Here is a 138,660-nt window from a genome sequence, read left to right on the forward strand (position 1 = left end):
CGTGTAGCAGGTGACTGAACTTTCTTCTTTTTTTATGCCTAGTGATTATATGTCACTAAAATATGTAATAAAACTTTCAAGATCCATTTTCCTTCCGAGATTAATGGCTCAAATCTCTTCGGTGGCTTAGAGGCAATTGTCTGGTACGGTACACCGATGGTTCAAGCCTTGAAGACTTGCGCTAAAAAGAGCTACTTAAGCTTAACAGGAATAGCTTGAGAAAAAAAATTGGTTTTCTCACTAGTCACTGCACCTTCAAGAGATACCACTACATTATGGGTATTGTAATCGATCCTCTTTGTCGCGGTTGTAATCTTGAGGAGGAGACTTTACGACATATTCTTTGTGAGTGTGAGGTCTATTCTGCACAAAGATTTGAGCATCTGGGCAAGATTGTGTAAGGTCTGGGAACTACAGAATATTTCTTCCAGGTGTTTGCAGAACTTAGTTTCAGCTAAAAAAAAACTTTTACGCTAGTCATGATCTAGGACCTGGGTACAATGGATCTCCGATGTGCCTTGCCCTTTATAACTGATCAAATAATACATTAATAGAGCTTATTAGGTAAAACTACTGTTCACCAAGCACGAGGTGGGCTCTAAGTGACGTTGATCATATCACGAGATATGTTAGGGGTTGAATATTTAGTTCAACCCTACCTCTAATCCAAAGCACAGTCTTCACTTACAAATAAATAGACCAGCCCATTACTATTGGCGGGATCGCATCTCGTACCAGTCTTTCATGTAAAACAATAAATGCAAAACACTGATTGTGACTAAATCGAACATTTTTTATTAATAATAAACAAACAAGTGCGTAAAAGTGAAATTTGTGCTTCATAAAAAAATTGGTTTGGTGCGTTAAAATGTTATTTTTCTTCAATCGTCAATTTAGTATCATTCTTTTAAGAAAAAATACACTCTTATAAACTAATTATCGAAATCTTAAAATTGACATCGCCTGAAATAGGACATTGACCTGTTAAACAATGAAACTCAAAAATAAAGGTATGTTTATAAAATAAAGGTTATTAAAAGAAAACCTTTATTTACATACCTTTATTAAAAATAAAGGTATGTAAATAAAGGTTTTCTTTTTCACTCATAGTTCTCGAATTCGTATGAAAGATGTCTAATTAAGATCATTTCAAAACTCCTTTATAATTTGAAGGCTCTTAAATGTATTTTTTTAAACTTAAAATATTCATTCTACGTTGAGTTGTTTTATCTTGAAAAGAAGTTCATTGACATCAAAAAATAAGGGTCTTTTATTCAATAGCGAAATAATACTATTCGGTGTTCAATAGCAACATATGCTCTTCTTTAACAACTAAAAGGAATGTCTTTTTTTAAATCTGTAAAATTAATCTGAAAACAAATTTGTACCCGTTGAAATAAAATAATAGTATAGATAGCAATTAAATTACTTTCGGTAGCATTTAAATTTTGTTCCAGGGGAGATACTCATTACTATTCATTTTATGGATGAATTAACAGAATATTCAGAATGAAAGAACTTCTCTGTTAAGAACGCTGGTATTCGAAACACGCGATATCACAAAAAAATAAAATAAAAAATTTTTTGCGAATTATCTTCAATCTTTGATTTTGCAGTGTGATGGCTAAGAATCGTTTAATTTGCAACCACTTTTTTTGTTACTTAACTGGAAAGTCTACTTTGATCACACCTCAAAAGTACCGTGCTTGGTAAATTGCTTTGTTAAAATGGATTGTTTTCAATGCTTTGTTTTCTATTACATGAAGATGGTCCGTGAGAGTGGAGAGAGAGATGACACCCATTTCATGCATTCTAATGGATGTTTCTCCAATCAGCCATTCTCATTGTTTCTCATGCAAACGAGCTGATGGATGCATTTTATTGCAGCTGAAAATACCTTTACCCTTGCCGCATGCAGTGAGAATGAACTCTTTCAATGCTCGTGAAAGAGTTTGCTTTCAAACCACGAATAGATGAAAATAAATCTAACGCTTTCATTGGGGATGAATGCTATCATCTAGTGAAGGATCCCCCGCTTTTTCATGTTACCTCGGACATAAATTTCGCTATAAAAGTGAGGGAGAAAAATTCAGTTTTTTTTAAGAAACCTAAGTTAAATTAATACGTGAATAGTGTACGAGAAATTGGAAGTAATGTGGACTAATACTTTTTGTTTATATACACAATAAATAATTCTAGAATATTTACTTTTTGTAATTGTGTTAGTTATAATATAACCTGTCTTATGAAATGTCTGTAATTTACGAAGTTAGTCACTTCTCCATTTCAAATGTCTAAAAAATGAATAGATACGTAAATTTGATTTCTAAAAAAAACTGCTGCCCTCTAATGCGTCAAATCACGACAAAATATTTCATTTGGTGACGAAACAAAGGATCATATTCACTAAATTACAAGAGCTAAAGAGAAACCCTTTTAATCCTTCCAGATCAATTAAAGATCGATTTCTCTAAATTTGCTGGCAGAAAAAAAAACTATATTGAATAAACATTTTTAATCATGTATCGCAAACCATATATTTCAAAAATATAAGATTCCCACTAGAAAAGTATACAATTTTGAGATGGAATTTGATATGAGGGCATTAAAGAAAATCAGACGAAGACTTTAAAATTGAAGTAAATTCAAGCCTCATTCACGTCAATTCGAAAGGGGGTAAAAAAAATTGTACACGTTAGAATTAATGCACGTTATCAATCCAGAAACTTTTATGAAAATCATACAATGCGCAGATATTTTCTATTATCTATTTGCGTTTTTAAGCATTAAGTTCTATTATGAATTTGTAAATTCATATATATTTCGTTTCAATAGAAGTTTTACTTTTTATATTAGAGTAATAACTTCTCGATATATTCTCATAATGATTACAACTAGTTGCTTAACTTCCTCAGCTCTGAATTACATTTTTATTTTTTATTTTGTAGAAGTAAATAAAATAATTTTGAAAAGTGACTAGTGAAATAAACTTATGAATTTCAAAAACTAGAGAAGATTACTAACAAAATAATTGGTAATAGCTCGCATTTCTGTTTCTTATTCACACAGGCTTTCTAAAAGTTTTCCAACTGATCAACTGCATCCAAAAATTTATTCGAATTTTCATTTTGCATTACAAAAGAACGAACAGTTTAAATTGGTTCGCAAGCACTCAACAGAGGAATAAAGCTTTCTATTTTCAATTATTCTTCATTTTTTTCCTTGCTAATTCATTTTAAGAACTTTTTATTTTTCCTACTCAGATATCAGAGTATGTAACCGGGCCCATTACATCATAATCCTTTGAAACGTAGTCTTTGAAGGATATTGGAACAAATTATCTGGAGAAAAAAAATTATGAGCTTGAACATCACCATCAACATCAGATCCCTTTTTTAACTAAATAAGGTTGGTCATTTCAGATTTTAAAAAAATGCTTCTTTGCATTCACACCCAGGAGGGTGAAGAAACCTTTGTTCATATTTAAGTTGTAAAGGGCTTAGCTTGTTCCCTTCCCCTCAATAGACAACTCTTTCATTTGACAACTGTATTAGTGAAATTGTCAGAACTACAACAAAGCATTCAGTATTACCTACTCTTATAAATATAGAACTGTAAATGATCAGTTTTCTGAGACCTGTCATAGGGAAAATAAAAGTAACCATTTTTCCAAGGGTAGTGACATTCGAATTCACCTTAAAAGATATTTAACGTTAAATGCGTTCACGTTACAAATACTTTAAAGTGTTATATCTATATGCAAGTTGACGGAGAGTCAAAAATTTATTTATGTTAAAAGAAATTCAAGTTAAGTGTTATCGAGGGTTGACTGTATTTTTGAAAGTTAATTTTTATTTGTGTTTAATAATTTTTTTTTATTCATTGAACTGACTAATGTATTAATATCTTTAAGCAGAGAGTTAACTGCAGCCGCAAATTTCTTTCTCTCTTGACGTTCCGAAATTTCTAGATGTGTTTCTACAGCCGATACCTCAATTCAGATGAGATTATTTTGTTATCTAAATTGCTGAGGTTTCTCAGAAGAACACTGTTTATCTGTTACCTGCTTTTTTGAGACCCAATAAACAGCAGACTTCACTACCTCAGAATATTGCAAATTTAATCACTTATCTTGAATTGACGCACTCATCTGTTTTAAAACAAATAGAGGACACTCTTATTTCGCATTCCGTATCTGATACTGATCTGAACTTAAATCAGATCTAATCCGATTGAAGTTTGGTTAGATAGGGTTGTATTTAAAATGAATTGAATAGCATGAAGGCACATCACTTTATTTATTCTAACTCGAAATAACTTATTTTTTGTTTTCTTAATTTAAAACGAAGTTTTTATATTCGAAAGTCACAGAAAAAGACTGCCAATAACAACTCATCTTAACTATCCCCCAAATTAAATCCAAGAAAATTAGAATCTAAAACGCTTTTATTTTCCCTCACAGATCTGTAGGTGTAGGAGGGTGTCAGAAAAATACTAACGACATCATTTGAATAAAACCACAAATCTCTCTCTTCTTCGTCATCTCGCCATCACCCAAATGCTAAAAAGAACTTTAATTTAATTTAGCTTGAGTTTTACACAGGTAAACTCAATTACAATGGCTTTTCTCTTTTAAAGAAGTGTGCCGCGATATAAGTTTCGAGGAAGATGTTCTGTTACAAAAAATTTTACACCTTCAAAAGGAGAAACTTTTTTCTTCTTTTCTTTCCTTTTAACCTTTCTTTCAAGTTAAACTTATTCAAGCCTTTTATTGTATTTATTTATATTTGGACTGATAAAAATAACTCAAACCTTTTTTTCCTAAAAGACTAAAATGATTCAAACATTTTATTTTTTCAATTATTTATCTTTTTTTACGATGTCTGCCACAATAGCTACTTGGTGGATGCGAAATCTAAGAAGTATGTAAGCAAGAGTATCCTGTACTACAGGTCCGACCAGTAGCTTATCGTTTAAAGATATTCCGTTCGAAGACTTAGCCGATGCGTCAAAAACCACTCGGAATTTTGTAGTGCTAGCTTCACATTTCGTAACAGCATGATGTGGCAAACAAAAGGTCTCATGAACAGGTTTTAATAGTTCTTCTGGAGGTACCAATTCCATATGCCCCAAGGACATATACTCCCACATTAAAGTGTTGTACGCCCTGTCTAGATCAGGGTTGTGTTTCAATTTTCTCTCTATGCGTTTCAAACGTTGAATGGTCAACTCTCTAAGGCTCTCAATTCAGGACTTGATCTTTTAAATGGTAATCTAACAACAAATATTCTTTCTGGATTTCTCGTGGTAGTTTCTTGGTAGATTTCTTTGCAATACTTTTTAAATTCACTAAGAATTTTCTTACATGGAATATGGTCAAGCTCCCAAAAGGCTTGCGAATTCTTGTCGATATCACAGCAAGTAACATGCAAATGTGTGACTTGCCTTGTAGACGTAAAACTAATTTTTCCTGTGACCACCCATCCGAATACAGTTCGGAAGGCAGGAATATTGACCTTAGCTGGTTTATGCTTTTCGCTAAGAAAAACATTAGGAACTGCATATGCTCCTAACAGGAAGTCTAACTTGCTTGGCTGATTGAAATTTGGTTCAGCAAGTTTAAATCCTTTGAAGTAGGTAAACTCGTTAAAGTCAAGTTTGTATTGAAGCAAACTACTTGTTACCTTCGAAAGAACTAACGTGGATATATTTAAACAAAAGTTAAGATCCAGTCTCGAGCCAATTGTAACATTTACAAAGTTTTTAACTTTGGTCATGAGTTTCGCTGATAAACTTGACAAAGACATATTTGCGTTATCTTTTTTAAACGCAAACGTTGAGCTGATAAAACTCGATTCAGATCCAGAGTCTATAAGTGCTCGGCAATCAACACTAATTCCAGAAGAATCAAAAATCCTAACTATGGCAGTTGGAAGGATGGTACAATCAAATTTCTCGAATTATTAAAATTTGAATTATGAGCAGGGTATTTTATTTTAGAATTTTCAACAGACGCTAAGTTCGAATCCTCAACTTCTTGATGCGACAAACTACGATGCTTTTCTAAGTAAAAGTTGCAGTGTTTGCTTTTACAATTCACTATGTCCCAATTTCAAACAATTAAAACAAAGTTTTCTTTTAAAAACGAAAGTCTTTCTTACTTGAACTGATTTAGCAAGAAATTTATCACATCTATAGGTACTAGGTGATCCATCGCAGAATATGCAACATTTCAATCTGCTTGGAGAAATTTGAGTCTTGAAAATCATCGCTTTTTCAACGCTCACTTTCGGTTTTTGAAGTAGCATGCTTGTCGATTCAAGAGCACGTGTCCTCATTTCTAAGAAAGACCGAAATTCTTTAAAAGTCGGCATCTTTCCCTCCGTCTGTCTCAATTCCTATTCTTTCAATGAGACGCTATCAATTTTCCTTCTTAATGAAAAAACCAAGATTGAATCCCAGTTATCAACTAGTTGGTTTAAGATTCGTAAATTGTCTAAGCATTCAGTTGATAAATCCAGAAGTTTCCTTAAATATTTAGCGGATTCAATTTGCAACTGGGTTGCGTGAATAATTTATCAAAAATGACAATAAACTAAATCGACTTCACTGTGATACCTATAAGTGAGTGCGTTCCACGCTTTTTCAAAGTTTGCATCTGAAACTTGTATCTATAGAATTGATTAGCGGTAGTGCTTCGCCTTTAACTGATAATTTCAGATACTGCGATTTTTGAGAATTCGATAATAATGCATTATTGCGTACAGTAGCTGAAAATAATGATATCCATGAAAATAAATCACCTGAAAAAGTAAGTAAGTCCAGCTTTGGAAGATTGATGTAAACTTTTGGAATTTCAGCTTAAACCGAAGTTTGAGATCGTGAGTTTGTCAAATTACTACCTCGTTTCCTTAAAGATTTGGCGTAACTAATACTACAAATATTAAATACCAGATCACTAGTATATAAGACATGTTAACTCGATTCTGTCTTGAGGTACCTTTTGATAGATGAAGGTTGGCATAGTCGATTTATAATTCCCCACATTGGTGACCTGGACGTGATATGAACTTGCTAACGTGATGGATAATCCACAATAAACAGTTGATTTGCTTAATATAAACTGCTCAAAGAAGAGAAGAAAAAAAGATCCGGTGAAGTAAATAAAGTCTCCCGGTTATAAATAATATTTTTAAAAAATGAGCGAAATGGTATAAACAAAATAATGAAGGAAAAATATAAAAATTAAAAAAAAATTAAGAGCGAAATGCTACAAAAAAAATGAAGGAAATATAATGAGCAAAATTAACTAAATATATTACAGCATGAATCAACTTGTGGTAATCGTTCATCGAATTCTATCACAGATAAAATTCTGGAAGGGGAGTAATGTGGCGTAACTACCACTACAAATATTAAATACCAGATCACTAGTATATAAGACATGTTAACTCGATTCTGTCTTGAGGTACGTTTTGATAGATGAAAGTTGGCATAGTCGATTTATAATTCCCATCAAAGACAATTCAAAACTGTCTAATTTTTTCAGTAAGTCGAAAAGCTCAGTTTCGTAACCTGAATAATTTTCTTCGTAGCAAACAATTAAGATGTCTTTGAAAAGATTCGAAACTTCCAAATTAAGTTCACTTATTTGACGTAAACATATATCAGAATGTGGGGGCGTTAAGTTAAGTATCTTGCAACAGGTCAGAGATGGAATTAGTTACCCTAGTAACTTTACTTTTAACTACTCTTTTCAGCTTAAGTAGCTCTTCTAATAATTTTGGCATATTGAAAACTCATGAAAAGTAATTCAAAGCCCTAACAAAAATTTAATTTCGATGGCTCTTGCTCGACGAACCAAATTTGTGGGGGAAAGCAAACATGAATTAAACTAACACAGGCAATCGACTACTAAATTGCCAAAATAAACTATTTAATAAAAACTTTAAAATCGAAACAGACCTAATACATGCTGGAACTTCCAAAGTAGCTGGGAAAAGGAACTATGCGCCCTGAAGCTCGCATAAAAGCTAAAGTAAACACGTTATACGAAATGGAGCTAACCAGGAGTTTCAGAGCTCATGCATTACAGATCGACAAATAACAAATAAGAAAAGATTTCTTCGAACAAGTTATTGTTAAGTTATTCATCTACGGCTGAACAAATGTAAAATTTTTCAAATACTTTTTTTTTTGGTAAAGTAAAATGACCCCCCAAATTTTTTTTTTCTATTTTGACTCATTTAAATTTACACTTTTTTTTATTTCAATAATTTGGAAGTAAAGTTCATTAATTTGAGTGCAACGTACACTAACGTAGAACCAGAATCGAGATCCTCTCTTCCTTTTTCTAAGTGACGGGCTGAAGATCTTAAAAAAATTTGACCTCTACATAATTCTACAGTTTCTTGTTCGTGATTTAAACGCTTAGTCATATGTTAGGATTTCTGTTCCGATCAAAGGTTTTTTTTAAAAATCAAAGGTTTTGCCTTCTTTCGTCGACATAATCTGGGAAGAATTTTTCTTGAGGGCTTTACAAATAGTTTTTAGCCAAATGTGAAACATGTATGCAGTAATTGACATCCGAAAAAAATTTCTCCCAATAGAATTTTCTAAAAGAACAATTGATCATTATGAAGAAACTATCCTGCAGGCCAAAGAAGACGCCAATTTGCTTCATTCATTTAGTATTCAGCACCTTTGATGGACATTCCTAGTTTTCACGTTATAACAGGTCTGCCACCTGATGCCTATGCATGCTTAGAGGGAGTGGGTTCCGTATGGAGTTGAGACAGTTTTAAATTAATTGATCTCAGTTAGGCATTTTACATTAAAATCAGAGAATTCATTCTTTTCCATGCTGATATTAAAAACAATTAAGTAGAATAAACCTTTAAAAAAAATGGAATAATTTGCAAGGCAGCAGAAAATAGGTACTCTCCTAGGAATGTTACCTTTTCTAATTGGCCTTAAGAGTTTCAGGCGATAATTCATATGGAATTTTTGATGCATTTAAATATACAGGCCATATTATTCGACGCATTATAAGATTCTATATAATATTATAATGATCAGGTGATACTATACACTCGGATGAAATCGGTTTCTATTTGTTTACGCTCCTGTATAAATTGGTTAACATTGTAATATGCAATAGGTTAAAAACAAAAAAATAAAAACCCATGACATCTATGTTTAAGTATGAAAGTATTGCATACAAACTCGTGCAAATCATTTCATTATTAAATCACTACAGTGTGTCTCATAATTGGATCCAATTATTATAATATAATGCTTTATATAATAAATATTCTATATATCGTCTCATTTATCCCATCGTCAAGTTCATATCGTCCAATTTAGCCAATTGATACATTAACGTAAACAAGTGCAAACAGGTTTCAGTCTCATAAAAACAAATAATAATAAACAAATAAAAGGTGCATAGTATTACCTGACAATTAAAATTTTACATAGAATCTTACAGTGTGTCTAATAATTTGGCCACTGCAGTTAATTTTTTGCCCTTTCTTTTACGCTAAGCTTTGTAAGCCTGTTACAATCGGATTCAAAGGATTATTTGCAACTAAACATATCAAACCAAAGCATACATTTAATTTTGGGTGATTCATCAGATATTATTTCTTTCAATTTGAAACGAGACATTCCTATTTCAAACAGATAGTAAAATATGTAAAAATATGATTCAGAGCGACACGAAACATTTTGACTCTTTACGACTTAATAGCATTAATCAGTGAGTATGTGCTCAAATCCTTTTACTTAATTGTTTTTGAAATGCAAGGGGGGGGGAATTAATTTTCTCAGCTTCAAGCACCCATTACAGGAAAACAATTCATAGAATTTAACTATTTTATTTCAGTTTAGTTTATAACCGTCGTTGAGCAGCTGACACAATTTTGGGTATACGACTACTAATGTTCAACTCGTAGCCTTGTCATTTTTGACCCGATCCAGAAGACAAGGGAACTCCTGGATTACGTATTGGGAGAAATGGAGGATTTTTTGAAGGAACTAACCCGTATTTGCGTAATGGAGGGGAAAAAAACAAAAACCTCCCGCTGTTAGTCTGACAGCATGGGGACTCTTACCCATGTTCCGTCTACCACTGAGGATATTTTACGTAAGCACTGTGGTTCATGCGAGGCTGCTGCAGATTTCGTATTGATCTGCTATCGCTGGGAATTGAACCCGGTTCACCTCAGTGGTAGGCGAACGCTCTGTCCCCTGAGTCACCACCGCTCTGAATTGAAGTATTTGTCACTTTTTTTTTTTCCTTCTTTCTTTTTTTGAAAAAAAAAACACTCTTACTTTTTCTGATATTTTGAAAGAAATTTGAGAATAATGGATTTTTTGTTAATGCCTTCTCGTTTCAGCTGGGGGGGGGGGGGGAAATCAAGTCAATTTTTTGAATATTAATCAAAATTTTATATTTTATTTCTTTTTAAAATTAATTTACAAATTTACTTTTCGCTAAAAATGTTTTCAACAAAAGTTGCTCTTATTCCATTTTTAATATAGTATTTAGAAATTCAATAGATATTTCTAGTTCTGCTTAATTCGAGGGAACCAAGCTTCGTGAGATTGAAAATCATGAATGTTGCAGGTCATATATAAAATTGTACGTAATCGAAATGTTTAACACCAAATGATGAATAGTCATAAAAAGTATTTTGACTGAAAGAAAACGCAAAAAAAGAAAGAAATTAATAAACACGGAGATTAGCGATATCAAATATGAATTTTTAAAATCGCCCGGATGCGAAGATGCAACCGATAATTGCATTGAAGAAAGTAGAGAAGTTGAAATCACTGACGATGCAATGGTCATGTTAGTAACGAATACCATCAACATATTGGTGACACTGAAGTTTCAAATATTGAAAACAATATAATAATTTATCTATTGCTTCTTTGAACAACCGGATTTTTAAAAAGCTGGTGTGATGACGAATTAGACTGTCAACTCAAAAGCAAACTACAATAAATACTTTCTTTCCAAAAATTTATAAAAGTAAGATTTCGTGAATAAATTTCTTTTTATTAGAACTTGTTGTTTCTTCAACTAAACAATCGGTATTTTCAATGTATCCAAATGAAGAGAGGAAAATCCTCTTAATCTAAGTTTTCAATAATCCGAATTGGCATTGGTCCATTTAGCTTGGATTATCAGTACTTTATTAACGCAGTCAAATTTTGATTTTGAACCGCAAATACTTTTTACATATTGAACCTTAATAGTAACGATTCGGCGTGGAAAATATTTTCTCTTCGTGACATAAAAAATTAAATCTAAGACTCACTTGCATTTAAGTTTTAATTATTTCTATAATTATCGTATTTTAACACATGGCTATTGAATGAAAACATTTAATTGATATTTAGCATGAAATTGAATTATTGAAATTCATAAATTTATAAATTTGTAAACATTTTATTGAATTATTAAAATTTATGCAATATACTATTTAGCATGTTTTTATGAACTATTCAAGAATGGGATTAATAGTGATCAAAACTGTTTTATTTTAATAAACATTTAACTGAATTGGTAAAAAATTTGTCCGGCTTAAAGCACCAATTGTGCAAAAAAAAATAAATAGAATCTAAAATTGTAAAGTTCATAGTGTCACTTCTTTGTTCTATAAACTTAAAATGAATAAAGCTTATTTTCAGATACTATTAAGAAATTTTTTTTTAAATATAGAGACTGTTAGCAAAAAGAAATCCATTGTATGTATGTTCAAGTCTAGAAAGGATGGTACAAAAAAGTTCGATGAAACTAAACATTTATCGAACTAATCTGAAACCTTTCTTAGATGATGTCACTGAACTAGATGATGAAATCCCCTTATTCATTTTTTGGGAGAAATCAGTTCTTTTCATTATAGCATTACAATACTTTTTTTTCCTTTTTCTATATTGAATTTGTTAAAAAAAAAACACGCGTCAATTAGCATTGCAAATTTAAGAGATAACTAGTAAACTAAAACAATTCCAATAAAATTCTTATCCAAGTGTCACAAAAATTTTCGGACATTAGTCACTCAATAAGTTTCAGTCATTAGCCCGGTTCACTGGCTTAAGTAGTACTAAATACAAAAACAATAAATTTTTATCAAAACTCTAACAGTTTGTTTTGTAAATTATTTAAAAATGTTTGATACTATGCCTGAGTATGAATTATATTGTACTTTAAAGCAAACTACAAATAAAACTTTTTGATAAACCTTTCGTCTGTAATAATTTTATATTTGATTCAGACATTATATTTCATTGAATTACTTTGTTTGAAAGTTTAATGAAACTGATAATTATAAAAGGCTGTGTTTTTAAGAAATTATTGGAAAATGTAATTAAAAGTATGTCAATTAACTGAAACCATTTCAGTCTAGTCAGCTTGTTTCTGGTGGTTACCTCTGAGTTGTTAAACGGGTAAACCTATTGAACAATGTAATTTACGGGAGGAAATTTAGTTAGATACTTTATTAAATAGTTCAAATTTAGTGCTTATGAAACAAAAAAAATGTTAGGACAAGACTATCTCATCTTGAATTGATCAGTTTCTTTCTCAAATATTTTATAAATAAAATTAATAGAATTTTTAAGATGAAATGTTTCTGTCGTTATTAGGAAAATTCTTTATTTTTTTATTTTCAAATAGTAAACAATTATGTAAAATGTTATATACGACAAATGATTATTTCCAGAATTAGTTTTAAAATTATACTAATGTAGGTAGGTATTAATTAATGAGAACGTCTCATTGCTCAAAGCTTGGTTTTTCATATTTGTTATTTTTTGGTCTTCCGCCCAACATAGGTATAGAGAACTTTAATAATAATTTTAGCTTAATTAATTTCTAATAATTTAGGATTTTTGAAGAGTGTGTGAGGAACTAGAAAAACACCAAATCAAACAGCTTCTCTCTCAGTCTGTTTGTTTGTTACTTTGTGTAGACATTATCTCTTGAGCAAATTATCAAAAAAATCTAACCAACTAACTTTTTTTTTCTAGCAACAGTCCTATGGAACTTAAAAATTCCCGTTGAAGAGATTTTCAAAATTTGTGATTTTTTTTTTCTTAAAGACACAACTTAGGAAACGTATGTATAATGAGTGCCTTTTTTAAACCTCTGAACTTTTGTTTAAAATTCAAATAATCAGTATTCATATTAGTATCATTTGTTTAGGATGGACCTCTGTTCCTCTCTGGTAGGGGGAATCAATAGTTATATTACTAATTTACAAAGCTACATTTCTCCTGAATTTTTGTATGTATGTGAAAACGAATAATAATGATAAAATAAATACATATATGTATGAGAAATCTATTGACCCTTCTAAATATTTTGTTTTATTTTCAAGCAATTGATTTTTTATTTAAGAAATCTTCTAAAGTGTCAGCCATTTGTTCTGATACTTTTCCTTTTGAAACATCATCAAATGTTTATTTTGTTGAAATGTTGCAGAATAGCAACAGAAAAGAGTAATAGCTTTAATTGTGATAAATATTATTTGTGTTATAACCATTGAAAATAATTAAAGTTGCTTGTTATGGGACTTGTTCAGCCATCATAGACCAATTGTTTATAAGCCCAGTTTCACTGTGAATACAACTAAAAACATAAAATTCCGTCAAAATAGTTACCTAGGGTACTTGAAGCACAGAATATAACTGTTGAAATTAGATAAGGACTTCAAGTAGAGTTTTCCTTTGCTTCAACTATCTCATAAAAGAAAAATATTTCCCATTATAATTATTACAAAATAAAGAGATTGTATTTGCACCAAAATAGCTAATTTTGCTGCCCCAATTATCTGTAAAATATTACTATGTATATGCTCTGATGCAACAGTTCCCTGTAGTTTTTTACTCTACCTCCTATCATCAGATATGTCCTTTCATATTCCAAGTTTTTCAAGCATTGTTTCTTTTTTAAGGCGTAAAACGTTTTGCTCCATGGCCAGCAGACTTCACAATTCCTACATCAATGTTTTCTGGAAAAGGAGCTGTTTTACGGAATCTGTCTTGTGTCGAGTAAGAGTAAACTTTTAAAATGAACAGCCGTATACTTTAAATCCATCTCCTTCCCTGCGAGACATTGTTGCCAATTTATTAAAAAGCTTCATAATTTACAGAGAAGAACGCTAAAGATTTTCTCAAAAAATGGGTTAAAAAAATGAGGCTCGGAAAAGCTTTGCAATGACACAACTTTGGAGTATTCTTCGAAGAGTAGAAGTGCTGAAACTTCCTTAATCAATCAATCCTATTCACCATCTTATTGATTCATTATGATTCCAATGTTCTCTAAAATATAGAATTACAGAAAACTACTCTTCATTCGTTACAGGTACATAGCTTTGCCATTGATACCAAGAAGAATTGATGAAAGTCAAATAAATGTGCCTATTTTTGAAAGTATAAATCCTAATTCTATGAAGAAAAAAAATCTCTTTATGGAGAGTTTCCTTCAGAAACTACTCTGTAACACCTCACTTCGATAAGAATTTGATTGAAATGGAATTGTTACGTTAATACTTCGCTGCAAATATACAAAAAAGTCACCGTCATGTGGGGCTACTTTGTGCAGCGGGGGCTACTTTGTGCAAATTCGAATTTGGCACTTTTCAAGTACTGAAATTCAGTATTATGTTTTTTTCACGTTAAAAATGTGTGGAATTTGAAGATAGAAGTCTCCTCCATTACTAAAAACATTTTTTCGAATTTTAAAACAATCTCAGAGTGTGTTTTGTTTATCCAATGTCAACAACTTTCCGAGAACGTCGGACGTCGAAAAGTGTGCGTCGAAACTTTAGCTGTGAAATGCAAAGACGTTGATAAAACAATTGTCGTAAGTGCAAATTTTTTTATTTATATATTAATAAAAAATTATATCATGTTAGCGTTAAACAAATTTGAAAATTAATAACACATAAATGGAAAATGAAAAAAAATGCACTGTGGTGCTACTTTGTGCAGTTTCATTCATTTTTTTTTTCGACAGAAAAACTGTCAGACGTTATGAAAAAGATACCTGGAACGAGAAACTACCGTGATTACACTTTAAAAAAGCTGCAACAATGTTTGCAAGCAGTTGCTGGTGGTATGTCGATTGCAGAAGTTTCTCGGAAGTACAAAATCCACAGAAATACTATCTCTAATAAAATTCACAAGAAACACGTGAAACGTGCTGGTAAACTATTATTTTTCTTCTACAAAGATTTTTCTAATGAATTAATCAAACGATTTAACAGAAACCGAAGAGAAAGTTCTGTCATGTTCATTCAAGCATGTTATGTTCAAATTTATCAATATTATAAATGCTAATGAACATGTAATAATTATTATTTTTGAAATTTTCTCCATTTCAATGTTCAAAAATGTATATGGTTTCCTTTTGTTTAAGCTCAAATGTTTTGAAATAAACATTCTTTTTAAGAAAAAATTCTGCATAAAAAATGGTTTTTTAACACTGAAAATTATTTTCAAACTAATATCTTTACATATCTTGATGTTTTTGTTATTAAAAATGTCAACATTTAACTTTTTTAACAATTTTATATCAATATTTTACTAAAAACATGATTATTAAACTGAATTCCTATCGCTGCACTCACTTGGGGGCTACTTTGTGCAAGGTATGTTTTGACTTATTATTTGTAAATATTACATACAAATAATGCCAATATTAATCAAATTCACTCGTCTGAGTCCAGTTATGAATATAATTTCGATAAATTTTACTAAAGTTTGAGTTAACATAGTTTTTTTACATGTCAAAGTTCAAAAACTGCGAAATCCTGCACAAAGTAGCCCCACGTGACGGTAACAATTTTTTCTATCATATATAGTGTAGAGCTTTGCCAGGAAAATTAATGACACCTAGTAAATTGTTGAGAAAATTAAAAATTTGAATTATTCACATTTAATAATAGCAAGTCAGCAATAAATGTATATTTTTCAGAAACTGATAACAATGTTGTGAAATAAAGAATTAGTGTGTGTGTATACCAAATTGTGGGTTTACCAGACGCTCTCAGAATACGAGATCCAACATGAAACTAATGATAAGTAATGAAGTAATGATTCGAATGAGTACAAATGTAAACAAATTGCGAAGACCGATTTTTGATTTCTCAATTATGTATTTTAATACAGAGACATTTCTTGAAAAAAAAAAAGAAATTAGCTTAACGGAAGCCATTGTTTTAAAATTGATTATAGAAAATTCGATTTTGTCCAAATATTTTAAAAGTAACATCAGTGATAGTTGCAAACTAATAACTCTAATCAAAATAGTTGTTTATTGCGCGCTCGGTTAAACTTAATTATTTTTTATTTGTTACGCCAGGTTATCTGAATGATAAACTAGATCTTGGTAGCATCGGCGAACTAAGTAACCAAATTAACATTTCTAAGGTTATCTGAAATCACTTGTTTATTTTGTTCAAAGTTATATTTTCAAAACGTGCTGCAATAAAACTAAAAAAAATCGAAATCAGTGATAATTGAAGTCAAAAGAAAATTGTACTAAATAGCAAAAGCAAAAGCGAGAATCGAACTAATTCATTTGGGGATAAACATTAAAAAACACCATTATTATTGACATCAATAAGAAATAATTTTAGTAATCGTTACTAATTGAAGCAAAATAATAAGTTTTATACTAAAAAGCAAAATTAACGGAAAAATGTTGCTAATTCATTTATGAGAGCATAAAAAGTTGACAAACTATTATTGAAATGCTGTTGCTCGAGGTAATTCATGATATTTAAAATTTACCGCAATCAAACTACTTTCTCCTGTACTTATATCTTCGGTACTTATACTCTGCACTTATTCGGGAGACCTTAAAAAAATCTATTTCCGTAGTATATATCATAAAAATATCGTAGTATCTTACTATATATAAAATTCTAATGATGGTGCCGCAGTTTTCCATTGTTGTCGGCTTATTTTTATTGGCCAGAAAATCACGTGGTAGGATCCAGTTTCCCCCCATTCATTTCCTTATTGTGTAGGCTGTCATCAGCATAAAATTAACAAAAGTCGTAAAGGTATTGTTTTCCTTTAAATATTTTTGTATCCCTAACTTAAAGTTATTTTTCAGTACTGCTATTATTAGCGAAAATTTTAAATTATGGTTGAGAACTCATCAAATTTGTTTGAACAATATAATGTATTAAGAATACAAGCATAAATGTTATTTAAAAAATTGATGATTAAAAAAATCACTTATGTTCACCAAGAGATCTAAATGTTTATAATACTAATAGATAGTAATATTTAGACGTGGGAAGTAGAGGCGCAAAAGCGTAAGTAAACAGAATTCCTTTTAGTACATACATGTTTAGTGAATATTTTTAACTTTAGTGGGAAAACTGTTTTCTGCCAAGAAAAAGCAATTATTGCGAAGCAATCATTGGGGTTGGTGAGCGGTAGCGAACAGGGGGCATTGCCCCCTAGTATATCATAAAAATTCACAGGATTGATACAAATGTAACAGGCACCAAATTTACTCAGAAATTTGCAGGCACCGCATTTACTCAGTATCTACTCTTATACTTGGTTCCTATTAAAACTGCACCAACCCTAATACCAATAATACGTAATACCAAAATTAAGCATTATTGGTATTAATAATAGTATGACGACTTCTTATGGTTCCCCATAATGAATAAGTCTCCATTCATTTTGCTTTTTAGTGCATATATTATTACAGATACCGATGCGATCACATTAAAAGGCAGATACCGTATTACATACTAAATATTATATCTAAGACTCCTGGTTCAGTGACACCACTTGAAAAAGTTTTGGAATCTCTTCTATAGACGAAACTGTTCGATACGGAAAAGATATAACTAAAAAGGTGAAAAAAGAAGTTCGCCTTAAGACATTTTTTTTTTAATCTTATGAACGACTTTCATTTTTTCTCAAGAGTCAGATTCAAATGAATTGACCCAAACCAATGCTACAAAATATCGTTCCTCAAGTACCAAACACTTTATTGAGTTTCTAACGAATTTCAAGCCTTTCTAAACAAAAGCTTTTAATAAAGAAGACGGTTAAGGAAAGGACGTTGCTTAAAAGACGTTTGTTAAGGATCGGATGTAGTTAAATCGACTCGCTAATTAAAACTAGGTTTGAGTGATCTTCTCTTGGAACACATCTGCAAGGAGCCACTAATGGAATTCGGGGCGTGTTTATCAAAAACTTTATTACGTGTATGCCAGCGGGGAAAAAGGAATTACAGGCAGAGGAAATATACTTTCTTACTTCAGAAATTGATTATAAAAGTAGGAGGGAAAGAAGTAAAAATGCTTGCGGAAAATAGGTAAGACGAAGACAAGGATCTTATTACCAACTATTGAAAATATGTTAATTACGCATCCATTCAATGTTATGAAATCCCGTGCCATAATATACAGTGAGCAAAAAGAGACATAGCTTGTGTTCTATGAATCGGATGTTTCACATCTTATTATCTCTCATCTAATTGAACTCATATCTTGTTGGTTTAAAGGAATGACCTCAAACATGCTAATCAATTACTGCAGATCATATTTTTAATTATCAAATCAAAGACAGAAACGTACTTTCACTGAAAGGATATCCCTTTTTGTTTAACAGGAAGATCCCACAAAATCTGGAAAGTATCCACATCGAAAGTTCGATCTTCTTGATGCTAATTTCATATTTCGCCATATCTGGGGAAGATTTAAAGCAAATCGAAAAATTTTGGAGCGCAATTGTAATTCCAAGATAATTCCATGAAAAAAATAATTCTCAATAATTATTTATTTTGCTAATACTCGAAACGTTTTTGAATTGTAAGATTGACGAATTTTTACACCATTTCAAACTATGTCATTTTAAATGACAAAATACAAAATGTGAAAGAAATCAGTCTAATTATGTCAGAATAATAAAATTTTAAAAAAATCGTATTGTTAAACTTTAATTCTAAGATTATTCAATTCTAAAATTATTCAATCTATTTCGCTAAAATTTGTATTGTAGTTAAAGTCTGTAAGTGGGGTGTGTAAGTTTCTCCATGCAACTTTGTTCAAACAAAAAATAAAGACTTATAAGAAATAAATATTTAAAAAAAACTAAAATCCTTAATAAGACAGCTCGGACGAAACAAAACTTTACCTCACGTTTTTGAATAAGCGAAAAATTTTAATTTTGATAGAACAATAGATTCAATTTCAATAAGACTTATTTAATAAATTTAGTGGTCGGATGTACAAGTTGTGAAACTACTGTAAACGCTACTTTCTTCCTAGTTTGTAGAATAATATGCTACTTCTAAAAAAAAAAAGTGGGGTAGTGTTGGGAACAAAAAAGCAGTTGTTCGTAGCAATTCCAGGCAGTTACTTTTAACTTTAGTTTAGTAGAAAAAAAATAGGTTTAAACGCAGCTGATTTTTCGAATCTGCTTAGTGCATATCTTCGGGCCGTCAATGCTCCTGTGGTTAAGCGTTAATAAGAATTAGATATTTAGAATTATGTATTTCTAATATTTATACTTGCTATTACCAATAATAGCTAATTTATCACTTTCAAGTGCGAATGTAAACTCCTGAAACATTGATGTTATTTGAATGTCATATTTTCTCTGAAATTTTCGATGTATTTTATTTCTCTTAAGGGAAATAAAAGAACATTTAACAAACTCGAGAATATTTGATAATTTCCTTGCATATCTTAAATTATATATTCGTTATTGAGGAAGGAAGTTCAGGGTTAAATGAACAAATTCGTAAAAAATTTTATGGAATAACAAATTGGCTCATGTAAACACGAATAAGTAATTCTTGATGATTCCTCATGTTCAAAGACAATTTTTTCTTCAAAATCATTTTGCACTTGAGTGTGGTTCGAGTTCGCCAGGAAAGTTTGTCTTCTAAACATAGTGAAAAAGGGATACATTTCGTAAATAGTGTGTAGTCATTTCATTTTTTAAAAAAAATAGTAGTTGTAGTCAACTACAAAAAAAATGTATTTTTTTCGACTACTGCATTATTAACACGTAAACTAAAAAGGTAATTCGTTATTTCCTTCATTAATATTAAGATGAGTTAATGTAAAAATTAAAATGTAATTCCGTTAATTGTATTTTTTATAAGAAAATATGTGGGTCCCAATTTATGACTGCTCTTATTACTTACAAAATTGCATTTCTAATCGAAAATAAATGAGTGCTGCAATAAAAGAAAACACTACAGTTGTTCCCAAGACCACTTTAGTCTAGTATTTGGAGGAAAAATTGTCAGAAAAGGTGTTTTTGTTTTAATCGCTTTGATAATGACTCAATATAAATGAACTAAGCTTCCTCCCTCAAAGAGGAGGGTCAGAAAGAGTGCGTTTTTTGCGGGATTTTTCAAGATATCTCGTCAGCAGCATTGAGAAAGTGAAGTCGGAAAATTTTCCCTAAAATAAGTACCAATTTGATAATTTATGATCATGATATGATTTCTTTTAAGTATTTAAATAAAAATGTATCAATTTAAACAAAACAAATTTTAAAGATACGCATGTTAGCAAAAGCAGTACTTCATCAGGGACACACTGCCTTGCCAGCTCCCTAATGTAGTACTGTTTATGGTTAACATGCGTATCTTTAAAATTTGTTTTGTTTAAATTTAAATTGTTACATTTTTATGTAAATTGTTTGCTTAAGACAATTTCGATTTTAGCTGCTTATAGCACTTTTCTATCTTGAGTATATTTTACTTAAATTCCGGCCCTCGTTTTTCTTTAATTCAATTTTCATACTTATATTAGATTCTTTCATGTATTCTTATTTGTATTATTGTGAAAGTTGACCTAAATTGTCCACTTTTTAAATTAACTTTTTCCAAAATGAATGATGAAATGAAATAAATAAAAAAAAACAGTTCGGTATTATTTAAACAAAGGTTATTTCCTTGATGTTTTGAAGATCCTTTTTTCCACTCATAATATATGCCCCGATTTAACTATCCACACAATTCCCTGCCAAAGTGAGCATGAATCAAAAAACGTAATGTGAGTTCATAAAGTATGTTCTTTCCCTCCTTCAGAAAATGGGGTGGAAAATATTTTCGGTTCTATTTTACGATCAAATGGCAACTACTCTCCTGACTTTGCAACAATTTTTATGACCGATCTGTTATTCTACTTCCTTAAATAGCGTTATTTCGAACGAACATAAGGTGAAAACAGATTGCTATTAAAATAATATGATGCTTAATTTTAACTCATAAAACTAACATTGAGTGACACTTATAGAGTAAAAGCTCGACACAAACAGTAAAAACGTGTGTACAAAAATAAAGTGAACATTTTTATATAACTAATAAGTACCGAACTCGTTTTGACAAACCATGCAATACTTAGAAAAGGAAACTGTAAAAAAGGTTGGTAATAAAACATGATTTATTAGTTACTAGCTGTACCCTGCACGCGTTGTAACGCTTTCAGTTTGAATTTTAATTTATGTATTTAAGTGTTTAAATCAGATTTGCGCTTATGATTTGAAATGAGAATTTTATTTAATGGTGAAAAAACCAGTGATAGTCTCAGCAGTCAATTCTCCAGGATATCGTTAGTGCATTTTCAAACAGACATGTATGGTGATTAGGACTGGGCTATAAATCGATATATCGCGAAATATCGATTTAACGCCTATATCGGCAAACCGATACAGCAACTTTCATTCCAAGCGATACATCAGAAATCTGATTTAAGACGTCGAGTGAAGAAGACGATATAACGATATAGCGATATAGCGATACACGCAAGGACTTTCTCTTACGTTCCGATGCCAACTCGCGCTGTGGAAGACGATATTGTTTCGTTGTGTTGAGACGGCCTTGACTGATGAGCGGTAGAATCAGAATCACTTTTGAGACCTTATATCGTTATATCACATGTTCGTTTTCGCACCTTCGCGATTTGAAATCGTTTCTTGTAGATTATTTTCAATGGGATTAACTTCGTGATCGCCGTCGTAACCTTGTTCTGAACGCAATCTATTATTGAAAAGAATTTATAAAGAAAAGTTTCTTCATTAATTAGGTAAGTTTTTTATTTATTTTCTGACAAAACTTTTTTTATATTTTTAAATGTGAAAATTATCGGAAATCTAATTTAAGGCACCCATAAGGAATTAAATTACAAAGTAAATAAATTTGTTAGGTTATTTTTTTACTTTCTTTTAATTTATTAAAAACCTTTCGGATAAAACTTCTAATAATTTAATGGGCTTCTATTACTGATTTTAAATTTATAAATCTTGAGATAAAAAGATAATTTAGAAATAAAGTTAAAACAAAACTTATTTTTTGGACATAAGTCAATAAACTTTATTTGTTCAAAAGAATTTGAAAAGTTTGCGAATTTTATTCATTTCTTTTTTTTTTTTTTTTTTTATCAATTACTACTTCGTTTTATTAGAGAGTAAAATCATTATTTTTTTTTAATTTTCGTTTTATATTATTAGTTAATTAGCTAAATATATTACCGAATATCACAATTCTTTTGTTTTTATTTTTAAGAATTTAATTAAGAAACTTTGCCTTACTTTGTTTTTCGTTCACAATTGGGTCATTATTTAATTTAATTTAATTATTTATATGAAATAATAATAAAAATAGTGTTTAAGAAGCATTTTTTTTCTAAAATTTATTTAGCTCTTTGTTTTAAGCATACAAATAATTTTTTAACGAACTTATTTTTTAAATTTTGTTCCTATGCTGTTAGGTAAATATATTGATAAATTTCACTTTTATTTATTTTTTTATTTTTAAACTAAGAAATCTTTTGTTATTTGCGTGATCATTTTTAGAAAATATAACAAAACTTGTGTTTACTTCTTCATTAAGAATTTGAACATTACGATCGAACTTAATAATTCTGTAATTATTTACGCATAACAGTACAAGCAAATATTGATTTGTTAAAAAAAGTTTCTTTTTTTTTTTAAAAAAAAAATTATTTTTAACACTTTGTTTTAAGTGTATAATGAATTTCTTAACAAACTTTTTTTTTAATTTTTTAAATTTTCTTTCAATAATTTCAGCTAGATATCTTTATAAAATTCCCTTTTTATTTTTAAACTGAGAAATCTTTCAGAGAACGAAAATTTTAAGAAATTATTACAAATCTTATGTTTACTTTTTAGTTTAAAATTCGAACATTTTTAATTTTAAACTTCGGCTTTTAGTCAATCTAACTTTTATTTTAATTAAAATATATTTTGAAATTTTAAAATCAGCTTTTGTTTAATAAAAATTTTTTTTTTCATTAAGGGTGTTTTATGGGTTAACTTAAATTAAGACTGCTTATACCTTATAAACGATAAAGAAGTGCAAATATTTCATTCTGTATCTACACACATTTTTTCAATAAATATTTTAAGTAAGATTTGTACATCTTAGTCAATTTATTTAATATCTTTCTTTAGCAAAACATATATATTTTCAAATTTATAAATTGATTTAAATCAATATGCGTATGAAGTCTTGATAGAAATCTGACTTTCTGTGCCTTAAAGTAAATGAAATTCAAAAATACTATATCGCAATACATCGCTATATCGCGATGCAAAACTGACGATATATCACGATATATAATTTCTAATATCGCCCAGTCCTAATGGTGATGCATACGGACCATGACAAATTTTGGATGATGATCTGAAAAAAGTCTGGATCAATGGCGACGTCAGGTATTCTGCTGATATGAGCTGACCTAGAGCCCCTGAATTAGACAGGCCGACTCATCATCTATTTTTGCTCCTAAGAGCTAACATAAGCACAATACTAACATAACGTTAACTTGTGAACTTTTTTGCTCCAATATTGCTTGATAGGTCAGCTCTGATAGTATAGGAGCCTTAAGCTGACCAATTTGGCAAGGCGTGATTTTTTCAATAAGCTGGTGTAAAAGTGTGAACGTGAACATTAATTATATTCTTATTACATATTTAGTATTACATGTTTTGGCAACAGCAGTTCTTGTGTACGATATAGATTTTGAGTTTTTAGAATAACGGTGTGCGTAAAATTTAATAAAAGTAAACAGTAAATGAACTGCGTTTGTTTTGTTTCGCTTTTGAAAGTTGTTTCTTACATTATCAGGAGTGGGATAAACAGGCAACTATAATTAGTTTTGAGTTTAAAATGGCATTTTTATAGCGACTTCGTAAAGATCAGTTACGTTACGTAGCTAATGAGTTGTCTGAAGATGTTTCGTCTACTACTTTGAAAATCCCTGACTTGAGAAAGTTAATAGTGAATAGCGAGAAATACGATGAAGAAATGGTTCGAGGAATGGTCGAAAATTTGGTTGAAGACGCCGAGCGCCTTGGTCAAGAACAGAAAGAAAAAAACGATCGCGAACATGCATTGGAAAAAGAAAAAGCCGATCGGGAACATGAATTGGAACTCAAGAAGTTAGATATTGCTCCTAAAACTTCAGAAGTAGTCGAAACTGAAGTAATAACATCGGTGCCAAAAGTTGATTGGCAGTCACAACTGAGAAAGTTTTCTACGAGTAATGAGGATATCAGCCATTATTTAGTACATTTCGAGAGAGTAATGAAAAGAGTACAAATGCCAAGTACATTGTGAATGGCTTGTTTAATTAACCAGTTACCAAGTGAAATTGTCCAAATGATAATGAGAGAACCAGCAGAACTGTCAGAAAATTATGACTATGTTAAATCTCTTTTGCTTAAGTGCTACAGACTAAGTACTGAAAAGTTTAGACAACTTTTTTATTCTCATGAAAATACTGGTGGAAAGTCATGGAAAGGATATTACCACGATCTTGAAACATACTTTAATGGGTGGACTGGTAAAAAACTTGTTAAACTTGTTTTTTTGGCAACAGCTGGTAGCCTCTGTTGCATACGCTTTTTCTCGCTCCTTGAATATTTTGATTTTACCCATTGTTTTAAGTCTAATTTCACTTATAATTATAAAAATTTTAAAATATCAATTTAATGTTTTAGTAAGCAAGCTTTCTATACATAAATATTGCTTCAAACAATGTCTTCGTCAAAAATTTTGTGTAAAGCATGTACCGAACCAATTCTGGAAGACTCAGATGGATTAACATGCAAAGGTGAATGCAATTCTGTTTTTCATTTTCATTGTGGTGGTTTCGCTGAAAGAGCTTTTAGAAGACTTACTGTTGATAAAAAACAAAAGTGGACCTGCGTACAATGTTCAAAATTACAGGAAAATTCAACGAAAATAAAAAGTGCAACTAGCCCAGACATTCTCGAGGATATCTTACAACAAAATAAAGACCTAAAAGAGTTAACTAACAAATTCAATGACTTAACCCGTTCAATTGAATTCAACAGTGAAGTAATTCAAGAGTTGAAAAATTCTATCACAGAGCTACAGAACGTAAACAAAACTTTACAAGCAAAAAATGATCAGCTAACTAGAGAAAACACAGAAATAAAGAAGGAACTGAATGAACTAAAAGAAGCAGTTATTGAACTCAAGCAATATTCCCGAAGATCCAACTTTGAAATAAGTTACTTACCCGAATGTGAAAATGAAGACAAGTAATATCTCAGATTGATAATGTTGCGAATACTAATATATCCGAAAATCTGATCACCGCTCACAGAGTCCCCAGCTTTAATAAAGATAAACCCATCATCGTTAAATCCAAATCTGTACGTGATGAGCTCTTAAAGAAACTGAGAAATCGTAAACTTTCAACCTGCGAAGTCAACTCCAGATTCACTGAAATGCCTGTTTACTTCAATGATCCCGAACTGAAGCATCTATTTTATCTTTCACGTAGGGCTAAATCTGAAAAGGGATTCAAGTTTTGTTGGGTTCGTGATGGTAAAATATTCCTGAGAAAAGATGAATCGTCCAAAATAATACGTGTGAAATCATCTCAAGACCTTAATATTCCATTCAACTGAAGAAACATTTTTATCTGTGCCGGACTGCCTAAAAATTGAAAATTTGGACGATTTAAAGTTTTTTATTACCTTAACCTGTAAGTTAAACATTAATATTTTACATATAAATATTAGAAGTTTAAGAGCCAACTTTAATAATTTTATTTCACATATTTCTAGCATGATTGAAAATATAAGTGTCATAATTATGTCGGAAATTTGGATTTACCAAAGTGAAACTAATTTTTACTCAATAGATGGTTATAATTCATTCTTTAATTGCAGAAATAATAATCCTTCTGGAGGTGTTTGTGTTTTTATTAAAAAATGTCTTGATATTTCAGAGTTAGCTATACATTTTGTTTCCGCAGAATCTATATTACTTTATTGCAAATCTTTAGATTTATTATTTCTATCTTTATATAGATCTCATGATTTTACTGTTGATTTTTTTAATACTGAACTTAAAGTAATAATCTCTAAGCTTAAATATCCTAATATAATACTGATGGGTGATATAAATATTGATATTCTAAGTGATGATTTTATTACTCATGAATATATTAATTTATTATGCCAATTTGGATTTCAAAATTACATAGACAAACCAACTAGAGTAAATTCCTCATCAACTTGCATTGATCATGTCTTCGTAAAAACAAATAAATTTTCAATCAAATCCGGAATATTCATAAATGACATAAGCGATCACTATCCAACCTTTTGCAGTGTTCATTACGATGAGGTAAATAAAATTAAGGAAGCTGAAAATAAAATTTCAATCAACTATAATAAGCTCAATAATTATCTGTCAAATTACAAATTTAATTACAATCCTCAAGATTCTCTTGATCAACAATATCGAAGTTTTGTTTTCAAACTCAATAATTTAAAAAATAATTTTAAATATAAGCATAAATCAAACAAAAAAGCCAAAAATAACTGGATGACTAGTAATATCTTGATTTTAATTCGAAGAAAGGAAAAACTATTCAAAAAAACTAGAAAATATCCATGGGATATTATTTACAAAACAGCATACAACACTATAGAGTCTGAGCTTAAGAACTTAATTAAAACAGCAAAATCAGAATATTTCAAATTCAAATTTTTTAATTGTGATTCAAATAAACAAAAATGGGATCTCGTAAATAGTATTATTGGTAATCAGAGCAAATTACTTACTTTACCTGATATTTTAAACGACTATGAATCTTCTGATCAATTCAATAAATCATTTGCAAATGCCTACAGTACCTCAAACCCAAATTCAAACAGTTTGCAAGTATATATTTCACCAAGTTTAACCTCGTTTGTTTTCCTAGAATTGAATGATTGTGAAGTACTTCAATTAATAAATTCTCTTTCTAATAAAAACTCCTTTGACTATGACGGTATTAATGTAAAATTAATTAAACTATTTGCCCTCAATAATATAAATTTTATAACTAATTTCATCAATACCTCAATCAAGTCATCCATATTTCCAACTTCTTTAAAAAGAGCAACCATAACTCCTATTTTTAAAACCGGTGATAAAAATTGCTTATCAAACTATAGACCAATTTCAATATTACCTGTTTTTTCCAAAATCATTGAAAAAGCTCTAGCTGATAAAATGTACAATTATTTAAAACATACAAATTTTTTCTCTGTTAATCAACATGGATTTATTAAAGGCAAAAGTACAGAAAAAGCTCTTTTGGAATTTTCAAAATTTATTCATAATAGTATTGCTGAAAATAAGATAACAGTAGCTATATTTCTTGATATATCAAAAGCTTTCGATAATGTCAATCACAATCTTTTAATTAAAAAATTAGAATTTGCTGGTTTCAGAGGAATTATGTTAAATTGGTTTATTTCATATCTTTCAAACAGAGAACATAGAGTTAAAATCCGAAGTAATTTTAGTAATTATATTTTTTCAAACCGTGGTGTTCCTCAAGGATCCATTCTAGGACCCTTATTGTTTATTATATTCAGCAATGACTTTTGTCAACTCAAACTTTTTGGTAAGATAATAACATATGCTGATGATTCCGTAATTTTGTATTCTTGCACTGATTTAAATCAACTAATTTTTCAAATTGAATCTGATTTACGCATAATTTCAAAATGGTTTACAATAAATGGCTTAAATTTAAATCTAAATAAAACTAAATATATTTATTTCAGTTTAAGAAAATCAGAATTTAACTTAAATTTAAAATTTCACTCTCTCTCCTGCAAAAGTACTAATGAAAATTGTCAATGCTATATTCTACAATCTGTAAATAATATCAAATATTTAGGACTATATATCGATTCTAATTTAAAATGGAAAACACATATTAACAATTTAGTTAAAAAATTGCGTTTCGTTTTAGTTAAATTTTATCACCTTAAGAATAAAATTCATTTTAATTTTGTGAAAGCACTCTATTACTCCTGGTTTTATTCCTTAATTAATTATGGTGCGATAATATATGGCGGTGAATATAAAACTAATTTACTTCCCTTAATCTCAGTTCGGAATAAATGCTTCAAGATTATTAATTCTCTAAATATAAATAATTCAAGTGTAACTACTACCAATATATATACAAGAATTAACCTATTACCATTTCGCCATAATGTATTTTTTCGTATTTTACTCTATTTACACAACAATAAATTAATATGCAAATTAAAAACTAATGTGTCTGAAAGGAGACCAACTGAAATGTATGAGATTCCCCTCTTTACAAAAGAAATTTCACGAAAACAGTTTTTTTACTTAGCACCTAAATTATATAATAAATTACCATTTCAGTTGCAAAACATCAAAATATATTCTTCTTTTAAGCGTGCTTTATTTCAATTTGTGATGAACATTGACGATTTAGATCTCTATTTTTCACTTTAAAGGAAGCATTTGATTTTTTATACCAGTCTTGTGCCAATCCAAATGAATTTCTTATGTTACCTTTGTTTTTTTTTTTTTTTTTATTTATTTTTTTTTTTCATATATATATAGTTTCATGCATTTTTTTTTTTTTTTTTTTTTGTTTTCTATTATTACAGTGTTCAACAATATATGACGTCTTATGATGAGCAAAATAATTTATGATTGTAATACCCCCTTTTTTTTCTTTCTTTTTTTTTTTTTTTAAATTCCTATTTTAAATTTATTGTATTACTTTTCTTTGTCGCCTGGACAGGATTTTCCTCTTGACGACGAATATATATTCTTTGTATTTATGTGTTTTTGTTCTCAATAAAGTTATATTTGTTTGTTAAAAAAAAAAATGCGTAATATTTTCTTTTATCATTTAAAAATGGGTCGTATTAAGAATAAAGCAGCAGATAACTTTTGAAAATTGATTATTTGTCATCCTTAGTGGTAAATCAATAAGGAATATTGCTACATTTTGTCCCATTCTACTGAGCAGTATGTGATAAAACGCTTAAAAGAGGGAATTCAGATCGGCGTGAGAGATTAAAATTATGAAAATTGTGGAAAAATTCATCAATTCACGTTTAAGAGTTTCATGCAGCAGTTTCTGCAAGATTTAATAAAAAATATTCTACTCAAATTTCACCAGACACTTTTCAACTAGTTCTCAGAGCAGTTAGATTAAGTTGGCGTACTGTCAGCAGAAAGTGTTTTGTTTTTACAAAGAACAGAAACTTCACTTCGCAAAATCAATGATAAATAAACCTCCAACGTGTCAATAATGTCTTATTGGCTGATGAAAGCAAATTTAACGCATTGAGTTTTGCAGGGTGGCCACTCAAAACAGATTTCAAATTTCCCTGATTTTTTCAGGTTTTCCAGGTAAAAATCTTAAAATCTCCAGGTTTGTGTTTTTTTTTTTTTTTTCCTTTTTTCTTATAAAGTGTAGGATGTGTACAAGAAAAGTGTCTGCATTATAAAATATCTTATTCAAAATGTCATTTTTTTAAACATATCTTGAAAAAAAATTATTTTTTTACAAGATATTTTTTTATTATTTCTTAATGTTCTGGTACAACATTAATTTTCAAAAAATTAAGACGTGGAGAAAATAATATGTTTAGCTTGCAGAATATATTGTTTTTATTGAATAATTTTAATTGTTTTTATTGAATTTAATGTGTTACTTTATAATGTGAATAACCAATAAAACCTTGGATAAGTATTGTTTAATATATTTTCATTAAGGAAAAGAAAACCGTTTCAGGTGATTATATCTCAATAATTTTTAATAATTACAGTGGCTCCCAAAAGTGCTCACTTACTAATAACTTACATTAAAATAGGAAATAAAAACTCAATAATTAAAATGAATGTTTCACAATGGGTATTTGATAATAAGATGTGTAATCTATTCATAGCAAAACTGCACGAAATATTTTAAAAACAAAGCAAAAGTTAATTTTTTAATCAAATAGTAACAAAAATGTTACCCCACGAAAGTCATCGTACATTTAAATGTTTTGGATCTCAGAATTAAAATTATCGTCAATTGCTTTCTTTATTTAATTATTTTTCATTTAATTTTTTATTTCTTTATTAGCAATTTAGTATCAAACCTATAATAGCAAAATTATATTTTAATTTTTGCTTGCTAACTCCGTAGTATTTTATTTTATCATTTAAAAATGACTTGTGGTCGTAATAAAATAGACCAAATTTGATTATTTGTCTTCATACGAGGTAAATCAGTAATGAATATGTTAAATTAGTTTACTGTATTCAATTGAACTGTGCAATATGCGATAAAATGCTTAAAAGAAGGACTTCATATCAGAGATTAAAATTATAAGTTTTGTGGAAAAATTCATAAATTTGCAATTGAGTGTTGTAAAAGTTTCTGTAAAAATTTTAAGAAAATATTCTGCACTAATTTCACCTGACAAAAAAAAAAAACTAGTTACACATATTTTCAACTCTTAAAAGCTATTGCAGATGCTAAAGGAAACTCCACTAAATGTTAATTTAACGAAAAATTATATTTACTAACAGACTGAGTTTTTTCTTCAAAAGTGTATGATGACTTTTGTGGGATAAAGTTTTTGTCACTTTTTGATGATTGATTCCTTAAAAATAAACTTTTCCTTTGTTTTTAAAATATTTCATATTGTCATTTAAAATATTTCAGTTTTGTTAAGATTAGAACACATTTTTTATCATTAAATATACATTCTGAAACATTCATTTTAATTAATGGATAGTCTTATTTCATTGAAAGTCATAAGTGTATCAACACTTTTGTGAATCACTGTAATTACATTTCAATATAAAGCTGTACTGTATACTGCATTATACTGTATTTCATCTTAGCAGTGCTTTTTATAAAATTCACTGATCATATTTTCCTTAAACCAATATCTCAAGTCAAATTTTAAAATAATGGTATTTTGAAATAGCAATTTTATTTTAAAAAATTCAGTATAAAAAAATAAATAAATGTCAGAAATGTAAAATTGTCTAATTTTTAGTTCTATACTCTATAGAAGAAAAAAAATAGATAAAATTCCTTAAAATTTATACTTTTTTTACTTTTTTTCTTATTTGAAATTAAAACATTTAAAGAATTCCAATATAAACACACAGTTTTTTAGTTTAGAATAGTTAATTGTTTTTGTTTGAACAACTGGAATCTTGTACAGTGCAGAACAAAAACACTAAGTTTCGTTTTCCTTCTCCTGACTATACACATATGAATAAAAAAAAATTATATTTTATATATATACATCATTTAATATGTTTCCTATATATTCCTTAGTCATTGTCAGCTTTTTTAAGTAAAAAGAGGAATAGTTTTTAAATATCATCTCTGGAATGCAAGCAACATTTATGAACTTTCGATACTGTGATAACTATACAATTTGAATTTTGAATCAAAAAACTAATATTTACCATCAAAGCCGTAAAATTTGATATATAGTTAGTTCTTAAAAAAAACTTTTTTCAAAATAAAAATATACTATAAAAGGATAAAATGAAATAGAAAAAATTAGCATTAATGCAAGAATTGTAACAATTTGTCAACAAACATTGCTGTTAGTGGTGGGGGGAAATGCGTGATTGGTTGGTTTGCTGAGAAAAAATAATTTACAGATTTCTTTGAATGGGAGTTCAAAAGCTTTCAGAAAAGGAGTGCAATATAAAATCCATTATTATTAAATTATAACCAACTAATTTTTAGAGAATTTAATAAAGTTAAAAATACAAAAACATTTTGTCAAAATAGAAAAAAATTACCACTCTCAATTGCGAACAAACTTGAATCATTGTGTGAACACGGACAGAATTTAAAAACCGAATCCTAACCCCGTCTTCCACATCCACCATAATCTTTGCCTTTCCTAAATTGCACAGTCCCATAGTCTGCATAGAGATCAAAGACAATGACTTTTGCGAGATGACGTTTTTGTTACTTTTTGACAATTGATTTCTTAAAAATAAACTTTTGCTTCGTTTTTAAAATATTCCATGCACTTTTACTACAAAAAGAATAAATATCCTATCCATTCTGAAATATTCATTTAAATTAATGGATGGAATCATTGGAAGTGTACGAACACTTTTGATATCTCTTTGAATCTTAATGTGTGTTACTTTTTTAGTTAACTCGATTATGTATACATTGCAAATATTTATTATCCCGTCAAAACTCGGGCATAGCAGAATTCGTCAGTGCGTTTTGTTTTATCACATTTTACTTGACCGTAAGGAAAAATAAATTATCTAGTATTATAAAAAAATTAATTGTTACTATTTATTTTCTCTTAATTAAATTTTTTTTTCTGGATTTAACCACAAATAGTTTTTTAATAAGTACAACAATATGTGTATTTTTTTAAAGTTGTGTATACTTAAAATAGAAATTTGTGGTAAAATGACTTGTTATAATAAAACATAAAAATTTAAAAATTATGCCTTACCAGCGAATTAAAAAAAAAAGAAAAGAATTTTATATTTTGCTACCATATTATTTTTTGAAGGATGCTGATTTTTGTAGTATTACGAAAGTGGTATTTTCAGAGGTACTAAATATGTATACTAATATGGTATCAAGATACCCAGTATGTGATTTTCGAAAGAGATAATTACCGGAGAACATTTTTGATTATCCGGAGTTGTGCTCTAGCAGTAGCCAAATAATACTGAGCATAATTAACTTTTATTTTGGTTTCTTAAAAAAAACATGTTTTGCTTAATTTGATAACATAGAGTCAGGGATAACATAGAACAGGGAAGGACAGCAAAAAAATCTTAAATTGTATTAAACTAAACTCAGTGGCGCGACAGCCCATAGAGGGCCAAGGCCTACTGTGCCCATCTCAGTTTTCTTGACCTTGGGCTCTGGGGTGCAGGAGCAGATGTTCCGGTCAGGTGGTCAGCCGAACACGGAATCCCGAGTGTTTAGTTCCCAAGCATGCTTGGTACTCATTTATTGACCCACTGAAGGGATGAAAGGCTGAGTGAACCTTGCCCGGCCCCGAGGATCGAACCAGGGACCTGTGGCACGACAGCGCGAAGCGCTACCGCTCCTTAAATTTTATTAGCTTAATTAATAGTGTTGGTCTATGTTTCGCGGATCAATACTGATTAATTGATTATCAACTTTCTTTTCACCCCGTATAGAAAGCGAGCTTTGTATAAACTTAATTAATAGTATAAAGACACAATGATAATTAATTAGACCCATCTTTATTGACTTTCACAGAAAGTAATACAAAATTTCGAGGTGAGAGTGTTGGGTCAAATACTGGGGCAACACAACAAGGACAACCTGGAAAAAATAATTTTTATTAAAATGGATTATAAGACAATAAAATGGCATCCAGTTCGATAAAATTTTGGATATCATTTAAAAAAATTTATAAAAATAAAAAACACATATGGTTTTTTTAAGTAGAAAAAAATAGGGTTTTTTTTTATAATGTTCTCATTAAAAGTTAAATATTTCCTTTTTTTATATTAGTTTTAATTTAAATTAACCAAATTAAAAAAAAAAAAAAACATTTTTCCAAAGATTTTCAGCTGTTTTAAATACTAATTGGAATCTTTAAATAAATATATAATTTTATATGTTTAGATATCATAGCCAGGGTTAGATAGATTTCATGATTAAAATCTCAATCTAAATCACTTGATTTAAATCAATTATGATTTTTTTAAGGAAATCATTGATTTAAACATATTAATTTTTTTTAAATAAATCATTAAGTGGAATATATTTTAATAACTATCTTTCCTATGGGATGTGATTCTTTGAACTTGACAAGTTTTATTGTAAAATGTATTTTTCAGGAATAACTTAGAAACCATTTAAGTAGCATAAAAACCAATGAAATATTCGAATTAAGTAATCAATATTCGATATCAAGATTGAATGCTACACTTAATGTCATTCAGATTTTTTTTCAATAAATATCATTACAAGGATAATTTTTAGAACTGTAGTTAGTTTATACACTGACAAAAATAATATAAAATATCAAAGGTTATAAGTTTAGAAAAACTTATGATTCAAAAAAAGTTCCGAAATTTTGCACATTCTCTCTTACAAAAAACATTATACATATACCATTTTCCTTGTAAATAACACATGAAGGGGAAAGATTGATTTATATCCATTTTTGACTAAAAAGACGACTGGGTCTGTTGCATTTTTAAGATAACTCAGTTTTCAGCTGGGGAAAACGGTCCGTGCGCAAACAAAGTAAAGTAAAGAAGAAAATGCTAGTAAAGAAGTGATTTTGAGGAAAAAATGGTTCTTATCCTATCCCATATGAATTTTTTTCTTTTCAACATTAAAAATTTTAAAATTTGAATTGAAAACAGTCAAATGTTGATGATGCTGACCATGTTTTATTAACACAAATCATGTTGATGCCAGTATTATCTATACATAATAATAAAAGCGGCTGTGTGTGTGTGTGTGTCTGTAATCACAATATATCGCCCCAGAAGCCTCGCCCAGGCACGAAACTCGGCACATAATTGTGTTTTGACATAATGAAGAAGTATTTTTTTTCTTTTTCAAAAATTTGGATTAGTTATTTAGTTATCAGTCATTTTGTAAGTCTATGCTTTTCGTCTGCTTTTTCGTCTTCAAAGAGCCATATTCAAAAAACTATTAAAAAATGCATATACTTTTCCCCACTCTTATAAATGTATGCTAATGCGAACCTTACAATTGAAATATTAATTTTCGACAACTTAAACCAATAATATACGAAGGAATTAATAATTTAATTGTAAAGTTCGCATTAGTTTACATTTATTAAAGTGGAGAAAAGTTTAACTTTTGTATTAAAAATGTGGCAACATATTCGATACGTAAATAGAACGCTTCGCTTTGATATATTTGTCGCTGTTCATAATTGTTATAATAAGTTTTTCTTCTTCTTTCCACGCTCTATTTTTTTTCTTAAGCGAAGACGATAATTTTTGTAGCGATATTGTAGTACTTTGTACAACTAAAAATTCTTTTCACAACACTTTAAAAATTTTTACTTTATTTTCTTTATAGAGAACAGTCGGCAAAGAATTCGATTAGGTTGAAAAACATTTCGCTAAAAAGGAACGAATTCCAAAAGAAAAAATAAACAACTTAAAGAATAAAAATGCTGATGCCAGCCAATGTTTTGAAAGTTAACTTAGAAATAACAAACCAAACTATGTTAAATAACAAACCAAACGATGTTAACAAAATGACGTAGAAAGCGCAACTAGATCAAAATTATACAAGCACAACTAGATCAAATTATAATACCTGGGTGCTTGACGTAACAGATATAGAAATAGAATTTGATACCATAAAAAATTATATAGAAATAAAAATTGATACCATAAAAAATTTATTCGTTTTCGTGTTCTTTTCATGTATTTGGCATTTTAGTTTTTTTTTTTTCTTAAGCGTTGTAGCTATATAATTTCAAACATCCTCAAGAGCTATAACACATCTGCAGCAGAACTGGATATGAAGACAAAATTGCAGGACAGGAACACTTTAATTGTCCACTAATCTTCAGATTTCCTGCTATGTTTTAAAAAACTTTATTTGTGAAAACCTTCAGCGTGGCGGACAGCTGGCCGCCTTAGGCGGCTAGTATTAGTATAATTCTGTCAGAAAAAAAAGTTAGGATCATCTGAAATACTACATTTTTGAAATTCTGATCGGTTGACGGCTCCGTATTTTGCAGGTAGCAAAAGATACTGCAGAATAGAGTAAATAACCAACATCAGTTTATTTGGAAAAGGAAGTTAAGAAGAATAAAATATATTTAAAAGATGACCCTTTGATGATTGAGAAAAGGGCTTTTTCAAAAAAAATAATGAGAGACTTGCCTTTTTCATATAAATACAGCAACCTGTCCATTAAGATGAGAGTTTCAATAACTGGTGCAATGATTAGCCTTAAGGAGTAGAATGTGAGGACCTCCTTCCATCGAGAGAGCAAGGAAACCGTTTCTTGGGAAAGCAGAGTTTCTTTTGGTATTTTCACATCCACTTTACACAGTGCTTGCTTCGCATACCTACAAATAATAACAGTTACAATTACCTTTTTTGAAATGATATCTGGTCAATTCCATCTGTAACTGATTGACATTCCACAAGCAAAACAGTATATTGTATTATGCTACACATAATCTACATCTTTAAAAAAATTGTCTCAGCTTTATTGTCTCCTTTTACTGAATTCAATAGTATAATTTTATAATAATAGGTAAGTAGTAATTTTTATCTTACAAAAATGATGTATAGCTAGAAATTTCTAAAAAGAGTGAAAAAGTATATGACCTTCAATTCACACAGGTAAATTTCATGGTAGGAAAATTTAATTAATCAATTTTCTTTTTTTTATACATAACATGATTTAAGAGTTTTCAAAATTCAGAAACAAGTCTATTAGAATAGATAAGATCATTTTTGTAGACTTTGGCCCCCAATACATAATGTTAAAGAAATCTTTTGATGGAAAACAGACAACAAAAAAGAAGAATCTTATCTATTATTTAAAATTAATGAAAGGGACACAAATATCTTGAAGTATCGTCATAATCGACTTTCAGGAATCGACATGGAAAAATATAATTAGTAAACGATCCTAAAGTTCAGGTAGTGTGGTACTCATTTATCAAGAGAAGAGTCCACTAATTGACTTTCGAACAACAAGAAAATTGAGGTAAGACACACAAAGTTAGCAGCTATTGCAATTTTAACGCAATCAAAACATTTTGTTAAACAGATTGCCTTAGTATCCAAAAGAGGACTAAAAACAGACTTCACTCTAAAAATCGGAATTTGAAGGTAAAAGAGAACCCATTTGGGAGCTCTGTTATTAAGGTGTTTGCTTCTTTCATTTAGTACACAAATGATTTCCAGTACAAAATGTATAAGTAGAATTATACTTCTTTTACTAATGTAAGCAGCAAACAATTTAATATGCTACTTTTCTTGGAAGAATGAAGACAGTTCGTGTTTGTTAAATAAAACAGAATTAGGTATTGATACTTCTAAATAACTTTTTTAGCATGCATGTACTACTTCTCCACAAAAAAAAATTTAAAAAATGAATATTTTAAATACAATAATAAATATAAGGCATAAAAACTTAAATTCGGTGAGAACTAACACAAAAATTATTTGGAGAAAAAAAAATTATTAACTCACTCATGAAATGCAAGACATTCAGCATGCTTCACTCCCCTTAAACCCAGATGCTTTAAGCTTGGGTAATGACTTACGATACATTTTTCGAGAGCAGCTCGATAGCAGTGTATCTTTAACGATGAGGCATTATCTAAAGAAGATCAAAACAAATTGTGAAGTAAGATTTTAATACCAATCAGAAGACTTAATATGTCTTTAAAATTTGAAATTGGGTTAAATATTTCTAAATCAAAACTTAATGTTTTCAATTAAAAAAATTTTCAATATTTTTAAATACAGTCATATATCATGTTTAAAAATAAATGCATTTGTGAACAACCACCAGTGGCGTACGCAAGGGAGTGGTTTAGGGGTTTAAACTCCCCCCTTGAGCTCAGACAAAATGGTAAATTGAAAATTTTAGTAGAAATTATTAACAAACAAAAAGAATTAGAAGAATTAACAAAAAGTTCTTTCAATCGTCGAACCCGTCGTCGTCGTTATTTCGACTAGTGAAGAAATCAGTAACAATACTATTGGAGATACTGAGCTCATTGAACTTATTCATTCCAGCTCGAAACTTTAAGATCGTAGCATAGCGGATATTTCTGTGCCAATATATATATTTGCTGTTCTTGGATCTTTAGGATGTCAAAACGCAAGAATTTAACAATTTTTAATTATTTTGAGAAAAAATCACGACCTGAAATTAGTGAGGTGACAGCATCTAGTACCAATGTAAGTTTTTCTGTAGAACAGAAATGTGACACTTCTGTTGAAGAAAACGTTTCTAACATATCAAAATCTGATGAATGAGAAAGTGGCCCTCAAAGTGTTACTTCCCACCCATATGACATTGGACTTTTTTCAGAAGATATTACATGCGAGAAGGTATTACATTATGTTCTTAAACTTAAAAAATCAAATCAAAATTTAACTAAACAATGTTGACTAAATAAAAAGTCAAATTATCTAGCTGTCTAAATTAGGGAAATAATAGTGCTTTATTACATACTCGAATTTCTTTTAGTAGTTTCAGAAAATCATGAGCACCCCCCTTGAAAAAATTCTGCGTACGCCACTGACAACTAGTATTTGAAAAATTCTACAATTATTGAACTATAAATTGATTCTAAGTCGTTTCAAATTAACAGTACAAAGACATTTATTGAATTTTTTAAAACGAGGATTTACTTCATTACTGCATTCTTCTAAAAAATAGTAAACAAGTTAATGATACCTCAATTCATCAGTATAAAATTTTATAATTGACTAAATTTATTTCATAAGGTTGTTTTTTCCCCATAAAATTAAATGAAAGCTAGAAATTATAATATGAATCTTACAAATGTGTAAAATTAAAAATTTTGATTATATATATATATAGACATATACACAGTGAAACATCATGTTACGAACACTCTTACAAAACGCCAACAGATACCCCCTCCTTAACTGATATATTTTTAATTTTCCGTGAATCTTCTATGAATAAACAATAATGTACTTTCTATGCATTTCTATCTCTTTAAACTGGTCACAATTTTCTAAATTTGAAAGGGGAAAAAAGCAATTTCTGCTTTAAATTCTAAGAAAAAAAGATATGCAATGCTCTCCCATTTTTAAAGCATGTAAATTTTTTGCCATATCCACAACTAAAATTATTGTTAAGCTATTCAACAAAGAATCAATTATTCTCCTGTCACCTTCCTTTATCTTAGAAACAAAAAGAGAGAAAATAATACAGTTTATGTGAAATATATTTCTTTTGATTTTTTTCTGATACTGGTTATGTGATGCCACAAACTGGTTTGACACCTTAACTGCTCTCAATTTGTCTTCCCCACTGAAAAATTTCTGATATTTTTAATCAATTTGGAAACTGTATTTAACACAGCTGAGTTTAAAAAAGAAAACGGAAATTTAGTCATTGAAGTGTTCATATAAATCATTGTTTCTCAACGGGGGCGATACCACCCCCCTGGGGGCGTTGGGAGTATGCTGAGGGGCGGTGAACTTGTTTTGGGCGCTAGGGGGGCGTTCAGTGGCGTAGCGAGGGGTGGGCAAGGGGGGGCATCATGCCCCGGGCGCTACTCACAAAGGGGCGCCAAATGGTCCGCAAAAAAAAAAAAAAAATTGCTGGATAATTTTTTTTATTATAATTGACTTCTGGAAAATATATTTTAAATTAGTGCCAGTGTAATATAATAAATGTTAATTCATAAATATTATTCATAATATTTAATTCATATTAAATATTATATTAAATTCATATTCATATTAAATATATTTCAATACTTAATTCACGACCTTGTCATCGCGCTCTGCTTTGAATAAAAATGAAATGTTATTAAATATTAAATGTTATATATAAGTTTAATGTCAGCATAAATTATATTGTATATCTTACTATGTTACTACCTTTCAAGTTCAAGGCATTCTTGGTAAGTAATAAATCAAATAAGATTACTTACTACATCTACTCGACGATTCTATTATTAAGTGAATAGAGTATGAAAAAATTTGTTAACAGAAAAATTTGTTGTTCTCATATTTGTCATCACAGATTCAAAATGAATTCATTCATCTTCTGGCATCTACAGTTCGAAATCAACTAATAAACAATATCAAAAGAAATAAATATTATGGACTTTTGTTTGATTCAACTCCTGATATCTCTCATCGAGAACAAATGTCCCAAGTCGCTAGGTATGTAGATGCTGATTTTATCAATAAAAAAGTTTCCATCAAAGAATCTTTTTTGAGTTTTATTCAAATACATGCTAACGATGCAGCCTGGATCGAAAATACAATTTTAGAGAAATTAAATTACCATGAAATTTCATTAACTAACTGCAGATCACAATGTTACGATAATGCTGCCGTGATGGCAGGTCACACATCTGAAACGCGATGGAGCGCCAGAATACAAGCGGTTATCGTTATCATCTATGGGCTAGAGAATATAAAAGAACTAATAGAAAAATTAGCACCGCACACTACCACTACAAGGGACAACAGAAGTGAAGCTACAATTCTGTTGCAAAATATACTAACCTTTAGTTTTATAACTTTAGTTCATTTCTGGTATGAAATCTTAAGAAGGATTGATCGTGTGCAGCTCAGATTACAAGATCCTAGAATGAATTTTAGAGAAGTGTTCCATGATCTTGAATCATTAGCGACTGAACTAGCCGAAATTTGAGACAAGCTCTGTAAAGAGGCAATAGAAAAAGCAGAGTCTCTTTGTAAAAAATGGGATATGGATACAATACGTGCCTGGAGAATTGGCTATGGTGGTCTTTCCGCAGAAAGTTAAATTTCTCGTGTTATGAAAAGCACTCTTGATCGTCTCCAACAAGAAATGTGTACACGATTAAGTGACCTTAATTTCAAATTTGGATTTCTACTAGACGTTGAAAATTTATTAAACAAGGATAACGACCTTGAAAATTTTTTTTAAAAATCTGGGTGAATTTTATAATACAGATTTCAATGTAATAGAACTTTTTATCAAAATATGTGACAGCAAAATGTTACTCCGCAGTAGAAAAGAAATTAAACCTAAAACTCCATTAGAATTTCTTACTTTTATAATCAATCTCGAATGGAGAAGATGTTTTTCCAAATCTGAGAGCGGCATTTCAAATACTCCTGACTATCTCAGCATCAATTGCTAGCTGCGAACGTTCATTCAGCAAATTAAAATTAATTTTGACAGATCGCCTTAGTGACCTAGCATTTTTAATTGCGGAAAAAGAAAAATTTTAAATGAACAATTTTGATGATATTATTGATACATTTGCTTCATCAAATGACCGGAAAATTTAGAGATAGTAGTTAGTTTTATTAATGTATTATAATCATATGATTATTAAACATATGTATCCCCTTAGAGATAATAAATATTTACTTTTTTATTGTTTTAAAACTGCGTGTTTTTAAAATATTTCTTTATAAATATGTAAAATAAATAATAGGTATCTTTTGAACTAATTCTAGATGATCATATACATTTCAAAATCTAGTCCTGTTCTCTCAACTACATTTTGTGTCTCAAATTTAAAGCCTAGCTTGAGTCTATGATTTTATTTATTTTACTTTATTTATTTATTAATTTGCGAGTATATTTTGCATATAATATTATATGGTTTTTGAATGGGGGGGGGGCGCTAAAAGGGTATTGTGCCCCGGGCGCGAGTTAAGCTCACTACGCCACTGGGGGCGTTGGATATGTTTTGGGCGGTAGGGGGGCGATGAGCATTTTTGTCATTCAAATTTAATTTTAAAACTTACAGATAAAATTACTAAATTAAATTTATTTAATAAATAAAATTAATCTAAAATTAATATTAAAGGAAAATAAAGATTAAATTAACATAATAAATTAAAATTATTACATCTTTTGTACCCCCGATAAAACGAACTTATATGACACCCTTTCTCCGATCCGAACCAACACAGCGCAGCTCATGAGTCTGTAGTTTTTGCCTCTGATTCATCATAGCTATTTCGCGAATGGCTCTAACTCATTCAAGACATTTGACGGAAATCGAAGAGCATGAGCTTTCGGTAAGAATGTTTGATTGTGTTTCTTATGATGCTTTTCGTTACCTTCCTTACAGTTTTTTCCCTAGTTTCGATTCGATCTCATTGTTTATTTAGCCAGGTATATGCGCGAATTAGTTCCTTACCATAAATTATTTATTAATTTGGAGAAATAATTGATTTTCTTTCATCGTTTGAACTTCGCTGCCACTAACAATGTCGGTTAACAAAAAGAAGTATCATCAATACCGTGCCACGAACTTGAAGTTTGGATTTGTTCAATCGCTGCTGAACTCTCAACTGCCCATGTGTTTACTTTGTAATAAAGTTTTATCTAATGAGACAATTAAATCCTTCCATTAGCAGGAGCATTTGCAAAAAACTCATCCTGACAAACAAAATAAAGATTTGTCATTTTTCGCGAACATCAAAGACAAGTTTCTGAAAGCACCTGCGGTCTCCAGGTTGCTAGCAATCTCATCACAAAAATGCGACGATGGTTTGATAGCTTCTTATAATGTATCAAAATTGATTGCTAATTCTGAGAAGGCTCATACTATCGGATCAAAGTTGATACTGCCGGTTGTCAAGTTTTAGAAACAGTTTTACGCCATCCAGCCACATCGAATGTAATCCGAAATATCTCATTAAGCAACGATACAGTGCGGGTTACGAAATGGTGAGATGTCTAAAGATGTTGAAGCTTCTTTAAGTAAACTTTTGATACCCAACGAATTTTTCCTTCAAGTTGAGGAATCAACCTTGCCATTCAATGTAAGCTTTACTGTAGGCGTAGATCCGGTTTGGAAAGGTAGGAAAAAGTAGTCACAAGATGCTTTTTGCAAGAAGCTTGATTGTAGATACTAAAAGTAAATCTATTTTAATACTGTCCAAGATTATTTTACAGAGAAAAACATTCCTCATGCGAATATTATGTCGATTGCCACTGATGGATCTCCTGCAATGGTGGGTCGACATTGTGGGCTTACGCCCTTTTGTAAAGGGAAATACCAGATATTTTAGCTGTTCACTGCCTGATTCACAGACAGCATTTAGTGGGGGGAAATATCAGAGACCGTTTGCATCAGTTATTGCAATATGTTATATTTGCTGTGAACAAAATTCGCAGTAATGCTCTCAACGATTGATTATTCAGACAACTGTGTATAATGAAGAATTCAATCGTTTGCTACTACACACCGAGATTCTCTGACTTCCCAAAGGCGCCTGTCTCAATAGGTTTTGGAATCTTTTCGACTCTGTGCTTAAGTTTCTCTAAAACAGAGATGTAGCTCTGAGAGACAGATTGCTAGAATTGGAGAAAGACTTTGGCTGATTATATTATTATAATTTAATGGCATAAATTTACAACTTCATGCCGACGAGATCAACTTGATCCCTATAAAATCAGTCATTTCTGCCTTTCTGAAAAAACTCATTTTGTGGAAGCAGAATTTTGGTTGGAATGAGTTCAGTGAAGCAGGTGAAATTTGCTCTGATGATCCTTGACTCTTTACTCGTGGACTTTTCTGACCGTTTTGAAGCTGTTTTGTTCCCTGGAAGTCCCTCAATGGGTTATTGGGTTATGCACACTTTTGTGAATATTGAAACAGCAGAGGTTCAGATTTATGAGGAATTGGTTGAACTTTCAACTAAGGAAACTTTGAAGTGATGATCGTCTCACAGAATTTCGTCGCCTCTACCTTGGACTATCGTTAAAAAAATTTTAATGTCTTCCCTTCCTCCTACCTTGTCGAACGTGGATTCAGTGCTGTTATGGATCTTGTCACACAAAAAAGCGAAATCATCTCGAAATTGTGCAACGAGGGGACTTGCGTCTTCACCTCACTTAAAGTATTAAACCAAACGTTAAGAAACGAATGTCTCGTTGATAATACTTTTTAGTGTAAAAAAACTATTTTGAGTGTGTTCTCAATTATCTAATTAAGAATAAATGATTGATTTTAAGCATAGGGTTTTTTGTATTTTTTTATTACCGTATTTATTTTAATTAGAACAAATAGACTGCGATTACCTGGCATGAGAAAAGTATCGAGTTAATGTACACATTATTTGTTTTAAAAACCAAACAAATGTAACTCTTAATAAATTGCTTAATGTTGCCTCTTATAATTCAGCACACCTCGCTCCGTCACCTTGCTCTAAACTAAATAACTGGATTTTTACAAAGGGGGGCGTTGAAATGATTTTTGCTCCTTAAGGGGGCGGTAACTTTAAAAAGGTTGAGAATCTATGATATAAATGAAACAGTTATGCAGACATTTAACAGATGATCAATTGTAAAGATAACAACTGCCCTCTTGCCTTACATGCATGCATTGCTGCGTTCTTTTTTTCTGTGCATCGTGGGAGGTTTACTTTCAAACAGGTATTAGAAGTTTCCTATCAAGTGATGGGGAGGTGTTAGGGGGTGTAAACCTAATAATTAAACCGCCCCAGGAAGCGCCATAATATTAAAAGCACCTAACTAACTTAAATGTCTGTGTAAATAGGAAAAACACACTCATTTCTCAGTTGCTACTTCTAGAATTACATACATATATCAAACTTTCTGATCTATTCTGTTTGCATTTGAAAAATAAAATATTTTTCAAATTTTAATCAGTTTAAACAAATATCACTGAAAATAGTTATTGTTGATTATTGAATTAATTCTATATCATTACAATTATTCTTTTAAAAAAATCATGGCGTTAATTTTTTTATTAGTGTGCCCTTCCCATAAACAGACAACTCTCGTAAGTGGGCAATTTTTTCGGTCCCAAGAGTGAATGTTTAGCCGATATTTCACTATATATAAAGACAAAAATTTATCCTGTGATAAGAAGAGTGGCCCTCCTAAAAAGTTACAATTTCAGTTATGGTACAAGTCACACACAGCCAAATTTTTAAAATTTAGACTACTCAAGATATATTTTTAGATTCAAAAAATTATAATGCACATTGAATATTTCTGGCGCTATCTATACATTTGGCATGTTAACCTTTTTTTTTTCCATAAATATTTCTTTCTACTTTTCCTTTTAATATGTAACCTGAAAATACCTGGAAAAAAATTCCAAAATTTTGAATGACACACCTGTGCAATTTTTATAATTCAATTAGCTTTACTTTTAAAAAAGTGATACTGAGAACCAAAACTTAAATTTACTTGATATCAAATTATGTTTTTTTTTTTTTTTTGCTTTGTCAAACTTTGTTCAAAGTTAGAAAAAAGCAAGAAAAAAATATTAAAAGGGTTTCTTTCAGTTGCAACTATATTGATTAATTAAAAAGAATGCCTATATTTTTTATTCAAGGAAAAAAAAAATTTTTACATACCTTGCAATCTCTTAATATACATTTCGATTGCGTGGCAAGCCAATTCTTTAGCTTCATAGCTCAATTCATGGTTTGGCAATGATTTAACAAATGAACTCAATGGATAATTTTCTGTTTCACTGAAACCATTAAAAAATTATATTACAATTACAAATTTCACACAACCATGTTTGCACATGTATCAGAAAAATGCCAAGTTGCTTAGATGGAAAAAAAAACATTTATTAACCACAGGAATACTCGACATTACTTTGTACAAAAACATTTTTTTTTAAATTTCAGTTTTAAAATTTTAAGTATTTAGTTTTTTCTTAATATTTATTAGTATTTTTCACACTTCTTAAATACTAAATAAAGGCTAAGTAATTTATAATAAGAACATATTTTATTTAAGCCTTAACAATATATTTTTTGGGAAAAGATACTAGTTAAGTATTATTTAAGTAACTAACTTCAAGGTTACGTAAAAAAAATTAACGCAACACTTGTTATGTAATTTTAATTTATGATGATTTTTAAAAAAAATTTACATTTCCTTGCAGTTGAACATTTTGTAGTTGTAATTTTTGAACACAGTTTTAAAACTGGAAGTACTCATAAAAATTTTAATTAAAAATAATAAAAAAAGCAATTAGTTTCTCTTCTCAAGTTTATATAACTAATTTCCTTATCTTCCTAATCTTTCAACAAAAAATAAGCACCTTTTAAGTACCTTTTAAGCAGTTAAAAAATATTTTTAAGCACTATATACATTAGCAAAATGCAAAATAATTTCCAAAGATTTTACATGATCATGATAAAATAACTAGTTCTGACAAAGAACTCGCTTTCATGATTACATTAGCCATCATAACAAGATAGATTTTTTGGTTCGATTTCAGAGGAAGGAAAATGAAACCTGAAATTGAGAATCTCTTGCAAAATGCAGCCGAGTTGCACATGATAGTGCACAAATAATTCTTACTGAATCCAGATCAGTATATGCACATGTGGACCCGCAAACATTTCATGAAACATGTAAAATTATTGACACTTTTTTACGTTACGGAACATCCGTATGATGAAATTTATTATGTTTGAATGATTTGTGAAAACGTTGAATAGAATAATGAAAAACCCAGGCTTTTGCATGTGGCGAAAATTGACATGGGAAAGAGGAAAAAATCTCAATTTTGAACAGGGAAAATTAAGCACTTTTTAAAAACACCCAATAAAAAAAGCACCTTTAAGGGCTTTTAAGAAATAAAAAGTCGAAAATAAGCATCTTTAAGCGCTTTTTAAAAACACCACACGCCCAGTAATAACTATCAAATAATAACCAAAATGTAGAATCTAAAAGCATAATTACTTATCTTAAAATCAAAAAAAGGGGACTGTGATACGTGTAAAGTAAAAATTTGAACAAAATACTTGTTGTATAATAATACATAATCGAAAGTTGTTGCACAATTATACAATTTCAAAAGTATTTTGAATACTGTATATTCAACTTTACAGTTTAATCAGTTTAAATTATGTTAACAAAAAGTTAAAATAATTACTATAGAATATTGTTTGACTTTAAACAGAAATTAAAAAAATCGTACAAAATATCCTGGCTAAAATTAAACTTGAACTAAAGAGCAAAGAGGCAACTAGAAATTATAAAAGATAAGTAGCGAACAACAGTGATAATGTTTATCATATGTTTTATAAAAAAAACATGTTCATTAAAAGAGATAAGTTTAGTAACTGAATTAAAAATAATTAAAAATCATTTCTACATTTTGAAGTTACATCCATTACTTTTCTGCACCAAAAAAAAATTTTTTTACATAGATTTACGTAAATGCTATAACGTAGTTATTCTAACATCAGCTGATGTGCAGATTAAATAGGGTGATACGTTAAAGGGCCAAAAAAAAACTATTTCAGATTACCTAGGTCATCTGCAAACTACCTTGATAACCTTCACATTACCAACTAAGCACACGTTAAAGTGGAACAACAATAATGTTTCTGTACACTTAAATTAACATGTGATTTTTCAGTAACTACAAAATCAAGTGACAACATTAGTTGATAGAATCCTTCAAAAAATATATTACAAAAAATCAGACAATTTAAAATATTATTACTATTAAGGAATTTATTCTGCAATATCTAAAGAATTAATTCAATGAATACAATAAAATGCAAGAAACAAACTTTTGAACTTTAATGATATGGAAACAATTAATGCACACCTTACCCAAGTAAATTGCAGAAAACGATTGATACAGCATTCTAACAAACTACCATATTTTAATCTGCAGATAATGTTCCTATGAACAGGTTTTTATCTTTGGTGGAAACATATATATTAGCTATCTAAATAAAGTGAAATACCCCACAGAAGAGGATTTGTATTCTTTTAATGCCATAGAAATAACAAAAACTATTCAAGCACACCATGAAATATGATTCTATAGAGGATACGACACCAACCAATAAAGTGAAATGACAGTATATAAATTAAAGATGCATTAACAGAAACTGGAATTTGTTGAGAATATTTATAAATATGGTGATCTTGGGTTCATCAGTTTCATCTATTGAAATATGACATGAAATTACTAAATTCCAGAACTCCTCTAATCCTGAAAATATTATGTGAATTACATATACCCATTCAATACGCTTCAAAGTAAACTCCAACTGCTAAGACATTTCTGTACTGGCAAAAACAGTTAGCAAAATATAAAATAAATTAACATGCCCCCCCCCCCCTTTTGTATAATTTTGGGCTTCTAACTTTTAAAATATGGGAGCTAAAGCAATCTTTTCAAGTGAAACGGGGGGGGGGGGAATTTGTGCACAATTAAAAATTCCTTTATGCAGTAATATTTCCACGTGAAAAAAAAAATTTTTTACAGTTATTCGATTTGTTATTTTAATTAACAATTATCAAAAACTTTGGTATTGTAAGATATACAAATTTTAACATCATTTTAAATGTCTATTTAAATATAAACATAATTTAAAATGACATTTTAAATTTATGGAATTTTAAATGAGAGCTTTGGGAATGAACAGTAGAATTTCTTCCCTAACTTCTTTGACTCTACAACTAAGGAGTGAAAAACCTCATAAAAAAAATTTTTTTACCGACGTTAGACACTTAGAGCATTTTCTTGCCAAACATAAATTAGAAAAATATCTAATTTAGAAATAAATTAACAAATAAGCAAATTTAATTTGATACCTATAATTTTCTTCTAATTCTTATTTTGTGTGAATCACTAATAAACATTATTTAGGCGAATGCAATACACCACAAAAGAGTATTTTTTTTTTTACAAAAAATTTGCATCTAAATTGTTTTGAACTAGTTTTTATAAAATAGTGTAGTAGTTCTAAAAAATTTAATTAGCCTTTTGCAGTGCATGATACTGAAAAAGGCTAAATAAATTTCTGTGTGACCTCAGTCACACAGCATCTGAAATGCTGTGTGACTGAGAAAACATTTCATGGGAGGTCAAGCTTTACAAAAAGAGAAAAAATTGTGAACAACAACATTTAACAGATTTCCTAAATATCAGCAAGAAGTCTGCCTACATTACATTCTAGAATTTTAAATAGACAAAGTGAGATGTAGAATTTTATTTTATTCAATTTCTATGTCAAGAACTGAAAAGAATGAGTATTTAACAATACATCACAATAAAGCTCCCAACATTCCATAGAAATGTCATAATCAACTACTTACAACAAATTATTTTAATTGATTTCAGTAGGATATTGAGAGTCACCAAAATTTACTAAAATTTACAAAATTTTAAGCTATAACAGTGAAAATTATTTTTAAGAAATACTTTCAAATATAAAGATCAGAAAAAAGTCCCAAATTTGTCTAATAATCATTATCATTTGCTTATTTTTAATTCCTATAAAAATTAGTATAAAATTATTATAAAATTATCATATAGTTATAATTTAATAATATTTAAAATAAACTTTAAAAAAAAAATAGTACTTATTCCCATAATGGGAGCTTTGATGCCAAATGGGTTAAAATGAGACTGTTGAAAACAAATGAACATTTGAAACTTTATTACAAATTATGCTTATTAATATTCTCTTTTTTTTCCTTCTCAGTATGATGTGTGGCATCATAGTGATGTCTGCCACTATGGTGCACACAGATCGGCCAGTTGCCAATTCTTGTTTCTTCAATGTGTAGTTCTAGATTTGCGTCTTTGTCAATTTACATAGTTTTTAATTTTTAGTCATTCAAGTTTTGGATATTTTTATACAGTTTGTCATCTAGAATGATGTTGATCCCTGGAATGAGAAGTAAGGTAAACCTTTTCCTTAGCTTCAATTTGATCAGAGAAAAAGTTCTTCTCTTCTCAAAAGCCATTGATGATAATTGAATAAAATCTTTCATTTGCGTAATTTAGTTTCCTTTATCTGGAGTCAGCAATAACAATACAATGAAAATGTTTATTTCAGCATGTCCATGAAAATAGTAGTTTAAACATGAGTCAAATTTTTTTTAATAGCAGTTAAATTTTTTAAAGAATATATATAGAGAGAGTAAATGTATATTTTTGGTTTACAATTAAAATTTTCATTAGCGATCAGTGGGTTTCATTGGAGTACATTTAGCATATTGCAAAAGTTAGGTAGGGTAGCTAGGGTAGTTCATGAATTATGAAGTTATCATCATTGGCAGAATGAATTTGAAAATGAATTTTGAAGTTATTATCATTGTCAGAAAAGATAGGTCTAAATCAGAATGTTTAAAGCAAGAAAGACTTAAAACAAACTTACACAAACAAGCATATCTAAAATAATACACAGTATTAGCATTTCTAAATTAAATTTAAATAACAAAAACTTACAAATAATGCTTTTACAACTAGAATAGCATAACAGGTGAAACATAAAACTACAAAGATGCAATTGAGAAATATATTACCTGCCAGGTTCCTTTTTCATGTAACAACATCCCACTAAAATTAATATTTTGGATTCATCAAAGTCCACAAATGATTTCAACACGGTTTCTGCTAAACTTCCACACGTATGAAGACCTAACAATGCAAACTCCTGAAAACGGATGCACAACTCAAGTTCATTATTAAGGGTAGACACTAACACTAAGAGGAAAAAAATCTCTGATATTTCCAAACTCACTTTTGTAATTATCCACAAATTTTATTATTGATTTTTCAGTTATGCTTTATTCTTATAAATAAAATACATAACAATTACATTAATCATTAAAGTTAAAAATATAAAAAAATATTTAAGCTGTTTAAAACTGTACATATATATATATATATATATATATATATATATATATATATATATATATATATATATATATATATATATATATATATATATATATATATATATATAAGTTCAACGAAGAATAAAACAAAGAAAAATAAAAGACATATGAAAAAGGGGGGGAAATAATAAGTAAAAAATAACAAACAACAGTTTATTAAAAATAATAATAAATAAAAAAAATTTAAAAAAAAAAAAAAAATCATGAAATGTTAATTAAAAAACCGGAAAAAAAGGATATAATCTTTTCTTCAGCCCACACGATTATATCCGTAAAACAGAGTGCTTTCTGATATTGTATCAATAAAGCCAAAGCTAAATAAATTAATACAATAGTGTGAGGAGCACTCAAAAAATTTTTTTAAAAAATAACAACAAATGAAATAGATCACAAAAAGTACAAATAAGTAAAAATAACATGAAAAAACAGATAATAAAATAAAATAAAAAGAAAAAACATTAAAAAGGGGAGACTATAAAGCGAGCAGCAAAATCAGTTCAACTTACATGGACGAATATTTTTCAAGAATGATTTAAAAATGTTTTCGCAGAAAGATTGCCAGATTACAAAATATGAAAACAAAAGATGAAAACAAAAGCGCAAATCGAGTGTAACAAAAGGGTTTTAAAGTGTCGTTCTTACAGCACTGTTGAAGTGATTTGTTATTCTGAGTTTTGATTTGTTAGTTACCAAGGATGGGCCCGAAATGGATGTGCGCAAGGTAATATTATACTGAATAATTTTAAAAATTGATCATAAATAGTTTTAGAAGATAGATGTTTATTTAAGAAAAAGTATAAAATAGAAAAGAGAAACATAAATTGCCTGTTTTGCAGATAATTTTAGCCGCGGATTTGCACGAAATGGATTAGTACATAGAAAAATTATTTAAATTATCAAAGAAAAATTCTTTCAATAGATAATTTTGACACGGATTTGCCCGAAATGGATTTGCACATGGAAAATTGTATAAATTAATAAAGAAATTTTTAGAAAACAATTTTATCCACGGATTTGCCCGTAATGGATTTGCACATGGAAAAACTGTATAGATTAACAAAGAAAATTATTTAGTGAAGGAATTTTTAGTAAATAATTCTAACCACGGATTTGCCCGAAATGGATTTGCACATGGAAAAATTATACAAATTAACAAAGAAATAATTTTGGCAATGGATTTACCTGAAATGGATTTGCACATGGGAAAATCATAAAAATTAACAAAAAAATGTTTAATAAATATATCCACCAAAATATACGATTAATTCAATGATTTTATATAAAATTTTATTACATTAGTTGGGTATCCATTGTTTTTTATCAGATTTTGAAAGAGTTTATCGATTTGTTTTTTGGATAAATAAATATTACTACATATTCTTTTAATTCTGTTCATTTCATTAAAAGTGGTATTTAAATAGATGCTCCTAGAAACATTAGAATTCCAAGTAACTAGTTTATTAATATTAAAATTAAAATCATTTCTTTTATCGTATAAATCAACAAAGGAGATATTTTCAACTTTCATAATACCCAAATCCAAAAAATTGAAATTAATGTTATCATCATGATTACGAAGTAAGATTAATTCCTCAGGGTATATATCACTCAATAAAACAGTAAAATCTAGGAAATTAAAGACAATTAAGTCATCAATATATCTAAAAACAAATTTAATACTAAGAGTAAAATTTTTTTCATAATAATGCAAAAATAAGTTAGCTAAGAGAGATGAATAATTAGATCCCTGTGGTATTCCATTAATTTGAAGAAAAATATCCCTTCCATTGTAAAGATAATTATTAAAAAGACAAAGATTAATCAGAATTTCCCAATAATCAAAATCGCAACAAAGGGTATTTTTAAAATCATGGTAATAATTCAAAAGGACATCTTTTAGTTTAGAAAGGGGAATGCTATTGAAAAGATCCTGGAAATCAAAAGTCGCAATAGAATTAATTTTATTATGTTTAATGAAATCTAAAATCGGTTGATTATTAGTGACAATCCAAGAGAAACCTTCTTTAGTAATATAGTTAATAATCTTATTTAAGTAGTTAGAGAAAAGGGTGCCAGGTTTAGTTAAATAAGTATTAGACCCACATGTGATAGTTCTAAATTTTACTGGAATTTTATGAAATTTAGGACTGATAATTAAGTAAGGAAATTGTATATTGCTAATTTTAATTTTTAATCTCTTGTAAAAAGCTAAAATTTTTTTAATGACAATATTATTATTGAAATTACTAAGTTCAAAATTTTTACTATTTTTTAATTCCGTATTTAAAAGTTCAGCATAGAATTTTTTACAGAATATAGCATAATTATTGTTAGCTTTGTCTATGGGAGTAATTACAAAATTTTTTTGAAGTTGCTTAATTGATTGTTATATATGATATATATATATATATATAAGTTCAAAATGAAGATAAAACAAAGGAAAATTACAGACATATGAAAAAAGGGGGGGAACGAAAAACAATAATAAAAGAAAATAACAAACAACTGAGAAGAAGAAAAAAAGGATAAAATTTTTTTTAAATTTCCGGAAAATAAAAGATATAATCTTTTCATCAGCCCACACGATTATATCCGCAAAAAAGAGTGCTTTCTGATATTGTATCAATATAGCCAAAGCAAAAAATATTAATACAATAGTGTGAGGAGCACTCAAAAGAAATTTTTACAAAAATTACAAGAGATAAAATAGAACAAAAAAGTAAAAATAACACGTAAAACCAGAAAATAAAATAAAATAAAAAGAAAAAACTGAATAAAACATAATCTATAAAGCGAGTCGCGAATTCAAATGTACTTACATGAACGGGAAATTTTTCAAGAATGATTTAAAAAATATCTTCGTAACAAGATTGCCAGATTGCAAAATATGAAAACAAAAGCACAAATTGAGCGTAATTAAAGGAGTTTTGTTTTAAAGTGCTGTTCTTACTGCATTGCTGAAGTGCGTTTGATTTGTTAGTTACCAAGGATGGGCCCGAAATGGATGTGCGCAAGGTAATATTATACTGGATAATTTAAAGAAGTCGAACATAAATAATTTCAGAAAATAAATATTTATTTAAGAAAAAAATATATAATAGAAAAGAGAAACATGAATTGCTAGTTTTGCACATAATTTTAGCCGCGGATTTGCCCGAAATGGATTTGCACATGGAAAAATTACATAAATTAACAAAGAAAAAAATTTTAGTAGATAATTTTAGCCACGGATTTGCCTGAAATGGATTTGCACATGGAAAAATTATATAAATTAACAAAGAAAAAAAATTTTAGTAGATAATTTTAGCCACGGATTTGCCCGAAATGGATTAGCACATGGAAAAATTGTACACATTAAAAAAGAAATTTTTAGTAAATAATTTTAGCCACGGATTGGCCCGAAATGAATACGCACATGGAAAATTTATATAAATTAACAAAGGAATTTTTTAGTATATGGGTGATTCTCACGAAACATGACAATTCGGACCAAAAAATTTCTTCAAATTAAAGTCTTCAAAATAATCTAAAATTTTTTTGTATACTTCTTTAGCTACACTTATTAATATCTTATAGACAGCAGTGTAGTTTATTGACATTTGCTCGAGAAAAAAAATAAAATAGAAATTCACCAAATCTTGAATGCTAGGATAATGACATATTACCTTAGAAGTTTAAAAAAATGACATATTACCTTAGAAGTTTAAAAAACATTCATTTTAAGTTAATAGTAAGTAACTCAACTCAAGCCTTTATGTTAGGTGGACCATAAATTGCTTAAATTAATTCTTTTTATCCACTGTAGAAAGAAACAAAAAAAATTGTGTTGCTGATATGTACAGAATAAAATTGTGTATAATAATCAATCATTAAATAAATAAATAACTTTGACATCCAAGCATATTACAATCATACATAAACTTGGTATTATGTTAATATTTGCTTTCCCTCTTTACAGTATTAGCAGTTAAAAAGAATTTCTGGTAACACTTCAATGTCCTGGCATTCATAAGCCAGGAAAATGACAAATTCGCCATTTTATAGCATATAACTTTACTTTAATTTAATATTTTGGACGAAGACGTTATATTCTGCAGAAAACAAAAGTATTTCTTAAAATAACTCAGATAAATCTATGTAGTTTTTGTTATTAATGATTTCAAGAAGTCAGGAAAATGACAGCATAAAAACCTACTCACCTTGAAAAAATTTTTGAAATAGATTTTGAGCCAGAAAATTGGTTCTTTATTCATGCAACAAGACATGTTCAGATAGGAGGGTATCTAATCAATCTATTAACATAAGATATTGATTCCTGGCAATATCTATTTTGGTTATAAATCACTAAATGAAAGTAGCCAGGAAAATGACAGATTTTCACGGGTCAAACAAATTATTGACAGAAATTTTTTTTTAAACGAAGTTTTAGTAAACAATAACCTCTGCGAATATTCTAGAAATGCTTACAAAGGATAAGATAAAAAAAATTAGATTTTGAAAAATGTATGGGAAGTTTTGAAGCTATTTATTATTGGAAATATTGCTTGGGACATGCCAGGAAAATGACATTTTGATATTCAATTAAATTTTTTAAGTATACAAAACAGTCAATGCTAGTGCAAAGTCATTTTAAAATGCTAGCAGCAATGCTATTTATTAATTTTTTGAAAAAAAAGTTCTTTTAGTATTATAATATTAGATCTTGGAGCAAGGGACTGTGAATTGTCATGTTTCGTGAGAATCACCCATATATATATATATATAATAATAATAATAAATAAATAAATACAAAAAAACACGAAGAAAGTTAAGAAAAACAATAAGTATCATTTAATGCGCTTAAGCTGCAAGTAAACAGAACTCATTAGATATGTTCAAAATGAAGAATAAAACAAAGAAAAATAATAGACAAATTTAAAAAAAGGGGGGGGGGAATAATAAGTAAGAAAATAACAAACAACAGTTTAAGAAGGAAAAAAAAAAAGTTAAAATTTTATTTAAAAAAACCGGGGGGGAAAAAATGATATAATCTTTTCTGCAGCCCACACGATTATATCCGCAAAACAGAGTGCTTTCTGATATTGTATCAATAAAGCCGAAGCAAAATATATTAATACAATAGTGTGAGGAGCACTCAAAAAAAATTTTAAAAAAATAACAGCAAATAAAATAGATCACAAAAAGTAAAAATAAGTAACATGTAAAAACAGAAAATAAAATAAAAGAAAAAAACATTAAAAAGGGGACTATAAAGCGAGTAGCAAAATCAGATCAACTTACAAGGACAGAAAATTTTTCAAGAATGATTTAAAAATGCTTTCGCAGAAGGATTGCCAGATTACAAAATATGAAAACAAAAGATGAAAACAAAAGCGCAAATTGAGTGTAACAAGAGGGTTTTAAAGTGTCGTTCTTACTGCACTGCTGAAGTGATTTGTTATTCTGAGCTTTGACTTGTTAGTTACCAAGGATGGGCCCGAAATGGATGTGCGCAAGGTAATATTATACTGGATAATTTTAGAAATTGATCATAAATAGCATTAGAAGATAGATATTTATTTAAGAAAACATATAAAATAGAAAAGAGAAACATAAATTGCCTGTTTTTGCAAATAATTTTAGCCGTGGATTTGCACGATATGGATTAGCACATAGAAAAATTATTTAAATTAGCAAAGAAAAAATTTTTATCGATAATTTTAACACGGATTTGCCGAAATGGATTTGCATATGGAAAAATTAACAAAGAAAATAAATTTTAGTAGATAATTTTAGCCACGGATTTGCCCGAAATGGATTTGCACATGGAAAAATTGTATGAATTAATAAAGAAATTTTTAGCAAACAATTTTACCCACGGATTTGCCCGAAATGGATTTGCACATGGAAAAACTGCATAGATTAACAAAGGAAATTATTTAGTAAAGGAATTTTTAGTAAATAATTCTAACCACGGATTTGCCCGAAATGGATTTGCACATGGAAAAATTATACAAATTAACAAAGAAATTATTTAGTAAATAATTTTGGCTATGGATTTACCTGAAATGGATTTGCACATGGGAAAATTATAAAAATTAACAACAAAAAAAATTTTTAGTAAAAATATCCACAAAAATATACCATTATTTCAATGATTTTATATAAAATTTTATTACTTTAGTTGGGTATCCATTGTTTTTTATCAAATTTTGAAAGAGTTTATCGATTTGTTTTTTGGATAAATAAATATTACTACATATTCTTTTAATTCTGTTCATTTCATTAAAAGTGGTATTTAAATAGATGCTCCTAGAAACATTAGAATTCCAAGTAACTAGTTTATTAATATTAAAATTAAAATCATTTATTTTATCGTATAAATCAACAAAGCAGATATTTTCAACCATCATAATACCCAAATCCAAAAAATTTAAATTAATATTATCATCATGATTACGAAGTAAGATCAATTACTCAGGGTATATATTACTCAATAAAATAGTAAAATCTTGGAAATTAGAGATAATTAAGTCATCAATATATCTAAAAACAAATTTAATACTAAGAGTATAATTTTTTTCATAATAATGGAAAAATAAGTTAGCTAAGAGAGATGAATAATTAGATCCTTGTGGTATTCCATCAATTTGAAGAAAAATATCCTTTCCATTGTAAAGATAATTACTAAAAAGACAAAAATTAATCAGAATTTCGCAATAATCAAAATCGCAACAAAGGATATTTTTAAAATCATAGTAATAATTGAAAAGGACATCTTTCAGTTTAGAAAGGGGAATGCTATTGAAAAGATCCTGGAAATCAAAAGTCGCAATAGAATTAATTTTATTATGTTTAATGAAATCTAAAATCGGTTGATTATTAGTCATAATCCAAGACAAAACCTTCTTTAGTAATATAGTTAATAATCTTATTTAAGTAGTTAGAGAAAATGGAGCCAGGTTTAGTTAAATAAGTATTAGACCCACATGTGATAGTTCTAAATTTTACTGGAATTTTATGAAATTTAGGACTGATAATTAGGTCTATCACATGTGGGTCTAATACTTATTTAACTAAACCTGGCTCCATTTTCTCTAACTACTTAAATAAGATTATTAACTATATTACTAAAGAAGGTTTCTCTTGGATTATCTTGGAAGTTCAAAATGTAGAGAAAACAAGGGAAAAATTACAGAACAATGAAAGAAGGGGAAAAATAAAAAAAATTAATAATAAAAATAACAAGAAACCAGAAGGGAAAAAAAATCAATCGGTAAAAAGAGGACAAAATTTTTTTTAAAAATCCGGAAAATAAAAGATATAATCTATTTATCAACTCACACGATTATATCCACACAAAAAAAATGCTTTCTATTATTGTATCAATACAGCCAAAGCAAAATATAGCAACACAATAGCGTGAGGAGCACTCAAAACATTTTACAAAAAAATCACAACAAATAAAATAGAACACAATAAGTAAAAGTATCACATAAAAACATTTGCCCGAAATGGATTTGCACATGGAAAAATTATTTAAATCAACAAAGAAAATTTTTAGTAAATATATCCACAATAATATACGATTAAATCAATGATTTTATATAGAATTTTATTACCTTAGTTGGGTAGCCATTGTTTTTATCAAATTTTGAACGAGTTTATCTATTTGTTTTTTGGATAAATAAATATTACTACATATTCTTTTAATTCTATTCGTTTAATTAAAAGTGATATCTAAATATATGTTCCTAGAAACATTAGAATTCCAAGTAATTAGTTTATTTATATTAAAATTAAAATCATTTCTTTCATCGTATAAATCAACAAAGGAGATATTTTCAACTTTTATAATACCCAAATCCAAAAAATTGAAATTAATATTATCATCATGATTACGAAGCAAGATTAATTACTCGGGGAAAATATTATTTAATAAAATAGTATAATCTTGAAAATTAAAGATAATTAAATCATCAATAAATCTAAAAACAAATTTAATACTAAGAGTATAGTTTTTTTTTATAATAATGCAAAAATAAGTTAGCTAAGAGAGATGAATAATTTTAGATCCTTGTGGTATTCCATCAATTTGAAGAAAAATATCTCTTCCATTGTAAAGATAATTACTAAAAAGACAAAAATCAATCAGAATTTCCCAATAATCGAAATCGCAACAAAGGATATTTTTAAAATCAAAGTAATAGTTCAAAAGGACATCTTTTAGTTTAGAAAGGGGAATGCTTTTGAAAAGATCCTGGAAATCAAAAGTCACAATAGAACTAATTTTATTATGTTTAATGAAGTCTAAAATCGGTTGATTATTAGTGATAATCCAAGAGAAACCGTCTTTAAAAATATTGTTAATAGAATTTATTTAAGTAGTTAGAGAAAATGGTGCCAGGTTTAGTCAGATAAGTATTAGATCCGCATGTGATAGTTCTAAATTTTACAGGAATTTTATGAAATTTAGGACTGATAACTAAGTAAGGAAATTGTATAGTGCTAATTCTAATTTTTAATCTCTTATATAAAGCTAAAAAATTTTTAATGACAATATTACTATTTAAATTACTAAGTTTAAAATTTTTACCATTTTTTAATTCCGTATTTAAAAGTTCAACAAAGAATTTTTTACAGAATATAGCATAATTATTGTTAGCTTTATCTATGGGAGTAATAATAAAAATTTTTTGAAGTTGCTAAAGTGATTGAACAATTTTAGAAAAATATATTGAATTGTTACTCTTATTCAAATTATCCTTATTGTTGAAAACAAAGTTTTTAAAGTAATAATAAATACCCCATTTCCATACCTAAAGGTAAAGAGAATCTATTTGATATCTTTAAACATAAACTATTGAGATCATTAACAAAGTATTTTATAATTTCATTGATTGATATATGGTAAATGGGCCTAAATTCCTAAGTTCTAAGTCTTCTATAATATTTAAATTACCAGTAATAATATGTTTATGATGTTTATCAACAAAATCAAAATATTTCTCTTCCTCACAGATTATATATATATATATATATACAGTGGAACCCGCTTAAAAAGTTCCCTTTTAAGAAGTTTTCCCGCGTAAGAAGTTATTTTTTAAAAAAAACAATTACCATAATGTTAAATTTACTTTTATAAGAAGTTTTTTTCCCGTTTAAGAAGTTTCCACTCCTAATTTCAATTTTTTAAAATTTTATTTAAAATGTCTTATTTAGTTTTAACTTGCCCTTACAAACACATGTATGGGTACTGACCACTGACCTTCATCACTCCTTTGTTACAAAGAAAGGTGACTTATCAGGAACAGGTGTGAGCAAAGGAATGTGAACCTTTAGATGAACTATGAAACTGATAAGAATGTAGGGAATAGCTTTGTCATTGTGTCCACCTTAAATGAATAGCCTGGTGACTCACGAACTTCACTGCTGTCCACACCCATTCAATAACTGAAGAGAAAGATACATCTAAACATTTAGCAGCATTTCGTTGAAAATTTTCTTAGTGTAGGCGCTTATGTTATCTTAAAAATCATCGTAAAAAGTTTGATTTTTGTGGAAAATGTCCTGTAAAGGCATTAAGCGTAAAGCTCTATCTATTGATGACAAAGTAAAAATTTTAAAAGCTGTTGACAGCTATCCTCAATTAACACGAGTTCAAATAGCAAAAAATTTAGATCTTCCTGTTACTACGTTAAATGGCATTATTGCTAAGAAAGACATCATCTTAAACTCTTCTTGTTCCGGTGCATCCCAGAAAGTAAAAAAAGTGAAGAAAGGAAAATACGAAAATATTGAAGAGAAACTGATGATATGGTTTAAACAAGCAAGATCCGCCAACATACCTGTCAACGGAACTCTTCTTAGAGGAAAAGCATTAGAGATTGCGGAGAAATTGAATGTTGATTTTACGCCTTCCAATGGATGGATTGATCGGATGAAAAAAAGAGCTGGTCTAGTTTATAAAACAATTAAAGGAGATTGTAACAGCGTTGATTTACAAGAAGCTGAAGAATGGAAAGCTAAATTACCTGAAATTATTTCAGGGTATCAACCAAAGAACATTTTTAACATGGATGAATGTGGACTGTTTTTCAATCTTTTACCAGATAAAACTTTTGCCTTTAAAGGTGAACCCTGTCATGTCGGAAAAAACAGTAAAGAACGTTTGACAATTTTAGTTGGGGCCAGTATGAATGGTATAGAAAAATTACCGATTTTAGTTATCGGTAAATCGAAAAAACCAAGATGCTTTCGAAATGTTAAGTCACTGCCTTGTGATTATGACAGTAATCAAAAATCCTGGATGACAATTAAAATTTTTGAAACGTATTTGAAAAAATTAGACAGTAAGATGCGAAAAGAAAAACGAAACATCATAATCTTCGTAGACAACTGCGCTGCTCATTCCAAGGAGAATAAGTACACTAACATCAAGTTGCAGTTCTTACCACCAAATTCTACTTCTGTTCTACAACCAATGGATCAGGGAGTTATTAAGGTATTTAAGCAGCATTATAAAATGCGACTTGTGAAACGGATGCTGGAAGGACTTGAAAATACTGGAGAGCTAAAAAAAGTCAATATGTTAGAAGCGATTGAGTTAATTGTATCAGCATGGGAATTAATAACACCATCTGCCATTGCTAACTGTTTTCGGAAAGCTGGATTCTCTGACGGAGATACAACTGAAGAATATCTCTTAGAAGCTGAATATGAAATATCAGATGAAGACGAAGAAACAAACGTAAATTTTGTTAATGATTGGAAGTCATTCAAAAATAAACTTAATTTCACAGCATCGTTTGAAGAATATGTATCCGTTGACGACGAAATTTTACCTTGTGATATGCTGACATTAGAGGATATTTGTGATATTACAAATGATACAGAAGAATTCAGTGAAACTGAAGAAGATATTGCTAAACCACCTAGCTTTTCTGATGTCAGGAAAGGGCTGGATACTTTTAGGAAATTTATTTACACTGTTGAAAATGTACCCCCGGAAATGTTTAAATTTTTACAGCAGTTGGACAATTTTCACTTAAAGGTAGGTGAGAAAAGACAAAAACAAACCACTTTACACGATTTTTTCTCACAGAAATCTAGTCAATTATTGTAACAACGTATATTACATTGTATGAAACAAAAAATAAAGTAGGTTACTTTGTTTTTATTTATTAGCAATTTTTTTTCTAAATGAATATTAAAATTCAATATTTATTTCATTAGGCTGAGAATTTAATATAAGTTACACAATTTCAAATTTTTTGGTTTTTTATTAATGTGTTTTTAAGTTTCACCGTTTAATAAGTTTTCCCGTTTAATAAGTCGTTTCTTTCCACTCCCTTGAAAAACTTCTTAAACGGGTTCGACTGTATATATACACTGGTTATCATAAATTAAGGAAAATTCACAAAAATCGCGATAACTCAAGAAATTACACATGGAATTTTATGAAACTTACCCACAATATACAACACATAGTAAGGTATTAAACAACATAAAAAGAAATTATCAGACATTAATAGTAGTATAGAAATTAGCACATGTATAAAATAAACAAATTGGAAGTATCGGTTTGCAATAGAAAAAGTACCTTTAATATGGAATATGATTGCCTCTAGAAGCAATACAGCACAAACAGCGATGTGTGATGCTTTCAATTATGCGGTCTATCAGTTCAATAGGAAGTGAGAGCCATTGCTCTTGTAAAGCAGTTGCAAGCGTGGCAAGGGTCTGAGGGGGCGGATTGATGGCAGATACACGCCTCCCTAGAGCATCCCAAACGTGCTCGATAGGATTCAAGTCCGGGGATCGAGCTGGCCACTCCATGCGAGTAATTGTTTCCTGTTGAAGATAATCATCAACAATGCGAGCTCTGTGTGGTCTTGCATTATCGTCCTGTAACAGGAAGCAATCACCAATTGCCCCGGCATATGGGCGCACATAAGCATCAAGGATGTTGTCGCGATAAACCTGAGCATTCACGGTTCCCCTTGGAAAGACATGGAGGTATGTGCGCCCTCCTAAGGATATGCCTCCCCAAACACAGACACTGCCTCTTCCGTATGCATCTCTTTCACGGATGTTTGATGGATGATAACGGGTCCCAGGTTCTCTCCATATCAAATAACGTCTACTGTCACTTTCTAGACTAAACCTGGACTCATCCGTAAAGAGAACAGGCCTCCATTGATCTGACGTCCAGTGGACATGTTGTCGGGCCCACTGCAAACGGTCTCTCCTATGGCGTGATGTGAGCGGCACGCAAATGGCTGGTCGTCTCGCATACAGACCACCTTCGTGGAGCCTTCTGCGCACAGTTGACGTTGACACCAACCTTCCGGTGGCTGCAGCAAGAGAGGATCTAAGATGTGTCGGAGTAGCGGTTCTATTCCTGCGTGCACTTAATGTCAAATATCGGTCATCGGCACTGGTCGTAACAGTTGGCCGTCCTTGACTGAACCTCCTAGATGCCGAATCTGTGGTTTGAAATTGCCTCCAAAGTCTATGAACCACAGATGGACTCACATTTAGCCATCTGGCCACTTCTGATTGACTCTGCCCTGCCTCTAGTCTCCCGATGGCTCTCCATCGTAGTTCTTCAGGCAAATGATGCCTAGAGGTCATTATTACGAATTGGCTATCTCAGATTTTCAATGTCGCAATCACAGTAAAATTTGTGTGCTTTCTCTCAAACTTGGACTTTTATGCTCCAGGCAGATGACGTAAGCCGAGTGCAGCGCCACTAATTTGCATATTGCAATTTTACTCAGCTACTCTTAGTGGACAACATATGCAAATTTTGCACGGTTTGGCTTACTTTTGAAAGAGTTATCGCTATTTTTGTGATTTTTCCTTAATTTATGATAACCAGTGTATATAAATATATATATATATATATATATATATAAGTTCAAAATGTAGAATAAAACAAAGAAAAATTATAGACAATAAATGAAACTTATTTTTTTTCTTAACTTTCTTCGTGTTTTCTTGTATTTATTTATTATATATATATATATATATATATATATATATATATATATATATATATATATATATATATATATATATATATATATATATATATATATTTAAATTCAAAATATATATATATATATTTTGAATAAACAATTATGTACATTCTCCGCAAAGTGGACACTCCCGTAACCAGACGAGGACAGCCATTTTGGCCCTGAAACGTTATTTTCTATCTCTTCAAACCGGACAGTACTTTTTCTAAATTTAAAAAAAAAAACTTTCTGCCTTATATTGCAAGGGAAAAAATTGCAACTTTTCACTATTTTTAAACAACTTTTCAATCAAAAATCACAAATTTTTTTCATAAAAAGTGAAAATAAAACTAATATTTAGCGACGTAATTACTTTTCCCATCAATTTTTGCTTTATTATCTGTTAATTAGTTAATACTTTTTTAAATAACTTATGCAAAATTGCAAAGCCAATTTTCAATCATTCAACTGTCTTATGCAAAAAATATTCTTCAAAAAATTTGGATATAGTGAACCATCGGTTATAGTGGACACATTACTGAGTCCGCAGACGGTTCACTATAGCGGGGTTCGACTGTATATATATATATATATATATATATATATATATATATATATATATATATATATATATATATATATATATATATATAATATATAAGAAATTCAACTTGAGATCATTGGATAATTTAAATCACAAATTAAATTTAAATCAAAATCGGAAAATTTAAATAAACAAAATGGAACTCATGTAATTACCACAGACACATTTAAATCTAGTGATCTATCTAAATTAATCAAAAGTTTTGATGCTAATGAAACAGATATAAGCACATATTTGTTGTTATTCGAAAGACAAGCCACGCGAATCAACATAGATAAAAAAGAATTTGTCATTTATTTAATGGGACTTTTACCACTTAATATTGTCCAAATTATAGCTCAAGAGCCAGAAGAATCCACTTCGAACTATGATTAGGTAAAAACTTTGCTATTGAAACGTTTCAAACTTTCCCCTGAACAATTTAGACAAAAATTTATTTTCCACAAACAAGAACAGAATGTTTCTTGGCGAGATTTCGCTTACAGCATTATTTCGAAGAATGGATAACCAGCATCAAAATTACAGATTTTAAAAGTCTTACAGAACTAATGATAGTGGATCAATTGAAACGAAAATTGAAGTCGGAAATTCATAATCATTTTATAGATGATTTACATAAGATCATTGAACTGAAACCTTTCATAGAGCAATTAGAAACATATGAAACCGCAAGAATCCGAGTAAACAAAATTGATAATAAATTTTAAAACTACCTCCCACCAAAACAAAACAAAGATCTCTGCCTCTTCTCAAGCTCCAGCTTTCAATATCAATGCATCCTGTTTTTACCCTACCAAAAATAAATTGTTGAATACAAAATGTTATTCTTGTAATAAGTGCAGCCATATAAGTATAAATTGTGATAAAAATATGGTTAAATGTAGACATTGCAATAAAACTGGCCATAAAAGCAATGAATGCGCAGAAAAGAAAGTACTTCATCACAGTGTTCAAAATACAAGAATTTTGAAACAAATATTCATTTTTAATTATAAAATTTCAGCAGTTTGTGACACTGGTTCAGAAATTAGTATGTGTAGCCCTGCTCTCTTTCAAAATTTAGGGTATATTCCTCTTAAACCCCCCGCTATTGTTGTAACAGGTATCAGCTCAGAACAAATTTCCCCCCTCGGATATTTTAAGGCAGATGAAAGCATTGATAATTTTGTTTTAAATGCTAATATTTATGTAGTAGAAAACATGCAATTTGATTTTATTTTGGGAATGGATATTTTAAGTTGCTTAGACATTCATTTTTCTAATGGTCAATTCACTTTTCAAAATTCGAGTATACCAAAAGTAGTAAATATTAAATATAAATCACAGTAAATATAAATAGTAAATATAAATCGCATAATTCCTTGCGAAAATAAAAACATTAATTTTATTCCCCACCAAAGCGGAAATCAAAGCGCAAACATTTCTTTCACTGCTCCATTCAAGGTTAGCAATAATACACAGTCACCCACTCCTATGTTAATTTATGATCAAAGAAAGGCTCACTTTTCTGATTCTGTTTTGACTTTAGAAAATTCGAATATTAATGAGGCTTCACCCAATTATGAAACTGAAACTTTAATAAAATCAGTCATGGCGTCTCCTTTCAAGGCTAGTGTAATGCCCAGATGCAAATCTTTAATTTATGATCAACAAATCCCTCCACTTTCAAATTGTGTTTCTTCTTCTGATACTTTTCAGTCAAATAAATATTCAAATAATTTAGAAGTTTTTTCTTTCTTAACTCAGATCTCAAATGTCATTGATCATAATGAATTCGATTTATCACATATACTGAATAAGAAATTAAAGCAAGATTTAACTCTTTTGATTAATAATCATAAACCGTCTCAGATTAAATCCTCGGACATTAAAATGAATATTATTTTAAAGGATGAAATTCCCATTTCCTAACATGCTCGTCGTTTGTCATTTAAAGAGCGGGAAATAGTTGAAAAACAAATAGACACCTGGTTAAAAGATGGTGTTATTCGTGGAAGTTGTTCAGATTTTTGTGCGCCTATAGTCCTTTGTAAAACGAAAGAGAATTCCACGCGAGTTTGCATCGATTATAGGAAATTAAATTAAAAAATTGTTCGAGATCGATTTCCCTTACCCCTTATGGAGGACATATTAGAACAATTAGGCGATGCACAGGTAATTTCTTCTATTGATTTGAAAGCAGCGTTTCATCATTGAAGTTGAAGAAAATAGCCGTAAATACACATTCTTTATTACGCATAATGGCCAATACGAATTTTTACGGGTACTAATTGGTTTGGTTAACAGTCCCAGTGTTTTTCAGAGATATATTTTACATGTTTTTAGAGAATTAATTAAAGATGAAACTTTAGTTACTTATTAAGATGACATTTTCATTCCAGCAAAAAATGATGAGGAAGGTTTTAAAAAAATTAAAACGTGTTTTAAAAAAAGCTGCTGATAACGGATTAGAATTAAATTTTAAGAAATTTCAATTTTTAAAACGTTCTATAGAATGTCTCGGTTACATAATTGAAAATGGCAAGGTTCGCCCTTCACCCTCTAAAACTTTAGCAGTTAAAAATTTCCCGCAACCTAAAACACATAAAAAATTAATGAGTTTCCTTGGATTAACAGGATATTTCCGTAAATTTATTCGAAATTATAGTAAAATAGCTAAACCTCTCAGTGATTTGCTTAGAAATAATGCTGATTTTAGATTCGGTAAGGAACAAAAAGAAGCTTTTCAAAAGCTCAAGATAGCCTTAACGAATGACTCAGTCCTTCATTTATATAGACAAAATTCTGAATTAAGGCTCCATACAGATGCTAGTAGTTCTGGTTTTGGAGCAGTTCTTCTTCAAAAAGCAGACAATGGTAAATTTTATCCAATTCATTATTTTAGTAATAAAACATCCCAACAACAAGAGAAATATAGTAGCTATGAGTTAGAAACTCTTGCCATAGTTGAAGCACTTAAAAAATTTCGAAACTATTTGTTAGGTGTAAAGTTTAAAATTATAACCACTTGCGCTGCTCTCCGAAGTACAATAAGTAAAAAAGAAATTATTCCTAAAATTGGGCAGTGGGCGTTGTATCTTGAGGAGTTTCACTTCGATATGATACATCGGCCTGCTACACAAATGAAGCATGTTGATGCCTTAAACAGAAATGTTGCTCTTATAATTCAGCATGATGAGGTAACCATGAAAATAGCAGCTGCCTAAAAGGAGGATGAGCAAATAAACACTATTAAAACATTAATTGCCAATGGAAATGATAATATACACTTTATTAAAAATGATATTCCTTATCGATACGATAATGGTAGGGATCTTTTAGTAATACCAGACGCGATGCAAAATGATATCATTAAAGAAGTTCATAGTAAGGGACATTACGCACTCACTAAAACTGAAGAAGCTATTAAACAAAATTATTATATTCCTGGTCTAAAAGCAAAAATACAATCTGTCCTAGCAAATTGTGTTGACTGTATTCTATACAACCGAAAGTGAGGAAAGAAAGGTTTCTTACACCCGATTCGTAAAGAAGATGTACCTTTAAGTACATACCACATTCACTTTATAGGTCCATTGTCTTCAACAAAAAAGAAATATCAGCACATTTTTTTCTGTGTTTATTGGTTTTTCGAAATTTGTATGGCTTTACCCCGTCAAAAATGTAAGTGCTCAAGTTGCTTTAGAGAAATTGCGGTTACAACAGACAACTTTCGGTAATCCCTCCAGAATTATATTAGACCGTGGTGGGGCATATGTGTCTAAAGAATTTAAGGACTATTGTCTAGAGGACGATATTCAACATATTCTTATAACTGCTGGAGTGCCTCGTGGAAATAGGCAAGTAGAGAGATTGCACGAAACTCTCATTCCCATTCTCACAAAGTTATCCATCGATAACCCAATGGACTGGTATAAACATGTGAACGATGTGCAGCGATTTATAAATAGTACAATTTCCACCTGTACGAACAAAACGCCATTTCAACTAATGATAGGAATACCCATGAAAAACAAAGAAGATTTACGGATTAAAGAAATTTTAACAGACGAATATGAAAACTACTTTATGAAACAATGAGAAGATCTAAGAAGTGATGCACAGCAATGAATTATGGAAAGTCAAGAGCAGAATAAATCAACCCACAACAGAAAGTGCAAACAACCCCACAAGTACAGAAAAGATGACTTAGTGGCGATTCAAAGAACACAATTTGGAACTGGTTTAAAGTTGCGTCCAAAGTTTCATGGTCCTTACAAGATTGTTAAAGTGAAATGCAATGACCGATATGAAGAATAAAAAGTTGGGCAACATGAAGGTCCTAACTTAACAACCACTGCTGTAGACTATATGAAGCCATGGACAAATTAGTGCATATTTACTGATGAAACGATGCAACTTTGATTTTTTTCCTTCAAAAATTTTTTATGTATTTGTTATTTGTTATGTTTGTTTTGTAAACTGCTTTGTTTTTTTTTTTTTTTTCTCTTTCCAGATTTCTTTTTAGTCAATCTGTTTCGAGGACAAAACCCGTCAAAATAGCCGAGTGTGTAACATGCGAGACAACAGTCTCTCTGTTAGTACGCCAGATGTCGCTCGGCTGAACGAAATGCATAGAACTTTCCAGATGCAAAGGAAGAGTGAGTCAATTGGAATTGTCTGTTGAAGTTGTTTCCATGTGAAAACCGGTAACCTTAGTAGTTAAGAGTCTGAGTGACTATGTTATTAGTTAGTTGAAGTATGTTTCTGTGTGAAGCTTTAAAACCTGTGTGGTTCGATCTTAATTGGTTAAGAGTCTGTGTGACTCATGTTATTATTAAAGAATAAGCATAATCATTAATGGTGTTGAGTGACTTTACTAATGGTAACAAATACCATTACATATATATATATATATATATATATATATATATATATATATATATATATATATATATATATATATATATATATATAGCATTTCTTTTATACATGCTTTTGATTTAGGAACATTTAGTAACTTAGATATGTACTACAAGTATTAAATATTAGAAACGAGCACTAAGTTGAATGAATAAAAAATCTTAGAAGATTATTTTTCCAACGTTAGAAAATTATTTGAAACATTAGAAAAAAATTTGAAATTATTAGATATGGGCAATATGCAATAGAGTTGCCAGTTTTAAACAGGGTTCCAAGTTTTCCATCAAAACTGCCTTTTAATTGCAATTAGATTTCATGATGCACAAATAAATAAATTATAGATAAAAGCAGTGTTTCTCATGAAAACCAAAAAAAGACTTAAAAACCTACTCTAATATATACATAGTTTATTAATCGAATCCCATAAGTCCAGAGCCGGATTATACCTTTCGTAGGCCCTAGGCATAGCCGTTTTTGGTCCCTCCCCTCCTTTCCTCTTTTCAAAATATATGCTAAAATTTTCTTGCATATTTTTTTTAAAATTTTTATTAATATGGATTTTAATTTACAAATTTGTTTATCAAACTTTATCTGCAATACCAACATACTTCCGATATTGCAGTTGATATCGATAATACCATTATGATTAGTTCGATCGATAACTATGTAAACACTTCACGTCAACAATACAACAACAAACCAGCAAAGAAAACATTGAAATTGATAGTGAGATTAATTACAAGAAATATTTATACTACAAATAGCTTCATAGTTTTCATGATACTACTATGATAACTAAGTGAAGGAAATTAACATTGTCAAAAGTAAATCTTTTGAAATTATTTATAAATAAATTTGCAAGGTAGGTTAAATGTTTACTAATAGAAAAAAAATTATTTAATACTATTTTAATAAAATGTTTGTCACGTTTTTTCAAATGAGTCATTTTGGAATTCAACAGCATAATACAAGATTTCGTTGAATCCAAAAATTGCAAAAAAGTAACACATTAGATCATAAGATTCTGCAAAATAATTTATTACCGAAAAATATTATATTTTTATTTGTATCTTCATAATTTTGTGCAGAATACACTTGTTGTTTTCAAAGCTAAATTATTTTTGTCAGCAAATTTTTTTCTCCCAAGTTTTTCGTAGGCCCCTGAATTTTGTAAGCCCTAGGCACGTGCCTAGTGTGCCTATAGGTTAATCCGGCCCTGCATAAGTCATATAGAAAGTCATATATTTTATATTTATAGATATTTATAGAAAGTCATGTATATTAAGTAATATATTTTATAGAAAGATTCATTTGCAAAAACATAGTATCATTGTGTTAAAATTATGGTTATTTAAGGATAGCTATTTATTAAATAAACATTAAGAAAAAAATTGAAACAAAAAATTTTAAAGTTTTAAAAATTAATATTTTTTTAATAAACGTCAAAAAATTTAATAAAGGTAGGAGTGGAAGTTTTACAAGAAATAATAAAAACTAGATTCTAGACTCATTTACACGAACATCATTGACTATTAATTATTACCGTGGGTTTGAAATTGGCTATTTTCCAGGTTTTGGCTAAAAATTGCATTTTTCCAAAAATCAAATTTTCTAATCTTGCGGGAGACTGCATAATAATAATGAAAATTTTTCCAGTTACCTAACATTTAAAAAAGAAAATTCCTTTTCAAAAAATGGCTTTCAGATATTCAAATATATTTAAATTATGAACATGTTGTAGCAATCAAGACTTTTTTATGTAAATGTTAAAATGTATTAAGACCAGGAACAATTTAGAGAGTATAAAGATTAGAAAAAAAAAATAATCTAATGAAATATTAGCACAGACTATTGAAAGTACTTAATAAATTTTGTATCTACATGAAATATATTTAAAAAAATTTGAATAAAACTTCCGGCTGTGCAATTGAAAAAACAACATAAGTGACAAGCACCATGACAAGTTTTTTCTTTATTTTTCTAATACTATCAATGCTAAAATAGAATTTCAGAAAACTCATGATTGATTGTTTTTTGATTTTTTTTAAACAAAAAAATTTCGCAATATTTATCTTATCATACAAAAATACTAAATATATAAAAATCACAATTTTGAGTTTTTTGTCACTTTTGTAGACTTTTCTATTGCTAGGTAGTATTCTAATACAGGTTATAATTTTTCATAAATACAAGTCTGAAAAAAAATTTAAAACAAATTTAATGAAAATTTACAAAAAAATTTTATGTACAGCAATATCTAGCTCATCATACAAAAATGCTAAATATATAAAAATCTCAATTTTGAGTTTTCTGTCACTTCTGTAGACTTTTCTATTGCTAGGTAGTATTCTAATACCGGTTATAATTTTTCATAAATACATCTCTGAAAAAAAATTTTAAACAAATTTAATGAAAATATAAAATAAAAAAATAGTACATACAGGTGATGAACTTTTTGAAGAGAAGCATGTTTCAGAAATGACCTAAAGAAAAAAATTTAAAAAAATATATATTATAAATAAATATTAAAATTATTTAAATATAAAGAAAACAAAATTCATTGAAATAACACACTCTTTTCCCGAAAATATCATAAATTTTTGATAAAATAATTGATAATATTGTAAGAAAAACTTACTGCGTTATTGTAGTGCTAGAGTCTTGAAGCTAAGACAATGGTACAATTATTAATTTTAGTGCCCCCAATTCTAAAATTCGTTACAAAATTTCAATTAATCCATTATAAGGAGGTTAGCAAAAATAATTTGCTCATAGGATAAGCATTAACTATTATAAATATATTTTTACATTAACTATTATAAATATATAAATTGTCAATGATGCTGTCGATATATCTTATTTTCAAAAGATAAAATTGGCGACATTTTCTATCTTAACAGCACTGATTGAATGTAATTGAATTTTACAGAGAATTCATAACACGCTTTTTAATAATTCTTTATCTTTGATTATTTACATAAGGAAAGCAAATGCAAAATCAAAACCCATAGGCATCACCCAATCAAGGGTTTGAAAACAATCAAATACCATGTGTTTATTTTTGCTCATTAGTTAGGCTTCTAAAACTTGTTTCTATAAATGACATAAAATTGACAGTAATTGAAATAAAAAAAATTGAGTACCAGCAGCAAAATTAATGGAACGAATTTGCTTAATTGTTGTAAATTTTGATAATCTTGAGTTGACCGCAAACAATAGCATCATTTTTTTCACGCTAAACTAGCTACTTTCAACGACCAGTTGGTCTGTCTCTTAAAATAAATAGAATTTCAAATATTTGGAGATTTAAAATTGCACTGTCAAAAATCAAGGCAATATATAAGTACACTGAAGAGCCAAAAAAAACTGGTATACCTGCTTAATATGGTGTAGGGCCCCCACGAGCACGCAGTAGTGCCGCAACACGGTGTGGCATGGATTCGATCAATGTGTGAAGTAGTACTGGAGATAATTGACACCATGAATCCCGCAGGGCTGTCCATAAACCAGTGGGAGTAAGAGGGGGTGGGGATATCTTCTGAACATCATGTTGCAAGGCATCCCAAATATGTTCAATAATGTTCAATAGTGTCTAAATTCAGAAGAGAGCTGCTGGCCACCAAAATCCCCAGACATGAACATTAATGAACACATTTGGGATGCCTTGCAATGTGATGTTCAGAAGATATCCCCACCCCCTCTTACTCCCACTGGTTTATGGACAGCCCTGCGGGATTCATGGTGTCAATTATCTCCAGTACTACTTCACACATTGATCGAATCCATGCCACGCCGTGTTGCGGCACTTCTGCATGCTCGCGGGGGGCCTACACGATATTAGGCAGATATACCAGTTTTTTTGGCTCTTCAGTGTATAACAAACTCATAACGCTCAAGTGAGATTGCTGAGAGTGGGTTTGTTTCTTGCATGTACTCATGGTGTTATGGTCAATTTATAAAAATATTTAGTAGTATAACATATGCAAACATTAAAAAAAAAAAAAACGTGCTAATTATTTCAATGGCACCTTTGATGGATGATTAATCAAACTAGCAACTTTTTCAAAATCATAATGTGCACTTAATTACAATTATTAACTATGCAAGCCAATTAATTTCATTTGTAGTTTTTTCAAACGAAATGAAATTTAACTGTTATAATTTTTTTAAGTTAAAAGAATACACAGATATAAAAAAATAACAATAATAATACATTTTGAAGTAAAAAATAAACTTTAAAAAAAATTTAGATTAATGGTACTGTTCAAGAACAAAAAGGCATCATAAACAAGTAAATGAGTATTATGTTAAAAATCAGTCTTCACATTTATTTACACATTTAACTGCTAATTAAAATGTACTTTAGCTTACCAGCAAGTCTTATTTAACTTTTTTAGGCTGATAGAGAGATTTTTGCCATAAAAAAAACTTTTCTAACAATTGAGGGCCAGGAGTTGAAACTTATCTGACCTAAGTCTTAAATAAGGGTACTCAGATATATAATTTCTGTACATTCAGGGTATCTATCTATTTCCTCTCATCTTCTACTTATAGTTTATAAGGACCATGTGCCTGCGATTGCTTTTAACTAATGAGAACAAATTTTAATATTGTAATGCGTTGTCAAAAAGATAGTGCAGCATTTTCCCAATTGATCTAATTTCTACATCGGTGTCAATATTTTTGTTATTCAAATAAAATTTAGCAGCATTCACAATAATTATAGATTTGTATAATATTTATGATATTGTCGCATTCAATGCACTTATGTGTATTATAGGTGATGTGCATAAATCAAAACCTATACTTGTTTGCAAACTTGACTTCATTGTACCAAAAACTGAAAAGAACTGATTTTTTTTATGATATTCTGATTTTTTTTTATGATGAATTTTCATTGAAAGAATAAAGTTTGAGAATTTAAAATTCCTGATCAAAAAGGATTTAAACAATTAACTATTATTAACAGTTGGTATTACAATGTTTTTGAATTAGCTTTAATAAATTTAAGAGCCTTAAAATTGAAATGCCATTTGGACGAATAGAAAAATGTTGATTCCAAGATAGCGTACGTTTTAATGTATAACAATGATTTTTCTCAATGAAATGTATTTCACTATATAACGCTGGATAGAGGCGATTGTTTAAAAAACATTTGTTGAAAATTTGCAAACTGCCTAAAAAAACGATCCAAATCAAAGCTCCCTTTCTAGAGTTATTGGTGAACATTAATTTCGTTTTTATATATCGATATTCTTGGGCTGGATACAGAGTTATTTTGTCGCAGTGTTGGAGAAGCAAAAATACTATCTGTTTGCAGTTTGAACAATTATTTATTTTAACCCCTTCCTTCTCGCTCCCGTGAAAATGACGGGGTGAGTTTTGGCTCGCTATTTCTCGCTCCCGTGATATTGACAGGCTGGAGTGTTCAGTAGTAATGCGCCAATAATAATACAACTAATTCATTTCTTTTGCCCGGAAAACATTTTATTTCTCATTTTACACACTATATAGCAGTACCAGGATATTTTTAAGGTAATTGTAAATAGTTACTTCATTTTAAACTAGATACTAGCACTAATCAAATATGTGTATTTGGCAAAATAGACACTTTTATGACCGTTTTCTTAAAAATTAACCGATTGTTAAGGGGTTAAACTACATATGACGATATTTTATGAAGGACTTTGAAGGATTAAATACATGTGTGCCAAAGCACGGGGTTCCCAAGGAAACGTTACAACATCTTAAGAAAAATAAACAAGCTAGCACACAGCAGCTTGACAGCATAAAACAATAATATGAAGCAATGATAACACAACATCTGAAGTATTTATACAAATAACAGTTGCGTCCGATTCCTAATATCCCAAGCATTGAACATATCATTAAAATAAAGAAACAGTTTACACATCCCTCTCCTTAAAATAACATTTAAAGAGATATGTTACTCTTCTAGAAAGGTAACAAACTTGAACTTTACATTATGGTGGGTTAGGAAAAAGCCTAATACAAGGGAAGATCAGACTGATTAGTCAAACTATTTCCAACACCGAGTTTAATTTTTATTTTGATGAGTTGAATTTCTAAAATGAAGTTACAATTATTCTAATAACAAAATAAACTGGAAAAGGCAACAAATATAATAAAAAGAAATTTGAATTAATTTAACTGATTTAGCACTGTTTAATCACGCACAAAACTATTCAGTTATGTGCATGATTGTGTAGTGCTGATTAATAATGATTTATTGATTATACCTAGAAACAAATTTTTTTTTTTCTGTTGCATGAGATTTTTGAGACGTCTTAAATACTTTTGTATTGGTGACTTTAAATTAGCAATTCCTTTCTCTCTTCAAGCTCCAGCAGTTCTTTTTTTTTTATGAAATTTTCAGTTGATTTCTTCGTTGAAATGTATAAGTTAAGAAAGTTATTTATAACAGGGAGTCGCATATATGCTGCAAAAAAATTCTAGGCGAAGGCACATCAGGAGGAATAAAATTGCAAAGAAATTCATACATGGAAATGTTGTAGTATGCTGCTAGGGTGCTTCCCCATTATGAACTGTTTCTTTCTGTGCTTTTGAACAAGTCATAATAGGGGAAGCACCCCAACCGCATAGGACGACATTTTCGAGCAGGGATTCTTATGCATTTTTAATCTTGATGTTGCGCCCTATCTTCCCTGGAAGTATGTTGCAACATTTATACCATCCCTATTATACATAACATTTTTAAACTTGTACATTTCGACAAAGAAAAATATCATTTAAAAAGAATCAATCAATTCAGAAGCAAAACTAATTTCTGATTTGAAATCTCCACACCTGAACACGGCCCTATTAAGTATTTGCATAAATGCAATATAAAATTTGTCCCAGTGTTATTTACTTTTTGTTTTACACTATTTGAAGAATGAATATTCAACTAGTCTAAAATAATAATATAAGGAGTTTGTGTGTCTCTCTGTAGAATTTTTTAAGCTAACTTCTAGATAAGTTGGCTGCTTGAAACAATTTTAGACCCAATCGGAAAAAAGTCTCTTTAAGAAAAAATTTAAAAAATCAGAAAAAAATAGCTGATTTGAACTAGTCCCTTTGGGAAAATATGTTAAAAAAGAAAAACGAGTTTTTTTGCATACTATTGCAGGAGTCTGTTTAGAAGAAATTTGGGTCCGTTAAATATCTTTTCATAACAACGGACCCTTCACAAAATATTTTAACTTAAAAACGGACTCTTCACAAAATAATTTATCTTTTATTCGGACCCTTCACAAATTTATTTATCTTCATTATTGTTTTGTTAATCAAATAAATCCTTCCCAGGAAGGGAGGTAAAGAAAGACAGATGTAAACAAACTAAGTTTTGTCTTCGTCAGACGCTTCTTCCAGTATTCATTCGAAATGAATATTCTGCATTCAGCAGTATAGGCTAAATACCAAATATTTGTAGGTTGCATCTCTAATTTAGTAGCAGCAATTGCTGTTTATTTCTTAAAATTTAATTTTTTTAATTATAATTTTACAGTGTTGAGCATAATCTTGTATCTATTTACAATTTAAAAACTCCTTGAAAAAGTTTTTTGCAATAACAGGACCCTATTTGCACAAATGCATAAAAGCAGGACCCTGGTTGAAAGAATGTGACTTAACGCTTATTTTATATTCACAAATTATGAGTAATTTTTTCAAAATTTTACAAAAACGGACTTTTCACAAAATGTCTGGACAGACCCCTGTATTAGCAATAAGCATTGATGCAATTTAAACTGAATTCTTTTTTCTTTCCATTTATTTAAAAAAATAACGTAATTTTTTCTTACCTACTGCTCTATTTAATCGAAATCAAATTTCACTAAAAGCTTATTGATAACAATAAATCCTTGATTCATGTCAGATAAGCAATATGAATGGCAGGTGGGGTTGACAGGTTAATATCAGAATGAATTAGTATTTCGAGAATCAATATGTTTATTTTTGTTTATAGTTATGTCTTTGAAAAGTATTTTATGAACAACTTTTGATTTAAAGTTCATATTTTCACACGCCAGAACCTGATGGTCCTGATACAAAACAGACTATATTTTATGTTACAAAATCAACATATTTAGTTTCTTGACTTGAAAATAGGGTCCCGCTTGTTTGGCCAGGAGAGCTGTTGAAAGTTTAGATCCCTAAATATTAAATTCATTTTTGCGTATTTTTCCATACCTTGAAATCTTTTTAACAAATCGAAAAATGTTTGTGCACAATTATAAAATTCATTTATCTAAAGATAAATCCATATAAAAATAATTTTTCTATTTATTAATATTTAATATTAATTTTAAATATTATGAATTAAAATATTATTATTTTGTTCAATAAAAGTCGAAAAAATATGAATTACAAATATTTATATTATTTTAAAGAATGCAATTTTTAATAACAAAATATAAAATTACAAAAAAATCAGTCATTTGGTTCTTAAGAAATCAACATTTAACTTTGTTCATAACTATAACTAAACTATAACACAGAAACAATTCGATCAAATTTGTCTCAAAAAAAAGCATACATAGCAGTTTTTACACTGATATATTTTTGTGTTTCATTTTGCAACTTAAAATATCTTCCGCACTAATTAATTAGCATTATTAATTATTATCAGCATCATTAAATATTCTTATAAATTTTTATTATTTAACATAAGACCCCCAAACCATTCAGATTGAGTCGTAGTATACTTGAATCATTTGATCCAAAGTTATTCAGATTACATAAAAATCATAAGCTAGAGATTCCTACTTTTTTCAGGCATGCATCAGAAGAGGTAAACTTCATACATTCTTTTACATGATGTGGTAGAGTGTCAGGTGTCTCTTTCTTTAACTTCTTTAAAGAGCAGAAAGCCTGGTGGAGACATAATTATGCATTAAATATACTACAATTCCAAAAATGAAACAAATTTCCTTTGGGGGATGTCTTTAAATTCTTCCCCCCTTGTCAGCAAAAAGCACATCCCATACTTATGTAAGAACTCGCATCACCCATACCACAGTAGTAATCTAATTTTAGGACTAAATTTAAAATAAATGATGTAACTCAGCATAAAACAAAATTTAAGTTTCAATTCATTTTATAAAATTTAATCTTCAATAATCTTTTGTGTTTTCCATTTGTCATTAAAAATCTTGACCTCAGAAACTGAGTCTCGAATATTAACATCATTCCAAAAGATACAGTTAATTGTTATTTTGATGAGGTAAACTACTTAAAACGTGTTTTGTCTAATCAAATAATACAAAGTCACCAACAATGAAGACAAAAATAATGATAAATTTAAAAAAATTAGAATCATTTTAACTTTTTAACTGGTATGTCTTTCAGTTCTGTACATGACTTTGTAGTATTGTTCAGTACTGATTCATTGATAATTAATTCACTTTGTAACGGAGAACAATTCAGCTAGTCCAATCTATCTAAAACAAGTATTTGTCTTCTTCTTTCATTCTTTTAAATATATTAAACCAGTAACAAACAATTCATTTTCTTTGTTACAGTAATCTGCACTTTTTCTTGTTTTAATAACAACAGAAATGAAAAAATTCTTACAATGCATAAAGCAAGGTTATTAACAAAAACTATCCCAAGTGGTAGATAAATGAGAGTTCTGTTAAAACTGTAAACTAATTGTAATAAGTTGTCCTTTAACTCTCCTTTTTAATAAATAAGTTTCTGATAAATATGTCAAAACTTACAAGTTATGAAAATGCAATTTTATATGTCAGCAAAAATATATATTTTTCACTCTTTTTATAAAAACCCATATCTACATATCATGAATTATTGAAATATACAACTCACATGAATTAAAAGTAAAATTAATAAACAACATGAAATGGAAATTTTTTGAAAATCAATGTGAAAGATGAACAAGACTAAAAATAAAAGGTGCATTTTTAAAAAAGTCCAAAAATTGTGTAAGAAACTCACTTGTTTATCTAAAGCTACAGCCCCAGATACATTGTGATGATTTGCTTCGACAGTTGTCACATTAAAATTGTAAGTTAAATTCAGAAATCTAGAAAGGTGACCAAGCCCAGACCCAATGTCAATGATATTTTTTAGATTAAAATTTGACAACATGATGTCAGTAACCTGTGAATAAAAAGTTATGAATTATTAAACATGATTGAAAAATTATACATTTATCTACGTATGTCTCTGATCTAAAGTGAAGGCTAAAACTATGAGTAGGCCGTGCAATAGAAAAATAATAAAAATTGAGATTCATATGTATTTGGCATATTTGTATAAGCTACACACTGCATAAAAATGTTTCTTTCAAAAATCAATTTTTTCTTTTATCAGTTTAGTAAAATAACATTTTAGCATTGATAGTATATGCAAGAGAAAGAAAAATATAGTAGAGCCACTTTTCCATCGTGAAACACTTATACTATTTTAAGTGTCTTTTAATTTAGTGTCACCACTTTTGACAAACTACAGAGTCAAATAACAATAATAATCTCTGCATATAAAATGACATATCCGGACTGTCTGATGCATCATTGCAGTCGCCTAAAATGTTCTTTTACTCTACTTAGTTGAAAGCAGCTGTCACCATGTTTGTTATTCAATTAACACAAAAATTTATAATTACATATGAAATTTAAATTTATAATTACTTTAATGATCCTTATATACATTAAGATGCATATAAGGATCATTAAAGTTACTTTTACAGTACAAGTTAAAGCAAGAATCTCATATATTTAGGATGCATACATACAATATTTCTTAAATAAATAAAATTATTTTGCTAATCAAACATACACACAGCACAGTAAGAATATTAATATGAATTTGAACAAAACCAAAGTGAACAGAAGTTGAATATCATAAAATTATTTCACGCAACTGACAGATTTATAGAAATCATATGATAACATAAATATCTTTATTATACAACTAAAATCATGCATGCATTTTATAACAGTTTGTATAAGCAGTCTGCCAAATTAATCTGACAAAAAGATTGAAATCCTTAGACAAATAATAGATATTTTTTATCATTAGGAAAATAGGATTGTAACTTAATTAGTATTTAATAGTTTAGTTAGTAATTATGAAGAAAAAAAACTATAAAGATGGACATAATACTTATTATTTATGAAGAATTCATAAGTTTTACTTACTTTTGCAATGCGGAAAATTTCATGTTGCTTTTTAGGTTTCACGTGTCTCCTACAAAAAGATGGGATTTTCTTATGTTGACAAGATTTACTATTAAATTCATCCACAGAAGAACTCCAATCATTATCTGAACCTTCAAAAAGAAATTATTTAACTTAACAAAAAATACTGCAAAATATATTTCAAAAAAATTAAAGCCTGACCTGAAAATAAGCAATTGATTTTACAGCTATAAAAGTTTCTTCAAAATTCTACTGAATATTCAGAAAGACATAAGCAGTGAGATTAAACAACAAAGCTAATTTGCATGTTTAATAAACAAGATAATCATTTTAACTGTCCAAAACTGATTTTGACCACTGGGGGAAAAAGTTTTAATCGTCCATAAGTGGTTTCAACCATCCCAGAAGGGTCAGAACTGTTAAAAATGATTTCAATTGGATTTTCTTTTTAGAAATAACTTAATGCAAAAAAAGGAAGAATGCTCTTAAAAAAGAATACACTAATAAGTTTAAGAGACTAATTAATAAAATATCCTTATAGAATAAGAAGGCCCAAAATAATCATATAATTGTGAAAGATGTGTCTATCAGTTGCAATTAAAAACATAAAAAATGAGTTCCTTTTATAAATTCCCATTATATCTGTTGTGTCAGTTCTTCATCAACAGGAAGATTATTTTCTAAGTTTGAAACAATCCCAATTAAATTACAAAACCATCTAAGTTCAAAGGCAACAGCAAAACTAATTAGCATAACTTCCACTTATTCTATAATTTTTAAAATTTCAGTGGTCAAAATGAATAGCAAGATGAATAAAAGCAATGGTTAAAACCCGAATGTTTAAAACTGATACAAAGCCTTTAATCAAATAAAAAAAAAAAAAATCAGTCTAGCAACAGCCAGCTGTCGGCCAAGAGGGAAATGGAGGCTCAGATTATTTGGAGACCAACGAGATGATAGTGGTCAACATGCTCTTCAGATCAGTTGGTACCAAAACTAGGTGGGCTTCCAACTGCCAAGAAAAACACTGGTTTGCAATAATAAAATTTCAGTGCCTCAACTAATGTGGTGAATAAAACTAAATATTACTGAAATAGAAACTTTGATTTTAAGCAAGCTAATTTTTACATTATCAACTTTACTATTTTTTATTAAATTTCACATAAATTGTACTTGATAAACAAAATTCTATATAACAATTTTTCTTTTTTTTGAAAAACTACTTGATTTAATTGCAAGTTACCGCTGCGGTTCTTTGGAAGACTAAAAAAATATATAATCCTATTTAAGAGCAAGAAGAAAACTGATTTGGACTGATAGAAAGCTCCCACATCAATTAAGTCTTCACAGCATTAAATTAACTATAAAAATTAAATAACTCTTTAACTAATCATTTGATTTGTAGACTCAGAATTAACAACATTTATATTTTCTTCATTTATGTTTGTGGTGATGGGTTCGCCGCTCATCGTAAAATCAAGTTTATTTCATTTTATTATCTGTTTGTCTTTAATCAATTGTGTTTTTACTTATTTTTGAAGTGAATTGAATTAAGAGTTCTGACGTCATCATATTCTTAGAATTGTATAAATACCAGCATGCATATGGCAGCTTGCCAGTATTTCTCCCATCACCTGCTGTGATAATGTTTCTTGTAATTCAAACCAACTTGTATATAATGTAAGTATGTTCAAAAAAATATTAGTATTACAAAGGAGCTATCTTCGCTTACTTCAATGGTGACCCAGACGTCTGACAATACAAGCAACTTTTATTTTTCATTTTTCCTGTTTTTGCTTCTTGTATTATTCTTGGATTAATAGGAAACTGCAACTATGGCGGAATCGTCTGCAGTAAAAATTCCCATCTTCAATATCTCTGATCCACACCTGTGGTTCCATATGGTCGAAGCAACTTTCCAGCTTGCGACACCAAAGCCGATTACAGAGAGCAAAACAAAGTTTAACTACTGCCTCGCCCACTTTACTCTCGAAGTAGCTGCATTTGTAAGGGACGTCATTATAACTCCTGAAGCAGACGATCCTTTCAAAAAGAAGAAATTATTGCATGCTGCGGGGAAACAAAGTCTCAGGAAATTCGACGTTTACTCTCCGGAGAGCAACTAGGAGATAGAAAGCCTAGCAAACTCTTGCACACTATGCAGAGAAGAGCTCAATCCCACAAAATCTCAGATTTTCTACTTTTGGAACTATTTCTAAATCAGCTACCGCAGCATGTTCAGTCGATATTGGTCGCAATCCCTTCACTGAACTCAACAAGAGCTGCTGAAATTGCTAATAAAGTAATGGAAGTGTCTACTTCAAGTGAAGTTAGCGAAGTCTCTTCAAACTAACAATGCACCTTTGAGCTTTTAGAAGAAGTTAAAGCACTGAGAAAAGAAGTAGCAGCATTGCAGAGATGCTGTAGGTCTCACAACCGGAACTATTCACAGTTTCGTAATCGCCAAAGCCAATCCTCATCTCCACATCGAAACTCCGAAATGTGTTTCTATCATCAAAAATTTAAATCGGATGCTAGAAAGTTTGTCAAACCCTGCATCTACCAGAAAAACCAAGAAAGGCGAGAGTAAGTGCGACTAACATCTTGCCTCCAACAAATTGTCGCCTTTTTGTGAGAGATAGACAATCTAACAAACAATTTCTAGTGGATACCGGAAGTGATTGCTCAATTATTCCAGCAAATAAAAAAGAAAAAACTCTTTCTCCGATACAGACCTTTAAAGCTGTGAACAATACCATTATAAAAGTATACGGTAAGAAATTGTTAACTTCAGACTTCGGTCTTAGACGAAAGTTTAATTTTCCATTTTATATTTGTGATATAACTAATCATATTATAGGTGCAGATTTTTTATACTATTTTAATCTAAAACCTAATATTAGAAAACGTTGTCTAAATGATATTAATGCTAATTTAAATTCTCATTATATTTTTAAAACTACTGACATTATTTCAATCAAAATTGTTTGTGGTGAAAATGATTATGAAAAATTGTTAAACGAATATCCTGAAATAACAAAACCTATTTGCTCAGACCAAATTGTTAAGCATAATGTTGTACATCATATAGAAACTTTTGGTTCACCAGTTTTTGCTAAACTTTGGCGTCTAGCGCCCGATAGTCTAAAAATAGTAAAAATGGAATTTCAACATATGTTAGATTTAGGCCACATGCGCCCATCCAAAAGTAATTTTTCATCACTTTTACATTTAGTTCCCAAGAAAAATAGTTTGGACTGGCGTCCAGTAGGTGATTATCGAGCTTCAAACGCTCAAACTGTCAAAGATAAATATCTAATTCCTAATATTATGGATTTTACTAGTGAACTACATGGAACTAAAATATTTTCTCACATTGATTTAATTTGAGCTTTCCATCAAATTCCTATAGCCCATGAAGATGTACATAAAACTGCAATAATAACTCCTTTTGGGCTATTCGAAAGTACTCTTATGCAATTCGGTCTTTTCAATGCAGCCAGTACTTTCCAACGCTTTATTGACGAAGTAACTAGAGGCTTGGAAGGCGTTTACGCTTTTCTAGATGATATATTAATAGCTTCCGAATCTCCCGAAGAGCATATAAAATATTTAAAATCACTTTTTGATAGACTGCAGTATTTTCGTTTAACAATAAATCCCTCTAAATGCTTACTTGGTCAGAATAGTTTACAATTTGTAGGTTTCAAAATTTCCGAAAAAGGTATTGAACCTTTAAATGATCGCGTTAATGCAATTCTAAATTTTCCAAAACCAAATATGATTACTCAATTACGTAGATTTCTAGGATTATTTAATTTTTATCGACGCTTTATTCCTAATGCAGCTCATATTTTATCACCTTTAACCAAGTTTTTAGAAGGACAATGAAATATTAAGAAATCTAACTAATCATCAAAAAAATCTGATTTACTGTTAGTTTGGACCGATACTTCAAACAAATCTTTTTCTGTTGCAAAACAAGCAATAGCCGATGCAACTCTTTTAAAATATCCTAAACCTGGTGCTAATTTAAGACTGTGGACTGGTGCGTCAGATTTCGAAATCGGCAGTTCTTTAATGCAATATCAAAATAATGAGTGGGAACCAAATGCATTTTTCTCAACAAAATTAAATAAAAGTCAACAAAATTGGTCAACATACGATCCCGATTATTGGCAATATATGCGTCAATAAAAAAAAATTCGTCACATGCTTGAAGGTAGAAGTTTTACTATTTTTACTGACCAAAAACCTCTAATTTATGTGTTTAAACAAAAACCTGAAAAATGTTCCCCGCCCCAATTCAGATATCTTGATTATATTTCTCAATTTTCAACTGATATTAAACACGTAAAAGGAAAATCTAATTCAATTGCTGATACTCTATCGTGAATAGAAATAAATGCAATTTCAAAACCTCCATTAATAGACTTTAAAAAACTAGAACAGGAACAAAATGAAGATTCAGAATTGAAAGAAATATTAAATTCAAATAATTCATCTTCAAAATTAGAAAAACATTACTTTTCTTTGGAAGATGTTAAACTAATATGTGATTTTTCAACTAAGTACCCTAGAAATCCAAAATTATACAGGCAAATTATTTTTGATAATTTACATTATTTTTCTCATCCTGGAATATATTCAACTACAAATTTAATTTCTAAACGATTTGTGTGGCCCAACATGAAAGTGTATATCAAAAAAAAAGTTTGTTCTTGTGAGAAATGAGAAATGTCAGCGAGCTAAAGTTTTCCAACACACTAAAGCTTCTCTTAACACATTTGCTCAACCCGATGCAAGATTTTCCCATATCCATCTGGATTTTATTGGCCCAATTCCTATTTCTGAAGGCAAGCAATACTGCCTTACAATAATAGATAGATTCACGAGATGGCCAGAAGTTATCCCTGCTACGGATATGACTGCCGAGACCACCGCAAAAGCACTTATTCACGGTTGGATCTCTAGATTTGGCACACCCATTACTATAACCACCGATCAAGGCCGAAATTTTGAATCAACTCTTTTTTGAAATATCACTAATATCTTAGGCAGTAACCACATCCATTCTACTTCATATCACGCGCAAAGTAATAGAATGATAGAACGATTTCATAGACAACTTAAAAGTTCTATAATAGCACAGGAAAATAATAAATGGACCGAAATTTTACCAATTGTTTTATTAGGTATTCGCACAGCTTTAAAAGCTGATATTAATGCAACTTGTGCACAACTTGTTTATGGTACTTCCTTACGTCTACCTTTGGATCTTTTAAACGCAAATTCTTTATCTCCACGAGTAACAGAAAATTATGTCACAAATTTAATGGCCGCAATGAGAAAATTAAGTCCTGTAGCAGCATCAGCACACAGTAAAAATAAGTTCTATATTAATCCTAATTTAAAATCTTGTTCTCATATATTTTTAAAAGTAGACAAAATTCGTCCTCCACTATCACCTGCATACACCGGACCTCACCAGGTAATTGAACGTTCTGATAAAACCTTTGTTATTGATTTTCATGGTAAGAAAATAACTGTCTCAATAGGTAGAATTAAACCAGCTTTTCAAATTTCTGAGAAATTAAAAATAAATACAATTCCAATGGTCGAAAAGCAATTATCTCCAACAAAGGAAGAAAAGCCAATTGTTACAAAATCTGGTCGCCGTGTGCATTTCTCAAAATATTTAGTTAAAGAGTATGTAATATAAAAGCGTCTAAATATTTTGTATCTATTAATTGTATTACAATTTCCAAGTTAAAAATTTTTTCCCAATTAAGACATATATTTCAATTTACTGCTTTGTATTTTATGATTGTTTTTAAACAATCATTATGGGTATCGTGACTTTGTCACGGGGGGGATACTGTGTGGTGATGGGTTCGTCGCTGATCGTAAAATCAAGTTTATTTCATTTTATTATCTGTTTGCCTTTAATCAATTGTGTTTTTACTTATTTTTGAAGTGAACTGAAGTAAGAGTTCTGACGTCATCATATTCTTAGAATTGTATAAATACCAGCACGCATATGGCAGCCTGCCAGTATTTCTTCCATCACCTGCTGTGATGATGTTTCTTGTAATCCAAACCAACTTGTATATAATGTAAATATGTTCAATAAAATATTAGTATTACAAAGGAGCTATCTTCGCTTACTTCATGTTACACAAATTAGCATAGTACAGTAGAGAACCATTTATCCGGTATCCAGATAACCGGGAAAAATTTTGCTCGATTTTCCCGCCATTTTAAACTAGAACGAAAAAAGCGGAAATTGGACTCATCCTTGAAGTTAAGTAGAGGAAAATGTAAGGAACGGGAAAAATTTTTTCCCCGTTTACCCAGAGAAACGTCATTTCCTCCGTGACCTTGAAGGCAGGGAAGGGAGGAATGTTTTATTTTTTCCTTTAGGCCGTCAATCAAACTCAAAGGTGTGGCATGCTGATTTCGTTTTCTGCTTGATTTACGAGGGGGGTGGGGAAAATGCATTGCATGCATATCAGTGAACAGAAAAAGAAAAGAGAAAAATATATTTATTTGACATCGACTAATAAAAATAAAATCTTATTCTTTTGAATAAATTCTCATTCTTTGGAAGTGCGGTATCAATTGCAAGTTTTTCTTGGTGTGGAATCACATCTGCTGTAATTAAAAATCTTGTTTTTATCAACAAAAAAAATAAAATAAAAGGAGAATTGTTTATTAATTTAAACATAGGATTATTTTATGAAGCAGATTGCAGTTTTGTTTTTCTGATTCCACTACGTTTGATTTTTTTTCTTTTTGCGATAAATTTCGCACTCAATAAATTAATGCTTTTTATTCATAAATTTTATCATTAGGTTTTTTTTTTTTAATTCCGTTGATCTAGCCTTGTTCCGATTTTTAATATTTATGCTACTGCTTTTTTTAACTATCGTTTCGGTTCGATAATTTTCAAGTGTTTTTATTTAGATTAATAAGTTTTCCTTTTATTTTATCGTTTCCCCCCGTATAATTAGGTATGAAATATATTGCGTTATTTAATCATTGGTTTTGTTTATATTATTTAATTTAGGAATTGTAATTATTTTTAAAAAATAAATATGAGAATTTTGTATTTTTTAAACTTTATTTCTTGTCTAAACTTTCAAATTTTTTAATTCTTTTAAATGTTATATTTCTACCATTTTTTTTCTTTTTAAAGTTAGGAGTACCTTTCTTTTTTCTCTTACTTTATGCATTACACTTTTTCCTTGCACTTCGGGTGCGATAAAGCATCGATTATCGACACTTTTTGGTCGATCCAGAAAACCGGGAAATTCAGATATCCGGGATAGCGATGGTCCCGAGCATCCCGGATAATTGGTTCTCTACTGTATAAGGAAATTAGTCTTACACTTTCCTCCAAATACAGATAAATGATAAAATGTAACATTTGCAATCTTGTAAATGTAACAAAAATGTAACATTTGCAATCAAAATGTTAGAGGTAACATCTAAACTTAGCAATATTGGCAAACATTGAGAGTTAGTTTGAGGATTGCTTAGTTATGTTGGATTAAAAACAGTAATGAAAACTTTGTTTTTCCTTCAAAGCTCTTGTTTAACACAAAAGTCAATTTTTTTACAAATAAAAATAGTCCAAAAAAGTCGGAAATGTGAAGCTTATAAAATAAAATAAAAAATAGCGTTAATACCTTTTTTTAAAATTGGAAGTGATATAGTCTCATATCAATGACAGACTGTTGCCATGCAAACATTTGTAAGCCAAAGAGTATCCTGATATAACTTATTGTATTTAAAAACAATATTTCAAAATAAATGAACGGAAAAGGATTTTGTAAGAAAAAAATTTAATTAATGGTAAGTTTTCAAAATCAGTTTCTATTTTTCTTTTTTTTAATTGAAATAAAGGAACATTAAAACAATTGTAAGGATAAGAAACTAATGTACTTCAGTACCCTGCAAGAAATGCAAAGTTCAAAAACTAGAATTATTTTTACAAATATTAAAAAAAATCAGCATTACTTACTAAATTCCTCTTGGATAATTGGGATTTTAGGATCCACTTTATATGTTTGAGTGAGAAAATTTAGTATGGCTTGAGGTGAAATAATTGATTTACGATATAACGATAAAGATGATATACAGGCTCTTATTGACAATAAACTTAATGGCCAAGGCTTCTGAGACCTAGAATGAGGATGATAAAAGATGCTGAACTGACAGTTATGAAGTCCGCACACAATAAGATTTAAAAAAGCATTAAGTCAAAATAAACAAAATTGTTCTCGGACCATTTCCAGCCAATGTTATTGTAAATTTTATATTTTTTATTTGAATTTAAAATTTTAATAAAAATAAGTATTGGATACTCTGTGGTCTCTAGATGAAAATTAATTTATAACTTTATATTTTACTGGGCAAGTATCTAATAAAGAATTAACACAACATTAGAGGTAATGTTAAGAAACAGTGTGCTAAAAAGCTAAAAATTTAGTTAATTTCTCAGTTGTTAAACAAGAATTTTCTTTCATTTAGAATGTGGCTGCAATAAATTTTTACACCAGAAATATTTGTGAATTACTACCAAATAAAATAACATCATTTCTACAACCAAATATGCATTATAATTGATATCTTTAAATATAAAGGTGTTTAATAAAGAGAATAACTTCTGTTTGTCTGTTATAGCAGCATTATTTTAATTAAAATTATTTTAAGAATTCCTTTCAATAAATGCAGGTTTCATAATGAAGTAAAGAAATCAACAAGAAAAAAAAATTTAAATAACCAGGACATTTTTGGAACCCAGACTACTTCTGAAAAAAGCAAACAAACTAGAAAAAAAGTTTCATCTGCTCTACTTCTGTATAATAAAGGTAAATTTTATGACAAAAACATAATAAAATATACTAGATATTTTTATTTCAGTAATAAATTATTTGGAATAAAAAATTACAACAATTTACAGCATAATTTTTTTAATGGAGAATGAACAAATACATGATGGTTAGAGATCAAAATATAGATAATTTTTATGGCATGAGTTCATTAAAAAAAAAATAGCCAATAACTATTAATATTTCCTCATATATATATTTAATTTAAATTTATAATCAAATTCAAGACATGCTTAATCTAAAAACTTTAAAGTAGGGTTTCAATAATCCTGAAGCAAAGACATAGTGGATATGACACTATGATGTGACAATTATAATGTCTCAATTCTATAATTACTGCACTGTTGATTGAAATATATTATTTTTTAAACCAGATGAAAGAAAGAAATCAGTTATTGGAAAGAAGAAAAAAAACGTTACTGCATTTGCTAAATAATAAACAAAAATGCAGATAAAATTTCAATACTTAACACTTTCTTCATATTTAAGAAACATAGCTAAATCTGAAGTTTCAGAGTTCTGTATAACATCATGCCAACTAGATGGTATTTTAGTCCACAATGATTCAACAAAATAATCCTAAAAAGAAAATTAATTGTTAAATAAAAACTGTAAACTATCAAGTTTTAACTTCACATAGCAAATATATTATCTTGTCTTTACACTAAACACTCCATAAAATAACCATCATGTTATCTTTTAAATATATCAAATATTTTTTAAAATGTCTTTATTAATTTACTGAATTTTTAAAGTATTTTGTTAAACGTCACACCGATTAATGTAAAGAATTCGATTTTTAAATTATTTGGAAGTAGTGGAAAACTATGTTTGTTCTGTCAATCGTTTTTTCATTTGCTCTTAAATATTGTATATATTTATATATTCAATTATAATTGCTCATATATGAGTTAAAATATTAAAATAGACTTGTAATAACTACCAAATTGTCTTATAAACAATAATAAAGAAGACCTCGATCATCCTGTAGTTAAAATGCATGAGCTATTCCATCAGAAATAGTGCTTCTAATCATGAAAAGAATTTTTTTTTTTAATATAATAAAAAAAAAAATTGGATTAACAAAATGGACATACAAATCAGAAATTTTTTTTAAAAAAAACCTTCAAAAATAAGAATTTATTCTATTACGCCAAATTTTATTTATTTGTTTGTTTGTTGAATTATTATAGACACTGTTTTCTCCAAAATTGTGTGATGGGGGAATGGCAAAACTGCACAGCAACTCCTTTAATCGACATATAGCGCGTTTACATTATAACGAAATTTATAATACATACTGCATTTTAAATTTTCCATTGTTTTTTACAACTTAATTAATAAATATTCTAAAGCCGATATGACTTATGACATAAGTGATTTCACTTCCTATTGATGAGACTTGGGTTCGAATTCCCATGTTATTTCATATACTGCTCTCGGTTTGCACTGACAACAGTTCCAACATACAATACCTCCATTTGGATCATGTGTGAGAATAATCTTGCCCTTGAGCTAACCATTTATATTATTTCATTGTAGAGTATTTTCATGTTGTTTTTTTGCTTGTTTTTTTCAAATGTAAAGCAAATGTGAGCTTGTATCAATTCTTATGTCCTCCATAAAAGTGAATTTGTCATAAAACTTTACCAATAAGTTCCCTTGTACTCTAAGTTCGGTTAAAAATAGCAAAACTACAGGTTCTAGTGTTAAAAGCAAAAATCTGCACGAATTAATCCAGAACTTAAATAAAGTAAACACCTTAAGTCTTGCAATAAATTAAACTTATTCAATTCTTTTGAAATTCTTTATTTACCTATTTTGGGTAAAATGTAAACTCTATTTATTTCGCAAGAATTTTGTATAAAATGAAAAAGAAAAATATTCTCATTTAATCATCTAGAATTGACTTATTTTTGTTTTGTAAATTTTAAATGTTTTAAAACTTAAAAAAATGCATTAAAAAAATTCTCAATTAAAATAAAAATTTAAGATTGTTATTTTTTTTCTTGGAATTTTTTTGCAACACGTATCAAAACTAGTTCAGTAAAATTTTAATACACTTTCCATAGGTCCAAATATTTATTCTTTAAACCAAAACTTCCTTTCGTATTTTTGCAAATGAAAGTACAGGGAAAGCTTGATATATCGAGATTCATATTGCGAGAAGTTTGATATTACGATACCTTCAAAACATTCATATTTAAGATACAAAAATTCTTTGTTTATAACAAGTTAAAAAAATATTTATATTAGCTTTCCGCAAAAGTGACAAAAATTCGTTTGAGGAAAAAGCATTTCCTTATAATTAAAATTAACAAAAGCATATCTTTTCATCATTTTAATTTAGTTTTCCCAAATATGCCAATGATGCCCGGTGACTGAGTGGCAATTAACGAAGCATATCTTTTCATCATTTTAATTTAGTTTTCCTAAATATGCCAATGATGCCCGGTGACTGAGTGGCAGCGCTTTGCGCACTCGTGCAACAGGTCCTGGGTTCGATCCTCAGGTCGGGCAAGCAGGGCCCCCGGGCACGGAAATGTTTTGGGCCCCTATTACTGTTTAAAATAGAACTAAAAAACTTCACATGCATAAAATTAAGCATTTTTAAGATATGCAATAATTTTAACAAAGTTAAATACATTTTTATCGCCCCAAAAACTCAATGCATATAAAATAAAGCATTTTTAAACTAGGCATAATTTTTCTTAAAAAAATGAGATGCTAACAAATTGCAATCCTCAAATAGTAAGTAATTTTCAAAACGAAGAAGCTAATTAAAATAAGTAAATTAAAAAGCATAGGGGTATTGTTTATTGTTTATTTATACCTCGTCCCGCCCTAAAAACTTTTTTGTATTTTATTTTGTAACCGTCGCTGAGCAGCCGACCCAATTTTTGGGTTTACGACTACCAATGTTCAATTCCGCAGCCTTGTAATTTTGAACCAATCCAGAAGACAAGGAAACTCCTGGATAGGAGTTTCCTTGACTTTCATACCCCCAGAGGTATGACTTGTTATGGGAACATGGAGGACTTTGTGATTCGACAGACTTAACGTGCATCAGTCACCATTTACTACACGGGGAGTTTTCGGCCGGTGGAGATCAAACCCACGAACTCTTATACATGGGCCCAGTGCCCTACCAACCAGGCTATCCCGGCCAAGGGTTAAACAATTTTTTCTTTTTCTATTATAACCGTCATTGAACAGCAGATCCATTTTTTGGGTTTACGACTTCTAATGTTCAACTCTGCAGCCTTTTACTTTTGAACTCAATATAGAAAACAAAGGAGCTCTTGTATCAAGTATCGGGAGAAAATTTGGCTTCGTGGAGTACTTTTTCAGTGGAACTAACCCGCATTTACATTACATGGAGATGAAGACCACAAGAGCCTCCCACGGTTAGTCTTACGGCAAAGGGACTCTAACCCATGATCCGTCTGCCACTAAGGATATTTCACGTCAGCACTGTGGTCTGTGCAAGCCGAATGCAGATTCGTATCGACCAGCCATTATTGAATTCGAACCCGGTTCACCTCATTGGAAGGCGAACGCTCTATCCCCTGAGCCAACGCGGCTAGGGTATAGCAGTTAAAAAAATTCAAAAGTTATGAATTGTTTCGTCAAACTATTAAAAAGTCAGTTATTATAATATTAATATTTAAACATCTTTCAATGCATATCAGACATAACCAGTTTAAAAGTTGCTGTCGTATGATTCGAAACACTTTCAATTATTACTTTAATTAACTATAAATACTGAACAGAGTTGGTTGTGAAGCATATTTAGTTGTTGTTGTAGTTCATTTACGTCACACTGGAGCTGCACAACGGGCTATTGGTGACGGTCTGGGAAAGATCCCTGGAGGATGATCCGAAAACATGCCATCACAATTTTGATCCTCTGATGAGGGGATGGCACCCCCGCTTCGGTAGCCCAATGACCTGCACGCGAAGTCGAGCACTTTACGGTAGAACAGTTTAACGAGGACCCATACCGCACATGCTCGGTCCCTACGCAGACTGATCCAAGTGGTTACCCACCCTCACACTGACCGTAGCCAGTGATGCTTGACTTCTGTGATCTCAAACATATTCAGAGACATTATCACTTAGGGAGTTGAGCACCTAAAAACTTCATTTTAACGAAGAAAAATAGATTTCGGCTGACTTTTTATTTTTCCGAGTGATAAACTATTCAAACTGTTGGTGTTTGCATGGTAATCAGTCACTATTCTTAGAAAAAAAAATGCGCACTTTTTACACTAGTATATATATCCCAGAAAGCATGCAACCTTACGGCTACCTTCTGTCGGAATTTTCTTCTTATTGTCGAACGAAAGTTTTTGTACTAAAAACCTTTTTTTAATAAGGCAAAAATATTTCAGTTTTTAAACCTTTCATCCTAAAAGGATTACAAATTATTTTTTAAGACTTTTTTTTTAAAAAATAAGTGTTGTCTCTTAAGTAAAATGGTCACTTAGGTCCATAATGACGGTTTAGTTGACGTCACACTAACGATAGGATCAAACTGCATTGCTCATTAAAATTTCATGACAAGGTGGATTTTAGCTGAGCATGCAAGACTTTGTGAAAAGAAAGGTTTAAGGGTATTTTCACCTTAAGACTAGCTTTACTAAAGGATTTTTTTCACGCTTGAAAACTCTTAAGTCAACCTCGATTTAAGGTTTTTATATAGAAGGTTGTTTTCAAAGGTTTTGGACCAGGGTAATGTGCTTAGAATAGAGCAGATTGCCACAGATCTCGTTTTAAGGTTAGAAGATTTACACGTAAGCCGCATAACCAACCTTTTCGGGTATACATTAAAAGGTTTTTGCTGAGTGAAAATAAACCATATTTTGCTATTTGGAATTTATTTTAAAAATTATATAATGCAAAGTTGTTTATTCTTAGTTGTTTTTTTAATATACAATTTATAAAAGGTAAGATTCTCAAGGGCCCCCTGAGTGCCTGGGGCCCCTGGGCACTGCCCGGGTGTGCCCATGCGTAAAGACGGTACTGCGGGCAAGGTTGACTCAGCCTTTCATCCCTTCAGTGGGTCGATAAATGAGTACCAAGCATGCTTGGAAACTAAACACAGGGGGTTCCCCGTTCGGCTGACCACCTGACCAGAACATCTGCTCCTGCACCCCAGAGCCCAAGCTCAAGAAAACTGAGATGGGCACAGTAGGCCTTGGCCCTCTATGGGCTGTCGCGCCACTGAGTTTATTTTAGTTTAGTTTTATTAATATTGAAAGTGAACATCATTTCACCTTATTTTCCTTTTCCAATCATAATCCTTAAAGTTATCCAAGCATATATATGTGAATAACCACCAGCTAAATTACCTCTCTATATAAAAATGAAAAAGATTTTTGCTATTATCAGAAATATTGACATATACTTGAAATGAATGTACCAGGGTTGGAGTTTTTGCCGGCAAAAAGGGTTTTTTGCCAGGACAGTGGCAAAAACCTGGTAAAAACCGGCAAAAACTGGTAAAAACCGGCAAAAACCAAATTATCTAAATTGCTGATTAAATATTATTACAAAATACTTGAAACAAATTTAAATCAATCATAAGGAATAATAATTTTGATACATTACATGAAAAAATTATTTTTAACATATTAACAATTAATATAAGGGTAATAATTTTTAAAAGATTGAAAGTTTTTGATCTCTTTTCATTTAAGAATCCTAAAATTAAAGTTTTTTTACAAATAAATAAATATTATTATTTGTATAATAATATTATTTATTATAAAAAATTATTATTTGTACAATAATTAACTACACATGTTGATAGGTATTTTATGCTTTAAATTATAGTTATATTAATTTAAAATAAGTTCATTTCACTGGAAAAAAGAGAATAATCACAAATTTTCCAATCAATAATGTTTTAAACTACTAAAATGATATATTATTACATTATCATTTAATTATGGAATAATAATTTTGTTAATTTTTTTGTAATTATTAATATTCATAGTATATATTTCAATTTTAGGAATAATTTTGTATCAAAAATGTGTTTTTGTTGTCCTCTCATCTTGGAAAATATAGGTTTTTGCCACTTTTTGCCAATTTGCTTGGCAAAAACCTGTTTTTGCCAGGACGGTTTTTACCGGTATTTACCATGGTTTTTTCCACCTGTGGCAAAATCTTGCCAACCCTGGAATGTACAGTACGCAAAAAAATAAATGGACCCACCGGAATAACTTTTTATCGAAAGCTCGGATCTTTATGTTCTAGGACTCATTCTTAATGGTTCGAGAGGGTATATAAAATTAATTAGTATATATAATTAGGGTACATAATATATAATTAATAAATAATAAATGTACTAATTAATTAGTGCAAATGATATTTTAAGCTAGGAAATCAGACATAAAAACGTACTTTCTCTGATTAAACATACCTTTTTTCATCAGATTCGGATTTCTGACCCCCAAAATATAGTAGCTTCAATCTAGAAACATCGTTTGAAAGTTTGGAATCTTTCATGTTAACTTTAGTTTTTGCGTATTTCACTATATCCCAAATTTTTTTAAGCGAATTGAAAAAGTTTTGCATACAATTCCAATCATATCAATCAATTCCAATTCATTTCTCTAAAGATAATTTCATACAAAAGTATAATTCTTATTATTACTTTAATTAATGAAAGTCGAAAAACTTTAGAAATGTAAGGTATGCAATTTTTTCAACATTTGAAAGAATGCAATTTTAAATGTCAAAATACAAAATTTAAGCAAAATTGGTCAAATAAATCCTGAGAAATAAAATAAAAAAAACTCGTATTTTTCGAAATTTGGTCCCCTAACTCTTTGATTTTTTGCGTCTATTTTTTGTGACTTAAAATTCATAACTATAAAAGCAAAAGCAACTGTGTGAAAGGCTATTCGTTGCAGGCGTATGCCAATATGTAAAAGGCTTCTACAGGACAAAACAGAAATCTTGGTGGAATCTGCTTTCAGCTCTGGAGTTTCTCGGACGCAAATTTAAAATTTGTTAATTGAAAAATCATTACAAATTTTAGCTATATTGTTTGAGTTTTATATTTTAAGCCGATAGACTCACTATTTTTCTCAAATGGAGAAATTAGCATTTTGCTGAACATAGATGTTCACTTTAAAAGCATCTTTTGAAAAGAAAAAGGAATCATAAGGAGAAATTTTAAAAGTCTCTATGTACTTATTTACAATATATTAACATCAAGTTCCATGCTAAAAACAGCTCTTTTTTAGTCCGTAAAATTATACTATGTAACAATTTTAAAAAAATCGAATTTTACAAATTATTTGGCATAACCATTTCGAAGTTCGTTCAAAACGAGGCATGATATCTTTAGATAGAATACGTGGATACAAAAAATTTACTTTTAACTTTAATTGCAAAACTTTTAAATAATTCAAAAGTCAATCAATGCATATAAAAATAACATTTTCATATCAAAATGTTCCTTAAATAGTTTGTTAAATGTGCATGAAATTTCAAGTTCTTATTATCAAATAATTTTTGCTTTATGAGAGTAAGAAGCGTAGAAATTTTTTGAAATAGCGGTGACTGCCGGAACTATTTTTCTTCATTACCGAAGTAATTTATAAGGTTACAGTGTGAGGTAAATTGCACCATACAGTAAAAAATACATCGATAACAGAAAAAAAATGAGATTTAAATTTACATTTAAATGAAACTGCACATAATGGTATCACTGTTAGTGAATTTAGATTCTTAGAGACACACTTGAAAAAAATGATGTGAGAAAAAAATGCTAAGTATAATATTTGTTTCAATTTAAATATTTTGAATTAATTTGTTTGAGCCTCCCTATCAGGGGAGACTTGACCCCTTGTCGGGCATAGTCTGCCATGAAGGAAAGGTAATAGTTGAACACTGCACTCACTCACATGCATAAACAAATTCAATTAAGTACATTAAAATTTAATAAATTTTCAAATTAAAATTTAAATATTCTTCATATTTATTCTTCAAAAGCTTTGAACAAAAAATATTGACAATGCTTGGTTATAATTAAACTTATTGCCACATATTTTTACATGATAAAGCATTCCTTCTTGTAGGCTAAGTGAGGGATTCATTAAAGATAATGCCCACAATTACATGACCATACGTAACACAAATGCAGGTTAGTTTGATCAAAAAGTCTTTGACAAAGGCAAATTTCTCCTTATACTTGCTCCAGGAGTTCCCTTGTCATCTGGATTGGGTTCAAAATTACATGACTACGGAGTTGAACATTAGTAGTTGTAAGCCCAAAATTGGGTTGGCTATTCAACTATGATTTTAAAATAATAATAAAAAAAAAAGAGATGAGCAAGAATGTAAAAGCAGACTTCAAATTCCCATATTAATCTGAAGCAAGGTGTACCTAAGCCGTCAATTGGAATCAAACTGTTGTCCTTCACAATTATAGATTCGTACCTTTAACCACTGAGACACCTTAGCTCATATTTACAGAATGAATCTAAAATAGAAATTTATATATTAGAGTTTAAAATTTTTATTAGTTTGATTTATTTTGATAGTTTATCCCCTTTAGTAATTACACTGCTGTTTTCAGAACTTCCGACTACAACATTGCTAAGATGATAAAAACCCAAACTATTATTTGAACTAGCAACGGAGATGAAGTACAATAACAGGAAAAAATATGGGGGATATTTCCGCACAATCCAACTACAATCGCCAGGTGCCAAATAGATTCTAAACTTGCAAATTTTCTTTAAAAAAAACATGTAGATTCTTGTTCGGGGGTGGTTACGAGTTATACCTTTCGAGTTGGTCCCTTTCTGTGATGCTTTTTTTAGTTTTTAGCGGGCCGCTGCTAGGAAGATTATTCTGCCACAGATCATGATACGGAAATCTCCCCGTAATAAAGAGCTGTCTATAAGAAGTCAGTATTTTTTTTTTTTTTAAATATCGTTGACCTCTTTTTCTCTTTATCATTAAATGTCCCACTTCAACATAGGGTTTTCCATCGCCAACTACGTATACATATTAATACATAATAAAGTACATAATTGCGAATGGCAAGTCATATCCTGCTTTAAGTAACTTTTATGCTCTATCTTATACCCCGTAAAACACGAGGCAACAACGGGGGGGAAAGTTTTAAAAAAAACAATCCATCTAAACATAATAATTTATTTAATAAATCATTATAAGTATGAAAAAGAAATATAAAAAATAAGTAACCAAAATGTATGCTTCTGTTAAGTACGACACTTCCTTCAAAAACGATATCAAAAGCTTGGTTTGTTGATGAATACCTTTCACCGAATTTTCATTGCATATTAAAATGTCTCTTTGATTAAAAGTGCAACTCATATTTAAAAGTTATATCAACAGGGCTGACGATCTATATTTATATTTATTTCCAGAAATTTCATAATTCAAAGAATATTGTGAGATATTTTATCCTTTATTCCTGTCTCTGAAATCCTCACTTTGCTAAATTTCCTCAACATCGTCGATTAATTGATTGTTGATACGTTGAGGTTGTATTTCTGTCCTTCGAACGAGTATCTCAGTTCATCTGCTAATGTGATCCTAAGAATTATGACTCAGTTTTGCGGTTAGAAAAGTTTTTTTTTAGGAAACTGCATTAATGGCGATCAAAATGGGCTGCAGGTGGCGTAGAGCAGAACTCTTTTCCTTTGGCAACACTTCACATGCTTTCCCCATTAGCGTGTGGAAAGTCATAGAGGAAGGAACTACGTTAGTTTCTCTCTTGATTTTCACATAGATTAAAATCTTTTAACTTAAAAAACTATATGGAACTGAAAACTGCATTAAACATAGCTCTAAAGAAAAGTATCATAGAAATTTTAAAAAATATTTTTATTAAATAAAAGGGAAAAATATTAGGAAAAGAGAAATTATCGTAGTACATTCCTATACAACTGAAAAGAGGAGGAGAGGGAAGGGAGAAGGGCTAAAGGCATGAAACCGGTCTCTCCCCAGATGGCGTATTCGAGTGTTGCGATCGCGAAAAGCGTCGTGAAAATTTTTAAAAATATTTTTTGACAGTTAAATATCAAAAACATTAAGGTAGGTACTTTATTTTATTTACGTCGCACTAGAGCTGCACAATGGGCTATTGGCGACGATCAGGGGAACATCCCTGAGGATGGCATAGAAATTTTGATCCTCTGCAGAGGAGATGGCTCCCCTGCTTTAGCAGCCCGATGAACTACGTGCGAAGTAGAGCACTTTACGGTAGAACCGGGCAGCCAGGGCGGATAACCCTATTGGCCATGACCTGGGGCCCCGAATGATTAGGGGCCACCTTAAAAAAAATTACTGACAAATATACGAGAAAAAAATTTAATCTAAGGGCCCCACGTACGCTTAATCCCCCTATGTGCGCAACCTCGGTCCCTACATACACTGATCGAAGTGGTCACCCATCCGCTTTCTGACCGAAGCTAGGGATGCTTGACTTCTGGGAACTGCGTCTTCATGATCAGTCCACTGTGAAACCAAAAAATATTAAGAAAAGGGAAAATATTGTAGTATGTTCCAATACAATTAAGCAAAGGATCAAGACATGGAACCGGTCGTCTCCCCAGATGACGCATTCAAGCACTGCGATCGTGAATCGTCGAAAATACTTTTTTTTCTAATTTCCACGATGCGTTTTTTCAGAACTATGTTCAATATAGTTTCCAGTACATATACTTTTCCAAACTTAAAAGTTTTTATCTATTTTAAAATCAAGACAGAAACTAATGTATTTCCTTCAATCACAACGCTCGAATACACCATCTGGGAAGAAGACCGGTTCCATGTTTTTTTCCCTTTTCAGTTGAATATTAATGTACTACTACGATATTCTCCCATTTCTTAATATTTTTCGTATTTAATTGTTACAAATATTTTTTGAAATTTCCATGTCGCCTTCTTTTAGAACTATGCTTAATGCGGTTTTCAGTTCCATGTAGTTTCCTAACTTAAAAGATTTTAATCTTTTTGAAAATCAAGACAGAAACTAATGTACTCTCCGCACGTCGATGTTAAGGCAGGCGAAAAATACTGATTTTATTTCTGGTGCTGTCACCTTGTAACCATTATATAAAATGAATTTGAAAAAAAAAATAATATATAGGAAATCTGCTTTTAAAGTGGCTTGTATGTTAGATTTTTCTAACTTTTTTTGAGAAGACTATATGTGTAAAGATAGAAAGGATTTTTTTTTTCTAATTTAAAATTGTAAATTAATTCTTACTAACAGTAAAGTTTTAAAATGACTAATATGCAATTTAAATCATTGTAATACTTAGTACAATATTTTTTCCAACCGTATTATACGTATAGAGAAATGAATATAAAATTATATTCATTTTAATAAAATTCTAATTTTTAAAATTAAAACTTTTGTATGTGTCAATAGTAAACAAATAAACGATATTAAAATAACGATTTAATTGTGAGTGTATATATATATATATATATGATCGGTAGCAGATGAGCTCTTGCTACAAACCTGTTTGCGGCCCAGACACACTGGACCTGAACCCTTCAGTTACGGTCTGGGGAGCACTCTCGTGGTTATTCTACACACCCTGACTGCAAATTTTTACTTCAACCTGTTTTGTTTCCATTCATGAGCAACATTCAAGGTGTTATTTTCCAACGGGATATGCTAGCTCTCACACTGCTGTTGAAATCCAACAGACGTACAGAATGTCGACATGTTGTATTGGCCTGTTAGATCACCAGATCTTTCACCAATCGAACACGTATGGCACATCATTGGACGACAATTATTTCTGTATTGACTGACCCTATGCAACAGGCATGGAACTCCATCCCACAAAATGACATACTGCATCTGTATGACACAATACATGCATTCAAAATTCCGGTAACTACAACAGTTATTAATGTACCAATACTTCATATTTGAAATGGTTCTTCTCTTAATTGATGTAACCAGTGATCTTGAAGCTTTAATCAATTAAATATGTTACTCAGACAAACGCATTGCCGAAATTTCTTTACTCTACAATAATTTTTTCTTGGTGTTAGGATTTTTTTTCTCCTCCATTAGTGTATATGCAATATACAGGGTGGCCACTCTCCAGATCAAAAAAAATTCCCTGAGTTTTCCAGACTTTCCAGAATAAATTTCTAAAATTCCAGATACCACAACGCAACATTAACGAGACTTCATAAATTTATTAGCTATACAACAATATACAGAGTAAATAAAACATATATATATATATATATACAGCTGTGTTGCTTTTAAAATGCGTTGTGTGAATTTCTTTTACAAATGTGGATACACATTTACAAGATTTGATGACACATTAAAATGAGAAAAAAGTGTAAATGTTCTCTGATAAAACAGGTGTAAAAAGTTAGGCATTTCTAGCACCAAAAAATATATATTAATACACATATTTTTGCTAAAAATATAGATTATTGAAATAGCAGCCATAAAATTTACATATAAAAAAATAACTGCTGTATACTCAACCATAAAAATAAACTTAAAAATTAATAATAGTTTATAAAAATTATAAAAATAAAAATCTACATTTCAAGGAATTTTAGAAACTTTATTTTGTATAAAATAAAAAGTTGTTATATAAATAGCTTAGTACACAAATTGATCAACTCCATCAAACTAAAAATTTTGAATTGAGATCAAAATTACTTGTGAAATAAATTATCAATAAATTAAAAGCCAAAAATATTTAGTCATATAATGTTGTTCATTTATATTATCTGGGAAACTTATTTTAAATATAAATATAAAAAATATACTACCTATATATATATATTAATATATTCTTTGACACTTAAGTTTGAGATGTTTTAAAAAGTGGAGTTAATCAAATTATACAGTATAAATAGCTCAACAAGTGAATAATTGAAAGCTTTTAAAAATTAAATTCTTATAGCTTTTAATTGTTCATCTATATTAAAGAAGTTTCTAAATAAAAATCAGCCGTTAATTTTTGTTTTTTAGCATGCAATTCTTTTTTTAATTTTTCATTTTGCCTCTTTTCTAACATAACTTTATTTTTTTCTTCTGCTGCCTCCTTCCTTTTTTCTAATACTTCAATATAACATGGGTGAGACTGTTTTCCGTAGTTTATCATGGATTTCGTCACAGTTATATTGTTAACATCACCAGCATCCATAACACCATCATGAATTTGCCTTAGAGCAACTAAACTATCTTCATGTTCATCTTTTATTAAACAATCTGAATTAATAGAAAAGCCCCTTTCTATAAAAGCACTTCGTGTGACAATATGAGGAGAAGCTTAACAAAGGAACGTAAATTTTCTGGTGCATTGCAAACTTCAAATAGAGAGAAGAAAACATTATCCAGTCGTTTTTCCCTCTTCTCAAATTGCTCCATTTCTTTCTTAACTAGAGGATTCCGAATGAACGTTTTGTAACTATCTTTCACACAGTCAGTCTTGATACCTGATATCCAATTGCTAGATACCAACATGGAAAGGCAAGATGAAAGCCGTTTTTCAGCAATTGCTGTATTTAAAATTACACCAGGATCAAGACAATATAGCCCCCTTGTTAATTGGAATTCAAAAGGTGATCTTTCTAAAATCTTTTCACAGAACTTTTTATAAGCAATTGCACATTCTTTTGTAAATGAAAATTCTTCAGAAGGTGAAGAATCTTTTATTTTCCTAATTTCATCCTTAACTGCAAAACTGAGAGCAACTTCGTTGATTGGAAGCATATTATCTGCCAATAAAAAATCTATTTTTCCTAATTTTGAAGAGTTCTCCACTAAAATATCGGGTTTTACAAATTTATCAAGAAGAGATCTTAAAATTTATGTTAAATTAGAGAAAAGTAAAGGAGCTAATGGAGCATCGATCTGAAATTCTGTGAGAAATGTTTCAATAAAAGCAGCTTATGACTGGAAAAATGCCAATTTTGCAGCAAAGAAACTGTCTTTGATACACTCCGAGAGTACACTGAAATTTTTTGAGCCAACATAGATTTTTTTCTCCTTCTTTGCTGCTTTTACAAATTCGAAAATATGAGGCAACATTTCTAATGCCCTCTCAGCAACTTCTACATTTTAAACCCATCGGATTGCACAAAATTTCTTCTGAAATTTTTCACATCATCACATCCAGTGAAATATATGAAATCAGCTCTATGTGATGGTACATCTTTAAAAATGTAGTATAGCGCTCGTAAAAAGTTCACTACATTCCACCCTGTAGACTTTATTGCATGTTTAAACCTACAATGGATTGTATGCAGTCCACAGCTACCTATATCTAACAGCAAAGGATCTTGCGGCATTTCCTCAAGTTCTTTTTTAAGATCATTAAGAAATTTATGGTTGACATTAGGTCCATCCATAAATATTTGAATTATTTTATTTTTATTGATGGAAAATTGGGTAAGGGCTTCTTTGAAATTATCCAACAAATCCATTGCTGTTGAATGACCAAGAAAACTGATGTCAAATATCGTGTCTGAACTTTATTTGTATCTTTATTCCAAAGTCGAACACTTACGTCCATTTGTTTCTGAGCGATTTTATTTAGACTTTCATCAAAGCCCATAACTAAATAATCACAGCTAGCTATGGTTTTTTGTAATTGCTCCCTATAATCAGGCATGAAAGTGGACAAAAATAAAAAAATCTGAACTTTTACAACGCAGGTCACTGGGAGGAGGGGGGGGGGGAGTGCTCTATATGATACTGAGATTTATAAAAGCAACTTTTAATTATGCTGGGAGATTTTTATTCAATATTTAAAGTGGCAGAAGCACTTAGACAGTTAACTTTAAATTTCTCTTAAATATAATTTTAAAATTTTGACCACTAATATGTTTAAAAAAATTAAGCAATTATAGGAAGGCACGACTATTAAATTACTTACTAATGAAAAATATATCACATCTTTATAGTAACTAATTCAAGAGAAAACTTACTTCTACTTCTTTTCAAGAATCTTGATATTGGATTTTAAAATCGCATGAATATGAATCGCGATTTTGGATTTTAAAATCGCGTGAATATGAATCGCGATATTGGATTTTAAAATCGCGTGAATATGAATCGCGATTTTGGATTTTAAAAACACGAAAATACAAATAACGATATTGGATTTTAAAATCACGTGAATACAAATCACGATATTGGATTTTAAAATCGCGTGATTATGAATCGTGCGGTTGGATTTTAAAATCGCGTGAATATGAATCGTGCAGTTGGATTTTAAAAACACGAAAATACAGATCACGATATTGGATTTTAAAATCGCGTGAATAGAAATCACGATATTGGATTTTAAAAACACGAAAATACAAATCACGATATTGGATTTTAAAATCGCGTGATTATGAATCGAGCTGTTGGATTTTAAAAACACGAAAATACAAATTGCGATATTGAATTTTTAAATCGCGTAAATAAGAATCACGATGCATAATTTTTAAATCACGTGAATACGAATCGCAGTGAGTAATTTTTAAATAGCGTACAAATACGAAAAACGATATCTGATATTACAACTGCGTGATAACGAATCACAAAATTGGATTTAAAAATGCGTGAATACGAATCGCGATGTTGGATTTTAAACTCACGAGAATACAAATCGCGATATTGGGTTTCAAAAACGCTTAAATACAAATCGCGATAATGGATTTTTAAATTGAGTGAATAGGAATTGCTAGTACGATTTTTAAATCGCGTAAAAAAATTGCAACACGTAAGTTTTAAATCAGTTAAATACGAAAATCGATGATTGATATTAAAATCGTCTGATTAAAAATCGCGATTTTAGCAGATTCCGGTGCAGTTCCTAATATTTAAAATTCCAAAAATCAGTCAGACAAAAAAATATATATATATAGGCGGTCGAAACGAAACGCTTAGACTCCTTTCCACTCTATAGCGGAAGTCGCAGTAATCCGACTACCGTTCGGGCGGCTTGGGTTTCTCCAATAGGACTTCCCAAAAATTTTAGTTTTTGGAACATGGTCGGAAATTTTCAAAATTGGGAGGAAAAAAAAATCGGATTTCCGCTTTTTCGCGGGGACACGAAGCGTTCGTTGGAGGATAATCAAGTGATGCTTGATCGCGATGAAGCAGATGCGTTTCGCTCCGAAAAACTAAACATAACGGAATGGGAAGAAAAAAACGGCGACAAAATTATTTTCCAGAATCGACGTGAAATTCCCTGAGAATTCCCGGTTTCCAGACTGAGTGGCCACCCTGAATATATAAGTGTGAGTGTTAATAAATAAAAATTATTTTTAAATTGATAAGATAGAAAAAGAATGATACAGATTGCTGGTAAAATTAAAATAACTTTAAACATAAACAACTGCATACAATTTCAATTATTCCACTTTTATCTTAAAAAACAGTTGCAATTAGTTAAAATTACTAATCATCCCAAATTTAAAAATTAATATATATACATATTTTTTTAATATTGTGTTTAGTAGAATGGCTGTTACCTCATATAAATGTAACAAAGTGCAAAATTCAAAGGTTTTTTTATTGCTTGATTTTGTATTTTTTGTTATGTATATATTTACGTAGGATATTCTACACAATGGACAATTACAGCACATCATAATTTTTTTTATTTTCATACCTAACTTATTGGAAATTCTCCCCTGAAACCGAAAATCTGATTGTTTTTTGCGGCAAATGTTAATTTATTTAGTTATTAAACATTTAAATTGCCCCAAAAGGCCTCCGTAAGTGATGCAATCAGAAACGACCCCTGATTGGTTATGACGTCAAATGTGCCGAAGGGAAACGTGCCGTCTCCATCCGCTAAGGCTATATCAATGCTCTTTTAGTTTTGATATCACATATATCGTATGAACATCCTTTGTAAATTATCAGTAAAAATTTTGTGAATTAAATTTACGGTTCTGAGAGTGTGTGCAAAATGAAAGAAAGATTTTAAAATTTCAAACGTTGTTATTTATCATTAAAATATCTGAAGAAATGATTATGAATGATAAACTCTTTACAGCCAATCAACATTTCTTTTCGGCTGAAATCAGTGGTGTTAAAGTTCATAGAAAATACTATTTTATTCCATTTACTTTTAAATTAAAATAATGCTTCATTACAACCTAATTACATAATTAAAATAAGTCACAGATTGGATAGAAATTTTATACATTTTGATATAGGATGAATGATTTTATAATTCGTTATTGCATTAAAACAAATCAGTATTTTCATAAATCTAGTCCATTGAAAAATATCAGTCCATCATCGTTACGATAAAAATTCAAATACTGTAATTTAATGATGCTTCTTTAATTTATTTATTTATTACTAGAGTTGAAGGATTTTCTTTTTAAGTAAATATTTACTAATGCAGTTTATGTTATCTTTTTTTTTGTTTCACTATGCATTAAATATTTAAATACACATTAACGCTTATATTTATTATTCCTAGCTTAAATAGGAATTCCGTTACAGTTCAAAATTATTTTTATTTTTAAATTTATAAATTTTAATTCCTTTTTCTGCAATATAGTATTTATAAAGTATGGTTATTATTAATTTCTCTCCTTATTTTTGCAAGCTATTTGTCAGTGCTTGCAATGAAGAATTCTAAAATAGTAAAATTAATACATTATACATTTTTAATTAAAAAAAATTTAATAAAATAGTTTTAAAAAAATATCAGGTTATGCATACGGTATAGCCGAAAACGTATCAACACTTTCAAGAATCTAGTCCATTGAAATATATCTGACCATCATCATCACCATAATCTAGTTATACTTAAAATTTCACTTAATTTCTCATTTATCCATATCTAATTAACTTATTTATCCACAAAGTTTCAGCGAATATCATTAAGCTGGAAGTTTTTGTTTCACTAAAGCTAGAGAAGAAAAATAAAAAAATAACTTATACAAAATGGAAAGAAATTCTAATGCACATTCTTAATAATTCATTAAATAATTAAAAAATAAACAGTAATGTTGATATTTTTTCTCAATATTTTTATTTTTTGAGTAAATAGGAACTTTGCTATGGCGAAATTTTTTTTTATATGCATTTATGAAATTTTATTCCCATTTCTGCAATAAAGAACTAAATAAATGCATATGCTTGATTTCAAATACTTATAGCATAGATTAAGACAATTAAAGTAAAGTTAATAAAATCTGCAGGAATATATATATATATATTAAAGTTTTGCCGGGATCACAAGTTTTTTAAGAGGCTACTGCTGTGAAGACAATTACATGAATTCACGCTAGAATAAATAGATAAAAATTATCAGTAACTTACGCTGTCCTACATTTTAAAATCTGAAACTATTTATTCTACATAAGAAATTGATCCAACATTTCTTTCACTTAAGATGAAAATAAATCTTCCAAATGAACTTGAAGTATACATTAAAATTAAGATTATAGTTAAAAAATGAAAAAACGAAGTTATTTTGTATTTATAACGCGTAATTTATAAGCAATACCATGCACTTTTTTTATTGAACTAAAAAATCTTAAATATTCCGAGCTAGAAAATTTCGTCAAGTATTAACAATGTTTCAGTGGGTACCACTGAAATTTAACATTATAAAAATACGTTATATCAAATCCAAATTTTTATTAAGCGATATTAAGGCGCAATTTTTTATACAGATAGCTTTAGACCATCTAAAATGGTTGGATTTAATTAGAAAATTTAAACGAAAGCAAGAACGTATTGGTTTTCACAGCACAGCTATTGTAAGTGAACGGCTGATGGACACGTGTGACGTCAGTTCGTGAATAATCACGTGACTCCCCGTTTCAGGCGAAAACGAAAGTAAGCGTTTTTTGATTGAAAATAACTAAATAAATAGCCTTCTTAGAAAATTAATAAAATGTTTTCTGGGAGTTTTGAGGGATTCTGAATACATTAAAATTATAAAAAAATTTGACTGTAATTGTCCATTGTGATTGTAGGATCTGCCATAAGGAAAAGATCACTGACTTAGCATGGCTCCAACTGGGTGTTTGAAATATTTGAATCAACATATCGATGTGGATCCCTTTTCAGTTGAAGTTAGCTCAACAAGCAGAGTACAATTAGGCTGAAGCAGTAATTGCTTTTTCATGTATATCTGTGGAAAGAAAGAATTGCTATATGTTTTGTTTTTTCTCTTTTTTGAGCAGTAAGTTTTTTTTTTTTTTTTTTTGAGAATGAATGTTGATCATAATCCTCTGTTTGATTTAAAAATATGTAAACTTTAATATTTGATGGTTAGGTTTTTTATTTGTTTCAATATTATGTTCATTGGAATGTTTCTTATGCTTAGGAGGGATTTTTTATTAATCATATTGCTCCAATATGCAGGAGAGAGAGTTGTACCTTCTTGGGACGAACAGCATTGGCGATCGAAACTCTCTACCTATGGCAACACTTCACATGCTTTCCCCATTAGCGTGTAAAAAGTCATAGAGGAAGGAAGTACGTTAGCTTCTCTCTTGATTTTCATATAGATTAAAATCTTTTAAGTTGGAAAACTATATGGAACTGAAAACTACATTAAACATAGCTCTGAAGAAAAGTATCACGGAAATTTTAAAAAATATTTTTATTAAATAAAAAGGAAAAATATTAAGAAAATATCGTAGTACATTCCTATGCAACTGAAAAGAGGAGGAGTGGGAAGGGCTTAAGCTATGAAACCGGCCTCTCCCCAGATGGCATATTCGAGTGTTGCGATCGTCAATATCTCTGCCATCAATTGGCGATTAACAAAACTAACCTGACATAGTTGTTCCCTTAGCCAATAAGACTTAGGGTAGAGTAGCTAACAACTGAAGTCCGATTTGTGGAAGCTAGAAAATGAAATTCGTCGGAAAGTATACAATTATTTCATATTTTCCTAATTAATAAGGGTTAAAAATTAAGATAGTGCTTTACGCTTTTGGGTTCTACTAAATGGCATGGTTAGTAAATCTGGACAACTAATCGCAAACACTTTTACAGACCATGTCTTTGTTCGTTTTCTAAAATTATTTTCCCCAATGTGTTTGTATTGTGGACTAAATTGTTAAAACAGGAATGAGCGGAATCTCGTGCATGTTAAAACAGGAAAAAACTCTTTCCTTTTAAAAAGCGAAACTATATACCCAACAGTAGAGCAAAAGATAAACTAAATGACTATTGCCTTCACCCTCAGCAACAGGGTCTTCAGTGCGTCAGAAGCAATCACTCAAGTTCTTTGTGAATTTTAGTGCATACGACATGCCTATGGACTAATCTAGTTCATAAAGAAGCCTTTTTTTTCATTTTTCTATATTTTGTATTCATTAACCAAGTTTTTTTTTCCTTCGCTGTATTTTGTTTATTTTTCATTTAGCACCAAGGTACAACATGGTGTACTTTGTAAGAGTATAGAAAGTAATTAATTACTCCCTTATAGAAAAAACATATTTTGGAGTTTTACAAATTCTTTAAATGGTATGCAAGATATCTTTACCCAAGTAAAAATTAAAAAAAAAAAAATTGCTTTCCAACTGTCCCAAGGTACAACGCTTCCCTCTTTTTTTTCTCTCGTTATGCATGCATTTCTAAAGAATAATCTAATCAGCCGTGATTGTAGGATCTGATAAAAAGATCAACGACTTCTCCAAATGGGATGTTCTTTACATTTTAATGTGGACACCTCAGTTGAAGTTTGTTCAACATGCAGAATGCAATTTCGGCTGAAGCACGAAATATGAGTGATTTTTTTTTACAGATATTCGGTTAGAAAGAAATGCTATATATTATTTTTCTTACCCCGCAAATAGTTTATTGACAATTTAAGTAGAACATAATTGTTTTGCTATGAACGATCTAAATGTTAATATTTAGGCAATAAGTTTATTTTATTATTGTAATGAGTGGAATACTTCTTTCCACAAACCTACATTATTAAGAGTAAAGTTAAGGATTTTCTTTAATAATTATATTGTTAGTTTTATATATTTATGTAGAAAAATCTGTCATGTTTTTAGTTCTTTCAACGATGAGAAGACCTCAGCTAATTAGACTTCAACTTAGGTAATGTTTACTTTAAAATGTCTAGTTAATATTGACTTAATTTTATATCATTAATGAAATGTGCGACTGAGATTAACGAGTGCATCCCGAGACAATGCGATAATAAATCTTGAATACCTAGTCACATTAATTCCTTATTAGTTTTTAGTGATTTACATTCGAAATAAATTATTTTTTTGACTTGTTAATTTGTATAAGAAAAGTAGTACTTGCTATTTGGCCTAAAATTCTACACGAATTTTGCTTAATATTATTTTATACTAATACATAAGTGTATTTTGACCATATGTTTTTATCTATGGTTTATAACATTTGATTTTAAATTGACTCCTTATCCTTTAATATTTTACTATCTTCATGTATCTACCAAAATCTCACTTAAAATAAATGATCGAATTCTTATAAATCATATCATATATAAAATTATAAAAGAACAATTCTGTTCAAACTCTTCCAAAAATAAGCACATCTCAATAAAATTTGAATATGTTGCTTAATAAAATCGTTGTTATTTAGGGCACTGCAATGAATGAAATAACTATCGGAAAAGAGGCAGGACAAAGCCAGATGGCTGAATATGAGTCCTCCTGTGATTCATTGACTTGGCAACGATTGATAATCGCAGGTTCGTCATACAAATGCTATGAACGCCAAAGACAGATATTTATCATTTTGGGCACGAAGGAATAGAACAACAACTCTTGAGTCAGTTCAGATTCTCTCAATGCAGTCATCGGAAGATTGGTATCAACGTCCATTGAGCATATATGGCATTACGAACCAGCCATTCGTATGCCACTCTTATTTGAGGTCTATTCAACATGTCCTGGTCCAAAGCATCAGTGAAAGAGATGCATAGCAAAGGGACGTGTCTCTGGGTGCGACGTTATCTTGTTGCGCGGACGCACAGAACTGCAATAAACAAAGCTTGTTGTTTGTTTGCAAAACAGGAGCAGTTGAAATTCTTCCCTTGCATCAAAGATCATCTTACTTATGAGGAAACAAACGCAAGCAGTTAACAAGATACTTAGAAGCTCTTATGCCAAAGAAAATAAAAAAATAGTTTAAGTGCTCTACATTGGATGCAAAACTATTTTTAAACCGAATACCATCGTGCAGTAGATAATGATCTGGGCTTTAGAACGGACAAATAACTAAAAAAAATTTTATTGATTAAACTCTTTTTAAAAATCGCCACTTTAACGGCATTTTATCAATATCATTGTCTTTGCAAATATTTATGAGCACCAGATAAACCAGTATTAGGGTAAGTTTTGTACACATCTATTTAACGAAGTCCCTAAATCCCGACAATCGTTAAATAGAAAAATACCTTTTGAAATACTTAAACAAGACAAAACAGGATTAAAATTCATAAACACTCGGCATAAATAGCAATGGATGCATCTTTATCTTCCAAACTAGTATCTACTATTTATTTTATAAATACTAACCATAAAAGAAATCTGCACGGGAAGCAAAAACATACAGTGCTACATACATTTCCAACTAAAAAAAAAAAAAAAATAGCTGAATTTACGTATAAAATTATAGCTGCATTTATTGTAAAAGGAATTTTAAATATACATTACTACATGTGTCATATGTTTAACTGCTACTGATAAAATTCGCTAATTTGGTTCGAGTTTTTCGTTTGAAATGCAAACAAAAAGGGAAATTGATTTTACAGTTTTCTCTAAAAGCTATTTTAAAGAAAGCATTGGCGAAAATTTATTCAAGGGCATTTCCCTCATAAAATGCGTCAACAAGTTTGAAATGTTCAAAAATATTTTGGGTAATAGGGAAAGTGGATCTCAAAGAAAAGTTCGTTAAATAGAAAATTCACTTAGATATTTTACGAAGAAATTTGCAAAATTGTCTTGGTTCCTCGAAAAAATTTGCAAAATGGAAGTTCATTAAATAGAAGTATGTCTGTATTTACATGCATGATGCATTTGATTAGGTGGTTTTATAATTAAATATTGATTGAAGAAGCTGAAAATTTCAGAAAAGGACAATTCTTGTAGAAATTGGGTGATATCTGAACAAAATAATTGTCGAAAATCATAATTCCAATCCACAAAGACAACTATAACTTTTAGCTCTTTAATAATTGGTTCCACTTGAATATATGTAAGATACATTTTACAAAAAAAAAAATATACCCTGTTAGAAATTGCTTTTGTTTTATTTAATCCATAAAAGTACTAATTAATATCATTAACAAACACTCAAACTTCCAAACAAGAAATTGGATTTTCTCTTAACTATTTTTATTTCACCTAAGAATTTATTATTTCCAGCCTTGTTAAATTTTTAACAGAATAAAATTTAGGCTGATAAAGTAGCCTTAGTTTTTAATATTTATAATAATTAAATCTAATTTAGTTTTGAAATTTAGAAATGAATGGATTGGGAATAGTTATGTGATCCCTATGTTTTATGATAACTTAATGTATATTGAAATGAATCAAGAAAATAGCCAGTATTTACAGGGTTCCCACTCTTTTAGCAAAGCAAATATTAGAATTTTTTTTTTTTTTGAAAAAATTAAAGCCCCTAAAAATTAGTATGATTGTTGTTTATCTTTGAATACATCCCCAGTGACAGTGCCAATTATTTACCTTTCTAAAAAAAGAAAATCAATATTATTAATCTAAGTACTGCTATATCTGTTCATAGATTTAAAAAAAAAAGAAAGAAATGTGAGAAAAACATGAAAAAATTATTAAAAGTTTTTATATTTTGCTACTAGACAGGCGGCATCACATTCAGTTAAGGGCCTCTCTTGTTAAATATTCAGTTACACCAACAACAAAAAAATCTAACTTTGTAAAGCATTTTCATTCTAAATAGTTGTAAAGTTTAGGAAATTTTAATGCTGCAGTTGTGCAAATGGCTTATCCTGGAAAATCTGCAGTGGTAATTGTTAATCTTATAAATTCCTTTCAACTTGTAAATGCAAGAAAAAAAATCTATATTGAGCTACTTGTGTATGGAAATAAGATCTATCATTTTCACATAAAAAGTAAAGTTGTAAATTTGGTATATTTATAATTGTCTAAATATTGCATACAACAATGTATTCTGTTTAGAAAAGTCGCATATGGACAGAAAAAGAAGAAAGATACCATTGAAGGCTACCAGTTGACCAAGCTGATCACCTAAGATGTATAATCATGTATTAATAATATTTTTAAGATGAAGTTCAAATTTAATACTTGGATAATTTACTAACCTAAGCTAAATGAAATCTTGTTTAAATGTTCATAAATGTGCAACTACAAGAAATAATCAGATAAAATTAGGTTACAAATCTTTATTCATGTTTTTAGGCAACCATTGCAGATGCAGTTGAAGATTCACTGAAAAAAAAGGAGATAAATTATATGGAATAAATTTCAAAAACAAACTTGAACTAATTTTAAAATTATAAACACTTTATTTAAATTTTTGGTTGGTAGTTTTTAAAATATCTATATCTTTCTAAAATTCTTCATACATTTCACTGCACTAGTTACCCAATTAGGCATATAATATGAAAATTAATGCAGTGTGCTAAAAATTTCTAGCAAATATGGAAGCTCTTCAAGCTGCTGATGTGCCAATGTAAAAAGCTTTTCAAACATTACGGTTCAAATTATCTACTGGAAAAATTAGCAGCTTCATTACAAGAAAACTTAACTCTTTATTTAAGAAAAAGCAGGTTTCTCAAAGTTTAAATTTCACTGAATTATAAACTACAAAGAAAAAATTATTCCACACAAGAATTTACCTCTTTTTAAAAAAAAGAATTTACAGTTTTTAAGAATTATATAACAATCTGGGAAATATGGTCTCCCCAACTGCTAATTTTATAATCACATTATTTTATTCTTGCATATCCGTGATCCTTTGAACCAATAAAATGGAGTCATATGTACAAATAGGATCATTAGATCAGAAGTTATTCAAAGCGTTTAAAAAAATTTTTTGCACATTATTCATATACTAGTGTCAACAAATATTGAGGGGGGGGGAATAAAAATTTATAATAACACACTTATTGACAATCACTTTTATCACCTGTAAAATAAACTGAATAGTTATAATATTGATCTTAAACTACTGATATTAGCACGTTTTTGGAAAAACCAGTTAAAGGTTTCAAGAACTTTCAAGCTCTCTTTTTGTCATTTAAGGCTGTTATCGGAAAAAAATTTCCAATTAAAAAAAAGGAAAGTTTTGTATTAAGAAAGAAAGAAATGTTACAACACCTAATATTCAAATATCTTCACACTAAAAAAAATATTTAACGAAGCAACTATAAAAGCCTGAAGTCCTTTTTAAGAATGACTAAAACCATATAGTTAAATCTTAAAGCAGCTGGAACATTGCAACACAATACATATGTATTTCAACATTGCAATGCAATTCAATACAAAGCCTCAAAATAGTGAAATTAAAATCATTGCTTGGAGAGTTATTCCCAAATAATGGAAACCGAGTCTTTCAAAAATGAGGGAAGGAGGACAAGAGGAAACTTACTATTTCCAGTTGGGTGGGAGAACCCTTTTTGATTTGAAGTACCTTGCCAGCCTGTGGATCCTACTTTCAATGAGAATGAGACGGAATTTAGAGTCCTTGTCTTTCCTGTTCCTTTCCAAGTGTTTCCTCACCGCAACAGCCTTTTTGATCAAGTGATAAAGATCTTCTGGAAGATCAGGAGCAAATCCTTTTGCTTTCAGAATTCTTAGAATCTTATTACCTGTGACCCACCTCACTTGTGCTACTCCATGGGAATCTCTTAAGATAACACCTAAAAGGTTAAAGATTCAATCAGTCGGATAACCTTGGATAAATCTGCATGCTGGAGATAAGCGAGATTCATCAATATGTCAGATAATCAGGGGCTAATTTTGCAACAAAAAATAAGCATTAGTTAACATAAAGAAAAGTGATCCTTATAAAGCCTATCAAATCTAACACAGATAGGAAAAAAAAAAAAAAAAAAAATAGATTTCCTTGAAAATATATGAAACACATATATATCACATGTTTATATATTAAACACAAACTTCAGATAGCACAAAATTTTAGGCATTCCAAACGTATTCTTTTTCAGGCTAAGTTTCAGGGTTGCCACTCAAATCTGGGTAAATAAATTTTAAACAACTAAACAAACATTTAATAATATTTGAAGTAAATTACAATCAATGAAATAAAAAAACTTATAATAAGAGATAGATCGAATTCCAGATAAGCAAAAAATAGACAGAAATTATTTTCACATACAGTGGAGCATCGTTTAGGTCCCAAATCAGTCCTATTCATTTTAATGTAAAAATATATCGTTTATATGACGCACAGAATCGGTTATACGTCGGTTTTTAGATTTTGTTCACGTTTATTTAATTTATTATTTTTTTCTTGTGTATTTTAAAAAAGGGCGGAATTTGCCAACATGAATTATACAGAAAAGGGTGCCAACAAGAATGTTATGAAGAGGCAAAAACGAAAAATTTTGCTATTCATCGACCAATGTCCGCGCACCCATCGATACTATAAAAGAAGCCCTCTGATAAAAGCCCTCTTTTCCCCTGCAAATTGCACAAGTGCGCTTCAGACATTAGATTTGACCATGATTAGAAATCTAAAATTGCATCATAGAAAGCAGTAAGTTCAACTCGCTATTCAAAGCATTGTAGAGACTAATAGCAAGAAAATATAATTAAAGGTAACATACATTCAAATTGCTCACTGCAATTTCTCTTCTTTGGTTATTCGTTTGTTTTGTCTAATTTAGAAATTCATGCAAATCAACACATTAAACATTAAAATTAACCGAAAACAGAGCTAGTTTCAGCCCTAGAAGTAAAAATCGATTATACAACATTTTTCGGTGGTCCCCTCGGCGTCGTAAAAACGATGCTCCACTGTAATATAATTATTTTTTCTAAGATTCATAAGTGCAGGCTTTTACCTTTTTTAAAAATTGGTCATCAAATGAAATTTCATAACATTTTTGATCTTTACACAAAAATAATCTGCTTGAATAATTTTTTCAAGCATATCATCACTAAGTGATGACCTAAATTGAGTTTTGGTCTTCTTCACATGGCTGAAAACACGTTCACATTCAGCGTTTGAATGAATGAGAGATAGCACAGACAACATGAATTTGGATAGTGTTTTATATTTTTGTTGACCAGTTGCACTTTTTATTTCTCCTATTCTTGCCCAGTACTTATCCATTTTCTCCTCCTCAACTGATTTTTCAATTTAAAGTTCACAAAACTCCTGCTGCAGTTTGTCAATTATCAAATGTTTTCCCCCATCAGCTACTTGTAACATAATAGGATATCTTTCTATGAAAAATTTTATGCTAGTGAATGAAGCATATTGAATGTTTCTAAGATCAGCTATGGCTGCACGAAACAAAATTTCACTTTGAAAGGGAAATTTTAGACACATGTAGTCATATTGTACAGAAACATCTTCTGACAATTTTAAAAAAATTCTTTTGTGTTCCCACTATTTCAGAAGCTGAATTCCCTACAATCAAGTCAGGATCATTTTTTTTTTTTTGATTTGAGGGCATATTGTAATTGATATCCAAATAAGATTGGCAATCCTGCATAACAGCAGGTTTGACAAATCTTACAAGAATATCTTTCAGAAAACTCAAGAGGACTGACCTAAGGACATGAATTTGAGGGGAGTTGGACTGCAGAAAGGTATTAAGTGTATGGCACAATCAGTCTGACATTTTTTGGGAATAGAGCCTTTCCCTGCTGTTAAGTTCACCAAATGGCAACAACAACCATTTGCTTTTTGCAATACTGATATTACACCTGCCCTTTGCCCTACCATCACAGGTGCATTGTCACAACTTAAGGCGATGCAATTTTCAATAAGTATTTGAAGTGATTTTAAATTGCTTAAAAATAAATTCCCAATATTTACACCAGTAGAGTCTCCTATTAAGACTGGTAGAGACGATAAAATGCACTTAACTTTAGCCTCAGAAGAATTAACTTGTTATAAAAATTAACAATTGGATATAATTTCGAATCACTATCATTGCTACCATCTACAGAAATTGTAAAAGGGCTAATTTTAAGTGCTTCTATTACGTTTTCTTTCTTTTGAAGCGATTTGATGCACAATTGCCAATGTTTTTGTCCTTCCGCATCCATAATTTTTGAGCCTGGAAACTTTTTTCTGAACAACTGTCCAGCATGATCGGCACGTAAACAAACATTCAGCCCTAATCACTGCTTTAACGTTATCACTCGTCACAGAAAGATCAAGCTTTTTGTTATTTTCAATGGCTGAAAAATTTCTCACATGTTTTGATGTGCCCACACGGACAACAATATCGCTACGTCAACCGCGCGCAATGCGGAAATCAGTTCGACATGGAACACAAAAAGCAAAATCATTGCCTTTTACAGACTTTTGAATAAAATCAAACTCTTTTGAATAACTGTCTTTAAAATTTTGATAGTAATAAGCTCTTTTCGACATTGTTAAGAGTACGAATGACCTAGAAAACAGCTTCAAATGAGAACATAACAATCCACTCGAATGCCATTAGATTAGAATGTTTACCAAAATATTTCGCGGTTGCGAGTAATTAGTTTTCTATCTACCATTTCACTGAGGCTACGTTCCAGCTTACGAGTTGGCCACGTGATCCAGGAGAATTGGATTGTTTCCTCAAGCGCGCTAAGTTATGATATATTTTGAAATCTTAGCGCTGCTGTACCAGATTTCCGCAATAAAGCAAAGAAAGTGGAAAAAACGGAAGACAGAAGAATTTTTAAAAAACCGGAAATCTCTCGGGTAAACCCGAAGAGTTGGCAGCTATGTCTATGTATGTTCCCAGTTGGTAAAGAAAAAGAATTCAAAATTCCATGCTTTTCCCGTTATTTAACATGATTTTTAAATTGCCTGTGGAGTGGAAGCCCTGTTTTTAGTCTTCCTCATTCTTGTAAGGAAATTTAGTAAGATCACAAAATAAATTGATTGAAAGATAAGGCTTTTCTCATAAATCTGTCAATTCTTATCTCATTCTCCTCCCAGACCTCATCTTGTAGTAACCAGCAGGTAAAAGTGGGACAAAACAATAGATTTGTAGCAATTAATTTTGTGGTGACATTGCGTTCAATAGAAAGAATCAGTATTGAAAAGTTGCATACTCTTGGCCGAACAAACCATTTCCCCTTCCTTATTTCATGAAAAGGGTACAATTTTTATTTCCTGTTTTAGATGCTTTCTTATATCGTGTAGTCTCGCGGTAATTATAAATATGGAAGCTGCCATTCTAAAAAGATCTCGAAAAAGATCATTTCTTTTTAAGCTAGAAAACAGAAATAAACTTGATGAGCTGAAAGGCAATGCAGGCGAAACACTAAAAATACTTTTCTACACTGAGGTTTTGTGTACCAGTTTTCATTTTAGACCTAAATAAGGGCAAGGTGCTAGAAACTGAAAAGGGCACAATTTCCCCCTAAAAAAGGGCATAGTTCAATTATTTGCATAACTTTTTATTATTTACTGATACAGTGCCCGCCGTTTATTAAAATCACTTTCGTTTTATGCTCTTTTGATTTTATTAAGAGGCGATTCAACATTTGAAGAAAAAAATAATAATTTATGATATATTCTAAATGCACACGCTTTAAAAGCTGAAATAATGGCCGCATTAATGCTTTATTTTAACTAATTTAATTATTTTAATAAAGTAAAACCCTACATAAGATTAAATTTACAAAAGTTTTGCAAAAAACCGATCAATGGTTGCTTGAGTTGCAGTATTTAAAATTAACTTTTCAACATCATTTGAGAGTTTATAGAAGTTTTTATAGTTTTCGATATTCCTCCTCTTTGTTCTACAGCTTGCCGCAATACATTAAGTGCTTTTCTGACTTCCATTGAAGATGGCACTGGTGAGTTTATTTCATCTTCTGAGTCTGATTCCTCTATTTCTTGATGGGAAATAACTTTGCAATTTTTGATGTCTGTAACAATTTTAGAATCAGATTTTTCTCCTGATGTTTGCAGGTTATCGTCAATAGCTACGTAACATGAAAAATTCTCGTCCATTTCATTTTCTTCATTGCTGATCATTTCTTCGAAACAGTTATGAGCCCCATCTCCATCTTGTAGCTTCACGTTGACTACATTTAGGAAGCTTATCATAGTTTTGCGATGCTTCGAATTTATCTTTAAAACTCAAAACCTTCCTTTTTGGCATGCTGAGAAAATTTAACACCAAACGAACTTAAAAATGATATGTGCTCTAACTATAATTTACTCAAACGGCTTAAATAATAGGGAACATGTGCACAGACAGTTTTTGGAAATCTATTGATGTTCTCTGTTAAAATAGATAACAAAAGAAACTTCTCTCCCTTCTATGGCTCATTCAATAAAAAGTAAGATAAGAATTCGACCCCCTGTTGAGTGAGATAGGTTTCTCCAAACTTCATTCAAGTCAAGAAATTAACATTGATAAATTGATTTCTATGAACTCGCCGCTTACCACCCGCATTTTTCCTTAACTTTTACACTATGTATATAGCAGGAAAGTGCTAACCACACCTGTTTCACAGGTTTGTGAGTAACTGTTGCTTCTTCTAAAAAAAATCTTTAAACTTCGAAAAAATAAAATTTTATAAATAAGAACAAAAAAAGCTGAAATAGTGCACCTTTGATTTATTTTGTAGTCAAAATTTTGATTTTAAAAAGCGGCGGCATTGATTTTATTAAAGGATGTTTTTAACATGTATTAATATTGTAACGATTCGGTTCTTGCCGATTTGATTTTATAAAGCGGCTGATTTTATTATCCGGTGATTTTATTAGCGGCGGGCACTGTATCCAAAATATACGATGATTTAATTTTATCAATAAAAAAGTCTTTTTTTAAAAAAAAGATTATTAGTTTAAATAAAAAATAATTACCCGGTTAAATTTGCACAGTCTATAAATCTGTTTTAAAATGAGAGTAATTCTCGAATTTTGAAAATGTTGTGTGTCATCAAAGCAGCTTATTAAAAATATCAGGATTTTTAAAACTGCGTCCAAATAAATAAATTAAAAATCGAGCACGTAAAAAAGTGACATTTAATTGACAAATTCGTTTTCCATAGCAACATCACATAAAAAAAATATATACCGGAATAAGAAAAAACAAGTGGAAATGGTCGTAAACAAGGATTGAAGAGGAATTCGCCACAGATCGAAATTGTGACCAAGTGATAATTCAAATTAAGAGTTTCGAAACCTTCATTAGGTTGCCGGGAAAGTTTGTGCTGACACATGTATTACATAATATTATAGAAACAGCATGAATTTTCCTAATTACCCAATACTATCTGACGACCAGAAATTACAATCGTCACAATTTGAATGCCCGAATAAAAATATAGAAATTTTAAAAACCATGAAGAAAGACGAAACATTTATAGAAGAGAAATTATGATAATTAAGATGGAATCGTCATAAATCGAATGATTTATACGGTGATAACACACAGGGTTCACACCCCCAAAATTTTTTTTTTTAAAAAAGTCTATACCAAATTAAAATTATAAAACCCAATATAGTAGCATCACTAAGGTTGTAAAACTTAATTGAACTATATCAATTGGAAAATAATCAGAACAAAACATACATAGACAATCCATATCTAATTCAAATTAATTTATAGAGTACAAAACAAATTACAGAAAAAAAAGAAAGAAAAAACTACAAAGGTAGAGGAATCGTATGAACCACTTGTAGAAAGAGAAAGCTGCAATTTGCTTCATAAAAAAATGGCCTTTTTTTAATATTAAATAGTTGTGTGTCAAAAGTATAAACTATGTTCTGCCTTTATTTAAAAAAGCTGAGGATCTTTAACAAAAGCAGATGTGATTGCACGTCAGGCAAAACTAGCAAAAGCCACACCTCAGGGAAGCCAGAATTCATTCAATTAATAAACATTGTTTCCTTAATAAATATCAAATAAACATAGCAGATTAATAAAAAAAACATTTTTTAACAATTAATGCTTGATCTAAAATTATAAAACAATAATTTTTGCCATAAAGGATAATCAATAACGACCTGCACAGAAATATTTGAAAGACTTGCATCTATGGCACGGTGAGGCCAACCTTTAATCAAATGGCACGCAAGAATTTTTTTTATTGAAATAGGGCAAATGGGACGACCTTGCCTAGAATGAACCCTTATACTAGACTAGATAAAACAAAAATTGAAGGAGAGAGTTGCTAATCAAATAGAATCATGGGTGCAAGTTGGAAAAAAGGCTAAGACTGAAAAACCTAACATACACAATACCCCCTCGATATATGCAAACTATCTAAGAAAGCTTTACCATAATACATCAAGTTTAAAAACCGTACAAAAAATATTTATTCACCTGTCTTTTGATAAAATAACAACTGGACATAAGAAAGTAGACCAATAACGTAGACCTAAAAAATATAGAAAAACGTAGACAGAAATTTTTTCCCCAATTTCCGTTCGCGGACATTTTCGAAAGACGGAAGACTTGCACCCATGAATAGAATAGAATTCCTTGATTTCCCCCCCAAAAATTCCAGTCTAATATTGCAGTATGTATTGACAATGTGGTCAAAATATACAATGAACCACAAAATATTAATACTTATAATTTATACATTATATTGTAAGTTTCATAGTATAACACCACAATAAAGAGAAAAAAGGACAAAGACGACAACATAAATCTATCATATAAAAGAGGTATCTCATATGCATGAGAAATATAAAAATCTTTTTCAAGTCATTGAGAAATATTGCCCATGTGTGTGTGTGGGGGGGGGATGTCTGAAGTGCCAATAACATTTCCATGAACACTGTTCATGTGTTTACTATACAGATCTGCCCAACCAAGTTGCCTTAGCTCTAGTTTTGTTTAACCTTGGTAAAAGAAATTCTGTGTATGAAGCATAATTCTTTATTGAGGTTTAACTAAACAGTAGAACCGAGATCCCACCCAATTTAGTTTACTTTCTAAAAACATTTAAAAATTAGCGCAATATATCTGGTTACATCTGTAAGCTCTTGGTTTTAAATTCGAATTAACACTACTTTTTACAATCTGTATGCATAATACAAATTCATAATTTTTTTTTAAAATTATAATTAATTTCAAAATAAAAAAGAACAATACATAAAGAATAAGTAAACAATATGAATACAGGGTTCCCACTTTTTCAAAGCAAAAATTAAGGACTTAAATTTTGGAAATAAATTGAAATAATTATTACAAGTTTTTATATTACGGTACAAGACCTGCAACGCATATTCATTTGTGGGCCAACCTCGCCAATTATTCAGTTAATAAAGATTCTTTCTTTTCTATTAATAAAATGTTTAATTTATAAGAGCATATACTAAAAGAATTAACACTAAAAAGTTGAATCAGAGTTATGCATAAGAATACTTTTCTTAACTGTGCCATGTACATGTAAAATTAAGTCCTACTTAGAGTAAAAACAGGCGATTACTAATATCTTATTTTTATTCTATAAGTATCTTTTATAGAATAAAAATACAATTACTTTTGAGAAGATTTATAATTTTCAAACCAATTTGTTTTTTTATTATTAGTTCTCGGTGACACATACAAACAAAAGGGTCTAAAACTATTTTTCAAAGGTATCAACACATTCCTATGGCCAGAAAATTGATGAGGTTCCTTAATTAACAAATACTGATAAATTATATTTTAACCATTTATAGATTTTTGCTAGTAATATTTCTTTATCATCCTCTATCATTCGTAATATTCACTACTATTATTATTTGATATTTTATTTTGATCGCAAATTAACAGTTGAAAACTGAAAGTGGTATTCTTTTATTATAAAATAATCCTGGAATACCATCTCACTAAGTAACGTTTGATTAAAAAAAAATTTGAAAAATTTTATGAAAAACATATTGAAAAAGGTAAATAACTTAACATTTATGAAATTATTACTAAACAATAAATTTGCTATATTTACTTTTATGATGAGCTTTAAATAAAATTATTTCCAGTCAAGCCTGTTATTAGGAATTAACTTTGCATGATGTTACTAAACAATCTGGTGAAAAACATGACCTAATTTTAAAGCAACCAAAAATTGAATAAAAATTAAAAAAAAAAACAAAACAGTATATTAAGTGGAAATGTTAACTGAATAAAGAGATTATTAAAATCTAAGGATATTTCAATTGAGTCGATTTATACTTTATGTAACAATCTGCTTATTAAGGAACAAAAATAATAGAGTGACAATCTAAAACTATGAAAAAAATCAACATTGCAATAAAACAAATTATAAATAGTTACCAAATATTTAACTTTCTTGTAGAAGCAAATCATGCATTCTTATTTAGTACTCAGGAAAAAGATTTAAGTATTTTTGAATAAACTTGAGGTTTTCATCAAAAACCCAGGTTTTCTTAATGAAAAACATAGGTGGGCTGGAATTTTTCAAACCCTGTTTATTATAGATCTGTTTAATTTTTAGAACAATCATGTATTTTAAATGCTACCGCTTTCAATAAATTTAATTACTTATTACACATTGAAATATTATACAAATTAATTTAATTCTTCAAGACTTTTAGGAAATAATTTTTGTTATGGATTCTAGTTCAAAAAATATTTCCGATACTTCTTTTCTTAATTCCTATAAGCAGATGTGTTACCAGTAGAACTGAATTTCTTGAATTCTGTTAACTTTCAGGGATGAGATTGGCCAAAAGGCAAAAAAGCTGAATTTCCACAAGAGTAAATATTACGTGCATGCAATCGTTTAATAATAAATTCCAGACAATTTAAGATAATAAATAACTATGCGATGACATAAAATTGTGTACTAATCTATTAATATATGAATGATTACATCGATACTTAACATTTAGTAAAAAGTAAAATTACCAATTGAAAAAATAAAGCTAGAAATTATATTCTTCTTCAGATCACATAAAGGAGAAAATTAATACTTAAAAAACTGCCTAGTTTAGCAAATTAAAGCTACTGAGAACATACACTAACATTCCCTTTCTTTTAATACTGTTACATGATTTACAACGAATATATCAGTAACATGACTATTATTTTTCATCTGATAAAAATTTTGCATTTTATAGCATAAATAACAGCAGCATTATTTTTTAAATTTTGGTGCAGAGTTTATCAACTCCTTTTCCAAAAAAATCCTTAAGTGATTGCTTTTGTTTGCTATATCTTCTTTTTATTTTTGTTTAATTTACTGCAAATGCTTCATGTTTTACAAAACAAGTAAAAAAATCTTTTACTTATCAAATCAAAACAAGTAATAAAAATCTGGGGACTCCTAAAAGGTTCGTTTGAAGCAGCAACGTCTTAATTATTAAAATACGAGTTATCCAGCGGTCGGGTAAAAATGCATAAAATCTTATTTTCGGCGCGTAAAAGCGGAACGGATTAAGGACTTTAATCTTTGTACCAAACCCTGGAATATTATCAAATTTTAAATATTCTTTAAAATTCAATGTGGAAAATATACTGATTAATCAAAATCTGCGGGACATCTTTTTAACTTGAAAAAGAAAATAAATCTTACCAATCTGGGAGGGAGTTAGACCTTTTTTTGCCAGTTTGCAAAGTTGCTCCGTTACATCATCAGAAGATAACTTTAACCACTATAAAAGCAAATAAAATCATAATTAAAATAGTTCAAAGAAAAAAAAACAGCACATTTAAAACATTGAAACAAGAAGAAAAAAACAATTTTAAATAATTACAAATTGATGTGCTCCACCCATGCTGATTTTATTGCAAATTGAAGACTTTTCTGCAATCATTGCAACACTTTTCATCACAAACATAAGTTATTTTCCCAGCCGTTGGTACCACACATAATTCACGGTATTCAGAATCCTGAGATTTTAACACAGTATTGAGACACGGAAAATCCAGAAAGGGGAGGAAAACAAACTTTTAAACTGCTCACTGTTAGTAATTTTCTTTTAGATTTTTTCCAGCTTAATGTGGATTTCAGGAAAAAACAAAAGAGATAGTTTTTGATTTAAGATTTATAAAACTTCTAATAATTCCCAGAAATTGAAATATCTAGAGCATAATACCAAATGAATATTGAATTTTACTTTGTAGCTGTAAAAGAAGAATCAGGGCCGTCTTAATAGCATACAGGGCCCCGTTGCACAGAAATGTTCTGGGTCGTTATAACAGGTCATGCTGCTTAAAATCGAACTAGAAAAACTAAACATACTCTGTAGAAAGAAAAACAAAATACACACTTTATAACGATATATTTATAAATTTATTTTCAAAAATATATGAGTTAATTTTGCTTAGTCCTAGTTTTTTTTTAAACACAATTTATAAAAGGCAAGATTCTCAAGGGCCCCTAAGTTTCTGGTTCTCGGGCACTGCCCAGGAGCGCCCATGCGTAAAGACTGTACCGAGAAGAATATTAGATCAACAAAATAACATTATTAGAAAAACTATCCGTAAGAATCATGAAAATGGAAAAGTAAAAAGATATTACTTACAGTGGGAACGCTTCGTCTGTATGGCAAAGATGACTGGGAGATACCTTTCCTATATTAAATTTGTACATAATTAATGATGCATAATTTTGAAAGTATCCATAATAGATATACTCATAAAGAACTTTTTCTTTACAGTAGATTCTTAACCTTTCTTATAAGAAATTATAATCCACCCACAAATACATGAGTGGCTTAAAAAAATATATTAAAACCAAGGATATAAATACAGTGGAGCATCGTTTATACGACGATCACTTATACGACGTTTTAGTGTGGTCCCAAATCATTCCTATTCATTTGAATGTAAAAGTATATCGTTTATACGACGCACAGAATCGGTTATACGTCGGGTTTTAGATTTTGTTTACTTTTATTTAATTTTTCTTGCGTATTTTAAAAAAGGGCGGAATTTGCCGACAGGAATGATACAGAAAAGGGTGCCAACAAGAAGGCTTAGATGACGACCATAATTTTTACTAGATGACTGAAAAAGCTAGACAATGTTATGAAGTGGCAAAAACGAAAAATTTTGCTATTCATCGACCAATGTCCAGCGCACCCATCGATAATAAATATTTTGGAAAATGTAAAAGCACTCTATTTTCCTGCAAATTGCACAAGTGCGCTTCAGTCATTAGATTTGGCCGTGATTAGAAATCTAAAATTGCATCATAGAAAGCAGTAAGTTCAACTCGCTATTCAAAGCATTGTAGAGACTAATAGCAAGAAAATATAATTAAAGGTAACATTCATTCAAATTGCTCACTGCAATTTTTCTTCTTTGGTTATTTGTTTGTTTTGCTTTGTCTAATTGAGAAATTTATGTAAATCAACACGTTAAACATTAAAATTAACTGAAAACAGAGTTAGTTTCAGTTTTAGAAGTAAATATCGATTATACGACGTTCTTTGGTGGTCCCTTCGCCGTCGTATAATCGATGCTCCACTGTATATGTAAAAGGAGGTGAGAGGAGTATTAATCAAAATCAACCTTTTCTTAAAAAAAAAATAATGTTAGCTTCACTAATAAATCTAACTAAATATAGGCTAGTAAGACTTTACTTTTCATGAACGGAACATTTATTTCTTTTTTTGACAAACTGATTCGAAGATACCTCTTAAACACTACAGCCAGTTTCCGGCCAAGGCCATCTCACTCAGTTTACCCCCATCTAGATCTGTTCATTGCTATAGTTCTCAATATAGCAATTCTTTAAGTCCTTTAAACCATTACTCTATCCAACCATCTTGTTCTACATCTCCTTTTTACTTTTCCCTAAGGCATTTGGAAGGTTATTTATAAAACAGGATTTTCATCGCTATAATGAATTGTATGTCCTAGCAACCTTACTTTGATCACTTTTACAATGCTGCGGTCTTTCTATTTTGCCTGTTTCTTCTTATAGCACTGAAAATTTTCCTCTTGAAAATCTTCAGTTTCTCTTCATCAGCTTCGTTAATTGCCCAGCATTTCTCAATCCATGTTAAGGGGTCTGTTACTACCGTTTAGCGGTACCTTTACAAATTCAACTTTAGGAAAAACGGTAGTTCCACAAAATACTTTTTCTTAAAATTTTATATTTGCATCCTTTAAGAAACGATAAATCCATGTTTTTGTGTTGAGCTTTAAAAATAAATTTTAATTTTTCACAAATTATGACTGAATTTTCACAAAACATCTCAGAAAAATCTAGACAGACCCCTGATGTTAACATCTATTAGGCATGTATTTTCCACTTTTAATATCAATTTTGATGTCATTATTTGCTATCGTGCCTAAATATTAAAATTGAACTACCTGTTTAAACTTATGGGGGATATTTCTGTATCATTATCTGTTGTACCAACTGCAACCACCAAGGTGCCAAATAGATTTTAACTTACAAATATTTTTGTAAAAAAAAAAACTGCAAATGTTGGCCCGGGGGCAGCTACAACTTAATACTTTTAGAATTGGTCTTTATTGCTTCTTGCGGGCCCCTGCCTAGAAACTGCAAAGATTATTCTGCCACAAATCACAATACGGAAAATCTCCCCAAGCTTTGAATGCTTATATTCATTGATTTTTGGTGGTTGCAGATTTCCTATTGTTATTGCCATGAATTTTTATTTTTTTAGTAAATGACAAGCCTAAGCTTTTGCTGCTGCCACAAGTGCACAGACTGCCTCTACTGTACCTACTACAGTTCTTCCCACAATATCGATATCATCTTTAATTACAAGCAGCTGTACGGTTTAACAAAAAGTAAGTTCTGAGTTTGTACAAGTCTCATGTGCTAAACTGAACCAATAACATGACAGAGAAGATCACCCCAATTCAGTAGAGAAAGCAACAGGCCACCTGCTCTCAACTTCATTCTTATGAGGTTAACATTTGGCGATTGTAGTTGGCGCGACAGTTGACGATACACAAATATCCCTTCTTGTGCTTATAGATCTATTCCTATATTTTATTTTTGATTTACAGACTTCTGATATCTAACTGACGATATATCACGATACTAACATTTCTTAAATAAGCTAAAGAAATTAAACCATATCAGGAGTAGCAGCAAATTAGATAAATTATCAAGAATAACAACAAAATTAGGGTTAGGATGCAGTTCAAAAATAACAAATAGATACCATCGTTTATCTAAGATTTTACACGAAGACAATATTTCATACTATATACTATTCAATATTAACAATATACATGGATCTACTAGGTAGACAATAATAGCTTAGCTTAATAAGATCAGAAACAGCTCAAGCTTTCATTCATAAGTAATTCATTATACTAACTGATAGCATTAATACGAATATCGATTTACTACCATGTGAAACGGTAAGCCTACTTAGGAAAACATAGATTTAGCAAAAACATTAAAACAACAAAACTAACAAATAGTCAAACATACCCAGGTGCATGCATACGACCCATGATTAATAAAATTTACAAAATCAGTTGAAAAGATATATAATATTTTTTTTACACGCGAACAACGACAACACGTTAACCCAAATTCGGGATACTGGAAATAAGACTACAACTTTTTAATGCAGTTGCAGTTGTAGTACTTAATAATCTCTTTTATTTACTTCTGTTGAAGGCAGGGCAGTAGCACTTAAGTGAAGTTTGAACTTGTCATCTCTTTTCAAATGCGCCATCTAGGGAGAAGCTCGGTTTCATGTTTTAACCCTCCTCTTCTCAGTTGTAACTACGATTTTTCACTCTTCCATAACAATTTTCGTATTTAATTGTCAGAAATATTTTCGCAAATTTCCAGCCGCTTTCTTTAATAACTATGTTTATTGCAATTTTTAGTTCCATATAGTTTCCTAACTTAAGATGACCAGTGTCAGGGCCTGATTATCGCCTAGACCCAATTGGCACGGGCCTAGGACCCACACTTTCTGGGGGACCTCAAAAATTAGTAAAAAGTTCACAATATTACTTTTTTTTAAAAAAAAATTACCGAAAGAAACAGTTTATCTCAAAAAAGGCATTTTTTATTTCAAATTTTCTTTATATTGTGATAAACCAAACGCGTCTTAACATTGCACTAATCAAATTCGAAAGTACAGCTGAATTTTAATTGGTACAATTTCTACTCCAACGGCTTAAGCAAATGCAACGAGAATGCGTATTCGAAATGTCCCTTATAAATGATTAGTGTCAGCAAGAACTAAAAGCTTATTCTTAACAAATATCTAAAGCTGTAGATGGAAGGCTACAATCTTAAAATTAATTCAGCTAATCAGTGATTTTCAGCAAAAATCACTGATTCCAATTGTTTGTGGTCCCCAAACTATTTTTTATTTTCATTCAACATTGTTTTATTGTTTTATATTTTGCTTTAATATTTAGAGGCGTAAACTTTATCTTAGAAAAATAATCTTCAATTGTCTGCTTTCTAAATTTTTTAGAATGTTTCTAGTGAATCATGCAGTTCAATAGATTCTTTTTACTGTTTGGACTACTCTTCAGAAGTTTCCCTTCAAAATATTTTGTTAGGGGCCCCCTAAAATTTTGTGGGCTCTGGGCCTGAATTTGTCTTGATCGGTCCCTGACCAGCGTCCTCAAAAATCTAAAAAAAACTGGTAGCAAAACTTCTAAAAAACATTTGAAAACTCACCTTTTTATCTTTTTTTAAAAAATCTTTCTGTTAGAGAATCCCTGCGAGGGCTCTTTGCTCTAAAAAAATTATTCAGGAAGAACAAACAATTAATTTTCAAATATTCGTATAGAAATTTTACTACCCCTTTCTATTAAAAATTTCTTAAAGAAGCTGGTCAGCATAGTGTAGGGCATAGATTTTGAACCTAATTGTTGATACTTGACTTGTATTTTGGTGGCAAGCAGGAAGTACGCATTAAATTTCGTTTTAATTATATTTATTCAAAAAAAGACTTGAAAATATGTTTAGTGTCTCCTCTATTACGGAATTTCATGTTTGTATTTCCATGCAGGGCCGGATTTAAGCTTGGCGGGGCCCTAAGCTACTGAAAATGATGGGGCCCTTTTAAGTTCAATTCTATTTCTATACACCTAAAGTAAACTGTCGTATTTTTTATTGCTGAATATTAACATTATATTATTAAAAATTTGATAATATTGATTGATTGTTAAATATATTGATTGTGATGGGACTATAATGTAGAGCCTTTCTATTATTGCACATATTTTTTGAACGAGGAAAAAAACAGAAACTCATTTTAAGAACATCATAAGCACAGAGTAAAGATTTGGCATGTTAGAAGAACCATTATATGTTTAACAGAGTTTTTTTTCTTGAAATTCTGAATATATGTTATTTAGAATTTTAAATGTTTTTTTTTATTTTTTTTAACGTTACATTTCGCTTTGCTGCTCTATGACTCTTAGAAACATGAAATTATGAGGGTGTGTCAAAAATAAGCAAGGAGTTAGAAAAAACATAAGAAAATACAATTTGATTATTAGTTTTATTTTTTTTATAATTACCGTTGAACAACCGACTTAATTTTGAGTTTACGACTACAAATGTTTAACTCCGTATAAGATTGAATAATCACCTTATAATTTTGGACTCAATCCAGAAGACAAGAGAATTGGGTCAGTACCCAGAGGTATTGATTTGTTGTGAGAACTTAGAGGACTTTGTGACCACGACAGATTTAACATGCACCAGTCACCATTTTATACATGGGTATTCTTCGGCCGGCTGGATTCGAAATCCCATTCTCACGAACACGAGTTCAACGCCCTACCAACCAGGCTATCCCGGCCAAATTATTAGTTTATTTTATAATAGTCATTGAACAGCCAACCCAATTTCGAGGTTACGACTACTAATGTTCAACTTATTAGACTTCTAATTTTAAACTCAATTCAGAACACAAGGGAACTCCAGGATCAAGTATTGGAAGAAATTTTTGTCTTGGAGGGGGACGTTTTGATGGAACTGACCAGCATTTAAGTTACATGATGAGGAAAACCACAAAAGCTTTCCACTGTCAGTCTGACAACAAGAGGACTCTAACCTATGATCCATCTACCACTGAGGATATTTTACTTCGGCACAGTGGCTGGTGTAAGCCGGGTGTAGAATTCGTATCGACCAGTCAACACTGGGATTCGAACTCAGTGCCCTTGAGTCCATCTTCACTGGGTAATAAGTCTGCAGGAGGTACCAATTTTATTGATTTTCAAATTTCAGTCATCTTCAAAATGTAAATAGAAATTCAATCGTAATTTTTGTAGAATAAAAAGATGGAAATAAACCGTTTTTCCTCTTAATCTGCAATGATTAATCAGAGGCAACCATTAGGGTTAGTGTGCAAAATGAACAGGGGGTGTAGCTTTCTAGCTTTTTAAATACTTGTTAAATTATTAGTTTTTAACATGCGTACTTTAAAAAAATAAGAAATACATTTTTCAGTATTAAGAAATAATAACTAAAAAATTGTCATCAGCTGGAATAGAACCCGCGATCTCACAGTTTTGTGTTAGATTTCCTAATCATCAGCCCCAAATATACACACCTGCCTTGCGGATATTTAATTATTATTATATATATATATATTTTTTAAATTTAATAAATGAAGTTATTTGGATACTTGACATTCTTGAACTGGATACTTTAAATGCTTGACATTCGTTATTACAGAATGAAAAGCTTGGAAAGACAAATATTAGTTAATATTTAATTAAAGAAAAACCCGTATTGAAATCTAACGAATTGTCCCTGATAAATTTTGTGGCAGTAAGAAAAATATTGAAGCCTGATACATGTCCGGATTTTTTAAAACACTTTCTAGTTTTACTATTTAATCAAATTGGTTTCGATGTCTTTCATCTCGCCTGTCTCATTAGTGATTCAGCATATTTCGATATCATTTTTGATTCGTTCTTACTTAATATTAATTTGTTTGCGACAACTAATTTGTATAACTTTTTTACTACATTTTTGCGAGGAGTTTAAAAATATAATATCGAGGGCATTAACTGAAGTTAAATTGGCTTTTTTTGTATGCCTCTTTTACTTACATCATCCACACACCCACACGCGACCGACTGCTTCTTAGAAACAGATATTAAATGGTCTCTTGATCAAATGACGGGACAAAATTTGCCTTTTAAACAAATCAAAAAACTTTTCTACTTTTTAAAATTGTTTATTTTTAAATAATTTATTAATACTCAAATTGTTAAAAAGATATGTTCCTTTTCATTGACAACACAGTTTTATATTTAATCTAGCCATTTATTTATATTCTTTAAACTTATTTTTTATTTATTTTTATTTTATTAAAATAAATGCACAGATTTAAAACAAAAACAAATCTGCCAAAATTTTATAAATGTTTCAATTTGCAATTTTAAGAAGTTATTTCAACTTTGCTTTAAAAATTTGAAATCCTTATAAATTAAAAAATTTAGGTGCCTTATTAACTGTAAACACATAATAACAACAAAAACCAGGGAGTTAAAAATAAAAACAAGTATGATCAATAAACAATAAAAGCATAAGCTAACTAAATAAATGAATTTTATGTACGAAATATCATATTTTACAAATTAAACATAATTCATATTTCGGGGATACATGGAAAATTTGGTCAGACAGGAGGTTTGAACAATATTTTTTACATATATATTAAAACATTTGTTTAGCTGATGATCACTTGATTTCAATGCTCTATCAAGCAATATCACATGTTGCTTCTGTCTATTAGCAGTAAGTAAAATTAAAGTAAAATCACATCTGTTATCTCAATTTCATCCAAAATAAACCAAATCAAGAATTTTGGCAGATGGGCCTGTCAAAGAGGGAATTGAATGGTGGCCCACCATTTAAATAAATAAAGAAAGAAGTTCACGGATTCATGTACGATTAATTTGGAAAATAACAAATTAAAATCAATTACAATAATTAAGTAAATTAAACAATTAAGCTAGTTAAAACATTTAGGATAATTAAAAGGAAAAAAGCTTTTGTAATAAATTGGAAAAAATATATTTTGCAAAAAAGAAAAGTTAAAATTAAACGAGAAGCTCTTTAACGACAATGAGACACAAACGGAAATCTCGAAACAGAGTGACCCTAAACAAAATTCTCCCACAGCCCTAGAAATTTTTTGCCCAGAAATCAGACAAAAGGGTGTTTCTGTGGACAAAAAAGCCCACAGCAATTTAAAGAAGCTGAAAACATTTCCCACAGTGTAAATTGAGGCGGCTATTTGACTACTCCATGGAGTACCGCTTTTTAGGATCCATGGACTATTCCCATCACTGGTAGCTACGAAAGCTACAGGATATTTTCATCATTTAAAAGGCCTTTTTATTGCTCTTTTAGTTAAAAAAGTGAAGAGAACAATTATTTTATATTTGTAAACACTTCTATTAGATTTTGAAAAGCGTTCGCCAATGTAAAAAAGAAAAAAAAAATATTTTAGGCTTCAGAGGGCTCCAGCTCCGAATAAAACTTTAAAAAAAGAAGGAAAAAGTTGGATCTGGGGGCCCTTGCCATCTCGGGGCCCCAAGCTACAGCTTATTTAGCTTATACGTAAATCCGGCCCTGTCTGTGTATTAATTAATATTGATTAAATAACTTAATAATTTATTTATGTGTATTAATTTATAAAAACCACTATTTGATTGACTTATAATAGAAAGGGCGGCAAACTGGAGATCGCCCCGGGCGGCAAAAGTTCTAGGTACGCCACTGGCTGCACAAAATTAACTGAAAAATAATCGTAGTGCTATCAATACGCGACGGCGGAATGCGCGGCGAAGAAACGTTGAAAAGTCAAGACGTTTAAATGAAAACGAATACCTTGGTGTACTTACAAATACTTCTGATTGAAATTAAAATATTTTGTCAGTTGACAGTATTGAAGTTAATTTAGCAATTACTTGCAATGGTATTTGCTTTTGAAATATTACTTAGAATCAACTTATTAATATTACATGTTTTAATTTGTTTGTAATTTTTGTAAAGTTTTTTTTTCATCAGGTTTTAATTGTTTTTAGTTTAAAATTTAAATTACTGGGGGGGGGTAGATAAAGCACCATATAGGGAGCGTCCAGCATCCTATAAGATCAACAATGATTTGAGTTAGGCTCTGACACGCGTGCTTCGGATACGGAGATTAATCTCCGGCTAATGTCCTGTAGTAATGTGTTAAATAATATTGCTTCCACGCTTTATATAAGTTTACAACATTGTTTGTATAGAAATTGCTTTATATAAGTTTATAATGTTGATAATAAGTTCCTCTGATATTTTACAATCATCTTATTCTCTCTATGTGATGTTGGTACAGAAAAATTGCCGGCTAATCTCCAGAAAAACGACTATAGGTTTGTCGACTATAAGCTGTTTGATATATATATATATATATATATATATATATATATATATATATATATATATATATATATATATATATATATATATATATATATATATATATATATATATATATATATATATATATATATATATATATATATATATATATATATACACAACAAAATAAACAAATACAAAAAAACAAGAAGAAAATTAAGAAAAACAGTAACCGTGGCTAAAATTATCTACTAAAATTTTTTTCTTTGTTAATTTATAAAATTTTTCCATGTGAAAATCCATTTCGGGCAAATCCGTGGGTAAAATTATTTACTAAAAATTTCTTTATTAATTTATATAATTTTTCCTTGTGAAAATCCATTTCGGGCAAATCCGTGGGTAAAATTATTTACTAAAAATTTCTTTACTAATTTATACAATTTTTCCATGTGGAAATCCATTTCGGGCAATTCCGTGGCTAAAATTATCTACTAAAATTTTTTTCTCTGTTAATTTATATAATTTTTCCATGTGAAAATCCATTTCGGGCAAATCCGTGGGTAAAATTATTTACTAAAAATTTCTTTACTAATTTATACAATTTTTCCATGTGCAAATCCATTTCTGGCAATTCCGTGGCTAAAATTATCTACTAAAAATTTTTTTCCTTGTTAATTTATATAATTTTTCCATGTGAAAATCCATTTCGGGCAAATCCGTGGGTAAAATTATTTACTAAAAATGTCTTTATTAATTTATACAATTTTTCCATGTGCAAATCCATTTCTGGCAATTCCGTGGCTAAAATTATCTACTAAAATTTTTTTCTTTGTTAATTTATATAATTTTTCCATGTGAAAATCCATTTCGGGCAAATCCGTGGGTAAAATTATTTACTAAAAATTTCTTTATTAATTTATACAATTTTTCCATGTGCAAATCCATTTCTGGCAATTCCGTGGCTAAAATTATCTACTAAAAATTTTTTTCCTTGTTAATTTATATAATTTTTCCATGAGAAAATCCATTTCGGGCAAATCCGTGGCTAAAATTATTTACTAAAAATTTCTTTATTAATTTATACAATTTTTCCATGTGCAAATCCTTTTCTGGCAAATCCGTGGCTAAAATTATGTGCAAAATGTTATAATTGTTATTATGTTCGCTGTTGCTCACCAACCCCGATGATTGCTTCGCAATAATTGTCGTTTCTTGGCAGAAAATAGTTTTTCTACTTACGTTAAAATTATTCAAGTAACATATATATGTGATGAAAGGAATTCCGTTTGCTTACGTTGCTGCCTCCACTTCCCACGTCTAAATATTATTATCTATTAGTGTTATAAATATTTAGATCGATTGATGAACTGAAGTAATTTTTCTAAGTAATCATTTCTTAAAATAACATTTATATTATTATAACATTACATTGTTCAAACAATTTTGATGAGTTCACATCCTTAATTTAATATTAGGACGATGAATAAGCACGAATGTATTAAATACAATTTTTGTTTGCATCTCATCGTGCATGAAGCTGATCATTAAGTTTTAAATCATTTAACAGATCTCCATAACTGTAATTTATAACAGTATATTAATGTTATTTGTACAGAAATAATTGTTGTAAAATGGTTAATAATATTAGACCATCTTTCTAAGCAACTTTATCTTAAAATGTAGTGCATAATTACGTTATAATAATAATAAAATAAAAAAATTAATTCTCTTAGTTTCAAACTATAGAATTCAAAGCGTAATAATAGCAGTAAAGGAAAATAACTTTCAATTAGAGATACAGTCGGCAAAAAAAAAAAGATATCACCCTGAATAATTTTCGTTCTAATGATCGAATTTTCACGAACTAAGTGTTAATCTTAATGGTTCCTGGGGGTGACCTCAAATATGCTAATTAATTAGTGCTAACTATTAATTAAGTTACGAAATCAGACACAAAAACGTACTTTCTCTGAATAAACATATATTTTTTCTTACATATATGGATTCTTAACCTTCAAAATATAGGGGGTAGCCGCAATCTGGGAAATATGGTCCCCATAGTTTGGTCAGGAGAGCGATTCAAAGTTCGTACCCCTTAATGTTAATTTCACTTTTTACGTTTTTAGTCATATTTTAAAAACTAATAAAGCAATTCGAAGAAAATTTCACCCATTCATAAAACTCATTTACCCAAAGATAATTTCACGAAAAAAATAATTTTTAATAATTGTTAATTATTTTTTATTATTTAATTAAATTAAGGATGAAAAATTTTTGAATTATAAGGTATGAATTTTTTTATACCATATTAATCTACATATTTTTCAATTGAAAAATCTAAAGTTTCAACTGTTTTTATTTATTAGAAGCTGAGAAAAATTAAAATTAATTATTTATAAAAAAAATAATTTGGCGACAATGAAGAAATGATTAAATGGAGCGATTAATATTAAAATGTGATAAACTTGCGAGGAAGTTGACTTCGCGCGCTTAGCATAAAATTTCATTCATATTTTTTTCGCTAATAATCGTTTGCTTATCTTTTCATTTTTATTTTTTTAAGCTATAAAATACGATGTTTCTTCTTTAGACGTCTAAAATTCTATTTGCAATTTAGTAAAGAAATTTGAATAAAACATTTTATTGAATAAAATACATTTTATTCAGAGAATGTGGAGTTTTATAAAAGCATGCTTCTGATAGAATATGATTATACAACAGATTGTGCTTCTTTAATGTGATTTTTTTTTATTTTTATTTTCTCAATAACTGATAAAATTTCAATAATATACATACGAATGAATAAATTTGGAATAAAATATTCATCAATTTCTTGAATATATATTTTATAAATATTAATAAAAATACGTAGTCAATATTTTTAAGCATCTCTCACAACATCGCAAATTTCTCAAAATCTTATAGGGTAAACTAACCAGTGAAGGAATACTTAAGCTTAGCTTGTCTTTAAAAAAAAAAATCATAAAAATTTCAAAATTTGTAATTTTAGCTAAATGACGTATTTGTTATTAAATGCATGTCGACATATTTGTTATTAAATGCAAATTATGTAAAAAAAATTTAGATAACTTACATAATATTGTTTTAAGCTTTTAGTGGTTTAAATAATAAGTAGTAAGATAACCAAGTGAAGGAACAGTTCTTAAATTGAATAAACACTAAATTTTCCAGTGAATGAACACTTAATTTTGAGAATGTTTGATGCTCGTTAGGAATCCTTAGGCCACACAGATATCTGTCGCCCTGTAGATGCCTGAATTGACTGATGTTAACACAGGCGGGCATTAGGAAAAAAAAAAATCTTTTAAGTTTTCGTGCCCCCATTTCAGTATCTTAAGGGCCTTACGAGCTCTGTTTAAAAAGAGAGTATCATATCAGATATATATATATATATATATATATATATATATATATATATATATATATATATATATATATATATATATATATATATATATATATATATATATATATATATATATATATATATATATATATATATATATATATATATATATATATATATATATATATATATATATATATATATATATAACATAAAAAGCTTCAATTAATCTTTTTATGTTAGTTTCTTTGCTATAAAACTTCATCCTAATTAATTATTCTAAACGAAATACTTTCTCACACTTTTAAAAACCACATCCTGTTCTTAAATCTATTTTTGGCTCAAGTATGCATTTAATTAAGAGCAGGACATTTTTCCCTTTGCTCTTGTGTGGGAAACGTTCGATCTATTTCATAAACCAATAGCAACTACTAAGAGTTCCCTCTTTCCCTAAATTAAGACATATTACG

General features: G+C 29.7%; 2 protein-coding genes across 8 annotated transcripts; both read right to left on the reverse strand.

The window, feature by feature from the left end:
- Positions 1-33,594: 33,594 nt before the first annotated feature.
- LOC107446553 (methyltransferase-like protein 25B) lies at positions 33,595-99,308 on the reverse strand. Of its 7 annotated transcripts, none has more exons than XM_071184369.2 (12): positions 98,590-99,308; positions 89,825-89,937; positions 88,488-88,648; positions 80,462-80,592; positions 79,257-79,421; positions 78,069-78,173; positions 71,723-71,764; positions 50,397-50,527; positions 45,455-45,573; positions 37,586-37,715; positions 36,260-36,447; positions 33,595-33,695 (listed from the first exon to the last, which is right to left on the reverse strand). In XM_071184369.2, exons 1-12 carry the CDS (start codon positions 98,719-98,721, stop codon positions 33,598-33,600), a joined length of 1,515 nt encoding a protein of 504 aa, XP_071040470.2. In that variant the 5' UTR covers positions 98,722-99,308; the 3' UTR covers positions 33,595-33,597. The 7 variants fall into 7 exon arrangements, with proteins under 7 accessions (XP_071040470.2, XP_071040474.2, XP_071040472.2 ...); XM_071184373.2 differs by having other exon boundaries at positions 89,830-89,937; positions 98,590-98,954; XM_071184371.2 differs by having other exon boundaries at positions 98,664-98,913.
- Positions 99,309-113,738: 14,430 nt separating this feature from the next.
- RpS13 (ribosomal protein S13) lies at positions 113,739-129,037 on the reverse strand. The gene is made up of 5 exons (XM_016061242.4): positions 128,908-129,037; positions 126,008-126,056; positions 125,056-125,134; positions 114,962-115,232; positions 113,739-113,799 (listed from the first exon to the last, which is right to left on the reverse strand). The coding sequence occupies exons 1-5, from the start codon at positions 128,928-128,930 to the stop codon at positions 113,766-113,768; spliced, it is 456 nt and encodes a 151-aa protein (XP_015916728.1). The 5' UTR covers positions 128,931-129,037; the 3' UTR covers positions 113,739-113,765.
- Positions 129,038-138,660: the final 9,623 nt, after the last annotated feature.

The sequence above is a fragment of the Parasteatoda tepidariorum genome, chromosome 10 (assembly GCF_982258835.1).
Source record: "Parasteatoda tepidariorum strain Cologne lab strain chromosome 10, Ptep-v5.0, whole genome shotgun sequence".
NCBI classification, from domain to species: Eukaryota; Metazoa; Arthropoda; class Arachnida; order Araneae; family Theridiidae; genus Parasteatoda; species Parasteatoda tepidariorum.

What these genes read in the sequence shown, in the direction of transcription:
- LOC107446553 (XM_071184369.2), bottom strand. Translation starts at nt 98,721, where the DNA reads ATGAGTTGCACTTTTAATCAAAGAGACATTTTAATATGCAATGAAAAT. An exon ending in TAACAGAAGCATACATTTTG is followed by an intron (nt 89,938 to 98,589) that starts GTTACTTATTTT and finishes TTTTCTTTTTAG; the next exon opens with GATTATTTTGTTGAATCATT. An exon ending in CTGATGCATGCCTGAAAAAA is followed by an intron (nt 71,765 to 78,068) that starts GTAGGAATCTCT and finishes TTTTTTCTTTAG; the next exon opens with GTCATTTCTGAAACATGCTT.
- RpS13 (XM_016061242.4), bottom strand. Translation starts at nt 128,930, where the DNA reads ATGGGTCGTATGCATGCACCTGG. An exon ending in ACAGACGAAGCGTTCCCACT is followed by an intron (nt 125,135 to 126,007) that starts GTAAGTAATATC and finishes TTGCTTTTATAG; the next exon opens with TGGTTAAAGTTATCTTCTGA. An exon ending in CTCCCACCCAACTGGAAATA is followed by an intron (nt 113,800 to 114,961) that starts GTAAGTTTCCTC and finishes CTTTTTTTTCAG; the next exon opens with TGAATCTTCAACTGCATCTG.